This window comes from Sorghum bicolor, chromosome 2 (assembly GCF_000003195.3).
Source record: "Sorghum bicolor cultivar BTx623 chromosome 2, Sorghum_bicolor_NCBIv3, whole genome shotgun sequence".
NCBI classification, from domain to species: domain Eukaryota; kingdom Viridiplantae; phylum Streptophyta; class Magnoliopsida; order Poales; family Poaceae; genus Sorghum; species Sorghum bicolor.
In genome coordinates this window covers 67,281,361-67,414,685 of record NC_012871.2, presented here as the reverse complement: position 1 = coordinate 67,414,685, position 133,325 = coordinate 67,281,361, and the positions used below count along the sequence as shown (strand labels likewise).

The window sequence follows — 133,325 nt, the reverse complement described above, 5'->3', positions numbered from 1 at the left end:
AACCGACACACAAATAGAAATTGCTATACACTTCAGATATGAGAACCTCTATGGTTGCCTCAACTGCAAAGTTCAGGCGTGATACAGTCATGTCGATTATGCCACATTCGCCACTGATTCGCGCTATGAATACATGGCAATCCTCAGTGTCTTTGTCGTCTAAAATGGTTACACCATCTATCAATTGTACATCATCTTTTTCTTGTTTTCCTGTCTTGATCCTTACGTCATATTCAACTATACTAGTGTCAACCAATTCCATCCCTCGCTTAGGGCCACCCATTTTGATGAGAGAACCCTACAAAATCATTATTATTTAGTAGCTCTTCCAATAAAAGTAAAAAATAGCTGGAGCTAAATTCTTCCCGAATGATGTTTCACTTGTACTTAAAATAGATATGTTGCAATTGATGACCATGATCATTATTAATTTGATTTTATTTTAAGTTTTAATTAAATATAAGCCTATGTCAAATGAATAAAGAAATAAATGAATTTTGTAGTGATGGGATTATTCATGCTATTCACCTTCACATGCCTATAAACAAAAGGAAATCAATTTTGTGTGGTGTACCTAATATTCGGTTTTATTTAGCACAGGTGATACTACTAAGTTTCATAACTTGGATCTGTTTACACAGTAAAACCATTTCACAATCTAATTATATTAGTGGCTTATACAACCCAATTAATTATTTTGCTACTTTTAGACAGACTATGTACATGTGAACTATATAAGACAATAAAAATATATGGCCCAATAACCATATCCTATTTCTAGTTATTACAGAAAATCAAGAGTGCAAACTGAGTCATCTATTAAATGGTCGAAAAGCAAAGTTAATGCAACAATCTTTTTTGAAACCCTATCCTATAATTTAGTAATGTAAAAGAGATTAAGTTGCTGTTGCATGTTCTGTTATATGCATGTGGCATGTTTGGTCTTAATATCCTGAAACGAACAAAGTAATTTGAAATAATTGCAGATAATTATTGATGCGCACCTGCTCCACAATGATGGGATCATCCCTACTAAAGTTGATGACATAATTAAGCAATGGATCCAAAGCATCCCTCACTGCTATATATCCATACAACTCTACCAAGCCCTCAACATGAATTTTAGCCAATTCTATTGAGAAAATTTGCAACATTGTACGAGGTCCATGGATTATGGTACGTGAAGGATCTGATAAACTCATTGGCTCCAACCGAGCTTCATCATAAAAAAAAAAATATGAGTTATAACCAGAAAAGGTAAACATACAGTTTGACAATTCCATGGCACAATTGGATGTTTTCCTTTCCATCAAAGTAGAAACTTTATGTGTTCTTTTTACTAGGGTTTCATTCGAAAAGTTCTGTTAGCAAAACACAAGAAGAGAATAACCAGGCTGACCCAGCTGGACTCTAGTAGACTTCCAACCCAAACCCTAACCCCTAATTTGGAGAAATAAAAAAAAAAGTCAAAGAGAGGGTATTAAAAAAAAATAGGATTAGAGGAATAGAGAAATACCCAATTATCAAATAGCTCTCCCATATCTAATCATCTCAAAAAGGATAACTTCATCTTTACTCACCCCTAAACCCCTAAACTATTGTTGGATTCAGGATTCACTCTACCCCAACAACTACTGAAACTGTTAAAGTGTTAATTGAATTTGTCCTTTTGTTTCTCCTTGTCCAAATCTTTTTATAAGCTTATTTCATCTAGCACATAACAACTTACGCTATGTTACAATTTTCATACTTATTTGCATAGGTTGGGAGGCCCCGAAGTTGTTTAACACTAATAGGAGTAACAAGCTGCCATGATGCCATCCATAACCTCAGAAAATTTCAACGCAGAACATGACTTCATCAAAATTGGGAGGAAGCAAGTGATTTAAAAATGTGAACCAAGAGGTAGTTTCAGGAGTTAACTTGACAACTAAAAAAACTTTATGGGAGATATAAAACCTAATGAATCACAACCTGAAGCATGTTGTCTGTGAGCGAGGTGGGACCAGGGGGCAAGAAACATCTTAAACGGTGAGCCGAAGCCAAAGGCAACAACCATTAATCGGGGAGCCAAAGCCAAAGGCAACAAGCAATGGTGCAAGCTACAATATGGTTAGGGTGTGACAGATGTCTCCTACTTTTGCAAACATGTACCAACTACCAATGCAATCCCTAAGTAACATTTAACAAGATTTTGTTTTATCGGTGCCAAAGAATGAGCATTCAATTAGTAAAAGTAAACAAAATAAAGAAAAACTAGACAAGATTTTTAATAGAGAATATATGAGTTCACACTGTCTGGGAAATGAACTAAAAAAACAAATAAATATAGGAACAGAGATATTTATCCCTTACTCTCACGACGGTCTGATAAATGGAATCTTTCCTTCCATCTCTCTGTGCCCCTGTATATGGAACCATCTCGGTGCCTACTCCTTGGAAGACCCCTTAGAGGGTATACAGGGTGACGAGGTCTCTGTGCTGCCCTGTCGTCTTGTATTGGTTTATCCAACCTGTCGCCTTTTACTCTAGTGCTGATGGGCATGTTCTGATATCCATGTGGACATCTAATGCAAAAGCGTGTGGAAAACCAAGCCAGCATCAGACACAAATAATATGGTATCATCCGGAAATCAGTAAAATCGCAATGTAACATATCTAAGCCTGAAATCGATTTCTTGAGTTCTTTTTGCCTTTTTCTCTATTTTAGGATTTATAAAAACATGGGATCAACAAAAAGATTTCCCCCCTGATAATCTTTCCCTAATACTTAATCATGAAAATTTCACTCCACCCTCAAAAATCTGTCCGTCTCTGTCTGCTTCCGTCCGCCTCCGTACAGAACACAGGTTGAAGAGAAAAGAAAATAAAAAGTTTTCTAAGGTTCCCAATGCAAAATCTTCTGTACACATCAAATAAGAAAAATACAGGGGCCTAGGCGCAAACCCTCCACTGTGTCTGCCTCCCTCCGGAAGGGGTGAAAGAGAAATAAAATAAAAAAAATTCTAGGGTTCACAATGCAAAATTTTCTATACACATCAAATAAGAAAAGTATAGGAGCCCAGGTGCAAAGTGTTTGTCCTATTAGTTTACTTTTCTTTTATTCTTTAAATAGGTTAAAAATTAATAAATGCATAGTAAATTATAAGGCCCTGTTTAGTTCCCCACCAAAAATTTTTTCATCCATCCTATCGAATCTTTGGACACATGTATGGAACAATAAATGTAGATAAAAAAATAAACTAATTACACAGTTTAGTTGAGAATCACGAGACGAATCTTTTAAGCCTAGTTACTCCATGATTAGCCTTAAGTGCTACAGTAACCCACATATGCTAATGACAGATTAATTATGCTTAATAAAATTGTCTTGCAGTTTCCTGACGAGCTATGTAATTTGTTTTTTTATTAGTTTCTAAAAACCCCTCCCGACATCCTTCCGACACATCCGATGTGACACCCAAAAAATTTTCATCCTCAATCTAAACAGGCCCTAAAACAAATTTTGTTCAGCTCCACATATGTAGATCCATGCAGTAAACAAAAAATATCACAAATTTTAGTACATTTTTTTGCTGAAGATGCTTGTCTATGCTTTTTAGTGTAAAATTGATCGGTTGAAAATTGATAAATGTGCAGTAATTCAAAGAAAAATCTAAAAATTACAAAACAAATTTTGTTCAGCTCCACATATGTAGATCCATGCAGTAAACAAAAAATATCATAAATTTTAGTACATTTTTTTGCTGGAGATGCTTGCTTATGCTTTTTAGTGTAAAATTGAAATTGTAGTTATCTGCTCTAATTATTATGAAAATTTTATGGTAGCCTATTTAATATGATGCTTGATTTGTAAAAGTTTTAGCATCATTCTTGCATATCTCACTGATTTACTAATTTACCTAAATTTATGCTTGAGGATGCTTCCACTACCTTTGCACAATGTGTTGTTATGTCATATGAACACTTCGTAAACCCGTGTGTTCATAATCTACGTACATTTAACTGATATATCATATTTCATAGGAAGCCTAATCTAAATAAAAAAATAAAGCTAGCAACAAACTTCTCATGTTTTAATATAATACTAAGGTATATTAATAGGTAATATTAGAGTAAGATAAGATTTGACTAATTTCTATTTTTATTATTAAATAAATGTCTCTGAGCTACATATTATTGTAAATATTAACTATCTAATACCATAGATGTCATGGTTATCAATAAAATAAATTATACACTTTAAATTTTATAAAAAAAATAAATATAAATAGATATGTAATTGATGTTTTTCTATCGTTGTAACGCACGGGCAAATATATTTGCTAGTTAACATATATGAACAGTATACACAAAAAAAATACTTGGTCACAGTCTAAATCCAAGGCGCTAACTTAAACATCAGAAAGAAAACGAACCGGGGAAGACGACGGACAGGTGGATTGGGAGTCGCCATGGGTGGGGAAACTCGTCGCGCGAGCGGTGGAGGTGCAGAGGCCATGAAGCAGATGAGAGCCCGCGAGTGACGGGAGAGGTGGTGCAGAGCGGTGGAGACATCAGGGCGTCCCAAGAGGCGAGAAAACTGCATCTGGTGTTACCTCGCACCTCACTCTAGTTTGTGGTTCCTTCCGAGCTGAGCGGAGCACGCAGCGGCGGCGAGGTTTTTCCTTTTGACGACAGCGGCGGCGAGGTTGGGGCCAATCGCTGGTTTTACCCTTTTTTTTTTTAGAGGATCGCTGGTTTTACCTTTTATTTTGCCGAGCGCACTGCAGGTGCCCAGCCCACCGGTTTGCAACTAATGGTCTGGGCCCCGGTCATTAGGATGCAAGCGGAACGGGCTGCGGACAGGGAGGAGCCCGTGCGCCCACGCTCTGGCCCAACTTGTGTTTTGCATGCTTTGTGGGTGGGCGTCTGCTGCGGACTCATCTCAATTGACAGGTTTGTTTTCCTCAAAAATAAAAATAAAAAGAGAGAGAAAAGAAAAGAAAAAATTCACATTACCTTCCTCAACTTTTGCTAAAGCTTTTTTTCTCCCTGAACTCCAAAATCCGGTAGACCGTCACCTTCAACTTTTAAAATCATTCATTTAGCTCCCTGACCCGGTTATAGGTGGTTTTCAAAGACGGTTTTATCTTTTTTTTATTTTGGTTGAATTTTAAAAAAGTCATAATAAGGCTTTGTTTAGTTCACCCCAAAAACCTAAAACTTTTCAAGATTCCCGCACATCGAATGTTGCGGCGCATGTATGGAGCATTATATATATATATATATATGGGGTAAATTTTTCCTACTCCCTAGGAGTAGTTACTCCCTTCTCCTCCTATGCACACGGACGAGGGCGCCCGGCCAGTTAGCGGAGGTAACAGGTTAAAGAACTTGACCCGTTTATACCTAGCGTACGCGTGATATGTGTATATACGTACATGAATTAAAAATTAGCTTAGGGTGTCCGGATAATTAGCGTGGAAAGCGGATCTAAAGGCGATGAGTTGAGTATATACATGACTTTATTTTCGTCCTCATCTATCCAGCACGCTGTGCGGCCCCCGACATACGGCGGTGGCGCAGCCAGGCCATCAAGCTGCGCGGTCCCCGGCAGCGGCGCACCCCCACGACTCCCTCGGTGGCCATCCCAGCGCGCGGCGCTTGCTCCCTGTGGCTGCGAGCCCTCTCCTCTCCAGATGTGGCGGCGAGCCAACGACCCCTCCAGCCACGCGGGCGACGGCGCGATCTTCCTCGTTGCATCTGATCCGAACGGTGGCCATCAAGGTGCTTCAATGGCGCCTCCTTCCTCTTTGCATCAACGACTGATCCAGCGGCAGCCCCGACTCTCCCTTCTGCGTTGACGACGGCAACCCCGACCCTCCGGCTGCGTGAAGTTGCTCCGATCCACACATCTGCTGTCCGCCGTCGTTGTGGGATTGGTTCGTGTGCAATCCTGGCCGCATGAGTTGTTGCACCCACTAGCTGCTCCATGCGGATAGGGTGCAGGCATTGGCAGTGAGCTGATTGAATTTTATTATAGTGATGATGATTTGATTCTGGCTTGTGAGTAATATTGGTGTATTTTTTTGAAAAAAAGTATATACAAACTCCCTTCTAAAAAAAGTATAGAAGTATATTTTATTCTCAAAAATAGTATGAATAGATACTCGTTGTTTTGTATACCTCCATACTTGAATGTATGTACATATACTCTGATCGTATGGTCACTTATACTATGGCGTATGTCTGCATACTCCATTCCAAAATGTATGTATAAATACTTTATTCTAATAAGTATGTATAGATACTTTATTTTAAAAAGTATGTATAACTAATATTCTAAAAAGGTATGTACACCATTCTAAAAAGTATATACAGGTACTCTTACATTAGATATAACAAATACATATTCCTGACCGATTAGTATCTATAGCCCTACTCATACACCAGTGTGAATCACGGCCAGCGACAATTACTATGACTGTATAGCCGTATAAATTATTTTTATTTATTCATTAACTAAATCTGTTACATTCATGCGGCATGCCTATTGGATCCTCCGATCCGCTAACCTTTACATCCGCTGGACTAGCTGGAAGGATGCTCAACGAGTGCATACTTACAGATGGGAGTAACTACTCCCAGAGTGTATATATATATATATATATATATATATATATATATATATATATAATTGCGAGACGAATCTTTTAAGCCTAAGACAATGTTTGTTAAATAAAAACAAAAGTGCTACAGTGTCATTTGCCCCAAAAAAATTTTGAAACTAAATAAGACCTAAATCATAGACAAATCATAAAATAGAAAATCTAATTTTATTGGACTCCTTATGAATAAATCTAAACAATAAACATATAATACCATAGGTAAGCTTTAGTACAAATTTTTAATTGTAACTTTAGATGATAGCTGCAGTTCCTATGCTCCAATTATGATGATATTTTTATGATGAGCTAATCACATAACAATGTTTTTTCACGAACGTGCCTAATCCGCACGTCTTTCTCTTCCGTAGAGCACTACAAACAATTTTGTACGGTACAAATCACTCCCTACAAACAACTTTTTTTCTGAATCACCTCATCCGTGTAGAATATATGCTAGAAAATTGTATCTCTCTATTCGTATATAGCACTACCTAAACCCCGTAGTGACTGAATCACAATTCACAAGCAAAGTAAGCTCTACCTTAGGCAATAGATCGAGAAATCACACTGTGCTGCACAAAGCTCTTGTTGAAAGCTTTGGCAAATCGCTAAATTTGCGCCGTATCAACACTGCGTGATGTTTTGCAGCTCTACTTTTCACCTCTAGCCCGGGTCAAACAGATATGATGCAATATTTTGTTGCCAAGAACAATGCTCGGATCAAACAGAAACTGGACCTCTTGCATGCGCCGAAGGTTATGATGGCATCGTTCGTTGCCCATGATGAGCTTACGATTTACTACATGTCATTAGTTGCACTAATCATAAATTGAACTCAGATCAGAACCAACTCATACAAGAAACCAATTACATTACATGTCGTTAGTTGCATCAATAATTATTTGGCCTCTGCGTAAAGCACGCATCCCAGTTTCTAGCCTCTGCGCGAGGAAATGGAAAATTGAGGAGCTTAGGACCGAAAAAGTAGCATGGAAATTGGAAAGAACGGGAGAGTAAGGGCAATGTCTTCAAAAACTCAAAAGTTTATAAAATTTTTTATTACATCAAATATTGCGACACATGCATCGAGCATTAAATATAGATAAAAAAATAACTAATTGCACAGTGTAAATCGCGAGACAACTTTTTTAAACCTGATACTTCATAATTAGATAATATTTGTCAAATACAAATGAAAGTACGACAATATCAAAATTCAAAATGATTTTGCATTTAAACAAGGCCTAAACCGTGCGTATTGCGTTACAATCTCTTTTGTAGGAGTACTTACCCTGCAACTCCAATGATGCCGATGCCAACAAGTGCACGGCCACTGCAGGAATTAGCAGTAGTACCACCACACATCAAGTTCCGAAAATATTTTGGATTTAGATACTGTATTATTTTCATTTTTATTTGGTAAATATTATCTATCATAAACTAACTAGGTTAAAAGATTCATCTCATAATTTACATGTAAATTGTGCAATTAGTTTTGTTTTCGTCTATATTCATATGCCGTAAGATTCGAAAAGTTTTTGTTTTTGGTGTGAACTAAACAAAGCCCAACTGTAAATATGGCAGTGTCGCTGCGTCCTTGCCGTTCCTCTTACAATAATACCGATCATCAGTGTCTACTGTCTACGGACCCAGATCCGGCTTATTCAATTTGTTTGTTTGTTTGTTTGTTTATACAATCCGCTGGCTTCTGTAAGGTCTGGGTTTTTATTTTTCCTGCCGTACCGTACCGTACCGTAGAGTAGGAGGAGGTAACACTGCGAGTATGAAGGCAGTAGTTCGCTTTTCTTTTCAGTGGTCGTAGAGTAGGAGGAGGTACGACACTGCGAGTACGAAGGCAGTTCGTTTTTCTTTTTAGTTCTGCGAGCCAGCAGTATTTTTCTCTCAGGCCCTGTTTAGATTGGAGATGAAAATTTTTTGATGTCACATCGGATGAGAGGAATTTTTAGAAACTAATAAAAAAACAAATTACATAGCTCGTTAGAAAACTGCAAGACAAATCTATTAAGTATAATTAATCTATCATTAGCACATGCAGGTTACTGTAGCACTTAAGGTTAATCATGGAGTAACTAGGCTTAAAAGATTCGTCTCACGATTTTCAACCAAACTGTGTAATTAGTTTATTTTTTTATATACGTTTAATATTCCATGTATGTGTTCAAAGATTCGATGGGATGGATAAAAAAAATTTTGGGTGGGAAACTAAACAGGGCCTCACAATAAATCAGTCAACAATAATTTCAGTCATGATTTTTCAGACCAACGAACAGCCCCTAAACCAAACACAGGCTGCGACGGTGCCCAAGCTAGATATAGGAAATCTAACAACCAAACACACCCTAAATGTTCTTTAGTGAAACACCCCATTAATTGCCGTGACAAAATGCCCGGAAAATTTATCTGCATGCAGTACCATTGTACAACTCTCTCCGTCTGTGAAAGAATCAATTCCTAAGTTCATGTCAGTCAAACTTTTTTAAGTTTGACTAACTTTATAGAAAAGAGTAACAACGTCTATGACATAAAATACGCATCATATAAAAATATATTCTATGATGAATCTAATGATACTAATTTGATACCATAAATCTTAGCATTTTTTTCTAAAAATTTAGTCAAAGTTAAAAAGTTTGACTTAAGACAACTATAGAAATTAATTCTTTCGTGGATGGAGGGAGTACTGGTACTTCTAGCAGATACAGACATTAAGTTATATTGATGTCCCTAGATGGCTGGATCTCAAAAATCATAAAGCAACCATCAAGAGCTTGTATCATTGAATCATAACTTCGCTGCCAAAGGACCACGGCAAATCATAAGCTCATGACTTCATTGTTCAGCACAGAGAATTAAATATTTTCCCGATGTTCATACATCTCACTACATGTATCACCTGTCACTAACGCTTCCCACAATCATGAAGCTGAGTCTTGTTAACATGAGCAGCTTACTTTATTCTGATTGAAGGATCGATGCGTCGTGATAGTTTATCATAACATACAGATGGTGTTCAGCTCAACGCTCAACATGACACTAGGGCAAAACTCAAACGAAAACCCATCTACTTCTTAACGAGCAGGGGGCCCACATTATCACCTGTTGCTTTGTTGTGCTTCACATGGGCTCCGTCGCACAGTGGGAATGTCCCTGATCTCCAACACCTTATCATAAAGGAATCAAGGTCAAAACAGTTTGAAACGGTGAATAAATGAAATGCTGAAAATTAATTATGAAATTTGTACTCTAATTGGCTAAAACCATTCAGAACTCTGAACATGCATACATCTGCACTTTGCAGTATAAACTCAATCAATCTGTGTAAAAGTATCTGTGATGAACTGGGTTTTAATTACACAGATTAGTACCACATGCATGCTCCCGTACAGATAGGTCACATAAGTGGGATAAAAAATTAGCCCATGCTTGATATAGAAAATGGTAATATAATAAGCATTCTTAGTTCACTAAGACAAATAAAGTGTCTGTGGCCTGTGGGATGTGTAAATTTCCTATGTTCGACCCCTACTGCTAACGAAGGAATTTTGTTTGGATTGTTTTCCACTGGCAAATATTCAAACTGGCTGACATTTAGAATTGCATATGAGGTCACTGCAGGTTCCTCTGCTGTTAGGTTATTCGATATAGTATATAACTCAATAGATCATTCATATGTCTACAATTGTGGTCGTTTATAGAGATGTTTAACTCCAGCCAAATGCTCCATATTCTTTTTAGTACCACCTTCGTATTGATCATGATACAATTTACTGTGCTCTGTGGCACAGCATCTCTAATATTTGCACAAGAAATTCCAGAGAGTACTGAGGACCACGAAGCAGAGCATAAAAAGAGATTACTCGATCACAGGGAAACTACTACTTTAGCTTAGTTCTTCCTCGCCTCCTCGGCTCCTTGCATAGTTGCATCGACAGTTTAATATAACAAATTCAGAAGTACTACGGGTAGAAGTTTCTATGTGCTTATTCTGAAAGGTAATTTTCTTTAAGCTCCTCAAAGCAAGTTTTCTTTAACGTTTCTCTAAGCTCCTCTCAAGGCTATAGAGAAGGAAATGTAAAAGCTGCTACTAGGATCAGTAGCAAACTTTTATATTCAAAAAAGCCAAAGTGTTGTGGCTTGAAGTATTCTGTAAATCATAGAATGGCTATCGATAACACGCAGAACTGAAAGCAGCATCTGTATATAAGTATCAACAAGAAGACCTGGTCTTGAGTTTTGGGCTTTCGGCTATTGACCTCTTGTTAGAATTATCATGTGAACACATTGTCTGAGGTTTAGTTGAACGCACAAATGTTTTACTCCGTAGGTGCATTTCAAAGAACAGGAGTGTGAAATTGCAAGAGGTGCATCCCAACAAAAGCAGAAATTCCACCGTGCAATCAGAACGCGGTTAAATTATACTAATCTAAATCACAACACAGCATCCTCTGGTCGTATCCTTCCCCAAACCCAACTCGACTCTCCCTATTTCTAAAAAAAACTCGACTCCCCCAGCCCCTCTCTCGATCGGCGTCAAGCAAGCATTACTGACATGCAGGTGCAGGAGAAAGGGAATTGGGTTAACCCGGTGAGTTCACGAAAGCTGGACCGTACCGGCAGTAGGCGGTGAGCGGCTTGGCGAGCTCGCCGGTGAGGACGGTGTCGACCACCTTGTCCTCCTCCTTCCGGATGGCCGGGTTTATCCCGCCGCCGGCCGCCTCCGCGCGCACCGCCACCAGGCCGCGCCGGGGCCTGGGCGCCTGCGCGGCGGGAGGGGACGGGGCGGAGACGGCGAGGCGGCACGCGGCGGCAGCGGCGCAGAACGGGGACGCCATGGGCTCTTTCTTGGTTGGTGGCTGCTGGATTGGTTTGGTTGGACTGCCGGACGAGCGAGCGACGGAAGGCGCGTGGCGAGGATTTGCGGTGTGTGGCGAGCACATGCCCTGCACTGCAGGCGCGCTCACAGATGGATACCTTCAGCTAACATCCTTTGTCGTTTGTCACGTATAACATTTTTTTTAATTAGAAATTCCAAAACTTTCACTAGTGGAGATTTTTTTTCTTTAGCTCCACGAGTAGTTTCACCAGTGGAGCTAAAGTTGTTTTAGAAAAAAAAAAGAAAAAAAAAACAACTTGTCGAGGGAAACTAAGAAAAACAAGTAATTTCAGTTCCATGTGCCTCACACCTTTGTGAGGGTGCATTTTAAGGACCTCTACGTGAGGAGTGGTTCCATTTTCACATCTTTGAGAAAAACATCTCCTGAAGATGCTAAAGAAACTATGCAAAATTGGACCTAAGAGATAAAAGTCCTGATTGTTTTATCATTTCATCTATAACCCATACTCATATGAGCTTAATAGCATGTATTCACCCACGACACAACATCTGATTCTAAAATGTTTACCAATATTGGTTTAGATTCGACGTAGCTTCCTCTAAACTCGTTTGTCATAAAACTAGGATTTTGTGTTATCAAAACTAGTATGAGGAACTTAATGTTGTAATTTTTATCACTAAAAGGAACCTAAAACTCAAGCATATCATGTTGTTTTGTTGAAACCTTATCTCAGCCTAAAGGCCTATTAAAACAATCCAAATAACCTTTGCCACATAGCACTGGAAAAAACTGATTTGCCTCGTATGATCGAACGAGCACATACATGGATGAGAGCAACGAAGACGCGATCGAGAGGAAGCAGGGTATGTAATTCATTTTTTCAATTTGAGGGATCCAAACAGTGTCTTGGTAAAACACGATCTTTAAACAAATCTATTTATTACTACAAACTGGGTTTCTTAAAAAAATACGCTGGAAACATGCTCGGCTTTTTTTAAGGAAAAACCATGCTCAAAACTAGGGAGTAGTTTCATTGAAGCTCCATTTGGCACGACTTCTTCAGCGGCTTTTGGAGACGTTTAAAGCTGTTTTCTACTAAACGGGGTAAAATATAATAACTCTACTAATAAAGTCGTTTTCTACCAAAGGGAGTAAAATAGAATAACTCTGCCAATAAAGGCCCTAAAAACATGCTCTCACAAAGTTTTAGAGTGTGAAGGAGCAAAAATAGTAGTTTCTCTCGGCTTCACCTCGTCCTACGTGGCGTTCTGTGAGAATATATTTTAAGTAAAGAGTTGTTTTGTCAAACGATTTATTAAAATAGCTGTAGCTCCACTAATAAAACTGTTTATATATATAGTGCTGAAGTCTAAAAAATTACTTTATCAGTAAAGTGAAGCTGGCCAAACGGGACCTTACTGATCCCACTAAATGGCACCAAGGCCCAAAGGACGTGGTTTTTGCGCTCTCTTCAGCCCGCCCGTGTACCGCGTACGAGTACCTGCTTCTGGGCATAAAAAGGTAGGCCCGGCCGGTGAGGCACGAACGGGGTGCTCTTGTAGTTGCAGGTGGAGGTCGGCCGGCCGGCCCGTTCCTTCCACCTTCCTTGATGGTCATCACGTACTACACTGTAGACGCTTCTTCTCAAATAAAACGTACGCCTGTAGGCCGGCGCGCCCACCCGTCATGTCCGCCGTTCCTGAAATAATTTGTAAAATTTTAAGATTTCTTGTTATATTAAATCTGATGACGCATACATGAAACATTAAATATAAATAAAAATAACTAATGTATAGTTTGTCTATAATTTATGAGATGAATTTTTTGAGTCTAGTTAATCTATTATTAGACAATAATTATTAAATACAACTAAAAGTGTTACGGTGGTGCTTTGCAAAAAAAAAATTACCAACTAAACTAAAGTCTTGTTTAGTTCCAAATTTTTTTGAGAAAACGACACTGTAGTATTTTCGTTTTTATTTGAAAAAACATTGTCTAATCATAAAGTAACTGTGCTTAAAAGATTTGCCTTGTGATTTATAAACAAACTGTGTAATTAGTTTTTATTTTTATCTATATTTAATACTCTATGTATGTCCCGCAAGATTCGATATGACGGAGAATCTTGAAAAGTTTTGAGGGTTTTGGGGTGAACTAAAACAGCTCCCAACTCCAAAGGCGCCAACGATGGAGACCACCCGCGCAACAAAGACAGGAAGCGTGACTAGGGATACGACGGTGGTGTGGTCGTGGGCACCACCGGCGGCCAGTGGGTGTGGTCACGAGTGCCCCTCCCAGCTCGGCTCGCTCCCCTGCGGCCCTGCTAGTACGAGTGCTGCCTGCGCTCGCTCACGTTGTCACGCTGCGCCCAGCTGACACTGACTCGATGGGGTGCGCATGGCAGCGACACAGGCACACAACCTGTCTCGGCGGTAGCAAGCAGGCATCTCCTCCTCTTCGACACTTCTCATTTCTCACTCCAATCACCAACCATAAATTAATAAGAGATAATAAGATTAATTTGTGGTTAGAAACTACACCCTCTGTTCATAACTATGAAATTTATGTAAATCAAACTAGCTTAATTTTGATCAAGCCCACATGCCATGTATAGATAACCCGAAGACACTATAAGGCCATGTAATTGTTCCTATGCCAACCGTAGGACCAAAGACTCTCGATCCTATATACATAGAATTTTTCCTATGGTCCACATAGGATCAATCCTATGCTTTATCCTAGGTTAGTTAGTCACCATGCCATGCACTACCTAACATATAGTCATATATGTACCTTACCACCTCATATGACCAATCCTATAATGTATAGAGACCATGTTACACAAGGTTTCAACTTTTTTTCAAATGTGTTACTCCTCATGTGTTCCACCAACTTGTACCCAAGAGTTAGCCTTTCACAAACATTTTTCAAATGATTTTTTCACTTGATCTCACCATGTCACTAGGTCCAATGCATATGCAATGCATTTGCACACCTAGTGGCGCATACATAATTGTTCCGACTTTAGAGCTCCCATCTTAATAATATGGCTATCTATCCTAAACTCGATCATGCACTCTATTGTGTCTTGATCGGCAAAACAAAACCCTATTTATACCTTTGCCTTCTCATTTTGGATTATGTTTCTCTTTCTTCTCTTTTCAAATGTTGAGCACTTGATCACATGTGGACACATCTCATCTCCTCCATGAGTGCCATCTTGGTCAACCTTGGTGTGGACATAATCTATCTTAATCACAACACTTAGGATAAAAGGTTAGTCCACTAGTTATCTCAATTACCAAAAAATCAAACATAGGGCTTTTAGGAATTTTGGTCGAAAACATGATAGTGATAGTGAAGATGACATAAAGCGGTCCTATAGAGGGCATAGCAAAGACTCATTTGCACGTGGGGAAAGCTCATGGGCTCTGCAGAGTTACTTCGACTGGGAGCTTGTCTCTTGAGAGGGCATCCTTGCGAGGGCTCCAATGAGGACTAGGGGAAAAGTGTGAGCTTCAGGAATACCTCAAGAAAAATCATTATCGTCAATGGAAGTTTGCATTCCCTTCCTTTAAGTTTTTTGTTTATATTGTGTACCTAGGGTGTGTGATTTACATTCATAGTCTAGCTTGTTTGGTTAGTAATAGGATTGAAACCTAAGGTGCAAAACTCTTTTGGGGTAGAGATAGTAACACTTAGCAAAACTTAGTTGCACATTTAGATAAAAGCTTGCACGTGTTTTGTTAAGTAGTTTTTAGAGGCAAAGTTTAGTTTTAAGTTGCCTAATTCAACCCCCTTCATATACCACATGTATACTATATGTGTAGCTTAGCATGAAGGTCTTTTAGTTCTACAGTTGATTTTAGATTCTTCTAGCTGGCTAACTACAACTAATCTAAACTCAATTCCAACTGGATTGCAACTGATTTCAACTAGTTCAAACTGGTTGCAACTGCTTTCAACTCCTTGAAATTGATTTCTAAGTTGGTTGCAACTAACCTCAACTGATTTCTAAAGTATGATTCTTCTTCAACATTTTTTGATGAATACCACTTGTAATAACAACAACAACTTGGAATAGCTTGATTCTTAACTTAAAGTTGAAGGTGGAACAAGAGAAGTTGAAACTTTTTTTCTTGTTTAAGTTCTTTTCGTTCTTATTATGAACCTTAAGAACTATTCCAACACCAAATTTAAGCTTCTCATTTTTACTGATCTCTCTTAGTTAACTTGAGAGACACAATAAAGCTTGGCATTTTATTGTAGTCCAATACCACGCAGTGAGTTTACACAGTCTATCTTCCATGGAAAACAATTATATTTCCCATCACACTAGTACAATATTCATGAAATCTGGTAGAGATGTGAATGTAAGAATCCTCTAGCTAATCTTCAAATTTTAGATCACTTGGAATTTGGTCGGTAACAACAATTTTCTACCAGAATTGCTCAAGTCTAAAACTGTCGTGATGAAGCTAACGGAATTAAACTCAAAAGTAATGTTCTTCTCATTCAACCATCAAGCCAATAGTACAACAACAAGTAATATAGGTGTATGCATGCTCACCAAGTTTCAAGCCAATTTGTTAAATATTTGGACCTCAAAATCCATGCTTGATGACAATTGATTTAGAATTTTAATTTCTGGATAGATTTGAGATTAATCTTTCTTCTTCTTCTTCTTCTTCTTCAAAGTTGAGCCAATCTTGTGATGACTTTAGTTTGAGAATACTCACAATATATTATATCACTTTTCCCAATTAATTTTAAGCTTGATTAATACTTGTAACATGACATTTGTTCCAATACAACTCTTACAATCATACTTTAAGCTTGATTTCTCAATTCAATCTCTAATTCCCTTCATGCATGCATTAATGAATCAATGAATGCAACCCCTCAAATAAACTTTAGCAAGCTTCAACCCTTCTCACTATTGCAAGCTTTCTAAGAATCTTCAATCTATCAACCACACCTATAATATGCCCTTGTATATGATAGCTCTTGAACCTCGCATCTATTGATGGCATTGGTACTTGATTTGCAATCAACCATCCATGCTTGGCTCTAACTTGGTCAACAATATACATACCACTAAAGTCAAGCCTCCAGTGGTACTTGCTAGATCATTCATTACTTGATAATACCCAAAAGATGTTATTTCATGTGGTGAAACATCCCTTTGTGTACTGAGTTAAGAGATACAATTAAATCCTAAAAGATAAGCATGAGCATTTCAACAATACTAGAATAATAGAGCAAGCTATTGCTCTTATTATAATTATGGTTCAAAATAAAAATGTAGTAAATAAATTCAAATATGTCTTGTTGCTAATCTAATGTAAACCAAATCATCTTACAAGCATTGGTTCGCATGCTGCCACAAAATGCCAGAGATACGCTAGGTCATTTTATCAGTGTCATATTTTAGAATGGTCATGTTTATAGCCATCAATCAAAAATCAAGTATGATCATAAAAAAATAAACGAATACTAGCATATATGAGTATGGAACTGATAAAAAAAACACGGAACAAAATTGGCCAGTAAACATTACATTTTTCATGACTAGTGTCTCCCAACTTGTTTAGCTACCAGTAATAAGAATCATCGAGAGTTGTTGAATTTTTTTTTTTGCATGATTGTTTTGTTTCAGTCTGCAAAACAAAAAAAAAGTAAAGGCTGAAGAAACCCATGCAGCCTCCATCTTCACCATTGGTGCTCAAACAAACAAACAATTCTAATCTAACACAATGTGACTGATTGCACTAGTAAAAGAAACTGAAGTTTACATTCACCCACACACCACCTCCAGAAATAGAAAGCCTGTCTTTCAAAAACCATACCATTCCCATGCCAGTGCTGCCGCAACGCATCCACCAATTTAATGCGCAAAATCCAGCAGCCATACGCCCATACTCTGGCCCCAAACCCCCCCGGCGTGCCCCTAGCAATTTGGGTTCGGGCGTTTTCCCGTGCCCCGAACGCCGCACCTGATAAAACCACCAGTGCCCCTGGCCCCCAAACCTTTTTTTCCCCCTCTCCTCTCCTTCTCCCTACTCCCTCCCCCCACCCCAACCCCTAGCCTAGCCCCCTCCCCGCCCGTCAAAGCGAGAGCGCCGTATCACCGGCCTTTCCCTCCACCGCCGCCTCGATCCGCGCCCAAAGATACCTTTCCCCCCCTTCCTCGCGCCGCCGCCGCCGCCAGCCGTTTTGCTGCGACCATGGCGGCGGAGGGGGAGGGAAAGAACCCGGCGGGCGGTGGCGGAGGGGATAACCCCCAGCACCAGCAGGCAGTGCAGGCTGCCCCGGCGCCGGCGGCACAGGGGGAAGCGGCGCAGGAGGCTGGAGGACAGGGGACGGGACTGGAGCCGGAGGGGGAGAAAGCGGATCGAGAGGGGGAGGGCGGCGGCGCCGGGGAGAAGGACGACGCCGCGTGCAGAGATCTGGTCCTCGTCGAGGATCCGGAGGTGGTCGCCGTCGAGGATCCGGAGGAAGGTACGGCGCCCGTTCTCGCAGACTCTCTCTCTCTCTCTCAGGCCATGGCTCTAGTAGTACTAGTTGCCCCTGTTGGTTGGTGCTAGTGTCTCAGCTGTCAGATGCATGGATACAGTAGTGGCTACTTCTTTGACGTCTTTTGCCTTCTGAACAGAACAGGTGCCCAGAAACAGAATAAAAAATAAAGAAAATATTGTTTCGGGAGTGTTGGTTGGTAACTTTACTTGCCAGTTAATTGTACTTGTCCAGCGGTTTTATTTCTGCCTGTAAAGTAGATTTTGTTTGTTCACTGTATCCATTGTTCTTTTTAAACATTGAGGAGCACCTTTTTTGAGGGGTTTTTCTTTTGCTTGGGCTGGGTTGCTGAGAATACATGCAAAGGATCAGAAATTGAGTTCAGTTATTGCTTTTGTACTGATCTGTTAACTCTTATAGTTAAGGGTTGAAGGCTTCAGAAAAAGTATGGTTTGTTTTGTTGTATAAGTCCTTTATTACGATCCTTTGACTTGTAGTCATCGAACAAACAGAAGGCCTTCCTTCCTTTCACCTCTTTGTTGTTATGCTACTTTTCCCTGATACAGTGAACATGAAATTGAAGCTTATTTAAAGTTACATGTATACAATCTTTTGTTCTGCCTGATTTTTGTCCTCTCTGTGTCGAATTAAGTGCTCGCATGCATGTATGAATTCAGGATTTATGTTTATTTGGCCTGAAGTTCTTCGCTGAGCGCCTCTGAGAATTTTTTCCCCCTGGTTACAGCTGCAGCAACCGCAGCACTTCAGGAAGAAATGAAAGCGCTTGTGGCATCAATCCCTGATGGTGCTGGGGCAGCATTCACAGCCATGCAGCTTCAGGAGCTAGAGCAGCAGTCCCGGGTGTATCAGTACATGGCTGCCCGAGTACCTGTGCCTACTCACCTCGTCTTCCCTGTATGGAAGAGTGTAACCGGTGCATCCTCTGAAGGCGCCCAGAAGTACCCTACTTGTATGCTCCAAACCTGTCTCATCATCTGTGTGCTCTTATGAAATTCTGTTGATTTTTGGTAGACTTTGCCAAGTTGTTCACTAGATATTCATGATAGTGATTTGTAGGACGGGATAATAAATAAATTTATTAGTCTATCTACCTGAAATTGTCATTTTTTATATAGGTTAATTTAGTTATATTTTTAGCAAAGCGATGTTCAGATGAAGTGCAATTTGATGCACATGTTACTAAAAGGGTGATGACCGAACCTTGGTTGAGTTAGCCTTGGAGCATCTTATTAAATGCATAAAGTTGAGATTATTTACATATGGGAAATTGGAGGCATTCTAACTGTTATTGATAACTTGATTCTACAGTGATGGGCTTAGCAACACTCTGCTTGGACTTTGGGAAGAACCCAGAACCAGAACCAGGGAGGTGTCGGCGAACAGATGGTAAAAAATGGCGATGTTGGAGAAGCACTATCCCAAATGAGAAATACTGTGAACGTCATATGCACCGTGGTCGCAAGCGTCCTGTACAGGTTGTCGTTGAGGACGACGAGCCAGATTCTGCTTCAGGGTCAAAATCCACTCCTGGCAAGGCTACCGATGGTGCCAAGAAGGCTGACGACAAGAGCCCAAGTAGCAAGAAGCTTGCAGTGGCAGCACCAGCTGCTGTGCAGTCTACATAATTGATGCAGCATTAGTAGTCGCAGAAAGAGCATAACAGCGCTGGCAACTAGCGCCTTCTTCTTATTGCATGTAATCCCCAAAAGACTGTAGTGTGGTCTTAGCTATAACCTCATTAAGCATTCCCAGTGTCTGTGGGAGGAAGCCGCAAGAACTTCCCCTTAGCTGTCAACTGAAAATTTCACTCCTAGTCACTCCTAGGTGTATAGTTTGATTTAGCTTTGTCGTGCCTCCGGCCTTCAGGTAGGCGATGCGGCATGATCTTATAAATCCTCCCTGAACTGACAATATCGCATTGTAACCCAAGAAGCCGGTGGAAGAACTTGTGAAACTGCATTGATGTGCTTTTTGATGTCCACCTTTATTGGCCTGTGCGCAATTGCATGATTCATCAGTTGTATAACAAAGTGGAAGATCCATAATTTTATGCCTTGTGGAGATTCAGTTAATCAGCTACCTCCTGAATGTGCAGTGATTATGTCATTCTGATGACAGTAGGCCAAAGATTGTGGCTGATTGAATGTCAAGAATCAATAACAACCCAGAACAGTTCGGGTTTAAGTTTTGCTTTTATTTAGACGGATTTGCAGTGAAATTCTGTTGTGGCATAGTAACTCATTTTTCGTGTCAGCAAGACAGCAAAGGGGTTACATGTGCCTAACGTGGGAAGTCGTACAATAAATATTAATTAATGTATTGATGGAGAGTTGTTTCTGTACCTGGTACTTCGCCCTTTATTGAGATGGGGACGCCTGATTCCAAAATCAATTGTCCTTGAAAGAGTAATAATGTAACAACAAAAAATCGGTTTAGATACAGAGTTCTGCAAGCAAGAAATACGCAACAACTGCATTTCCCAGGTCTCGTAGCAACCGATAGGAGCTAATGTGCATACCCAGCCGGCCAGCCTCAACTTAAAAGGGGCTCATGCGAGATGAATGACTTTTACCTGAATTTCGTAGGAGTTCAACTCTCGGCAAAGGGTTCATGCGAGATGTATGATTTTCACATGAATTTCGTAGGAGTTTTAACTCCCAGCAAATTTTCTCAGCTCATGTTCCGGGTAGCCTCAGCTAATGTCTCCCAGCATAATGAGTACGTTTTAGAATTAACCCCCAGAGGATTCCGTCATATATATCACTACTCAGCTTAAGATGCATCACTATCGAACACGCAAAACATGCCTGCAGTGTATGTAATATATATCAACGCTGCCAGCATCCAACAACGCATATCATGTTATACTTCTCAAGACAAGGAAACAACTTTCGACTTGGGAATTTACATCGCGCAATGCAATACACTGATGAAGTTGACAGTTCTCTCTACAGAAAACAAAACAAGAAGAACGGAAAACGTAAGTGTTTTCTGGGTCTATTTTCTTTACAATTGCTGCAGCACCCTCCCCCCTCCTCAGATGGTTGTAGTAGTCAGGTAGTTGACACAGGAAACCAAATTAGTAGCAACTGTTCATATATAATACACCTGAAAGGAAACTAGCGTTATGGGTTTGATCCTTGGCTTGGACCTCATGCGCTCAAAATATCTCGTCCTCCGCTTGGAGCTTTTGAAGTGCTTTCTTTGCATAAATAGTGATCGCAGCAGTGGAAGCTGCAGCAATTGTAAAGCCGATTCCATTGTAGATAATCTGATCCAACGACAAGAAGGACCCATGGCTAGTTGCTACAGCCAAGCTTTGTAGAAGTTTCCCACTGTTCGCAAAAATTGGCATTAGTTTATCCTGACCGATGCAAGATAAAGTGAATATAATCTTACAGCAGCTCAGACATAATGTTTGCATTATAGAGTTTATTATGCTCAACTGCTCACATGAAAATATCACGTATAGGATCCACATCATCACTCAAGTTTCAAATTTAAAAAGATATTTAAGGGCAGCAACTCAACAAAACCAATGTATCCTGACTCATCAAACTGCATTAATGAATATAGGTGACTAGAAAAACCAGCTATCACAAAGAGTAAATCAGATATAACATGCTAAAGGTTTTGTCCAAAGTGTTGCATATTTATTTAATTTAATAACACAAATTCACCACAATGGGTATCAGGCATGATCGGGTGAGCAGAAAAAAAAAACACAGGATCAAAAGAACAGAAGACATGAGGTAAGTACAAACCTGTATATTGCAAGAAAAGTTTCATGTATGGTTCCAGCCATAGAACCCGCTATGTATGGGTAATATTTGACATTCGTAGCCACAGAAGCATAATTAAAAACTATATATGGAAATGGAGAAATCCTTAGTAATGCAACAGCCTTAAATTGATGATGCCAATCTCCTTCGCCAGCAAGCCTTACAAAAGCTGCTTTCTTTGGCCACTTCTCCAACCATCTCTGCAGAACAATTAACAACCATATTTTCAGAACTAAGTAATTTGCTAAATTGTTTCCTATTCTATTTGGATAAAACATAAGAAAAACGACAGTAATTGACTCACATGTATCCTACTGTGGAATGCGGAGCCTATGAAATACGGCAATGACATGCCTATGCTCATCCCCACTGTGATTATCAAAAAGCCATAAAGATATCCAAAAGTCATCCCCGCAAGCCACATGAAGGGTGAAGAAGGTAACAAAACACTTGGGAATAAAGCGATTGCGCCAAAACATATTAGAGCAATAGCTGGTCTGCTGAAAGTTGTTGATTCCCAGTAAAGAATAGGTGAAACAACCTGCAATGACATGGAAATCAAGGTCAGCAAGAAACTAAGAACGGAATCCAGGGATATCCGGGGCATCGAAAGTTATTGAAGAAAGCCAACAGGTCTATTCAAGTGGACTATAAGGTGGTCACGCTAAATTGGTGCTGATAAATAGATGATGCAACCAGCTATTCACTCAATTCAACAGAATGAAACTGCAAGCTCTCTGATCAGCTGAAATGAAGATGTCCAAGCTTTAGCGTAACACGAATGATCATCAACTTCCCTGGAGAACTATCTCATATAATTTACTTTGAAGTGATGCAACGTGCTATTGACTTTATTGTACATAAGCGTCTCGTCTGACTTAATATTGTAAACCTTTGGAAGGGATAATAAAGTTTAGCTAGTAATTGTAGGTAGAGCTGTAAACATTAATTTGAAAACAATTTCAATCCTTTTTATAACCAAAAATATCACAACTAATAGCATTACCAGTCCATTCCAGTCAATTTACATTGCAGTGCAAGCACAGATGGAGCCTCAGTTCATATCTTAGATATAAACCCCAATTACAGGCAATGATTAGAATTAACAGAGAGTTATGGCTCATTGAGGCAAGCTTTTTTGTTTTCCAAGAGTCCGTAGCACACTATCACAACAAATTCACATGACACCCTCATCCAATGTAGACACCCAAAAGAATTAACTTCCAAAGAGATCAATTAATATTCTGTGTCATAATATATTAAGATCCTTGAACACTACAATAAATAAGCTAGGAAAGTGCAATTTATCACCAACTAACATCAACATCCAACCAAAACATATGACCAAAAAGGACTTGTTAAGTATTCCTCCTGAAGTTAACCATGATAACAGGAGCATGGACAGAAAATGGAAAAGTATTTCTACCCAACTAATGGGGTATAGCTTTCACAACAGAGTTCACTTTCAAGGAAGACCACTCAAGTGGGTCCACAGTCCAAACGGTAGCACTAGCTGTACTTGTTCCAGGTATCAAGGTATCACTTCCATGTGAAGTTGCTTGTTGCGGATACGATTTTCTCAACCAAAGTGGGTGTGTTTAATTAAGAAGGGCACCAAAAAAATTGTAGCCATGATGCCCGTCACAATAAGGTTCACTGGAAATCTGTACCACATCTTATAACATCCAGGAAACCAAGAACCAGTTGGTTTGTGAGACTATTACGACCTATCCACCTTTTGGTGAAAGCACATACACTACTGGAGGTCCAGAGCACCAAGACACCATGCCTGCAGACCCCACGTATTGGGCCACTAAATACCACCAGTGAGAGGCATTGGCTGATGTCAAAACTTCGAGAATTGGCAAAGCATTTCTCCTCCTCCTGTATTCCAGTTGGGAATAATACTAAATGTGTCGGGGTCCCAGTCATCTTCAAAACTGATATCTCAACAAAATCTATTGGTATTCTATTCTAAGCTCTGCTTCAGATTGAGATCCTAAAACTCTTGACAACCTCATCCTTTTGCTGGTAATATTGGCAAAAGGAAAATTAGTCACGTCACCTATTCTCACGAGCTAGCCACGAAAAAAAAATACCATATACCAATACAACCAATACAAACAAAGAGAGAAAAATGTTTCTACCACAAACAAACAAAAATATCAACAAATATCCAAGCATTTCTGCACAAATCGAAACCGCATCGCAACCGACGATTCGACGGACACAGCAGGAGCAGAAGAAAAGATCTCGCGTTCGCGAGCAATTTCCGCACGATCCGTGATGCAAGCAATCCCCTCCTTTGAAAGGAGGGAGGAGGGACGGGGGCGAGAACACGCACCTTCTTGATAAGGAGCGGGCCGAGGAAGACGACCGCAGCAGCTCCGGCCCCTGCAAGGAAGATCCCGAGCACGGCGACCTTGGCCCACCACCGGATCGCGCGGCACCGCAGCACCCTCGGGCACTCCGCCGCCGCGGCCGCCTTGACGGCCGCCGCGGCATCCCCCTCCCCCTTGGACGCCACCTCCACCTCCTCCGGGATCCTCACGTACTCGCCGCGTCTGCCATTGGCGGACCCGGGCGAACCCATCGACCGTGGGGACCCGATCAGGCTAGCATCCGCGGGGGGACGCTGCCCCGGATCGTGCTGGTGGGGAGCCGCCGGATCGGCCGGGACCCGAGCGGAATTGGGCTCGGGTTGGGCGGGTTCCGGCGAGCTCGGCGTGGTTGAGGGCTAGGGTTTGTGCCCGGGGGGGGGCGGCCGGAGGCGTTTATGAGAAGCGGCAGGTGGAGGAGAGAGGCAACGGCATTGGAGCGGACTCGGAGAGAGAGAAAAAGAGGAGATGGGGGAGGAGAGGAGGGAGTACGTAATAATTCTCCGAGTAGGTTTTTTAGGTGGAAAATTGCGGAAATGGGTGAGGATAATGTGAATGACGTTTTCGCCCTCTGGTTGTATACACACACCGTATTTGTATGCTGTGCAGATTTTTATTTTTGTTCTCCAATGATCAGGTGTAGTCGTGCAGAAGCAGAATGCATGCCTGAGTCATATCATAATGAGTGTCATAATTGTGCATATAAGATCTTTTTTATTTGTGAAAAAAACTCCAGCAAATACTACATTCGTTCTAAATTTGAAGTCATTAATTTGGTTTTCTAGATAGATACACATTAAATACTACACAGGTGCATTACAAAAATGCTATATATATGTATATGTATCTATAAAGACAAAACAACTTATACAATTTAAAATAGAGGAGTACTATGTAATTGCAAAAGTACTCATGTTTTAAGTACTTAGGGCCTGTTTGGTTCCCCTTGCTAAATTTTAGCTAGCTAAAATTATTTTAGCTACTCTTGGATGACTAATGGAACTAAACTATTTTAGCTCCTTTTAGTCAATGTGTTTGGAACTTTAGCTACTAAAGTGACTAAAGTTTAGCTAGCTAAAATTTAGCAAGGTGAACCAAACAGGGCCTTAGGCATACTCTTGCAAAAAGAAGTATTCTAGTACGTGCTATCTTTGTGTGATTCAAATTGTAGATTTATATTTGTTGATATTCTCTGTATTCTATAGTGTGTTAGAATTAAGTGGATTGGAAAACCATTCCTAAAAACCGGCATAGAGAAGTAACTTTTGAATAATCAAGCTAATCATATAAACATAACTTGCAACATGTTGTTGCATATATCGATGACAATGAAAAGCAAGAGATAATGTGAAGCGATAACGGGTTCAAAGTAGCTAGACGATGGAAACAAAAGCCATCTTCGATGTAGATAGGCGTATTTTCGGAGGTGTCACATGCGCAAAAGAAAACCTATTATTAGTGTATTGTGTTTATGAGGTGGCGCATTCATCCACGACCATCACGCGTGCTTTCTCCGCACCAAAAAAAATTTGACCACCGTAGCAAATAGCAGCAAAAAAACACACACAAAAATGACATCACACGCCAAAACTAATGTCGTGGCTTGTGGTTAAAGCGAAAACAGCAAGGAAAGGAAAGGAAAGAACTGGCAGCAGTTAAAAAAAAAAGCGAGGGCATCGACGTAATTTCGGGTAGAGACTCAAAACAGAATCAACCATGGTGGTGGAGTCCCGCCGGTAGACGTGGTGCTCTTTTGGCGCGTCCAGACAGACGAGCGTCCAGCGAGACCGCGGAGTGGTCCCGGTCCCGGAGACGGGGGCGTCAGGCGTGTCCGCGGTGCGCCACCGGTCCAGGCCCCGGAGACCCGGGCCCCGACGCGGCCGTCCCCGTCGCGTCAGCCACAGCGCAGGCGGGCGGGCTGGCGTTGGTCGCGTGTTGCTGCTTTGCTTGGGTCTGAGGTGAGGTGAGCCCGCTCCCAGCTCCGCTCCGCAGTGGGCGGTCGGTCGGCCGAAAGCGACCACCGACGCGCCAGAGGCCCAGAGCAGAAGGCCAGAACCGGTAGGTCCCCAGTCGGAACGGTGGCAGCAGTTGTTTCTTGGCGGTTAGCTCACGCTTCCTGACATGTGGGTCGGAGAGCGTGGGCCCGTAGCGTCAGTGGGTGTCTCGGACCCGTAACTCTCCTGCTGCTCGGCGTCGGCGTGCGCGCAGAGAGGTCGAGGTGCGTGTGCTGGTGTGCGTGCATGACAATGGGCAAAAGGGGAAGGTTTTTTTTGTTTCGTGTCATTACTATTTTCTCTCTTTTAAAATATGTCATTACAATTCGTCTTATGGGAGCAGGTCATTACAATTTTCGTGTCCTTTAAAATGTGCCACTGAATACGATTAACGATGTATCGAGCCCACCTGCAGACCGATGTGGCATACAAAGACCGTATACGTACGTCTCCCGTGCCCAAGGAGAAGTACGTATACGGTCTTCGTATACCCTCGGGAGACGTAAGGAGTAAGGTTAAATTGTTCACCTAAAAAAACCTTCCCAGGACAGTTTGGTGTACATGAAAAAGGCGTGAAGCACCAGGGGTAAATTTTTTTCAAAAACGTGCATGGCACATTTTTCATTAAGAGAAGCACCAAGGGTAAAACCCAACACAAATTTTGTAGTGTACGCGGACAAAAGAATCTGGTTATCATAGTCTATTCTTTAAACATGCCTCAAAATTTTTCTTAAGCTTGATGTCATCTTATGTACTCTCTCTGTCTAAAAAGTTTTGTTTAATTGGGTTATCTTTCACTAAGAACTTGGTTAAACATAACCCAATTTAAAAGAATTATGGCTTACATGTCAGTTAAATTGGGTTATGTTTAACCAAGTTCTTAGTGAATGACACATCTATAGTTTAAAATAAATTTATTATGAAAATACATTTAATAACTAAACTAGAGGATATTTATTGATATCATAAATATTAATACTTTTAATCAATAACTGATCAATCTTACTAAGATACTAAAATATGACATTGTTCTATAATTATATTTTTTTCTTGAACAGATAGAGTAAATCTCATATACTTGGACAAGCTTCAACGCACTATTATTTGTGCAAGGAGTAACTCATCTAGCTCCTCCAAGACAAGACACTTGTTGACACTAGAGGGAGACCAATAACCCTTGCAACCTACAGAGGTGGGTTTTTTTCAACCTAAAAACAATGTAGCCACAAACTATATTTCACTCCCGTCAACTACTCTATTTAGAAAACGGTCTGAAAATATGAATACTTTAGGGAACCAAATTAAAACACAGTGGCACCTCTAAATCATTTGATACTTTGAGGTCGTCCCATCATCGACATGCGTGGCTTTCTGCTGGATCGCCCTGTACCAAACTACCAATAATGCTGTTGCTACGCCACACTCCTTCTATCGATCTTTTTTTGTGCCGAGAAGCAAGCACACTTGCGAGAAGAAGGAATAGTAGCACTAGTATACAGACAGATCGACCACACTTGCTTCATCGATCAATCACGAGGCTCGATCTGCTACGTGTATCCAGCTCGATCGGCACGTCGGATCACCCGGTTGCACTCAACGAGACGCGACCAGGGCATGCATGCGCATGTGGCGTCCCGTGCAGCCCAATGATGCGTCGACCAAAAAACGAATACCCCAATGATTTGCTTCTGGCTCATCTCATCCTTGTTGGACTTTGGACAGCGCTTTTTCTTATACTACGACCTTGTTTAGGCCTTGTTCAGTTGGCAAAAACTTATGAAAAACGGCACTGTAGCACTTTCGTTTTTATTTGACAAACATTGTTCAATTATAGAGTAACTAGGCTCAAAAAAATTCATCTCGCGGTTTACAGATGAACTGTGCAAATAGTTTTTGTTTTCATGTATATTTAATGCTCCATGCATGTGCCGCAAGATTCGATGTGACGGAGAATCTTGAAAATTTTTGCGAACTAAACAAGGCCTTAGTTAACGAAAATTTGATTTAGCCACTGTAGCAATTTCGTTTATATCTGATAATTATTGATTTATTGTCCAACTATATTAACTAGTTTCAAAAGATTCATCTTGCAAACTACAGACAAACTATACAATTATTTATTTTTTATCTATATTTAATGCTTCATACATATCTCTAAAGATTTGATGGGATGAAAAAATTTAAAAATTTTTGGAACTAAACAAGGCCCTTGCTGGCTGATTTGCTGCCAACATAATCTGCCATTGCCGTCATCGGAGTATCGAACTGAACTGTCCGTCTTATCGAAAGCCAGAGGTCGTTGTTGCACATGTTTGAGCAATTATGAAGCAAGAACCGTTAGATTTTTAAGCATCAAAGTATGAAAGTAGTATAGGAGCAATTATGAAGAAACGTTAGACTTTTTTTAAGCGTCAAAGCAGTATATATATATAGGAGTATAATATCCTTGCTGGTTGTTTGCCAAAGCACTATGCGCTGACCCACATGCACGGACCATGCAATATGCCATTGCCTGCCATCGCTGCTTTGCTGCCGTGGACGCTCAATTAATTCCCGATGACCGAGGTGGCTGGAGGCGCGGCGGCGGCGGCGCCGCGCGCGCTCCGTTCGTTCCGCGATCGGCTCCCTCGCCAGCAACCAGCAAACCCCATCATGGTATGGTATGGATTGGGAAGCAACAGGGACAGCACGTACACACATATAATAGCGCTGATTGATTAATTAACGTAAACCACCGGCCGCCGCCGGCCGTAAAATTAAAGGTGGTAACGATCGAATGCTAATTCCCTTGACGTCTCGATCTGCTGCGATAGACGACGTGTGTTTGTGGCATCTGCCTGATGCCAACACGCAAACCAGCGGGCGCCGGATCCATCGGAGCAGCACCACACGCGGCACGTTCCGTGCCGTGCTGGGTGGCTGCTTCCGCGCAGACGTCGCGGGGAAGGAAGAAGAAAGGACATCCACCAAACAAAAGCTAGACGCCTGCGGCCGGGGACGCGTGAGCGTGATCGAGGCCGATCCAGGGAGGAGGCGCCGCGCGCGGCCGGTCCACCGGGCCGAGCATGCATTGTGCGTGCCGGTGCCGCGCGCGGATTCATGCCTGTCCTGGCCCCTCCCCGTGAGATCGAGAAACAAACTACTCCGCGTACAAACCCACGCAAACCGGCGAGGCGTGCACGGGGAATGCGTGATACCTTGGGCGGATCATCAGGGAAGGAAGGGGCCGGCGCCGGACGGGGGCGGGTGCACCGCGCACGGGCTGGCACGCATGCATGTTCGCGTGCTCGGGCCGGCCACGCTGCGCAACTCACCATCGTCTCTCTCTCTCTCTCTCTCTCTCTCTCTCTCTCTCCGATACATACAGTGCAGAAGTCGGTATCCTGCCGGTTGCCAAACTCTTACGTATGGGTCTCCCGACACAATTCGTCGCACCATGTGCTACTAAAAAAAGAGAGAGAAAATCAACACCAACCTCGAAAAAAACAAACGGTTTTTTTATTAATAATTATGAATAAAATAAACACCTAATTCGAGGTGAAGGTTGAACTTTGTGGTACCTTTTTTTTCTCTCGAAAGATCACTTTGTGGTACCTTCCATTCAACTACTTGTTGACACGGGTTCATCATTTCTTACGCCATTGTGTTATCTCTGGCAAGTGACGAGAAGAAGATGGTGGTGATTTCCATTTGCCTAAACTCTAAAGCTGCCAACTAATTCAGATGAGTTCAAAAGAATATTATATAGGATCAGACGAGACAGAATTTGAAAGTGTTCATTATACCCGTGCACCATTAATAATTATCAAAAAACTCCATAACTTTTTGCATATGAAGCGAGATGAAGATGAATTTTACATCACACTGTAGAGACTAATAAGATCTACAACTTTATAGTTAACAAAATTTTATTTAAAATTACCTACAATGCCAATAGGATCTCTTTATTTTCCCTTTTTTTTTTCAGATTTTGAAATTTAAAACTTAGAGTTTTCAAATGACATCGAATGTCGGCGCGGTTTCAACAAAAGTTGCAACTATCAAATAAGATCCATACATTTGTAGTTGATATTCTTTTATCTAAAATCATCTAGAGACCTAAATGTTTATTTTATTTTCTCATGTTTTTTAAAAGTTTTAAAAACAAACTCGGTGTACATGGTGTCGAAGTTGTTTGAAAATTCCTTTTGAATTTAGAGAACTAAGAAAATGAGATGGATATTTAAGAGTCTAAATAATTCTAGATAGAAACTTATCAACTAAAAGGTTTCAAAACATATTGATAACTGTATTTTTTTAATAGTCCATGTCAACATTTGTGGTTTGTTTGAAAATTTTAAATTTTTAAATCTAAAAACTTTTTTAAAAAATCTCTCTCTGAATGATATATTAAATAAAAACCTCAACTATAAATTGTACATCTTATTAAACATTACAATTTTCATATAAAATTCGTCTTCATATCTCATATGCAAAAGTTATAAGTTTTTTTTGAATAATAGTTTAGCATAATGGTCACTTTTACCTTTTTTTCACTTATATTTAAAAAACATATTATTTTATTATAATTGTTTATTTTTATAAAATATTATCTGCCAGTAAATATGAATATTTAAAACTATCTTACATCAAATTTACCATCTACCAATAAAATAGCACATGAGGCAGCGAAAGCTGACTCCAACTCGTAAATAAAAAGTACTGTCAAAAGGCTACCCTGGCATCATCAAGGAACTGAAACTCGCCGCTGGGTCCGCCTAGTCAGCGACGCAACAAGCACAAAGCAACAGGCCGACAGCCAACAACCAGCCAGCGCGCGCCGCCACCGACACGCAGCCCCGTTCGATCGGTCCGCCGCCGCGTTGCCTTCGCTTCCTCCCCGAGGCGAGCCCCACCTCGCCGGAGGAGATGGACTGCTGCCGGCACGTGAACCCGTTCCGCGCCTGTGCGGGGCTGCGCGGGCTGGGCTACCTTATGGTGGCGATCGTCGCCGCCATCGTCGCCCTGTCCTACTACGCCGTCGTCGTCTTCGCATGGGGCCCCATGCTCCTCGCCGGGGGAGCAGCCGCGGCAGGTGCTGCCGTCGTGATCGTCGCCTTCCACATACTCGTAAGCGCCGACGCCCTCGCTCCTCTCCCCCTTCTGTTAAGATCTACTATGTTCAGTACTACAGCGTGAGACATCTGCAATAAGCTTATAGAGTCTGAAAGATTTTATCTCCGTCCAAAGTTCTGACTTATAACTATAGCAATGCCCATCATCGGTCAGATTTTACATTTATCACCGTTACACCTTTGGATGGATTCTAGGGTTAGTTAAGCTATGCTTGTCACATGTGCATCCCAGCCATGTACACTGGTCACTGGGTACTAGAATTATGATGCACGTACGCGTTGCTGGTGGCATTCTCTGTTCAGACCCGTACTATTGTGCAACTGTGAAAATGTGTTTGACTTGTGAAGCAACTCCGGTCATTTGTGGGACACAGTTCGTTTAAGTTCAGTGGGTGCCGACTAATCTTGGTTGACCCGAGGACACAATAGGTTGCTCTGATTGAGGTGTTGCTGGACACCAAACTAATTAATGACATGGTTTTTTGGATGTGGTAACTGGTATGTGTTCTTGGAGGCTAAACCACATACTCTTATCTTACTACAATCATGTCTGCTATCCTCAATCTGCAACTTTGACCTTGCCTTTTCATATGTAATATGTCAGTAAATAGTTGTGAAATCTTTTTTCTTAACAACAAAACTAGTATACCTTTTTCACATAAGCTAGTGGTCTCCAGATGCTTTGTTTTCGATTTAGCGGTGGCCTTGTTTACTTCCATCCCAAAACCCAAAATTTTTGAAGATTCCCCGTCATATCGAATCTTTAGACGTATGCATGGAGTATTAAATATAGATGAAAATAAAAACTAGTTGCACAGTTTGGTCGGAATTTACGAGACAAATCTTTTGAGCCTAGTTAGTACATGGTTGGACAATAATTAACACAAACAAAGAAAGTGCTACAGTGTCATGAATTTTTTTCCTTCATGAACTAAACACGGCCCAGAGAAGTTCAACTACACGTTTCGTTTTTCTTCAACATGGACTGCATGTTTTAACATCATACTTCTGAATGGAACATTAACTACATATGTGCCAGGTTTCTGTGGCATATGAGGTTAACTAAATGACGGTGAATGTCCTGGAGGCATTTCCTTGGAATGTTTGGAATTTATCAAATGAAATACCACCCATCCACTCATCCAGACACCCGCTTAAGGATTAAGGTACCACCAAAAAAATGTGAAAACTGTGAAGCAGAAGCTTATATTGAAGTTGAAGTTTGCAGCCCTTAAAGGAGAAAAATGACGTTAAGTTTTCCATTGGGTATTGATTAGATGAAGGCACATTTCTATAACTGGAACTGATACATTGTGGGGTGTCAATTTCTAATTTCATATAGTGTATTTTAAGTTTTAAACCCAGCATATTGCAATCCTAGTAAAGATCATGGTACCTTTATGACTATCAAGGACCCTTTCTATTGCTGACTTTACAAATTTAAATAGTTGAGTAGATCTCTTAATAAAACCATTAGATACCAAAATTAGTTTTGTAACGGTTCTTCCTTTTAAGTCCTTTTTTTTGCTAGTTGTGTCATCAAACAATCTGGTAGTCATTACTTTCGTGGCTGGAAGGCAGGCTTTCATGATGAAGTTTTACTTCAATTGTACATAATATATTAAAACTGCCTTTTTCTTCTTGGTTGTCTTCTTTGGTTTAGCTGCTTTGGCCGTACCCTTACTGTGTACCTCCTTTTCCTGTTTTGTTTGTACAGTTTTCATTATATATTGATACAAGTACCACTGTTGAGTTTCCCCTACTGTTTTCTCTAAGAAAATAGTCTAGCAGAGAAATCAAACTGTGCCAATTGTTTTTTCTGACCATATTTGTGTAGTTCACCTTCTGCTTTAGCATTGCTTTTTTCTTGTGAATTGGATGTTCCAATTCCTAGATTTCATATGGGGAAAAAGCTTTGATTCTTCCAGCTAGACTGAGAATATCTCGTTTTATGCACAGTACTTTGAATTCTATTACATTTTTTTTACTTTCTAACATGGACCTTAATTAGGAATACGAATCATGATTATATTTGATTCTGTCTTGCATAAACTTCTTCAGGGATCTTGTTTCTTCTGCAGCTTGCAATGATTCTGTGGTGCTATTTGATGGTTGTTTTCACTGATCCTGGTGCGGTACCTGAAAACTGGAGGCACGATGCCGAAGATAGTGGGAATCCTTTATTTTCCTCTTCAGAGGAGCAAGGAAGTGCTCCTAAATATTGTTCTCGCTGTCAAAATGGCAAACCTCCTCGCTGTCATCATTGTTCTGTCTGTAAGTCATCTTTCCTGTGGATGGTAACTAAGCTTTAACTTATGACCACTGTTTGAAAAATTGCAGCAGAACCACTATCCATTTGTGATTCTTTGCCAAAGTCACATTTTAACTAGTACTCCTCCATACCCGTAAAGAAAGTCGTTTAGGACAACCACACGGCCTCCAAAGCCTAACTATGACTCCTTGTTTTTTTTATAGAAGTATTTATCAAAAAGTATATGTACATTTTTATGAAAGTATTTTTCAAGACAAACCTATTAATATGGTTTTCACATTTCCAAACTCAACAACTTAAAAGTTATTCATGAATTATATTCCCGATGTTTGACCCAAACCTTGTCCAAAACGACTTTCTTTACGGGTATGGAGGGAGTATTTGTGAAAGTTATCTCATACCATATCTATGTTAGCTTTTGTTTCTTTGCACTGGTCAGTTTTTTTGTTCCTCAGATCTTCTTGTTGATGTTCCTTGTTATGATTGAAAAAAGCAAGCACTGTCAAATTTCTGCAAAATGTCTAGTGGTTATAGTGGCATTGAACATTAACCAGTCCTCGTATAGCAAATCTACAAGATACACATGCATAGCGAAGAAGCTCTTAGATTTTCTTCTGGTTTTATTAACTTGGCAAAGGATCTGCCATCCTCTTATCTTGTTTCTATTGCATCCATGAAATGTAGGATGAATAAGTTAGATGTCACCTAGTCTTTCTCCAGGTTCTTGTTTTTAGCTTTCCTTTTGATGCAGGTAACAGATGTGTGCTTAAAATGGACCATCACTGCATTTGGGTAGTGAATTGTGTTGGAGCAAGGAACTACAAGTATTTTCTCCTTTTTCTGGTACAACTGAGACATTTAATGCGGCTTCCCTGTTCTTGCTTATTCTACACATTTGTATCACTGAAACATTGCTTGTCCCCTCCCTCCCTCCCTCTCCCTCTCCCTCTCTCACTCCCTCCCTCCATCGCTCTTTCTCTCTACATTTTCCTGTTTTCCTGACCATTCTGCACAAACTGTTGCTATATTTGTACAGTTCCATAAGTCTGACTTTATTTCTTTAAAAATGTGGATAGCTCACGTGGTATGGACCTGGAGCATTATTTTCTTGCCAAACTGTATGTACAATTGTGTTTATTCATACCAACAATTGATTACCAGTCTGCTACTAGTTAAGTTTGTCAACCATTAACAAACATCCCTAATAGTTGAGGACAGGCCTGTACTTACAACAAAAGAAACATGATTGTATTTTTATTTAGCTTTTGCTTCTCTATAGCGATGTTCTCTGTCTGCCTGTTTAGATACCTTATTTCTTGTTATTTATTTCTCTTAAAATTGATTTTCCTATGTTATATAGGTGTATACATTTATTGAGACTGTTCTGGATACCTTGGTCCTACTTCCAAACTTCATTGAGTTTTTTCAAGATGAAAGTAGGCGTTCCAGCTCTCCTGGGGATATTGCTATTCTATTTCTTGCTTTTGGTAAACCTTTTCCTTTCCTTGGAAGCATCAAACTTACTTACCTCAAAGTTTTGCAAGTTACCTAACAGTTGGTCTTTGTTGCAGTTCTCAATTTAGCATTTGCGCTGAGCCTCCTCTGTTTCATTGGCATGCACACGTCTCTTGTTACACATAATACGACTTCTATAGAGGTGATTCTGTGACATTAGTTCTCTTGCCTTTTTTTTTCCACATTAATAAAGAAATGTCTTGATGACACATCAACCTTCATCTACCTGATTACCTGTTAATCTGGAAACCGGATCAAATGTGGCCATCATGCACAAGATTCAAAATGCAGTATTCATCAAATGGAATTGTATAGCGCACACAAAGCCTTTACAAACTGTCCAATCATTTTAATTCAGATTTTGACTGTTTTCTTCTCTTGCTTGGCAGTAGCACTACATCCCAGTAGATTAATAGCCTGTTACCTTGATGGCATTCCAAAAACATTACAATATGATTGCTTTGGATCAATCTTGTTCCAGGTCTATGAACGGAAGAAGTCAGTTTCATGGAAATATGACCTAGGATGGAAAAGAAACTTGGAGCAGGTAATCTTTATGGTATAATTCACTGCCTGGTCTTTATATCATACGTCCCGGTCATTTGTAATACAGGTTACTGCAGGTCTTTGGTACCAAAAAGTTGTTCTGGTTTGTTCCCATGTACTCTACAGAGGATCTGCACAACATCCCTGCGCTTCAAGGCCTTGAGTTCCCTACTCGCTCCGACGCAATTGTCTAATTGCATATGATGCCTAGCAGAGTGGCAGCAGTGTATTCTATGACATAGGGTCGTCTTACATCTACACAATTACACTAGGATTTCTATACGGAGATCTGTTAATTCTTTTTTGTACAGAAATACACATTCAATTCTTTAGTGTACCAGCTGTAAGGACCAAACAGATACCTACACAATCCTGTTAATTCTTTGGTTGATTTAGATTTTTAGACAATTTATTTTCATCACTTGCAGCAACTCCAGAAGAAAGTGTTAACCATCAACTGCTAACACGGATTATTTAGTTTGGACTTTGGAAGTTGAAATGCACTATCCTTTTCGGATATTTTTTTTGCATAGTTAAAGCATTTTATGTATCTAGATATGCACTATATCTAGATACATAGTTTAAGCAATGTATCTAGAAAAGCTAAAACATCTTATAATCTAGAATATATTAGTTAAAGCAATGTATTTTGAAAAATTAAAATATCTTATAATTTGGAACGAAAAAAGTAATTTGTTTGTCTGATGTCCACTCGATATGTTTGCAGGAGCTGCATGCCTGCATGTGATGCCTTCTTGTTGGGTGCTGTATTTTATTATTTAATTTAGTAGAACCCATGCTGCATTTAGGCCTTGTTTAGTTCGCAAAATCTTTTAAGATTTTCCGTCACATCGAATCTTTGGTCGCATGCATAAAGCATTAAATATAGACGAAAATAAAAACTAATTGTACAGTTTAATTGTAATTGTGAGATGAATTTTTTGAGCCTAGTTACTCCGTGATTGGACAATGTTTGTTAAATAAAAATGAAAGTGCTACGGTAGCCAAAAACCAATTTTTTTCGAACTGAACAAGGCTTTAACCTCCTGGCCTCCTGCGACAGAAATGCAGGCCTCCTACAGTCCTACTCGACGTGGCATTTGATTGACGTTTCAATCCTCAGGGCAGGGTCAATAGAGGTTAATAGTTTGTGGTAGATGCAATGTTCACACAAAAGCATTTGAGGCAAATAATTTACAACGCAAGCTGCTTCAAAAGAATTGTTTGAGGCAAATAATATTGTTTGTTTTTTGCACAACTTGATCATACATCGCCCCCAGAGCAAGTATTAGCGTAGCAATTCCTCTCTCACCCAACTTAGGCCTTGTTTAGTTCATCCCAAAATTCAAAAAAAAAAATTAAGATTCATCGTCACATCAAATATTGCAGTGTATGTATGAAACATTAAGACCTTGTTTAGTTCCCCAAAAATTTTGCAAAACTTTTCAGATTCTCCGTCACATCAAAGTATTAAATATAGATGAAAATAAAAACTAATTACACAGTTTGGTCGGAAATGATGAGACGAATCTTTTGAGCCTAGTTAGTCTATAATTAGACAATATTTGTCAAATACAAACGAAAGTGCTACTATTTTTTAAAGTAAACAAAGCCTAAATACAAATAAAAAATAATTAATTGTACAATTTTATTTTTAATTTTCAAGACGAATCTTAACGATTCCCGCTCTCTGCTATAGCGAAACACCGGTTCCCGCTCACGACTCACGAGCAATTCGTCAGATAAACTGCCAAAACCGAGCGAACCAGATCTCGTCAACGCTGGCGGGCGACCGAGAGAAACCGAAGCCCGAATCGAGCGAGGGCGATGCCGGCGTACGATCCCAAGGACGACGTCGACCGCCTCTTCGCCTGCTTCAAATGCGGCGTCTCCCCTCCCAGTACGCTGCTCCCTCTCCCCAAGATCTGCTCTTTTCATTTTTCCACATTGCAATGTGTCCCCATTCTCACTGTGGATCGACAATTCGCTCCGCTCGATTCTGTGGCGCCCAGAATCGGCGTTCAGGGAGAGGCCGCTCTCGCAGGCCAAGAAGTCGCGGGGCTCGCCCGTGTCGGTGATTGCCAGTAGCGGCGGCGGGAGCGGGAGCTCCTCCGATGATTCCACGGCGTCTTGTGAATCCACGACGGATGCCGCAGCGGACAAGGTGAGGCCGAGGCATTTCTCTTTTTCTATTTTTCCAGTCCAAAACAAAGCTGAGGATTTTGTTTCGGCCAATCCTCGCGTTTTCTAGCACGCGGCGGCGTCGGCGAGCAAATTTACAGGCCGCAAGCAGATGTCCCCAGTCGTGTTCTACGGTACCCCGCAAGGCGTCCAAGTGAAACAGCCGCAGAGCTTCTTGAAGCTCTTGCACGTTATCCGCATTGATCTGAAGAAGCAAACGGACTTTATCCCCAGGTGTGGCATTTAGTTCACGCCACATTGTGTGCTCTGCTTGATAGCACAAAACGCTCGTTTTAGTCTGACTTACTGTTCGTCGTTGGCTATGGTTATTGGTTAATTGCTATACAGGGATGTTGTCTGGGCTACATTTCCTAGGCAAGATGGGGCAATCAGGTTCTCTAAGGCACACACGCATACCAACGTCTTTAGCTATCAAGATCATAGGTCCGGGACAAGAAGGTTTCTTGTGTCTACATACGAGGAGTTCTGGAAAAGGTTGGGTCCTTAGCAAATTGCATGTTTTTTTTTACCCCATTTCACTTCCATGTTTGTGCGTGCATAGCAGCATTCTTGCAATTGAAAATGGGTCTGTTGCTCCTTGGCTAATGTCAAGTTTTTTTTGTTTTTTTTTTCTTTCTTTCTAAATGGCCAACCACTCCTTATTGCTGTATTATTGCAGGTACAATGATATGGATTCCAACATCCGCCACCATTATGAGGTTATCCAGGAGGTAAGCCATCGTTTGTCGATTCCATGCTGAAATGTTTTGCACGGTATCTTGCAAGCAAGTCTTTTCCAAACATTGGTTTCATGTTGTATTCCTAATTTTTTTTTAAAAAAGAGGTTGGTAAAGCACATAAAAAAAGAGGGTTCTTGGGTAATTCAAGGGTTATTTGTGTCTTTTATTTATTTTTTACCAGGGACAGGGTTGTATTTTTTCATGAAAATATGTTGTTATATTTAAGAGTATATTTTGCAAAATGACTAATGATGGGCCAAACTGTAGCAAAACTACAGATTTAAGGAATTTTAACTATATATTTACCCATCTTTTTGCCATACATATTAAGTTTTTTTAGGTAAAAAGAACATATTAATAAATTTTGTTGTGAAAGTACAGATTTAAGCGTTCAGCATTTTCAATAGATTACTGTTTAGGACATGTTCCTTGACTCACCAGCCTGTCTGTCCATGTAGCATTGTGCCCCCAGGTGATTTTCCCAATTTATATAACTGGAAAAAGTGACTACTTTTGAACTTTTCTACTCAAATGGGGCTGGTTGTCAGAAACTCAGTACATAGCTGGAAACCCAGAACCTTCAAATCAGTAATTGGCTATAAATCTTTAGTTAAATCTTTACTTCCTAATATAATCCCTTAAATCTCTAGTTTCATAAAATTTATTTATCCTTTAAAGTTACACGAATCAATTCACTCACACTCACAACATTGATTTTTCTTTTCACAAATCACAACTTGGCTTCACTGCAATGCCCAATATAACATCTTGATTACAGGGTTCACCTTGCCACATTTACTTTGATCTTGAGTTTGATACAAGATTAAACAAGAAGAGAGATACAGATGAAATGGTGGATATATTGATTGCTGTTGTATTCAGTGCCTTGCGTGATAAATATTCTATTGAAGGACATGAAGAGTGGATCACAGAGTTAGACTCATCCACTGAAGGTGGCTCAATTCTCTCTACTTGGTTCAAATAGTTGAGTTTGATTTGATTCTAACAAGTTCCTATTAAAACTACCAGCAGAATTTGACAATATGTGGCATGTGTTTTGTCAATTCTAATTGGTCGATGTGATTTATTTCTATAACTCTTTTAGTAAAGTTGTCATGCTGACATTTAATGGAACCATACCTTTTAATAGGGATGTAAATATGTAACTGTGCACCACTTTAGATGAACAATAATAGAGTGCAGAGCCTAGAGATATCCCCAGCGTCACCTAGAAGATGCTCCCCTACTCTCTAGCAAGGGGTCTGCCACCTTATTTTCCTTCTTATGAGGAAACCAGGCTTGAGGATTGAATTCTAATTTCAGCCTTTGGGATGTTTTACTAGAAATCCTTCAAATCTATCATTGACAGAACGACATATGAAAAAAATGTGGAACAATTTTACATTCTAATGCTACCTGGAACAGTGGCATGGCAATTAATCTATACAACATGTTGAAGTTCAGACATAGAGAAATAGTTTTTAGTAAAGTTACAGCAAAGTTCCATGCACTTATTTGCTAGGAGGTCAATATTTCTCAAGTCAACGTTTTTATGCACTTTCATGCATCTTTTTCGTTCATCTAACATTCACATTAAAATTGAAGAATCAAGAAGACATTTCAAAGTGGCACCGAAGTAGAAAAACCTTCCATTTTTACAAATTGTTTCTATTAGTGCCAACTCCATAGTATTTTACATTCTATTCCTCAATGCTTAATGGTAGTCCCATGACGACTGTTATCATTTTCTATTTGTAGAAAAGTTTTCACGCCATCTAATCATTCGTATACCCAAGATTGCATTTAAAGACAACTCCCATGTTGGTGCATTTGTCTGTGAGGTATATTCAATCTTCATCTTCATTTTTGCCATTATCAGTATTTTCTTAGTTTTAATGGTATTTTTTTAGTTTAAATTTCCACTACTGTTGTGCTACTGGTTGTATGCAAGCATGCTATGTTTTTTAAAAAAATCGAGAAATATTTTGAATAGAGTGTGGCAATGGAAATAAAATGTTTTAGTGGATAGTGTGTTGCATTATTAATAGTATTTGGAATTGTATGCACTTAATTCATAGGCTGTGGAGTAGGATATCCAAGATATATATAGGCAATATCACCACATTTTAGATATAAACAAAATAACATAAAAAATAATGGTATTTTCTGTAATCTCTAACTAGTCTTGACCCACCAATGAAGATGAACTTTTTTTTTTTTTGAAAACGCCTATTAAGATGAACTGAAGCTTTACTTTATCTGTTTCTCCCTCTTTTGGTTAATGCAGGGTTGAAAGCCTGTTACTTCTTTTCATTTTATCCTCCTTTTTTCTCCCCTCGAACACACAGGAGAGCTTCATATCATTGTATTAAAGAAGAGAGTCAAAACTCTAGACCTTGAGTACACATACACTCAGACCAAAGGCTGAAAGCCGAAACCCTGAGAACACGCATGTACCCACTCCCTTTATCTCTTAATGTATATGCGTGTTTGTGCTATGAAAAATACACAACCAAACAGAGGGCAACCAAGAAAGACGGTCCTCGAGTCTCAGTCAAACACGACATTCTACCCTTCTCAGCAAGTAACAAGGTGGCCGCCGGACTTGGTACAACAATACAGCAACATAAAAAACACAGTGGTCATGGTGTTTCCAGAGGGTTGAGGCACGAAGGATGATGAGAGAGTTGAGGGCTTTGCTGTATCGGACCGGCTTTGCTGTATCGGACCACTCAATGATCAGCAAGCGAAGGTGCCCACTGTCTGGACTCTGGAGGCCAAACTGCTGCAGAAGGCTGAACCAAAATTGTCTCACAAAAACACAAATGATGAGCAGGTGAGACAACCTGTGCACATTCCAGAATCTTGAAAAAAGGATTCAAAATGGAAGGCGTCTAGATTATGCTATATCGTTCATATGAAAATCAGAAATCTATTTGTACTGATGAGCTGGTACCTGCTGTTCACATTACTTTTGTCTATATGCTGTAGTGTGCTTCTAACATAATGCTATTTGGAGAAACGGTGTACAACCACTGTGTTTTTTAGGGTAATTGGCTAATTGCTTGACTCAGTAAAATTGCCATATCACAAATTTGTCCTTTTTCCCCCGTTTTTTCTGACCTCGATAGGTTTCTCTTGTCTTGAAAAAGAATCAAGAATGACTCCTAAGTTGTTTGTTGTGTTGTGGAGCTGATAATAGGATTCATGCTATATCTGTGTTTAAACTTTAAAGAGGTTTTGGTGAATTATGAGTTCTGCAATAGTGTTTCTGTTTCCTAATATCCACTGTCCATATCAATTTTGATTTCAAAAGGATGGTTTGTTTCAAAAAATAAGGACGGCAAAAGCTTTGTCACAAGTTTTATTAGAAGGATATTGTCTAGGAAGGTCGGAGCACTGCAACAAAAATGTCAAGTAATGCCAAGAGAAGTCTCAATTTGTTGAAAGAAAAGTTTGTCTCCTCTATACGAACTTGCTTTCTATGTGAACTAGTCTAGGTGACCTCTCCTTGTTTTTTCTATTGATTGTTTTGACAAGTGGATCAGCTATGTGGCTCCTAATAGCCATTAATTAGTGTGTGTTGCTCTGCTTCATCATAGACTTTCTTTTGTCTTCTTGTCTAATAATAGCACTGTCCATATCAAAATTGCAAGTAAATTATCTTAGTTTTTATCGCACATCTGGACTAGTTGTATTTTGATATATGTTATCTTGGAATACAAACAAAATATTGTTTTGATTTACAAATGACATTTTATTCTTACCCACAGGTCTGTTCACAAATCGCAGCTCAGCGTGCAGCCAATCCTGACCTTGATAAACTGTATATTACAAAAGAAAGCAGCTCAGGTCCTATTGATCAGCTCTTTATGGATACTGCAGTTTACTCTCGTAATCGTTGTTTCCGTTTAGTTTTCTCATCAAAGTCTGGGAAGAAATCATTTCTTGTGCCGACCAAACGTTTCAAATGCCAGGAAATGGTTAGCCCTTGATCAAACAGTCTATTTTTTATACTAAGTGAATATTTTTTTAGCACCAAAGATAAAATTCATCATGTTTAGAAACAATTAACTTATGAATGATTTGCTATAATACTTTGTTATAATGTTCTAAATGCTTTTGTGAGGTCTTTTATCTTAATTCTGGCTTGAAGTAGATAATTTAAGTAGAAGTCCACACTTTTGTTTCTGTTGCTTGCAGGAATGTAAAATCTGCTTAGTAGATGCAATACTATATATGATCTCCAATTTCATGTATCTGTTACAAAGTCTCTGTCGTGGCATCATCAAATAGTTGTTTGCATATGTCATTCTATTGAAAAGCTTATGAACTTTTGATATTGATATCACCTATTACATGTGACATCATATTCTTATTGTTACAGAATGATAAAGATGTCTTTATGGAGTCACTTATTTGTAGACTGGATGATAATTGTGAAAAATTGTTGATATGTAAACTAGACTTGGAATGCAAGAAAACATTGCATTTTGACTCTGAAATCAGCATGCCTCAAGTAAGTGTTTGCAATTTGGACCACAGCATTACATTTTTCCTGCTAGTGTACTTTTCTGAAAATTACCTGAAACTTAGTATATTTCCTTGCTTTCATACTCCATTTGTTTTTTACAAGGCGTATTAGCATGTGGAAAACCCTCTATTTCTTTTTTACATGGCGTATTTGGAAAAAAATTGAAGTATGCTTTGACATCGATCTCTTACAATATGTCATGAGTTGCTACAAAATCGATGTTGTATCAAAAGATTTCTGAAATACGGATGTATTGATATCTTTTTCATACACTGAGCATTAGTCAAAATTTTTGAAGTTTGACTTCTTCAAATCCTAATACGTCCTATAAAAGGAAATAGAGGGAGTATTACCAATCATTCTGCACTGGCAAGCAATTATTGATACTTAGGAAGTCTTGGCAATTTTTTTTAAGGAAAATGGCAGGAGCTCTGCTTTTCAATTAATCATTCCTCACGCACGCGGGCCCGGCCCTCCGCAGCCGCAGCACGAGCAGTGACGAGAGCGGCGATGAGGGTGGAGTCCGGACGATGCGCCACGGGCGGTGGAGGCGGTGCAGGGAAGGGGGCTGCGGCCGGGGGCAGTCCACCCGCGCCGGCTAGAGTGGAGGCCAGCCCCCTGGGAAGAGCCCCGGTGGCCGCGGCCAGTTCCCCAGCCCCGTCCACAGGCATGCCGAGGCCTGCCGCGGCGGCAGCAGCCGCAGCCCTGGCGTACGCGGCGATGGCGGCGGCTGAAGCCCTGGCATCTCCTGCGCGCGCTGGCGCATCCCCTGCTCGTGCGAGCAGGTCCCCTGCGTGTGCGGGCGCATCCACTGCTCGTGCGAGCACGTCCCCTGCGTGTGCGCCTCGTGTGAGTAGGAGCGGGTCCTCTGCTGCAGGCACGACGTCCTCGGCGCCGGGGTCCTCTGCAGCACCCGTCTGGCCCGCGTGCGCGGTCAGGGCGGCGGCGGCGCTAGCAGAGGAGGCTGGATCGGCTGCAGGTCGGGGCGGCGCTGGACGCGCGATTTGCGCCCAAGGGGAGGTGGGGAGGGGAGGAAAGGAAGTGAAGTAGGAAGGAGGGGGAGAAGGAGAAGGCCGGCCGGCCATGGTCGCGGGCGGCGGCGGCGGCTGGGTGGCTGGGTTGGGTAGGGAAAACCCTAGGCTGCTGATACCATGTTAGAGTTCCGATTTTCCATAACATGGGCTAACCCTAGAGGGTTAGGAATATAGTGTCATACACATGGGCCTCATGGGCCTAGCCACAAGGGCCTAAACTCATATACTCTAACAGTTTTTAAATACACAAGTGCAGCACTTCAAAAAACAGTCACCTGAATTCATTGTGCAAGGAATCATGGGGCCTCTGTCACTCTCTTGGTCTGTGGGGAAAGTATAAACTGATGGCAATAATCTTGAACACTATGCTGAAAACTTATGTGTATTCAAGTTTGGGAGCTTGAAAAATGTGCTTGTGCCTAAATGTTGTTATGCAGTAAGCGTTTTTATTGTCCTTGAAAGGTACTGTGAGGGTGCTTGTCTGCCTTTCTCTCCTTAAAAAAAAATCAATTTTAAATTTAGTATAGGCTGATTTTGTGAATATATTTTTGTATTTTGCCATGACCAGATTCAAGGAAGGAGCTACAGGGACTGCATTGCTACATATCGAAGTGATCTTTCTCAATCATATACTTATGGAAAATCTCCTTTTCCAGCTTTGGATGGCTTTATAGAATCCATCGCTTCTTTTGGAAATGTTTCAGGTTCGTCTTCCTCATGATTATGCCTTTCAATTTGTTCTGATAGTCATTTGTTTGACTAATATATGTTTATGTGTATTCCACAAGATGACGTTTGCCATGTTTATTGCCTTAGAGTTTTCCAAATGTTGGAATGGATGTTCATGTCATGTTATGGCAGTTAATTCTATATGATGTCTTTTTTTTTCCAAAGTTTAATGGTAGGCTTGGTAGATCCCCTAGCTCCCTGTTGGTTTCTTTCTATCTTTTTATTTTATTTTATTTGTAATGGCCGTGTGTATTGCCTTGTTACAGACTGGAATTTTATTTTATATACATGGCTGAGAAACTGTTCTGCATTCACCTCAAACAGTTTTGCAGACTACCTGAATCCAAGTTGATTCCGCTTACATGTATCCATGTCCAAGAGACATCTTGTCCAATATTTTTCTTTTCTTTTTCTAACAAAACAGACAACTGCCTGTGTGTGTCAGCAAATACAGATACTTCCCCTAGAGCTGGCCTATTATCCACTACCTCTTTTTCTTTCTTTCTTTTTTTTTTGTTGGAAATATCCACTACCTAATTGTCAAAACAGACAACTGCCTGTGTGTGTCAGCAAATACAGATACTTCCCCTAGAGCTGGCTTATTATCCACTACCTCTTTTTCTTTCTTTCTTTTTTTTTGTTGGAAATATCCACTACCTAATTGTCTATACCTAGGGGACAACATCGAAAACTCCTGACTCCTTAGAGGAGAGCACATTGTTGGCATTCTAATACAGAAGTTAATCTTAGAGTAGATTAAAAGCACATTATATCAGCATAATTTATACTACCATATTTTCTTAATTAATGTTGAAGGCAAATAAATGCTTAGTTCTATGATGTGAGTATTGGTACAGCTGGATATATATTATTAGCTGAAATATCCTTTTTTTAAAGAATCAGGCAGGGGAGGTACTGATTATATTAAATAGAAGAAACCCAAACTGGGCATTACAATAGAGTAGGACCCCAAAAGGGCCACACAACAACTAAAAACAACAAACAACAAGATATCAACTGAAGTTTGATAATCTGTTGTATTGCAGGGAAAATTCGATCTTGGTTCTGGTTTTCACAGGAGAGTTTGATAATATATAACATATTAAGGAGCAGATACTGTGAGAATATTGGAAGAGAGCATAAGAGCAATCATGGTAACAATACCATTTTAACATTTAGAACAACAACGTATAACTTTTCCTGCAGCACCAGCTGTCTCAAATACCCAGATATTTTTCCCAGTACCCTGTCACTAAATATGTCATGAAATGCACCAGTGTTTTACATTGTTGATTTCCAAAGAGCAGCATACTACCAAAAGTGTCACGACCCTGATTGTCAAGGTAAGCGAGGGCCATCGTTGCAGCAGTTAACAATTTGCAGATTATCCTTAGTCATTACATGAATGTTTGGAGTAGGTTACCGTTCTCCTTTGCGTCCTGTACCTTGGGATGTGGTTCCTGAGCTAATGGAGTCAGACCAGATAGAATATCAGGGCAATGTCATGGAAAAGAACATTGAAAATGGCAACATCAACGGTAAATCCAGCATGGAGGCTGATGCGGAGGATCCTGGATGGTGGGAAGAAGTGGTGAAATTTGCGGACAGCATCGAGAACATGGATCATGCTCTGTGTACCTTGGTTTGTAGTCCTTGTTGCTTCTGCAGGTCTTGAATTGTCGAATTGTGCTAGCATACTGATCCATTTATGCACAGGTAGTGAAATCTGACGTCAGCATGGAGAACATGGATCATGCTCCTAGCTCGTGTACCTTGGTTTGTACTCACTGTTGTTTATTTTTGCTGGTCTTGAATTGTCGAACTGTGGTAGTATACTGATCTGTTTATGCACAGGAAGTGAAATCTGACGTCAGCATGGAGAACATGGATCATGCTCCTAGCTCGTGTACCTTGGTTTGTACTCTACTGCTGTTTATTTTGGCTGGTCTTGAATTGTTGAATTGTGCTAGCATACTGATGTATTTATGCACAGGAAGTGAAATCCGACACCAGCATGGAGAACATGGATCATGCTCCCAGCTGGTGTAGCTTGGTTTGTAGTCTTTGTTCTTGCTTCAGCTAGTGTTGAATTGTCGAATTATGCTAGTATACTGATCCATTTCTGCACAGGGAGAAAACGGTTATTTTGATGCTGACCCTGAGTGGTTGATACACGCGGAAAGTGCCATGCAGCAGTATGAGGAACAAAGCAGGGGATCACAGTCACAAGCAACTTCCCAAGTGTTTGATCTGTATAGCGGGGTCACGTCAGCTGTCTAGAAGAGGTACGTGTTTATTCGACGTGGAAGGAAGAGAAAGATGCTAACTACTCTCAGTTCCAAATTTAACGATTTACAATTTGAATGATGAGAGTAGTTAATAGATGGCTGTGAGCGTGAGAGACCCCCCCCTCCCTCTATAGACAATGTTTTTTTTTTCTATTGTAGAGCTATTGTCTATTGTATATGGCCACGTGTCATTTAATAGATGCTCTTTAGATTGTTCTAAGTAATTCAAACAGCGACTTATCCATCGTATTATATATGTGACTGATATGTAATCATCTTTGGCACAAATATACGTGTACCAGTTTTTAATCTAACTTTTAATGTATGAAACAGGCAATCATGTTGTGGAAGTGTTTAGCTACTAGTCATCGTACTATAACCTAAAATAACCGTGGCGTTGAAGTGAGGATGCATGGATACATATCTTTCCATATTGTGCAGCATCTCATTTTCGTGGAACATGCCACACTAAACTTGACGTGTATATTTGCTATGTCAGAAGCTTTTGTTTCATGTAGTGCGACATATGATTTTTTTATGATGCGGAGAAGAGAGAGAGAGAGAGGAGAGAGAGGAAGGACTCATTGCTTCACAAAACAAACGTCTCATGAGCTAAAGTTTAGGACTATGAAGTGTGCCATTGTATGAGTTAGGGCTTGTTTGGCACAACTCAACTTCACTAGTAAAGCTGTTTTTTTTTTTAAAAAAAAATAGCTTCATGAGTGACTTTCTAGGTGAAGCAGAGCTATTTTGGAAAAAGTGTTTGGCAAAATAGCTTCACAAACTACTTTATGCATAGTTGAGAGAGAAATGAGAGAGAGAGAGCTGTAATAAGCTACTTTTTTCAGCTTCATCCAACTTATGTTTTTGTGAGAGGAGAGGAAAAACAGCTTCACCCATAAAGCTATTTTGAAAATAAGTGTTTGGCAAAAAAACAGCTCACAACAGATCATGAAGCTGTTATGAGCTGTACCAAACAGGGCCTTATTATTGTCATGCAACTTACAGGTTTCCTTTTTATTTTATGTATAAATAGATTAAGGAATTGTGAGTCACTATTGAGACAATTTAAAAGATAACCATTGTACATGTTATCTGTTAAGTCATAAGATGATGTAGCACTGTATAAGACCGTTTATAAGACAACCTCAATATACTTATCCTAAGGCCTTGTTTAGATACACCCAAAAACCCAAAACTTTACAACATTCCACGTCACATCGAATCTTACGGCACATGCATGAAGTATTAAATATAGATAAAAAGAATAACTAATTGCACAATTTACCTGTAAATTACGAGATGAATCTTTTAAGCCTAGTTACTCCATAATTAGACAATGTTTGTCAAATAAAAATGAAAATGCTACAGTGTCAAAATCCAAAAACTTTTTGCATCTAAACAAGGCCTAAGTTCATTTTACGGATGCACTTGTCCAACATAATGAAACAAAGTAAAGTATCAAAATCCAACTTCCACATTTAGGAGGCTTGTTTGATCCATAGATCTGATAAGGAGTAGTTTTATATCAAACGGATCTAGCTAATAGCCAACTAATTATTAGCTAGGTATTTAGCTAACAACTACTTCCTCCATCCATTTATTAGAGTCATCTTACCGAAAAAAATTCTCCAAGAATCAGAGTCATCTAAGCTAGGGACTATTATTTTCACCTTTTTTTCAAGCACATGTGGCTTCCGTCTGCATGTAGCTCCTTTCAGTGGTCGAATTAATTTCTCCTTGGTAACGCACGACCCTAAAATGACTCTAATAAATAGATGGAGGGAGTATCTTATTAGTTGGGCTAACCTAGCAAATAGCTAGCGAAACGACCAAAATACCCTTCCATCATTGAACCTTGTTCCTTCCCTTCTTAGGTCTAGGTGTAGACAACGACACGTCGCTAGCCTTGATTTGTCCTAGAGATGGCAACAAGGATCTGATTCCCAATTCCCTACGACAATTCCCATATTATGGCCTCGTGAGAACTAAAATGGAGAGAAAATAGTTTCAGTTGAGTTTCGGTTCCCGTCCCTATTTCTCGTGTATTCGTCCCGTGCTCTCATTTTTAGTGCACTCGTAATGAAAATAACTCATAGTATGATTAGGTCCACATAAAGCTCTCACATAATCTTAAAGAGTATATATGAGGCTATCTCTTGATTAAGAGCTAGCTTTTCTCTTTTTAAAAAAAATATTAAAAAAATGCTTAGAGCTTAGCTTATGAGTCAGCCATTGCGAATGCCTTGGCTATGCAATCTGATGGTGGTGTAATATTATTTTCAATGAATACAATCTTTTTACCAATCTATTATTTCAGAAATATACAGTGTACTAGATATACGAAGATCTGTCAATAATTCTATATCTTTTGACAATGATTTGATTGTTGATATATTTGTTGATTTTCGTGAGAAGTTTACGCGGGGACAAAGAATCTCCATGGGGATTAATGCCTCAACAAGAACGGGAAATGAGGAAGAGACGACTGATGACATTCGCAGGCATCGGGACAGCCGGAAGTGGATCCAATTGACATCTCAAGCAGGAACGGTTGGATCAGAAAGGAACGGCCGGGGGGAGTCAGGAGTGGCTTCGTTTATAGTGGGGCTAAATAATCTCCGGTATCCGCACGGCAGCAAGCCAAGCCTATCATCTCCTCTAGCTGCTCCAGCAGCTACTAGCTCCTCCAGACCTCCACCTCTCCATGGCGCGCCTGCTCCTCTTCCCATCCCAAGCGTGCGTCGATCCTGGCCGCCACCACCTCCTCCTCCTCCACCCGCCGGTCTCCAGGTCCCGTGCTGTCCGGTCGGGGCCTCCTCCCGCCGAGCCACGCCGCGCCAGGGTCGTCTCTCCTCCGCCCCTTTGCTCGACCCACCATCCATTTCTTCCTTGTAAGTTCAGGCTATATGTCCCCTGCTGTTTTTTTTGTTGATTTTTAACCATTAGGATTAATAAAGTAATGCGTGCTATGTAGTATATTATTTCCTTTCTTCGTTCATTAGCTACAAGTCTACAAGTACCATTATCTCACCACTTTTTACTTATTTGGATTCTCTTCGTTTGTTGCTAAGGAAGGCAGATCATCAAAGAGAGTAGGGGTCGTTTTTGCTGCAGAAAATGCGCAAGGTCAGTCATTTCGTATCAAAATGTCCGTGCTCCTATGGAATGAGTTTCTTCTTCCTATAAAGGCACACATTAGGCTTCTTTGACAAAGCATATTAGACTTTTTAAATTTGAACTTTTCCTGTTTTACTCCATTGTAAAAGTGTGCAAATAAGGTGTAGCAATGTCTTCAGCCATTCTAATCCTTGCCTTGTTCGTAATGGCTATCTGTTTAACAGCATATTCACCAAAATGTCACCTCAACCTAGCCCGTGCAGGCTACGTTTTTTTTTGGCAAAACTTTCTATCTTCCTTAATGCAAGGCAGTGCTCCTGCCATGTTGCCTCAAAGAAAAATAAAATTTGTAATTACTGCCTATCAGCAAATATCTCAGGGAAACAGAGAAAAATAAGAAATGCAAGATGTAACCGATATGGCCCTTCATTTAATGAATATACGATATTTTGGGTATCATAAAGGGTCTCCCTTTGCGGTTGGCAATCTACCTAAGCTAAAATGCCAGCTTCTGTAAATGCAATTTACCATCTACTCCCTCCATCCCAAATTATAAGGCATTCCAAGAATCTTGGAGAGTCAAAACATTTTTAGTTTGACCAAAATTATAGGAAAAATTATAAAGATTTGTGACATCAAATAGGTATACCATGAAAATATAATTAATAAAGAACCTAATGATATATAGTTAATATCATAAATTTTTATCTTATCATATAAATTTGGTCAAACTTAAAATGTTTTGACTCTCCAAGATTCTTAGAATGTACTATAATTTGGGATGGAGGGAGTATCATACATTCTTTTTTGAAACATGCCATCTTCCGTAGTTTAATTGAATAGAAACGGGTGGTTGTTATATACTATAGTAGTATTTCAAGTCAAGAATCACTTTTGTACAATTGTTTCCCTGATATATGATATATGAATTGTCTTTACGTACCAGAAATTTCTTCTCACCCTCCTGGCAAGGATGAAAGGAGAAGTGGGAATTTGCTCCTGCGATTCGGTGCACTCCCATGTTGCACTATGGCTTGGTTGAGCACTGCTCAATTAGCACAATCTAGTGTTGGAGGAAAGCTAAATGTGGTTTATGAGGTCGGGGAGCTGTTTGAGCTGGGAATTCAGCTGTCTTATCTGCTCATACTTCTTGGTCTGCTTGGAGCTGGTACATTTTTTGTTATCCGTCAGGTTCTTGTTCGTAGGGAGCTTGATCTTTCTGCCAAAGAGTTGCAAGTAAGCCACTCGAACTTTTGTTTATGGTTAGATTACAAGAGACAAATCTTATATTCAAAATGCTACTAAATTGACTGTGATTCTGAAGTGTAAAAGAATTGTTTAATGTACATACTGAATACTGTATAAACTAGTGAGAGCATCAATTGGGACATAACATCATCCTTTTATCCTCTACCATACTAGAGTTCTTTTTCTGTGGTAAACCTTAATACTCCATCCTCCCTTTTTGTTTGGTGTATTCATAGGTATGGAGTACTTAAGCAGGAGGGATGAGACATAGATGAAAGGAACTGTAGTACTTCGTATATTGACATATGAGATAAAAAATTGTATGGTTTATAAAATAGAGTAGAACTATTCCCCAAAACCATGTCGAATTAAATTTCTTCCAAAAATATCACTGCCCCCCACCCGAGCTCACAGGTTGTGTCATGTGTGAATACCTCCCTAAAGGTACCTCTTAAGACGAATTAAAGCCAGGGGTACGCCTTCTCCCTGCAGTTGAATTTTTCAGTCAGGTTTTGCAACGTCTAGTTTATTGTCTGAGCAAGCAGTTAGTTGCCTTGTATTGTCGTGTCATACTAACAAATGTTCGGTACTTGTTCTGGCAGAAATGTTTGTAGTGATGAACTGATGATCCTTACAGCACAATCAGATTTGTTTACAATTTCCAATGTTGACCTGTAATTTTCACAATTTTCATTATTTACTAAATCTCACCAATCTACTAGGAACAAGTGAGAAGTGGTGATGCAAGTGCTACTGAGTATTTTGAGCTTGGAGCAGTCATGCTACGGAGAAAATTTTATCCAGCTGCTATCAAATATCTGCAGCAAGCAATTGACAAATGGGACAGAGACGAGCAAGATCTTGCACAGGTTAGTTATCCTCAACTGTTTGGTAACATTTTGCAGTCTAGCCGACTACTTTTGTTTTCTTTTGTTGAGTTAATCACTATAAGCTGTAGAAAGCCAAAGGACGCTAGATCAGTTGGTCTAGGCACTCCAGTGGCACCTCCCAGGTCCTGAGTTCGAATCTGGGGTGGGCCTGGCCCAATTCTCGCTTGGGCGATGGAAAGGCCACCATGTATGGATGGGGGTGGGGGTTCAGGGGTTTTCTCGCGGGTGAGAAGGCACTTTCTTCTTAATTTGAAAGCTGCGGCGGCAGTCTTAACCGCCCTGGTCGAGTTTTTTTTTTGTCACCTCAGAAGAACCAATGCTTTGTTATAGCCAATTTATTTTCATGTTACTCATTTAAAAGGATAATCTAGGATGTCTTCAATAATATATACGGGCAGATACTGCTATGGAAACACATGTGTGCTGTGATCAAAGATGAATGTATTAGTACAAAATAGTGTTATAGGAAGTACACTAAATAATTATTTATACAGAATATGCAGCTCTTTTAGACTCAGATTGACACTTAATGTTGAAATCACAATGTATATCCTGACGTTGTAACCTGAGTTGAATTTACCTTGTACTCCGTCAATTCCAAATTACAAAGACGTTTTGGGTTTTCTAGGTACATCACTTTTGCTATGCATTTAGATATTACACTATGTTTAAATATAGAAAAAAACAATGTATCCAGAAAAGCCAAAAAGTCCTATGATTTGGAATGGAGGGAGTGCATAATTTGTGCTTTATGAATTCAAAACGGTAAAATCATGCCCACAGGATCTCTCATTGCACGGGCTCTTTCTCAAGACACTGTTGCTTTGTTTGTCAGGTCTACAATGCCCTGGGGGTCAGCTACAAGCGAGACAACAAACTTGACAAGGCAATCCAGCAGTTTCAGAAGGCGGTGGAGCTCCAGCCAGGCTATGTGACAGCTTGGAACAACCTGGGTGACGCATATGAGCAGAAGAAGGACCTGAAATTGGCCCTCAAGGCCTTTGAGGAGGTCCTACTCTTTGATCCCAACAACAAGGTTGCAAGGCCACGCGTGGATGACCTCAGGCCGCGTGTAAGCATGTACAAGGGCGTGCCTGTAAAATCCGAAAAGCGATAGCTATTCCTTTTTGGGGGTAAAATCATGCATCTGTCTAGTCCCCGTGCAGAATAGCAGTTGTTCATTTTTTGAACGGTAGTATTATTTGTAAACATGATGAGCTTTGTAGTAGCATTGGAAAGGTCCCTGAAAAAGGGCGGATGTAATACGATTGTCTTGATGGAGCGAAAATTGGAGTATTCGTTGTAGGAACCAATGGATCGTCTGCTGTGAGATGGATGGAGGTTAACTACTGGAGACTGGAGAGGGTCTGGACTCTGGAGAGAGAGTTTTTTTTTTCTTTTTTCTAAGGGAGGGAGGGAGCTCAACGCTGGTGACAGAGAGATTTCCGACTATGGTCTTACAGAAAGGCTAGGATGGTGGGCAGTGGTTTTCACGACCTTTTCATTTCAATTCAATTATGATTTTCATATTTCGAAAATTATTTTTTTAAAAAAATTGTTCGAAGCTAGATCTTGATGAGATAGATTATATACAAATGGCATGATCAATAGGTCTTACGTGTAAAGGATCATATATCCATGGTTCCAAATTTCCTTGTCAAGCTACCAAAATCATATTTCTAGACGTCCATAAAAAGATTATTGCTAGCTGCCCAAAGTAAGAAGCAAAAATGTTATAATAAAGACGTTCCTTAGTAATATCATCATGACTTTTGAAATTATATGGTAGTTTTTTTTAGAAAAAAATTGGTATCAAAGATTAATTTACGATGATTTTGAAACTTCCTTTCATGATAAAAATCTAATAGTGTACATAAATATTTAATACAATATAAATATTAATAAATGAGTGAATTTAATATATAAAATTTTTCATAAATACCGAGAAAACTAAAGTATTTGATTAAGTCCATTTTGGCCCTTAAATTCTTGCCTTTGTCTGACTTTAGCTCCTTATCAACTATCAAAACCATTCAATTTTGACCCCAAGACGGTTTTGATTAGTTTTGACATGGCTTAGAGGTCAAAATCAAACGGTTATAGCTGCTTTAGAGCAACTCTAAGAGCTTAGCTATTCTTGTTATAGAGACTATTTTAGAATTTGCATAGCAAAAGGTAAGCTTCAACAGATGTGCTATCTGTTTTTGTAAAATAGAAAGTTAGTTATCCCTTGATTTTCGGTGGCCATATATAGCTAACCATTGACACTAGCTATCTGATTGTAAGGTTGTTGTGGACTTCTTCTTTTTTAAGAAGTTTTTTCTATTTTACAAAATAGCTAAATAATAGAATTTGACTACTAAATTTAGGCAAGCTCTTGGAGTTGAAATTAGCCAAAGTTAAGTGCTGCAGTGCCAAAAATATTTTTATCCTAATTTTACACATTCGTCCATATTACCTCACCGAACATTCTTTTTTTTTAATGAAAGTACGATTCCACCAGTCTGCACCCTCTCACGATGCAATCTCTGTCTAAACGAGTTAGGCACTGGGATTAGAAATGGATATGGGTTTGGACGAAAACAGATCAGATGTTATTGATATCATTTTTTTTATTTTTTGTTAAATTTGGATTTAAATATGAATAATGTCAGCCACGTCAGATAAGATACGATTGAATATCGACATCGTAAATATACGATTTGAGTATTCAAAGACGGATAGAGTATCGGATATTAAATATGCAGACCTAGATATCGATAAATTTGTATTTTTAAACTAATTCGATCTCAAATACAATCGGAAATATCTGTACTATTTCTGCTGTACAATACAAAACCGTTATCCACCCAGTACCAGTTTGGTGTTGTTTTTCTCTCAAAACTCTTGTCCGTTGTCTGTTTGTTGACACTATCCGTAAGCGGATTCCCGTCTCCACAACGTGTGGTGCGCGCGCCGCCCAAAATCCACCACCCCGGCGCTCCACCACATCGCAGCCCGCCGTGGCGCTCGCGCCTCCCCCACCGTGGCGCTGTCCCCTCCCTCCCCTCACAAAGCATCGGCCTCTCCGAGTCCGAGCGGACGCGAGCCGCCCACCCACGCGAGACGCGACCTCAGGGTGCCTCTCTCTCTGCCTACTGCTCCCGCTGTACCTTTCCTTCCCCATGGCCACCGCCTGCCGCCTCGCCGCGCCGCTCGGCCTCGCCCCGTTGCCCCGCGGCCGCGCCTCTGCCGGCGTCGTGGCCGTCGCCCAGTGCGGTGGTGAGATCGAGCACCTTCGCCGCATCCCGCTCTTCTCCTCCTTCTCCTAGTGTACTTACGCCAGCTACTGACCATCATTAGCGACTTTGCTTGTTATCTCGGTCGCCAGGCTCCAAGATCCCGAGAGGCGTTGCTGTCAGGGCGACGTCCGGCGGCGAGGGCGCCACGGAGGACGTGCCGGAGATCGTCAAGGCTGCGCAGGACGCGGTCGGCATCCCCACATTTCCTTTGTTATATTACCTCATCTTTAATTAATTTTCCTTGCGAGTTGAGTTTGCTGCCACCGTGATTTGCTGCGCAATGTGCATTACCGTGAGCGTTGTTTCTAGGCAGTGGGACAAAGTTGAGGACAAGTACGCCGTGGCCACCATCGGCGTCGCCGCCATCGTCGCGCTCTGGACGGTAGTAGGTGCCATCAAGGTACATGACCAAGACAAAGCACACACCACATGTTTGTTTACCTCTTGTTCTTCGTTTGAGTTCAAATACGTAAAGTTACAAGAATCCTCTTTTCTGCGCGCTCAGGCCATTGACAAGATTCCTCTTCTGCCTGGTGTTTTTGAGATAGTTGGCATCGGCTATACAGGGGTAAGTTCTCAAGCATTTCTCCTTGCAGAGACTCTGTTCTATGTTGCTGATGAACCTCTCTTATCATTTATCAACGTGTGGAATGTGTTGATGATGCAGTGGTTCACATACCGTAACCTCGTCTTCCAGCCAGACAGGTGAGGCACACTGTTCTTGACGATCCCTTTTAAGTATCATACTATGTTACAATTTGGTCCTGTAATCCTTATCTTTCTTCTTCAACCAAAGATCATATCGTTCCTTTCTTTTTCCTGAAACGTAAAAATAATCACAAGTACCAATTTAACTGTGGCATTATTGAGTTTCTTTTCATGAACTGGTACCAAATAGCTTATATATTCTGAATCAGTACACTTTTCAGTTATGCAAGATATAGCTTTACGTTATGTCATGGCACAAAAAGATGTAATGATTTATGCTTCATTCTACTGAAAATAACCTCTTCATCGTTTCCTTGTACCGATTTCTTTGTTATAAACTTCTACTTCTACCTAACCAAATTATATCTTCTCGACGTAGACACAGACAGCTCTTCCCCTGTGTATCTAGAAAAAAAAAATGAACTGTCGATCCTATGCTTGCATAAAAGAGGAACTAGCCATAGTTTGATATATTTTCATATTCTTATCAAGTTCTCTGCAATGATGGATTACATATTTACAGGGAAGCTCTGATCGGCAAAATCAAGAGCACTTACAAAGAAATCACTGGGAGCAGCAGCTGATCAAACATCATTTACAAGATGGGTTCTTAAGCAGATTGTAGAATTGCATCCGTAAGCACTGAGCTGCTATGCAAGTGAAAGTGCTAACATCGGAGACTGGAGCCTCAACTGCTTCTGGTCCCCTGACCTAAGTCAGAGAAAAACTCTGCAGTTGAGCAAAGCCGTTTTACTTGTTTCGATGTAATATTTATGACATATTTCCAGTTCTTTTTCCAGAGTTTTTCTCTTTAGAGAGCATGCGATTGGCTCTTTGCTTTTTGAACTATCTCAGACCTATGATAATTTGGTTGAATGTTCTTGTACCAACGTGCATTGCTATTTCTTCTCTCAAGAAAGGGCATTGTTTTTTTTGCCCCTTTCCTGGGCAACAAGTATGACTAGAAATTGAACTCGAGAAGAAGCCTAGTATGATAATATGCTGACTTGTTAAAGGCAATCCCCAACAAATTCAAAAGAAAATACAAACAAACTACAGACCATGAAGGTTTCCAAATAAGCCCTGTAGAAAGGACGTGCAGTATACTTTTCTGAGAGAGAACTCATGTGGTAAAATGCCACGATCAATGAGTTTTTTCCTTCGCCGATCGATCTTTTCTTATACTATCTTCCCCTTCTTTTTGATGTATATATATTTGGTTGCTTTCACAGCCATATAGATCGTATATCCTGTATGAGTAGACGCAGGCTGAACGGATGCATTGGTATGGAAAGAATACTGCGTGGGTAGATCGGTCGGACTGAAAGTCATCGTGCGACAAGCAGCTCTGAAGATTACTGTTTCCTTGTTGGGCCGAGAATTGAGACGTACAAGGCCCATATGGCCATATCACCTGCGTTGGCCCGACAGAAACAGGTGGTGAGGAAGACCAAGAATGGAAATGCGAATTGTGTTTTTTCTTTATGAGAAATTTGTGTTTCTTTCGTGTGTGCATGTGCTGTGTGTAACATATGATCGGCCTTCGTTAGATTTGTTTTTACAATAATATACTCCCTCCATAACAAATTACAAGTCATTATAAAAATCAGGAAGAGTCAAACCACTTTAAATTTAATCAAATTTATATGATAAAATAATAATATTTATAATAGTATATTTATTCGATATCATAATTTTTTTGTATTTTTTTATAATTTTTGTTAAACTTGAAATGTTTTGAATAATACAAGTGGTTAGACTTAGTATAAAAAAGTCAAACTAATTATAATTTGCAGTGGATTTAGTAGACTAGAAAAAGGAATTTATCTTTTTTTTATATAATATATAAGCATCATCATCACAACTGCAATGAATTTTCTCTCACGAGCCGCACCATAACAAATCTAGGAGGTGAGCGCGTGAAGACAAGCCCACGTGCTGCCCCACACGTCAGGTTCCGTAACCGACCGGGACCCCACTCTCCGCATGATATTTGCAAACAACCCCTCTCCAATTTCGCACCGACCGACACAGCCCCTCCGTGCCCACACCAACCAAGCCCGCACGAGACGAGCCCCGAGACCGAGACGTCTCGCCCTCGCCTTCTTCCTCCCCTCCCCTCCCCGACCGCTGCCGCCCGCGACCTCTCGCCGAAACCCTAACCTACCTTAGACCCCGCCGCGCCGCGCCGCCCAAGGAAGGAGGGAGGGGGAGGGAGACCCACGCATCAAAGGGCGTCCGATGGGGAAGAAGAAGAAGCGCGTCGACAAGGTCTTCTGCTACTACTGCGACCGCGAGTTCGACGACGAGAAGATCCTCGTCCAGCACCAGAAGGCCAAGCACTTCAAGTGCCACGTCTGCCACAAGAAGCTCTCCACCGCCTCGGGCATGTCCATACACGTCCTCCAGGTCCACAAGGAGTCCGTGACCAAGTGAGAACTGCCTCCCCGTCCCCATCTTCTGCTCTTCCACCTCCTCGATCTGTGCCCGCCTCGATCTGGGGCGGCTGATTAGATAGGGGAGCTAGCTCTGCTAATCCCCGCTGCCCCCATAACGGTGCCGTGTAGCTTGTTTTGATCTATTGGTATCCCTTGTTGTTGGCGAGGTGTAGTGTGGTCTATGGATTGCACGTGCGCCTGGCTGACTGTTGAATTTTGAACCCCCCACCCCCCTCCCCCGTTTTAACGTTCGTGCACCCAGAAATTTTAGTCTTATGGTATTTATTGCTTGTTGGCCATCCCTTTTATTATGGACTGAGAGGCTTCTTACCGAAAAAGGTAGAGTGCGATTCTGGAATCTGGATGATATGCTTGTGTTATGATCCCATAATGCTCATGGTTTTCATGATTGAGTACTTGTGAGCATAAGGGGTGTTATACTTTGATGCTTTGCTCGTTTTATCGATTAATGTCATATTTCATTCTAGTGTGTTGGTATTTTATGAATATGCTAGCGTGTTGGTATTTATGAATATGCTAGTGTGTTGTTATTTATGAAGATGCTAGTGTGTTGGTATATATCGATTAATTGCTAAACTGACAACAGTGCAGTTCTATTTTCATGTACAACCTTTGCACTGGAAACAATTCTAACCTGTTGCTTATTTTTGGCTACAGGGTTCCTAATGCAAAGCCTGATAGGGAGTCAACGGAGATAGAGATATTTGGAATGCAGGGAATTCCTGCACATGTATTGGCTGCCCATTATGGAGAAGGTATGGCGATTTCTCTGCTGTAAAATGCTTCCTTGCGTTTTTGGATGACCGAGGAGTGCTGAAAACTGCAATGAATCTAGAAGGCACTGTTTCTGTAGTTTCTTATTTTTTTCATAGTAGCAGCTGTTTTGTTCTCCTTATAACTAGGAAAGCACTACATATTTCATAGTAGCAGCTGTTTTGTTCTCCTTATAACTAGGAAAGCACTACATATTGTAGGTTTCTGGACTACTCTAGCTGCATATAAGGCTCAGGTAGAGAAAACATAATGAAATTATATATGCATGGGAAATAAATTGAATTTAAGAGATGAATGAACTTGCTATTTGGTATCATTCCAGAAAGAGCATTATAACTTTTCCCCTTTACCTGACATCTGTTTCACGTGCAGAGGAAGATCCTTCAGCAAAGATGGCCAAAGTAGAAGTGCCACAGGTAAGGCCTGTTATTATGCCTAATTCGCTAGGCATGGCATTTCCTCCGCGACCAGCTTATGGTGTAGCACCTCCAATGTATGTTCTCTATTTCCTCCTGCCTACTTGCACCAATTTAATGTTTCTGTTCCTCATCCTGTATGTAACCATTGTGTGCACTCACTTTGGAAACGTTCTAAATCTTTCACATTTGCTGGCAGCTATAATCCTGCACTTAATCCTTTGATGGCCCGTCCTCCAATTTGGCCTGGTCCACCAGCACAAGCTTGGTATCCACAACAAGCAGCATATCCACAACAACCAGCAGTTTCAGTTCCTCCAGTAGTTGCTGGGCTCCCACCACAACAACCACTATTTCCTATTCAGAATGTGCCTACTCCTATGACATCAGCACCTGCTAATGTACTTCAAACATCGTTTCCTATGGCCCCTCCAGGAGTACCGTCACCTGTTGCTCCTCAGGTTTCCCAGCCTTTGTTTCCTGTTAACACTTCAGCTGTCAATGGAGCTGCAAGTTCCCCATTTTTAGCATCTGTGGTACCTGGAACCATCCCGGCAAGTTCTCCAGCAGCAGTTGGTGCTGCAGGAATTGGATATGGAGCTAACAACCAAGGTATGTTGATCTTAAAACCATTGCTATGTCACTTCACTGCAGTGTGGTATATTTTCATTTGTTGTTTGCAAATATGGTGACTTCTGCACAGGGATTGTTGAATTTGTGCAGAAGAAATAAAAAATGAACATAAATATGTTCTTATGTTATCTGAAAATGCCTTTGATTTTTCTGTTCTTGAAACAAAAATTAGTTCAACAGCAAATGTACTTTATGTTGTCCTTGTTACTTTATAATTTCGATATTGTCATTTGAGACTTAAGGTGAACGCTGCTTTTCTATCTTGTATGTGTTTTTGCCCACGGTGCAAAGTATGCTATCAGTGAACTTACATGTGCATCCATCTGCTCAGGCACTGGAGGTCCAGCAGTTGGATCCTCACCTGCAGTGTCCAACAATAAGGCGTCCGGTGCCCAACCAGCTACGAATGAGGTCTATCTGGTGTGGGATGATGAAGCAATGTCAATGGTATGCTTCTAACTGGTATCTCTTGGTCTTTTAGGTTCCTTGTGCTTTTGGTTCATTATAGTGATATGACTGAAATGTTAACAATCTCAAATGTTTGTTGTCTTCTGTAGGAGGAAAGAAGGTTGGCGTTACCCAAGTATCAGGTGCATGATGAAACTAGCCAGGTAAGTTGTGTTTTTTATGTTTCTATACTATTATTGTAGTTTATCAAACAAAAGGGTTCGTCGCTCAATCTGCAGTTGCTGAGCAATAGCGATATTATATTTTGACGCGTCGAACCAATTCTTACCTAAAGTGTATGCATGATTGTATCTTCTTTGGTGCTGTACTCATATGGGCAGTTCATTGTAGGGGTACTAGGGTGATATCTGATATTAGCTGTTGCAGAATTCAAAGGCATTTTTGTTATCCTGAACATGGGTTTGAGCGGTGGCCTTCATTGTTTGTTTTGGCCCACAACATGCTTGGGACCATAGATTTTGTGTTGCGGAGTGGTGGTGGCTCCCCTCAGTTTGTTGCATTTAGAAATTTAGTGATGCTATGAACCGTGCATTTTGCATTATATACTTGTGCATAAGAAGTGTGTGAACATCTTGGAAGGTTTTTGCTACTCTTGACTTGTTTGTGATATATGAACTTGCCCATTTCTTTTCATTGGTATCTGCTATGCACATAATTGATGCATTTGATAGTATACACAATTCTTTTTAGCCAATTACTTAAATGCAAATTAAAACAGTACCTCGTTTACAACCAATTATCTTGTGTTCCATACTTCCATGTATACAATTGCCCCTTTCATTTTTATTTAAAATTTTAGCACGCTCACAATGTACTGAATTGTGAACTTGTCAATGACTTGAGGGCATGTAACTTGAATGTTTTAGAGGAATATGAAATAGTCTCATCCAGTCATAGCATATGTGAGTTTGAGACGGTTCATATTCTGTGCCACTTTACATTTTCACAATGTCTCTTGTGTTGATTGGTCACCTATATCCTGCTGATTTCGCGCACATCAGGAGTTCCAAGTAGGTATTTACATCGTTCTTCCTACTAGTAAGTTTTCTATAATCTGACAAATTTCGTGGTGCTATGCTAATGGCTTGAGGGTTATCGGCCAAGCCCTGGACAGCTGGCAAATATGTATGTATTTAATTTCAATTGAAGCATTAATTTTATTCATTGCCAATTCACTGCATGCAAATATGGGTTTGTAGCAAAAATAGGTGGCTGAGGTTCTGCCAATACGGTAGCATTTATTGTAGCTTAAGTTTGGTCGAGAATGTGGCAAGAGTTTTGCTCCAGGTCAGCTTTCATTTGGCCAGTGAGCCTGAGAAGCTCTGCTTGAATCTTTGTTCCAGAGGCACCAACCATATCTAACACCAAGTTTGTTGTTTCACAATTCCTATGAACAGATGAACTCTGTTGACGCAGCAATTGATCGAAGAATATCAGAGAGTCGGCTGGCAGGACGCATGGCCCTATGAAGATGGGGGCTTTGCTTGGTAGATTACCCACCCCCCTTGCAGTTCACCCAAGGACTCGCCTGTGCTTTTATCGCTGTGCAGCAGTCGGACCTGTTCATTTAGTTAGCGCATGGAGTTGTTGCAGTTAAAAGGAATGTTTTGTTTCTGACTTGTTGGAGTGTGGAGCCTTTGTTCTTCTATGTTTCCAGCAGCGAGAAGAAAATGAATTGTAGCCCTTAGGAGTTAATTTGGTCCAATTGTCACCTCTGCACGATTGTAACCTGGTGATGTGTTATTGCCAATTGAAGCCTAATGATGTACATTGTCTGGAAAGCAAACTTAAAAATGTTACCGATTTGAATATTTTTGTTCCTACAGTATTTGAGTATGATGCAATCTTGGAATATTCTTCCACTGCTCTGGTTATTCGTTCTCTCTTATTTTCTCCAGTGGCATAGGCTGGTTATTTATTTGATGGATTAATGGCTCCAGGTATCTTTTAAGAATGTTGAGTATTAGTACATCCTAGAGACTCGCACAAGTTACAATTTACAACATGTGCACACAGCATGCTGTGCTCAGTTCCGAGTGGGGCCTATCTTGAGTGAGACCCAAGTAAATGGAAAAAGGGTAGCAATAGCGAGGCCTCCCAATCTGCAATTCTCTGGGCACGGCACGAGCACGAAGCAAGCATCTGTGCCAAGATTGCCAAAGGAGAAAAGGGCGACCGGCCGGCAGTCGAATCCAAAACCTCAGCATCGCCAACGGATCCCAATCATTTCCATGCCGCTTCACTCCTTTCGGACGACGCTTTTACCCAGGCTCTCCCTCGCGCCGAGCTTAACACGAGGAAAGCTCACACATGCCTCAAGTCTCCCTCTCCGCTCACTCTTTCACCATCTAGCTCTGCTTTTACACGCTTTTGTGTGTCGCCGCTGTGTTTAACCGGGGGGCTGCTGGGACATGGCCACTATAACAACTCCGGAGCTACGGCCCGCACGGCCGCCATGCGTCCACCCGCTGAGAGCTCCGTGTACGCCATGGAGGAGAGCACCGCGTACCTGCTGCCACCCTCGCGGCTGCTCTTCGTCTTCTTCGCCTTCCTCGCGCAATGCGGTGGTACGTAGCTAGGCTTCATCATCATCTTCTTCTCATCTTCTTCCATGCTACTGTACATACATGGCTACTGTATCTTGTTGCACTACTGCCTATACTCTGTCATGCATGACCGTCGAAAGATTCGTATGTTTGTATCACTCCTTGAGTAAGCAAGCTTCGGCTTCGGCCATTGCTAGCTTTGCTCGTTCCATACGTTTTCTTCTCTTTGATTTGATTTGGTGACAAGGAGTGTCTCGATTATCAGATGACTAATAAAGTGACTAAACAGTAAACTTTGTTTTGGCAGGTGCAAGAGTGCTGAGGCCAGAGAAGATGCTGCTGGGCCACTACTCTTACTACAGCTCGCCGGTCATGCCCCCCTACGCCGACGTGTTCGCATCACCAGCCCCTCCTCCTCCCGGCTCTCCCAACTGCGTCCTCACTCCGGACGCGCCGCCACCGCCTCCTCCGAAGGCGACCACCGTCCCGGCGCCGGCCTTCGTCTACTCGTCCCCGCCGCCGCCGGAGATGGAATACTACTACCCTCCGCCGTACATCAGCCCAAGCCCACCAGATATCAGCCCAAGCCCGCCGCCCACAGTTGCGCCGCTCCCGCCCGTCATTTACCCAAGCCCACCACAAGTCACCCCCAGCCCACCAGAGGTTGCACCATTTCCCAGTCCCAGCCCACCCGAAATCGCGCCGAGCCCGCCAGAGATATCACCGAGCCCACCAGAGATCGCGCCAAGCCCACCAGAGATATCACCGAGCCCACCAGAGATCGCGCCGAGCCCACCGCCCACAGTTACGCCTCTCCCGCCCATCATTTACCCAAGCCCACCCGAAGTCACGCCTAGCCCACCGGAGATCATCTCACCGAGCCCGCCGGAAATCGCACCGAGCCCGCCGGAGATCTCACCGAGCCCGCCGGAAATCGCACCGAGCCCACCGGAGATCTCACCAAGCCCACCGAGCTACGAACCAACGCCGCCGAGCATTGTGCCGAGCCCACCGGAGTACGCGCCAGAGCCACCAACCTATGTCCCAAGCCCACCGGAGTACGCGCCAGAGCCACCAACCTACGTTCCAAGCCCGCCGGAGTACGCGCCAGAGCCACCAACCTACGTTCCAAGCCCGCCGGAGTACGCGCCAGAGCCACCAACCAACGTGCCCAGCCCACCGGCGTACTACGCGCCGGAGCCGCCGACGTACGTGCCGAGCCCGCCAGAATATGCACCAGAGCCGCCGACGTACGTGCCAAGCCCGCCAATCTACGCGCCGTATCCGCCCGGGATCATCCCGAGCCCTCCGGAGTACGCGCCGGAACCGCCTGGGATCGTCCCGAGCCCGCCGGAGTACGCGCCGGAACCACCTGGGTCCGTCCCGAGCCCGCCGGAGTACGCGCCGGAGCCGCCGGGGGCCGTGCCTGGCCCGCCGGAGTTCGCGCCGGAGCCGCCGGGGGCCCCGGTCGTCCCCTCCCCGGGAGGCGGCTTCCTGCCGCCGGTGGTGTTCCCGCCCCCGTTCGCGACGCCGTCGCCGCCGGGGACGACGGGCTCGGAGTGGTGCGTGGCGAAGCCGTCGGTGCCGGGCCCCATCGTGCAGCAGGCCATGGACTACGCCTGCGGCTCGGGGGCGGACTGCGACTCAATCCTGCCGTCGGGCCCGTGCTACCGGCCGAACACCATGCTGGCGCATGCCTCCTTCGCCTTCAACAGCTACTGGCAGCGCACCAAGGCCAACGGCGCCACCTGCGACTTCGGCGGCACCGCCATGCTCATCACCAAGGACCCCAGTAAGTCATCATCTCCAACGTTGTTCACTAATCAGCAGTACTAGATAATTACTTGTAATGCGCATGTGCGTCTAAATTCAGTAACAGTTTCACAAATTCTTCAGCTCAATGCATGTAATGTAAACCAAGTATGCTTTCTCCTTTCAGGCTATGGTGGCTGCCACTACATTTTGATGTGATCAGGCCAGTCCCACCGATAACACAGTGACTGCACTGTTCCTGTCACAATTTCTTTAGCTATCGGCTGTGGCCTGAAAAGCTTTGGAAGTAGGATACAACAATTACTGAAGATCCGACGAACTAGAGGTACATGCTGTTCTGATGTTACTGAAGGAACTTGCAGTGGATCACTGATTTTGTATAGGGTATAAAAGACTCCATCATCAGCCATCCATTCCATCCTATTTAGACAGAGTCTTCTAACTCCCTCGCTTTTTTGGTACTTCTTATTGTTTTGTATTATTCTGATGAATAAGGCATGTAATATCATAGTGGTAAATAAGTACCTGATGAAGGTTAAGCTAATTCATAACGAGTGTCCAGGGCAAGTGTTTTATTCTCTCATCAAACAGTCTTAACAGCCTACTGATTTTTATTTATCCAGGGAGTATAACACACTCACTTATTTTGAACACATCGTCACTATTTTTAACCCTAAATCAGGCTGGGGCTTCATCAGAAGAAGCGAACGCTTGCAGAACATAAACTGGATCGCCAACCTTGATGATCTTTCCTTTGCCCTTTCCTGATAGAGATTCCTTGCAGACTAAATTCTGCCCAAAGTACACCTAGAAAATCGATTAAAACGTTCTGTTGTCAGTGATCCTGATGATCTTAGCAACTTGCAAGGCCACCGGCTAAGCAGATAATATGAGGAAGATAGGCTGCATAAGACAAATACCTGTCGTTTATTTTTGTGGCTTGGACGAAGCACTTGGTCAGACCGGAATGTCAGTAGAGTTTCAGTTGGTTCAGTGCCAGGTATTCCATTCTCTTGATTAATGGTTGGCACCTGAATTAGCCAACACAATAACTAACCAAATGATAAATTTGCATGTATTGGCTTGCTGAAGTAAACGCGCACATCATTGTATGATTTGAATCCAATTTGTCAATTTCTATGTTGAAAAAATACCATTGCAATGAATTACTTTTCATTTTGACAATGGTTACTTCAAGTACACAAATAAATCAACTAATAACAATACTAAAGTCTACAGCTAGGATATATTGACTTAGGATAAGTACTTGATAGATAATGCTTACACAGTAAAAGGTATCAGTATTAAACTATCACACAATTAAGTAGTTCAACATCAGACCATACAGCCAGCTTGTTGAACCACTCTTTATTTTCATCAGCTATCATGTCCCCTTTCAGACATAAACTGCATAACCACCTTCGAAGCTAGAAACAGCGACAATATCCGAGGGGGTATCTTACCTTGCAACGGTTGCATAACTTCACACCTAGGAATGTTAGGTTGTTTATCTTTATGGTTTTCCACAGGTCCTCTGAGTATGGGTGGCATCCATCGACTAAAATACTGTCAAAAGGAATCAGCTTAGTAAGAAGGTAAGGACACAAGTAGTAAGTAGTTAACTGTCAACCTCAATAGAATAACCCAACAGAAAAGTTTACTCAGGAAACATAAGTACAAGCGCACAAGCGTGATGCTCACTTTGGTCTGAAGCGGTTCATTGGTACAGGTTCCTTAAGAATCTCATTTAGTGCATCCAGTGAACCCTGCAGTACAATGAAATGTGCATTATGAGGTGCAAGTTCTGTGTTTGGCAACATTCACGGACATTTGTCACAAAATTGAATAGAAGTATGAGTGACCTGAGAGGCTATCAGAAATGGGAAGCAATCGTTGAATGCAATCTTGTAACCTTGGGCGAAATCTGGATCGGTTGGTCTAGTTTCCGATGCTGTAAAAAACGCAGCAAAACAAGTGTTGTCCATAAGCAACAGAGAAGATCATCTAGCCATGCAAACCTATTCCTGGGGAAATTGTAAATGTCTGAACCTTCTTTGAAGCGCACTAGTCGACTTGGCTTCCCAAAGTAAGTGGAGAACCATTCGGCTGCTTCAGCGCCTTCATCATAGGCAGAGCCAGACCACTCCCACACAGAGACGTCATCGATTGTGGCGTGTTCCGCTGCTAGAGGTATCTTCAATGTGTCCATTCCAGGTGCTCTGATAGCTGCAAGAATTTGAGAGATGTGAATAAGAATTGTCTTTCAGAGTGTCCTCTGAAACATAAACATGGAAACCAAAGTGCAAATAATGCACATCCTGTGGCTGTGCCAGCGGCCTGCCGATGCCCATGAACCGATAAGCTCTTGGCAAACATGTAACAGAGGGAGAAACCTTTTCCAGCACATGAATGCTAACAATTGCTGAATTCCCAATGAAGAGTGAGAGGCACATGAAATTGGCATGAATGCTAACAATTGCTGAATTCCCAATGAAGAGTGAGAGGCACATGAAATTGGTACAAGAACAAATGGCAAGGGAAAGTAGCTGCAGAATCTGCTCTCTCTTTTGCATCAATAATCAATTGGTTCCATTCAGGTTGTACAGTTAATTCCATTACAGCTAGCAAAATGAATCCAACGAACAATACCCATGTGGTCGTCGGGCGTGGGCTGCCAGTCCTCGTCGAAGGCCTCCGGCGGCAGCTCCACCTGGACAAGGGCGAGCTTGGGCTCCACCCGCTGGGTGTATGCTCTCCCTTTGGCGTTCACCACCACCCACTGCCGATCCCACCGGAACCCTGCAGACGAAACACCAGATTAGACACACGGGCATCGTCCCAGGGAGGAAGAGAACGCCATGGATGGAGGATGGAGCAGAGAAGGTAGCGGAGGGGAGGCACGGTAGGGCACCAGTGGAGGCGATGGGCGCCTGTGGCACGGCGAGACCCCTGCAGGACTTGATGGGGTATATGAAAATAGACTTGACTGTCGCCGCCGGCTCCCCGCCTCCACCGCCGCCGCCGCCTAGGAGGGAGGAGAGGAAGGAGGCGGCCTTCTCCATGGCCATGGCTTGGAGCTGCCTCGGTGGAGTGGAAGATGGCAAGAGTGTGGACTTGCTGGCTGGTACTGAAGCCACAGCCCGCAGCTGCAGAGACGAGGGAGCTGATGTCTGATGAAACGAAACCTACCTACCCCTGCCTGGCTGCCTGACAGCTGCAGAAATCAGGATGCATTCTATTTGTTTTTGCTCGGCTACTAAACGATAAAAATGGGTAGCATTTTTCTATGTAAAAGATAAATAAAGGAGTACCCCGGAGTCTCCGGCCGCTGGCGGAGATAGCCGGAGACTCCTGGTCGCCCTCGGTCACACAAGGAGTGTCATCTTTAAATTATTGAGGACTCGATCATTTTTAAATTTAATCAAATATATATAATATATTATTAATATTTGCATTACATAGTAAATATCAGTTAGTGATGAAATATAATTTTATAACAAAATTATTTGGAGATATAAATATTATTAATAGTTTTATAAATCTAGATGACATGGGTATCAGTTAAGTAAAGTTAGCTAATCAAATAAGATTATGAGCATATTCGCTTGTCTTATAGGCCATACTTTTTCTGTTAGTCAATAGTATTTTTCTCTTATTATAATAAATCAGTGAATAGTATTTTCAAACATAACTTTTCAGACCAGCGAACAGGCTCACGATGTCAACGTTCCTTAGAGCACCTTTAATATGATTTATGAGCTACTAGTCTTAAACTATTTTTTATTTTAACAAAAAGCTAGAGCTAGTCTTATGTACGCACTTTAAGATCATGTATGCAATGCTATCATGATATATCCAACATTATAATTTATACACTAAAATTTATAGTATCATTATTAAAGAAGTTTGCCCGACTTGTGGCTTTTGCCATGACGCGTCAACAGGCCGTCTACATCCTCGGCTACACCGTGTAGATGACGAGCACAGAAAATTAAGGCAGTTGACAAAAATTTTTGGTTTTGCGTACTATAGCACTTTCGTTTGTATTCGACAATTGTTGTTAAGATTAATTAGACTCAAAAGATTCGTCGCGCAAATTACAATATGTAATTAGTTATTTTTAATGTCTATATTTAATGTTTCATATATGCGCCTAAAGAATCGATGTGACGAGAAATCTTGAATTTTTTTAAGAACTATACTAGGCCTAAGAGAAAACAAAAATAGTGTGCTTGTGCCTTACAGGTCAAAATGTTTCTCTCTTTGGAGGCTCAACGGTGGATAAACAGTACTCCGCATCCTCGGCGAACGGGACCATGTTCATTAGTTCGTCTAAGGCCTTGTTTAGTTCACTCTGAAAACCAAAAAGTTTTCAAGATTGTCACATCGAATCTTGTGGCAAATGCATGAAACATTAAATATAGACGAAAACAAAAACTAATTACACAGTTTAGCTGTAAATCACGTGACGAAGCTTTTGATCCTAGTTAGTCTATGATTGGATAATATTTGTCACAAACAAACGAAAGTGCTACAGTACCGAAAAGTTTTCACTTTTCGGAACTAAACAAGGCCTAAGTCGCTGGGGACATGGCTCATTTGGAAGATGTTGGCACCTCCACGAAGTTTTTCTTCTGGCTCGTCATACATGGCCGCTGCTAAATGCACAAGAGGTTCAGACATGGCCTGACTCTCTTTGCATCATGTGCGACCAATCTTGGCTGTGTTTTTAGCCAGGAGGTCTGGAGCTCTTGTCTACAAAGTTTCTTCTCTAGGACGTTGTTGTGGTGCAGCTAGCAGATGGACACCATGGAGTGGTGGACGGCCAGCAGGAAATGCCTTCCCAAGGAGATTCGGCGAGGTTTTTTGACTTCATATTCCTTCTGATCGGATAGCTGTTGTGGAAAGAAAGGAACACAAGAGGAACACAAAAAGTCCTTGGGAAGGCATTTCCTAGCCGGATGCTTGACATCATTGAGCAGGAGGTGTCGTTGTGGTGCGCGGCGGGATATAAACCTCAGGCAACACTAAAGAACAGCTGTCCTGGAATTATTCCGGTTGGAATGATAGACTTATTTGTATAAACATTGATTAGTTGGAATAGTTCCGGGCTTCAATCCAGGCCAAACGAACGAGGCCTTAGTGTTCTGTCACACATTTTAGAAGTCGGTGACGTGGCTGGTCTCTAAAGATCATTTTGCAGAAGAAACTGAAACTTGTTATAAAAGAGAGATTTTTTTTTAATCTTGGTAGAAGGCCACTAAGTGTTCATAGAGATAAGTGTACGCTTGTGTATGTGGGCATTTACGTCTCTAACTGAGTCTCGCAAGTCATACAACTTTTGTCATTTGAGAAATTCAAACCACCCATCAGTGGCGCTGTTGAGTAAGCCGGTGTCGTTAGCCGAGGAGAAAATGTGCCATGACGATTCACGACTGACGACTCACACAAGCAATGGACGAGGGGGATAGAAGGAAGAGACCGAGGCGGCGACGGCCATGGATGGACCTGCAGTCCAGCACAACACACTGATTTCTCTCCTCGTACTCTTATTGAGTTACCGCCGACATCATCAATTCGTCATGCCTTTTAAACTGATGCATCTGTATCATCTCGTGCTTTGCTCAACTCCATAAGGTCTTGTTTGGATGTTGTCGGATTCACCTCAATCCACATGTGTTGGAGTGGATTGGGGTGGAATTTAGTTCAAATTCCACTCCAATCCACCCCAACACATGTGGATTGATGTGAATCCGACTACATCCAAACAAAGCCTAACAGGTTTTAATCATCTGAATTTCTTTGAGCAGTCAGCATGTCCGAACTTTTGTCAGACAGGCATCGCTTACCGAACGACAACAGGTTACGGTCCGTATTATTGGGTAAGCACAGCTGTTAATACCAACAACTTCCCAACAAACCAGTTCTTTGCCTTTTGCACGCTCAACATAGAACAAGTGGTATGTTCAAAAACACACATAGAACAAGTGGCTGTTACATAGGCCCTGATTCAGTCACTCAGGCTGGCACTTCATCAGACGAAGAGAACGACTGTGTAACATAAAGTGGATCACCGACCTTGACGATCCTTCCTTTGCTATTCAGTGACAGGGATTCACTGCAGACCGCATTTTGCCCAAAGTACACCTACAAAAATGGACAGAAGCATGAGTTTCAATGATTCAGGCCATTATGAATCTATTTTTTCGCCAGCATATATATGGAGTAACATGTTCCACAGAGAAGATGCATGCAACAGTCACCTGCCGTTTGTTTTTGTGGCTAGGAAGCAGCACTTCACCAGACCGATATGTCTGCAAAGTTTCAGTTGGTTCAGCAGGGCTAGGTATTCCAGTGTCTTGATTAATTGTAGGCACCTGAATCGGCCAGCACAAAGTGAACAGTTAAGATTTTTTCCCCCCTATCCATACTGGCTTGCTGAAGTAATAGTGCACATCATAGTACTGAATTTATTTAGTTTCAATGTTCCTGGAAATTATAGTTGCCATGAGTTATATGACAATTTACGAAGATTAATTCATGAGCAGAACTAAGCCGACTAACTATTGTAAACTATCAATTTACTTTATTATCAGTTTATCACATAAATCAATAGATGATCTAACCACACAGCAAAGAACGTATTTGAGATCAGATCGTGGGACCCTGGCCTTGTATTTTTACCTTGCAACGGCCACATAACTTCACGCCTTGAAATGTTAACTTGTTTATCTTTACTGATTTCCACATATCCTCTGCATATGGGTGGCACCCCTCCACTAAAATACTGTCAAAAGAAGTTATTCTTGTAAGAATTAAAGCAAGCAAAACAATTGCACTATTGGCATGTGAAAGCTCCCACTAAGCAACTGTAGTTGTTATTATCAACACAAGAGTCCACAACCACAACAACTAACCCAAAATAAGTCATTTAAAAAGTAGTCAAACAAAAGCGCACAGTATGCGCAGCTCACTTTGGTCTGAAGCGGTTAATTGGTATAGGCTCTTTGAGTATCTCATTTAGTGCATCCAATGAGCCCTGAAAACAGCTGTGCATTGTCAGGTAAAGGTTTTTGTTCAGCAAAATTTGCAGATAGCATTTATCTGAAAACCATGGAATATATGCAAAACAACACCTGAGAGACTATCAGATAAGGGAAGCCATCAGAAAACATGGTTTTGTAACCCCGTGCATAATTAGGGTCAGTCAGCCTAGTTTCTGAGTCTGTTAAAAGATATAGTAACATCAAAGTTCTCCATGAGTAATGCAGAAACCTCATCTAGCAATATATTCCAGGTAAATGGAAAGGCTTGTAAGAAACACAGGTTTGCACCTTCGTTAAAGCGCACCAGTCGAGTTGGGCACCCCAAAAAAGTGGAAAACCATTCGGCTGCTTCAGCTCCTTCATCATACGCAGAGCCAGCCCACTCCCACACAGAAACATCATTGATTGTGGCGCATTCCACACAAAGAGGGATCTTCAACGGTTCCATTCCAGGTGCTCTGATAACTGCACAATGTAGTGGGTTGAATATAAATTCCAACTTTAGGACAGTTCTCTGAAAAACAAAACAAAATAAAACGGCTCACACTGCTTGACCAATAACAAATTAACTGGCAGCAAGAGGAATACTTGAATCATTAGAAAGGTAACAGGACATCTCACAAGTAAAATTAGCCATAGTTTCTGTTCTCATTTTTTGCATAGACGTTTCAATTTCAGGCAGCAAGGTTGTAGTACAATTTCTTCTACAGTTCTACTAATGCCGTGAAGTGCAATTTTTATCTAAAAGATTATTTGTTGTTACTGTTGGAAGAAAATTTGCAGTTACATTCAACTATAACAACAACTCAGCAGGTACTGCTGCTGTACAGAACCGGTAATTTTGGATTTGATCATGTGGAGGAGAAGGTAGACCGTACACGGAGATAATCAGAGAAATGAGCAGCAATCCAAAAAATACCCATGTGGTCGTCCGGCGTGGGCTGCCAGTCCTCGGCAAAGGCCTCCGGCGGCATCTGGACCTCAACCAGAGCAAGCTTGGGCTCCACCCTCTGCGTGTACGCTCTCCCTTTGGAGTTGACGAGCATCCACTGGCGATCCCACCTGAACCCTGCTTGCCAAGATTTTAGATTTCAATCTTTTCGAGCGAGGGAGCGAAGAGGGCGCGACGGATGGAACAGGAGCAGCTAGCAGAGGCAAGGTACCACTACCATACCCGTGGCGGTGATTGGGGCTTGGGCCACGGAGATCCCCCTGCAGGACTTGATGGGGTACACGAGGACGGACTTCACCGTTGCCGCCGGTGCCCCGGAATCGCCGCCGGCGACGCCGAGGAGCGAGGAGAGGAACGAGGCGGCCCTCTCCATTGTGCTGGGCGGCAGGCGCAGCTGAGTGCCACAGACAAATGCAGTTGCAGAAGAGATGAGCTCTGCTGACACTTGAGGCGGCCTTCAGCCGTTCAGCCTTGTGCTGCGTGCGCTGCGCGTGTCTTATTATTCGACTCGTGCCGTGTTATAGTACCTATTTTCGTTTTTTTTAAAAAAAAATGTAAATAGGAAGTTCAGAGAGAAATCGTGCGCCACAACATGTCAAGTGTCAACATCAGCGACTCTATTTTGTGAGTTGTGACGACGCAGTCTGTCTCATCCAAAATATCCAACACATGACGCGCAAAAGCATAGTACATATTTATTTGAAATTTACACTAGCAAAGCATTTGAAGCCAAACTCAAGTTTAAGGTGAGAAGAAGGTTGGTGGCCCTTGCACTTGCAGCGACGCCTGCCTCTACCTGACTTGCTACGACGACGACGCGTGCGCTGGCACCGGGAGGAGAAAGAGCAGCGTGAGAAGCAGCGCCAGGGCGAGGCATGCTATGCCGCCGGCCAGGTACGCGCGGCCGAGGAAGCTGCTCTTGCCGCCCAGCACGCCGGCGGTGGACAGCACCAGCGCCTTCTTCCCGCCGAAGCTGTACGTGTTGTAGTTGTTCTGCACCGTCACCGCTACCTCGTCGCCGGCGTGCAGGTCCACCTCGATCCTCCCGTACAGCTTCCGGAACGCCGGCAGCGCCGCCGTTCGCATCCACACCATCAGATCCTCCTGCTCACTCAGCTGTCGTCGCAAATTTGCATCGCATCGCCCAAGATAAGCAGAAACACAAACCGAAGAAATCTCATTTATAAATCATCGATCTTTCCAGGAAATTTTGAAAAGAGCTTACGGATTTGTTCGGATCAAGCGTCCCGCCGCCGACCAGAGCGCCGGCCTGGAAGTTTCTTGGGTAGACACGGTCGCCGAACAGGTGGCCTCTGTCACTCCTCCACGAGATGCCCTGCCTGTTCACCGCCAGCGTCTCGTTGCGACGGGCGAAGCCGTAGGTGTCGTTGAACAGGCTCCACGCGACGAGACCGCAGGGGACGATGGGGCCTCCTCCCTTCGCGGTGGCTTCAGGGCTGCAGGTCTTCGTGTCCTTGGCCATCTTCGGGGACCCAAGCTGGCTGATGCTGCGGCTCCTTGCATACCTTGTCAAGTGAACAGCCGTAGTTTGGCATCAGCTTCTATATAGTGGAAGCTCGTCAGTAGAAGTGATACTGGTACGCATGTTTATTTACCTCCTATGGTTCTGGTCGAATTTGTCGAGTTTGTAGTATACGTAAATTGGCGCCTTCATATGCGCATGAACCTGCAAAGAGAAGAACGTATATAGCCAAATCTTATGGAAAATTTCACAGTTAACTGAAAACAGAAGAAGACATTCGTCAGCAACTGTTTTACTACCTTCAGCAATCTTGGGCAGGACTTGTCTGTCGAAGGATTCTGGATATAAGCAACTTTGTTGTCGCGCATCTTTTCCGGTATGCATGCGGTTTCATACTGATCCACCACTTCAACAACCTGTACATTTCATAGCAGAAATGAAGTCACTCCAAACTTCGATTTTTGGAACTGGAGCTCAGATCTCTACGTACTACAGATTTATGTAACGCACATCACAGGGCAAACATACCTTGTTTGAGGCTGCCATGCAGGCAAGACCTATCGGAATAAAAATTATGCCCACCAACGCAATTGCAGCAATCGCCTGATCACCCGCAAACACAAGTTACAGATGGTCATCATCACATACTGAATTACTAAACCATATCTGTGCTGTGATAGAACAAAAAAATAATGAAATATATACGAATAAGAAATTGAACTCACAGTCGGAGGTTTAAGTATAAAATGGCATGCTGGAAGCTGCTGCTGTGTAAATGGATGGTCTTCAACATCAACAGAAAAGATAGCAGTAAGTACTTGTTCAAAATGTATACCACAAAGTTAAGGCAACAGCAAGTATCCCATTGAATAGATTACTTTATGCTAGCTTTGTGAATCACACTCCTCTAAGTTGGGAAAAAGGAAAGATATCTTTTTTTTATTTAATCTGCAGCACATCAAGTCATATAATTAATATTATTGATAATCTATAAGTGGCCTATAACAGAACAAGGTATGCTTCTACAGTCTGTTATAAGCAGACAATGGGAGCGAACATCCCAGTCCATTAAGCTAAGATGTTCTCCCAAATTCTGCAAGCCTTTGCAAACAGAAAAACTGCAAAAGCTATAAAAGATATCTATACTACTAGAATCAAGTAAAAGCTGGAGAAAGAAATACAAAATTTTGCTTCTTTATTTGAGGAAGAAATTACACCGAGGCCTGTTGCGCTTATTTGTGGTGGCTGCTAGACCAGCCTGCTGTGAAGAGCTTGGTACGGCCGCATCAACATTCATCGGCAGCATAGGTGTCGTTGGTGAAGGAAGCTGTGTCTCGACGAACCAGTCCTGCAGACTTCAAGAACTGAGCCCACCCCAAAAAACTTAGACCTAAACAAATGGTTATGTGTTAGTTTCAGAAAAGCTTCACAGGACAGGAGAGTTCAAAAGGAGGGAAGGCATCAAGCAGGTTTAGGAGCAGTCGAGCAGAGATGAAGCAAGGAATTGTATATAAGGCATCGAGAGACAACCTGTCGTCCTGTCCTTCTCTAAGCCTTGGGAAACTTGGCCTGAAAGGTAAAAAAAGAGGGTGGCCACGTCACGAGCACTGTTTCTTCTGTAATGGACCGTTGGAGACAGGGCTACACACCTTTCTTTGCTATGCCCCTTTGCTAAGGCCGTATGGACCAAGGTATTATTCTGAGAAAATATTGATGTCCAGCTGCCCCAACAAGATCCCCAAGACCTGGCCGACTGGTGGGAGGATGTGGCGTGCATGATACCGAAGCAAGAACATAGAACATTTAACAGAGTGCTCATTTACACTGTGTGGAACCTATGAAAGGAAAGGGACATGAGGATTTTTGAAAATGAACATAAAACAACAGAACAGGTCACTTATCTAGCAAAGGAGGATATTATTCAGAGACGTAGGGCCATATGTATTGCGGGATAAAACTAGTGCGTGATCTGTGGCGTTTGTGTTTTGGCCCTATGACCAATGCTATTGGGCACTGAACGTGCCACCATTGTACATAAAACTCTGTTTTCTTCTTAATTGAGCGGTAGAGCTCCTGTCTTTATTTTCAAAAAAAAAAAGAATCAATCTACATAAAGGGGACTGCTTTGATGCTCTTTGTAAATTTTTTGTTAAAGAAACATGTTTGACAAAGGTAGAGAGCTCTTGCTATGTCACTCAAGAAGAAAAGAGTTGACACGGTTTATAAGCAAAACTAGACTTGAAGGATTTTGATGCGGTACCCTCGAATAACCGTGATCTGTTTATTTAATTAGATAGAATGGTTAGAATCATCTATTATTTTCAAGAGGTAATAGGTGAAATTTCCTACTCCCTAGGAATAGTTACTCCCCCCACATTCAAGTGTCTATACGTGACCGGCGTCAAGATGATTAGCGGGTCAATTTAAGTGGATCCGTTAACGGGTGACTGAGCCTCCCATTTGGATCGGAAAAATATCGGTGCCTCCACATGGAGATGGCGGCGACAGCCTCCACCACGGTTCTCCTCGCGATCGGCTCTTCCCCGCCCCCCTTCATATCAACGCATGGCGATCCCGTCAGCGGCGGCGGTGTGCATTCCATTAGCTTAGCAGGGTCTTTAGCGACGGTGTGTCTTGTCGCGTGTGGTGTGCTCCTCCGCGCTGGTGCGTGCATCTGTGGCCGTGACGGAGCCATGCATGGCACAGTGCCTTGTTCTAGCCCACACGGCCACTGCGGTGACATCCTTCCCCAGGCATGGTGGTGGATGTGACGGCCTCCCCAAGTTGGATCTCGTGTGATAGCGGTGGCTTCCCATGGCGGCGGCGGCGGCCACTCCGATGGCATCGACTTCGTTCTCCCGAAGAGGTGTGGGCCTCGAGCAGATCCAATCAACGACGGCGGTGGCATCTTCAAGTTTTCGGCTTTGCAGGACGGGACCGATCGATGGAATCCAGGTGGTCTCCGCATACCATGTATACTCATACTCCATTGCATTTGCATACTAATATACTTCTACACCTGATAAATATATTCTGGCCGTATAGCCTGTATGTACTTATACTCCATTGCATTTGTATACTAATATACTTATACACCTGATAAGTATGTTTGTATCCATACCCCCTATATCCGAAAAGTATGTACTCATACTCTTTTATAAAAAAAGTATGTACATATATGTACGTAAGTACTCATATCCATCTGTATGCAGGTACAAGTATATGTATATACTCCCAAAGTATATGGATACACTAAAAAATCCCCTATGTATATAGATATACTCCCAGAATATATAGATATACTAAAATAATACTCTGAGTATATGGATATACTTCCTAAATACAAGTATACAAATGTACTCGATAACAAACTCACGCCATAAAATATGGACGTGTAAGGTCTAGTGACCCTTCGCCGCATGCAAACATGCACTGCAATTAGCCTAACAGAGTAGGAGTACTTAACGGGTCTTGACAGTGGACAAATACCCAATAAATCTAATGGGAGTAACTACTCCCGAGAGTATAAAACATGCACCCCTAATATATAACATAACTTAACTATAAACTAGTTAGAATAAACTAATTATTTTTTGATGCAGTTCTAATTCAGGAACGCTACCTAACATGCGTATACATGTGCCCAACTTATATGTAACTTTTCAAAATAAAACACGTATTTGTCTTATTCGAGGACCCTCTCAATTATGTAAAATAGTTTTAGTTATACACACTTAATTATGTAACGTGTTTTAGATTGCTAAAATTCACGCTTTGTTTAGTTCACTTTTAAGACAAAAAAATATCATCACACTTTATACCTTATGAGTACGTGACAACTAATGTTTTGCTAGTAGCCTTAGGCATCAAAATTGTAACATGGACGATGTACGTGGCCTTAGGCGTCAAAATTGACGAGCTCCGCCACTGGTTAGACATGACAACTAGGTTTACATTGAGTAGTACATTGACGTGGTTTCTCGCCATTCCTTCACATATGTACGGTTTAGATGTTTTGCTTTGTGAATAGATTAAAATTCTAGGCTTATTTCAGGTTTTACTGAAATTATTTGCTTCGGTTGTCACCGGAGAAGCAAAAGAAGATTGTGTGTTAGTGTGGTTGTACAACAATCTACGTTGTGACAGCTTTAGGACTCCACCATCACCTACGAGCAGCCGTAGCGGTGCAGCTCAAAATCGAGGCTGAATCTGTTGTATCATCGCCGCTGCTTAGTTTCATTTTTTTTACGTAGTGTTTAGGCATCAGACAGAGTGGGCTTTCTAGCAAATAAAGAAATGGAAAAAATCCCATCCCTCCCATGCAACAGATTTCCACTCGGAGACCAAAGCAATGTGATGCAGTGAAATGATTTTTTTCTATTGATCGAGCATCAATACATGTAGCGCTAAAATCTGTCGCATGTATATATTTACATGACGCAGCTCGATCTATAGCTGTTCCTGTGTGCAAGAAAACACCAAACAGGCCCAGTATATATAAAAGAAACTGTTTCAATCTGTACACCGTAGACATCTAGGCTATGCATGGTCACCGTGCAGGCCGGGGCAAAGGGTACTGCAGCGCAAGATGCTCCTCTTTCCTGCAACCAAAAACCCATCCCAATCATTCCAAACGCACGCAGCCATATTTGCAAAACAATGAGGCTCTAAACAGTGAACACTGCAATTCCTGAATCGTGAGTGCAACTGCAAACTGAAGGTGCTGAGCATGGATCTGCATCAGTCGCAGGGCAACTCACAGTGGGAAGACGAGGCAGAGCATGGTGAGGAGCAGCGCCAGCAGGAGGCAGGCCAGGCCGACGATGACGTACCCGCGGCCGAGGAAGCTGTTCTTGCCTCCCAGCACGCCGGCCGTGGACAGCACCACCGCCTTCTTCCCGCCGAAGCTGTACGTGTTGTAGTTGTTCTGCATCGTCACCGTTATCAGCTCGCCGGCACGGAGGTCCACCTGGATCCTGCCGTACAGCTTCCGGAACGTCGGCAGCGCCGCGGTTCGCATCCACACGATCAAGTCTTCTTGCTTGCTCAGCTGTCAGAATTCGCAACGCTTTCAGACAATACAGAGAGAAGTTGCCCTGATTGCCAGTAACAGGCTCCAGAGACATATACTTACAGGTATCCTTGGATCAAGCGTACCGCCGCCGATGAGAGCCCCTTTCTGAAAATTCCTCGGAAACACCTGCTTCCCAAAAAGGTGCTCCCTTTCGCTCCTCCATGAAATGCCTCGCTTGTGAACCCTCAGCGCCTTGTTGCCACGGGCGAAGCTGTAGGTGTCGTTGAACAGGCTCCAAGCTATGAGTCCGCAGGGGACGACGGGGCTCCCATGCTCAGTGGCTTCAGGCTTGCAGTACTGCGTGTTGTTGGCCTCCTTAGGATTTATCAGCTGCTTGTCGTTACGGCTCGTCACATACCTGTGTTTTCCATTCCCAACACGTGTTCTTCAGTCCAGAGTCCAGAGTCGGTTGGCCTCTATGGAAATTCACCGGTGAAAGATGAGAATGGACACCAAGTTAGTTGATAAGTTTTTACCTTCTGTGGTTCTGGTAGAAGTTATCAAGTTGATAATATATGTAGATTGGATGCTTCATATCCTTAGGAACCTACAAAGAGAAGATCAGTCTCTTATCATATGAAAACCTTCTCCTTTAACTGAGAACAGAAAAATGTTTCGAATCCTTTTTTACTTTTTATTAATTGATGATAACTGTTTACCTTGAGAATTCTTGTGCAGGTCTTATCTATAGATGGATTTTGGATATATGCAACTTTGTTGTCAAGCATGTATCTTGGTATGCATGAAGTTTCATATTGATAGACCACTTCAACAACCTATTTGAAAGCACAAAATTACAGGAAACTTGGATTTTCAGAACCGGGCTCAGATTTCAGGTTTATATATAATAATGCACATAGCAGCTCAAACTTACTTACCCTATTTGAGGCTGCAATGCAACCCAGGCCAATCAGGATAAAAACTATGCCCACAAACAGAAGTACAGGAATAACCTGATTGCATGGGTTAGTTACAATAGTCATCATCATATTCTGAATTTCTAAACCACATTCATGTTGAGAAAGAACTGAAAAATGGGATATGATTGATAGACAGGAAATCAAACTTACTGTCTGAGGCGCAAGTATAGGCTTGCAAGCTGGGAGCTGTTGCTGAGTAAACGGATGATCTTCAAAATCAACAGAATAGAGTCACAGACATAACAAATGCTTGTTTCAATTTAAACCACAAAGATAATGCCATCAGATAAATTACTTTAGGCTACTTTTGCTTTATGAATCGCTTCATTAAAAAAAACTTTATGAATTCACGATCACCTAATCTTGGAAAGAGAGTTTATTTTCTGGTTTGAACTTTGAAGCACATCGAATTCTGCTTATGGGGCAAACATGCCAGCCATCAAAATCACTACAATTCAGGCTGGAGAAAGAAACATATAGAATTCTGCTTCTTTATCTGAGGAGAGATAGATTACACTGAGGCCTGTTGCGCTTCTTCGTGGTGACTGCTGAGTCATCCTGGCTGGAGCTAGGTCCGGCTGTATCGCCATTCACCGGCACCATTGCTGTCCCTGGTGAAGAAAGTGCGTCCATGAAGACTCCAGTCCTGCAAGCTGGAAGAGCTTTGCCCCCAAAGACCAAAACGTTAGAATCAAACAAACGGGGATATACTGGTTTCAGAAAAGGCTTCAGCAGGAAAGTACAAAAAGGAGGCAAGGCATTAATCAGAGGTTTGGGAGTAGAGACGAAGCAAGGAACTAAAAGGATGGAGAGACAACCTGTCCTTGTGAGCCTCTTGGAAACCAGAAAGGTAAGGATCACCTAACCCAACCGTCCACGTCACTTTCCTCCTCTGCTCAAGAAGACTTTGGTGTTTTGTTCAGGATATTGTTATTGGCTCCACCTGTGTATCTGTATTACCCACTCAAAAGAGGGGAAGTAACCAAGGCACTTCGTACATAGGTATCACAGCGACACAGCCAACACAACAGCCAAGAAATCTCAGAGCGAATAGTTTCATGGAGGTCTCCTAGGTACAATAAAGTTTCATTGGTGTTGCTTTCCATGGGGCCCACATGACAGCTCCTATTTGCTCACAGTTTTGATAGAATCGAACAGAAGAGTCTACAAAATTTACAGAACCACAGACCAGAAACCAGGGAAGGAAGGTGCGATACGCAAAATATCAAGAGGGACACGACAAATATGAAATGCCAGAATTCCAACTCCATCCAAGCTTTGGCTAGAAAAAGAACTGACAATGCATACTTCAACCCCAATAAAACTAGATCAGTCTTAAGGTGAACAGCTTCTGAGAGCAACATCCGGTATAAAATGTCGCAGTCCATTAATCTGAAGAAACGCAAAAGTGAGCAGTGATTGAGACACCATCGGGGGCGACATACGGAACATTGACATGTCATCCTCAGTATGCTAATCAGCTCCTGTTGAACTCCCAGCCATGTATTTTTTATGCCTAACTATCTCAACACCTAAATAGTCGATAATTCCTTGTACAGCAACATGGGGCTGCTTCACTTCTACCCGAACAGCTGATATCTGAGAGAACTTAAGCAATGTGGCACTCGCAATCCGGTGAGCCACTGACTCCAAAAGATTCTGAGACGGGCCTTCAACCACATCCTTGACAATCCTACAGAGCAGCACGGGCACAAAAGCAGCACTTTGCTTACATGAATGTATATGAGTGAGGAACAGAAATACAGTACAACTAACGAAATCAAAGTTTAAGTTCATTGATCAGTAGTGATCACACATACACGAGTAGCATTACCTGTAGATATCCGTGTAGCTAACCGTGTCAGACATGCTGTCGGTTTCGCCAGCAGTGCTCAGATCCATCCAGGCATCCACCTCCACAACAAACTTCTGGCCCAGTGTCTTTTCTTCTTGTTTGACACCATGGAAGCCATGGAACTGCAAGCCTCTAAGCACAAGCTTATCCTTGCCAACCAACTCCCTTCCAGCCATAACAAGAGGACCTACCACAAAGCTCAGTCAGTCAGCAGGCAGCACAAGGAAGACCCCCACTTTCCAGCCTTCAGATGGTTAGTAAATAAGCTTAGTAACCTGCGGCGCTTCTTGTGAATCGGTTGTGTTGGGAGCTGAAGGACGACGATGTGTGAACCAAACCCAATCTGGGGAGCTCGCTGCCTGACAGCAAAGGAGGAAGGTGTAGTTGCTGCGGTGCACGCGTAAGGCGTTGCCCACTTGGGCAGGCGTGCAATCTGACGAGCCCACTGGGTGGCGATCATAACAGCAGGGGGAAGCCACGAGCACCTCACTTGGCAAGAAGGATGGATGCTGATGCTGATGCTGAGACAAGAGCAACAGAATCGTCAGGCAGAAATTGCAATGCTCCCATAGTCAGCTTCCTTGACGAATTGCGGAAATTGCGGCATTTTGTTAAACTTGACGAATGAGACCAAACGGAGCCAATAACCACACGATTCGCACTGTAATAAAATTCTGAAATAGTAAAAAAGAAGACGGATTCGCACGAAGAGGACCCAAAGCAACCTGAGCAGACAACAAACCAATTCGAGAATCTCAAGGCGGAGCCGCCGCACCCTGCCTGAGGGAGGTGAAGGGAGTGTGGTAGAGTACCTGAGGATGAGAGCCCCTACGACGAACAAACGCGGCGAGGAATTTCTTCGACGGTCCTCCTGGCTGGACGGCGGCGGCGGCGGCCGAAACACGACGCGAGGAAAGGAACGAAGGCGTCCGCCCGTTCTTATTCCCCGATTGCTCTCCCGGGCAAAGATATTATCTTTCACACATAGCGAGATTCAATTCAAGCATTCTGCAAATCTGCAATTGGTTAGTTGGGACAGGCTGCACGCTTGCAGACATTCAGCGATGGGGTTTTTCCTCTCCTTAACGAGTCTCAAGATTTTTGCATTACGAGATTGTACACAGGGTGCACTATTTTCGAAAAATCAACTGATCACTTTTTAACGTTATGATCAATCTCACCCACTAATGTCAACTCAACTTCGTGCATGTATTATATCGTTGCTATCCGTTTTGCATATACACAAAGCTGCTGCTATACTACTAGCGTCATGTCCGAGTATAAGCAAGCAGTTTATCAATCAAAGCTTCAGGAACTGCAATCGTCAATCAGGATACAGTGGAACACAATTGCTACCAGTGTCATGTCCCTAGCCAGAAGGACTTCCATATGCGGCAGTTTCAGTTTTATTTTCACAAGATCGTCGTACCGTGACACCCTTCTGAACCTGGCTACTTCAAGCAGGCTGCATGTCCACACCATCAGGCAGATAGTTACTGCACAAACAACTACGGCCTCATGGACTACAAAAAGCTGCTGCCTGGAAGGGTGGTTCTGCTAATCTGCTTTGAAAAAAAAAACTACATGGATGATGATGAGACAACTACTCTGGATTGTTAAAGGTACAAATGAATGATGGGTTAAGGAATAAAACATTGGTTGCTTTTATTGAACAGCAACTAGAATCAGGCCTCCTGCCATAGTCACAATAAAAAAAATAGCACTAGAAAATTCTGGCCATCTCAACTACAAACAGAATCTACAAATCTTTGGTGAGAACACACAAGGGTGCATGTTGTACATTCATGCTTCTCGCAGTTTCATCCCTCATGTTACAGTGCTACAGAAAACCAAGAACAATGTCTACACACATAAGAACTTTCAGTGATAAAATTTAAGGATTCGAATCTACTACAGCTATGCCTACCCGGAGCCAGCCACAGGGCCTTTCCTGGTTTTTTTATTCTTTCTTGCAGATGTGTTCAACTTAACTGAGCAGGAATTCCAGTTTCCACCAACAGGAACAGCAGGATCGAATCAGAAGAGAACAATATCCTCTTCGAAATGAACTCAGATGTATGAATGCCGAAACTTAAGTGCCTTCACAAAGGAGAAACCCAGGCTGCCCTATTTCTCAGTTTGTTGCATGGAGACCAAGCACATGGCATGGGAGGCTCCTATTGCAACGGAGATGACACGAGAAGGACCCAAATCTTCATCACCATCTCTGAGGAAATTCACCTTGACTGGGAGTGGCTGAACTTCTGGCAAACCAGGGACGCCTAGCTGGCAGTCTCTTGCATTTCCCCACATGTACAAGTCACCTTTTTCTGCCCAGACAATTAAGAGCAAAAGTAAGTTCATGTGAGTTGTTTGCAGAGAGGAAATTTGATTATCTGCATTTAGTCAATAGGTGGCATGATGTAGAATCACAGTAAAGCAAAGCAACCAAGATCCACAAAGTAGATCAACCTCATGCCAGGTAAAAGTGACCTTTATAAACTGCAACTTGAGCAACCCATATTTTAGTTAAAGTAAACACAGTTCTTTATCATTGCCTAACAAATTAAAAGATACCACAAACTGCCATGAAAGAGGTTTTCTCCTTCATATTCTGAATTACAGGGTGTGTGCGTCTCTAGAATCGTATTCAAAATACAGAATCTCATTCAGTTTGTTATCATAGTTGGTATATCCTTTGATATTTCCTGCTGATCACCAGCAGAGACATTTATTAGGTTTTCGTAGACTAAGATTTTTCTTTTCTAGAATATTTTTAGTCAGCTACATAAGAAACGATAGATAAGTGAAACCAACAACCACATGTCAAGAGTAACCAGTAGAGCAATGAGTATTGGATAACTAAAAGAAAAGTTCTCTGAATTTCACCTGATATAGCAGCAGAGGTTGATCCTCCACAGGCTATATGGACAATTCGCTCATCAGATAAAGCTTTGATGGCAAGTGGGATTCTATGATTTTGAAGGGTGGGATGCCCAAGTTGTCCGTGCCCACCATGCCCCCAAGAGAGAACTTCACCTTCATCTGTAACAGTGGTGAGACATTTCATATATCATATAATGATATAATGCTATGGTGCAACAGCCAGTGTACTATAAAGTGTTCGCTACAACTGCAGTTTGAAATTAATAGTTATACGACTGAAACAAATCTCTCTCTTTACAAATACAAGTGGCTTTCTATTGGTTCATGTAGCTTATAAAAAAAAGTTCGTGAAAGATCAGACCTTGCAGGTTCTAATAACTTACCAGTCAAAGCTAAAGAATGATATCCGCCACATGCTACTTGGATTACACGGATACTTTTCAGACTAGGGACAAGCTGTGGCCTCCAATCACTGAAATTGCTTCCTCTACCCAGTTCGAAGTTTGAATTTGCTGGAAATGATACATGAAACGCAAACATTCAGCACATCAGTAAATTGGCAACAGCCATGCAGATCAGTCTAGGAATGTTCTGCCAATGCTCATATTGGCTTCAATAATTTAAAGTTTCAGTTTAGTAGGGTGGCCAACTGAAAGCATAAAAAGGCATGACAGAGATTCTGTTCACCTGGATTGAAGCAGCTTAACTGCACTTCGTGACAATACCAAAGTCATCTAATCTATGTCTGATAATGAAATGAAGGGTCTGGATATACTAACAAGCACTGGCTATTTACTGCTATGCCACTACCAGTAATGTGTATGGCATTATGAGTTGCTGGATGACGTTTAGTCAGAGCCTAACCTCCCCAACTCCATAACTGTCCATCTGAAGTAAGAGCCATTGTGAAGAAGCCACCACAAGCTACAGCGGCAACTGGAACAGGCAATGCATTCACCTTGGAAGGAACACTGAGGGAGCCAGCTTCACCTGGACCACCTCCACTCCCAAGCCCCAGCCTACCATCACCTTCATCACGACCCCAAGTGTAAAGTTCACCTGTTAGCAACGTGCAACGATCAGAGATGACTAGTTTCATTTGCAGCAAAGACCAGAATGGAATGACTAGTGAAATTACCAACATCTCTGATCGAAAAGGACGGTATCAGATGATTCAAAACTAATAGTTTACAATGAGTGAATCAGACTGACCTGAGTCGGTGATTGCTGCAGTATGTGCTCCACTAGTAGAAATGTGTGTTATCTTCCCTTCCCAAGGGCCATTCACTTGCCTTGGCAAAAGCTCCCTATGGTATACATAGTGCCCCAGAGCTCCAAATCCACCATAACCCCTGCAGACTACAGTAAACTGAGTGATGCAGCAGCCACATCCATCAAAATGCAATCCATTCATCACAAAGTTTCATTCATGGAGTAATAAGAGACTACTGAATTAGCCATCTAATCACATGAAGCATACATACTAAATTTTTCAATAGCAATCTTCAAATCAGCAATGTGGCAGTTTCCTCACCAGGTGAAGACGTCACCAGAGGTGGTCAGTGCGGCGGAGTGGATGCCGCCGAGCGCGAGGAGGCGGAGATCGCGGAGGTTGGGGTTAGGGCGGGGCACGAAGGCGGAAGACTCGTCACCGAGGCCGAGGCGGCCTCCGTCGCCCTTGCCCCACACCCAGACGCTTCCTTCGACGAGGAGCGCGGAGTGGAAGAGCCCACAGGAGATCCCAACCTCCACTCCAGACGTCTCCCCTGCAGAGGGAAGGCGTCCGGGGGTGGGCGCAAGGCGTGGGTCTGATTCGGGGAGAAGGAGGTGGGCGACGGGGGATGGGTAGAGGCGGCGCTCCTCCTTGCCGCCGCCGAGCTGTCCGGAAGCGCCACGACCCCACGAGAGGAGGGAGAATGGGATTGTTCCTTCAGAGTAGAGGGTCGGGGTGGAGTTGGATGCGGACGAGGTGGAGAAGTGGCTGCGGTGGGGGAGGAGGCGGCGGAACATTGCCGGCGGCGGCGGCGCTTTTGTTTGGCCAGCGAAAGACAAAGAGGAGGACACGAGGACACCTAGTACGAAATCGGGTGTGCGGGTTCGAGCCCGTTAGTTTCCACGTGCCCGTTTAAACTATAAGCAGGTTAACGGGCGCGTCCAACCTCCCCTTTGCCACCGCGTCGCCACCGCAACAAGGGAGGTCGGCGAGACCGCGAGAGCAGCAACCGCGGAAGCCATGGCGAACAAGGCGACGGCGGCGACCTCCTGGCGGTGGCGGCTTCTGCTGCTACTTCTCGTCAGCGTGGCCGCCCTATGCTGGATTCCTCCGGCGATCGCTGCTGCGGCGGCGGCGGCCGCAGCCGCATCGACGGCCAATGGAGCGCGGAGATCGCTGCTCGGCTTCGTGGAGGCGCAGGGGAACGCCTCATACCACTGCACGCCCTCGGGTCCCTGCGTTCCCTGCCAGTATTCTGAGAAGGTTGGCGATTCTCTCTTCTTCTGTGATTATGGGTAATTGGGTACGCATTCTATTCGGTTTCGCGTGGAGAAAAAAAAACGATCTTCGTAGTTGACATAAGAAGATCGTGTTAGGTTGCGTATTTCTAATAGGACCTGGGGATCGTGTTATTTCTTTATTTTCTGCTTTTCTGATGTAGCATATGTGATTCGTGTTAGAGGCTTAGAGCAGTGAAAGTTTATCATGAAAAGTTCAGATCTTGGTTAAAGTTTACTGCAAAATACGAAACCTGTTTGCTGCGATTGTTCAAATTTTTTGTTGCCTCGATTCAGTTACCTAGGGAATTTGCTTCGTGGCAGTGGTTAAGATAAGGTTCAAGTTTGGTTACAATTTAGTTTCAGAGAATGTCACCCTATCCACGTTCATTGTTTTGATATGATTGATACTGAGATAGCATTGACGAAGATGAACCAAAATTAAGGTAGCACGGAGCAGTAAGAATTATCTTGTGATGTTTAGCTATTCTCATTAGTCACTGAATGATTTACATAATGACAGCTAAGTTAAGTGGCTAGTGGATTTAGTTGACTTGCTAATGGACAACTTCTCTTCAGGGTGTCACTAGTTATGCTTCGTCAGTAAAATTATGACACCACTGGTGTTTGAAGCCAGTATAATCGCAAAGTGTAGTTCTTGGTTGGTGAAGTAGGAGCCTTTAGTATTTCATTGATTTGTCAATCACATTGTCTGGTACCTTCATATCCTGATTTTTCTGGTTTATGCTACAACATGTATGTCAAAATGTGTGATATAGTACTTAGTGTGTGTTCGGAAAGAAGGGGGATATTGTGGATTGAGGGATGTGGAGATCATTTGTACCAAAAAAATAGGGAATTTTTATGCTTCAAGTTACTCCAAAGGTTTCTTTGTCCCCACCTTTTTGTTGAAAACAACACTGAAGTGTGCATCTTGATGTCATATAAGTTGTGCATAGAATGCAAAGTTTCTCCAGCTGAACTGATGGTTGAATCTTAGTTTCTATGCTGCCTCTTATACAAAATCAATATGATTACATGAGTGCTCCCCCCTTATACAAAATATTTATTTTCTTTGATTGCTAAAATAATCTTCCTGTGGAAGTGGTTTGACTTACCAAAAAGATTACAACTTCAGACAAGGTCTTATAGAGACCAATACATGTCACCTTATAAGATTGGTCAGATTCCTAACCATCAACTCTCGCCCTCACCCTTATACTCCCCCTCCAACTTATCAATTCTGTCATACCAATAATGGTTCCTTGGTTCAAGTTTCAGAATTGCTTGTCATTGAAAAAATATGACCTTCAAATGGTCCCATAATATATTCAGAAAATAGGCTTATAGTTACACTGATTTTTCGTACGGTCTGTTTGGAGAAAATGGCAGCCTACTAAATACATTGGTCTATTATTTTTTGATAGACCATGATTTGCTCAGAATTGGGGTAACATGAATTTTCCATGGTCAGTAAGCAGTAGAAATGTCCGTGCTTATCCATATATGCATATATGAGCATCTAGGAAATTTAAGTTGGGTGAGAGTATGTGCAAATACATGTGCCAAACAGTCACAATCTCCTTGCTTGGCCCACTAGCAAACATAGCAGGTCTATCTACTTTTAGCGGGTGCTTTTTTTGTATCAACTTAATTGAGTTGACATTTAGTAAATATATCAAGCATGTGTTCAGATTACAGTTTACAACCATGTAACACCATTTAGGTGCTGTTTGGTAGATTTATAATCTTCTAAACATGTAAATGGCTTCCAGGTATAATTAGTGCACAAGAAAACTTGTGCCCTTGTAGAAGAGTTGTTTGGGTAAGTGATGAAATTCTTGCCCTTCTCAACCTGATGCTGCAAAGCAGGGAAAAAACAAATAAGCTATGAAGTGGTGAGGAAACAATGGAGGTCAGAGGCTTTGGGAGCTTGCACTGGCACTGGCAGATCTGTTGAGGAATGGTTGTGAACTGAAGGCCGCCAATGATTGGGATCATTACCTCGACATGAACTCGCGACTGTGCAGACTTGTTGCCCGACGCCCTTGCCAGCTGACTCAGGTTCACTGTAGTGCCACTTGGGCTGGCAATCATGAAGATCTGGAGCCTCAACCTGGGCCTCACACCCACTGGCTGAGCACGCCACCTCAAGGCAGGCCTCATGGCTGCTGGCTGAGCTTGCCGCTCTAATGGGTTCACAGCTGGCAAGCTTGCCGCCTCTGGCCATGCTCGATGTGTGAGAGAGTCTCAAAGGGAGGCCGGAGGTAAACAGATGGGTCACCGGAATTAGTGTAGTCCACTGTGGCGATTACTTTTTTATGTTTAAAATTATTAGATTTACAACTCATCTAGGGTCACGAGAAAGGAAGAGTGAGGTGAGCCTGATTTTGGTCGGAAAAATAAATGTGGTGTGGTCTACTGAGGTGATTTTTTTTTTCCAGTTGGAAAGCTCAAATAAAGGTGTGAAATTATTAGATTTATAACTCATCCAGACATGTTTTTTAGCGTGGCCTGTAAAATTTGCTGGAATTGTAAACTGGTATTAGCCCTAAAACTGGTTAAATGCTAACTAATGCAATTTTCATGCTTGTGAATTTGTTTCCCACTGTACAGGTTCTACCGGCCTGACAATAACATATCATTTTTTCAGAATGATGAAAAGTATAGCTGCAGCGAAACTGGCTATCGCCTGCCCTTGAAATGTGTAGAGGCACAAAATGCTACAAAAGAAGGAAACAAGACCAAGCAGAGGAAGATATTGGATGATGCATCCACATCAGGTGGTACGAAATCCGCATCAGGTGGTCCAAAGCATTATATTACTTACAGAAGTTGTGTGCCATTGGTTGGAGAAGAGAAGTTATCTGTTCTTGGTTTTGAGGTATTAAAAGTGCAAAACTTTTCTCTTCTATTATTACAGATATTGTTGAACTTATCATGAATTCTTTATTTACTCTATAATGTCACTTGTTTTTCCTAATGTTGATGTGTCGGGACTCGGGAGAGCTTGGTAGTTGGTACTGATGGCTGCAGGAAATGCAACTGCAGCCACAACCGCTGCCATCAGTGCCGAGCAAGCCGGACGCAGACTGAGACCAAAGGATTGATAATGAGAAATAACAGTGGAAGAAAACTGCAGAAAAATCTTAGTAAATTGAGAAGTATCTCTGGGCTAATTTCATTATAAAACTGGGCTCTGAATCATGCCCTTAAACATGCAAGCAGACCTTACCTTTTCTTTGCCGCTGTGATAGTAGATATCTAGAGCTTTTTGTTCTGATCATGATGTTTGATAAATTCCAAATACTTGTGAAATTGAAACATCCAAGTGAAAGGCGTGCCTATGTAGTTGTGTACTGTAAAAAGTGCAAAGCATGAGTTGCGCTACCTTTGTAGTTGTAGCACAATCTTGCTCGTTCTTCTGCACTAAAAATGTAACATCTTGTTGATTGCTTGTTTTCTTTTTAATCTTCATTGTCAATGAGAATCCAACACAAATTTATTGTTGTTTCCTAAAGCGTGAATCATAAAGTTATGTTCTTTTCCAGGTAGTGATGGCCGGGATGTTGCTAGTAAGTGGCCCGTTTGTGTATTATCGGAAACGACGTACAAATCTTATGCAGGGAGCTGCAAGAATCCCGACAAGTGATCCTAGGTTCTAGTATGGTATATTAACGGATTGCACACTTATGTTGATTTGGTGTATTTTTCTTGTGATTTTGCCCCTTCTCATTGTACTATTGTATTTTACACATGTAATTCTGGAAGAGGCAAAGAGCTTGTTAGGTCTCACAGGAGTAGGAACCACAGTGGTTAGTCTCATCGTACCTGGTTTACTTGGGTCAAATCTCTTGTGTTACATATTCAAATTTATGGTTTTGTTACCCCAAAAAAGTTGCTCTAACCGAGGAACTACTTTGTTGATGTTGATAATTCATGCGACCAATGCAATATATATATATATATATATATATATATATTTTCCAGAAAGCTGCACGTGCAAAACTGCATTTTTCTGGGATAACATGGTACACTGACAAGTACCTTCTGTATAATCCTTGGCTTTCGCTGGGAAACATATTTTCATTAACGTCTAATATAGATTCAAAACGTAACAATTTTGTTTCGTTTCATGTATTCACGTCAAGTGTTGACTTAAGACCTCTGTTGATCATGTTGCAAATCGTAATAATTTAAAAGTTGAAGCTTGATTTTATAAATACAAAATGCGCTGGATACAGTTGATTTCACATTTGAAACCAGGTAATTTACCAAATTTCAGAGAAAACAGAGGAGGTCCCTTTAAATTCCAGCAGTTCAAACAAATATGCAGCGGAACTACCAAAAAAAATTTAGGTTTTGGTCCGATATTTTGCATAATAGAACTAAACACTACGCAAATTTTTTTGATAAAAAGGTGGTTATTCTCTTTTTTGGATTTTGGTGCAAAAAAACCCAAAAAAGCCTCAAGAGGCCCTCATGAGGGCAATAAATTCTGCATTTTGGATGGAATTAAACATAGCCCTAAAAATTTTAGTATTTTGTATTTCATCATTCTAAAGTAGTTGGCATTTTGCATTTTATGGGGAACTAAACACCCCAAAAATATAGGGTGTGTTTAGTTTCCCGTATAATGCAAAATTCCAACTACAACAACTATGGCCTTGTTTAGTTCCAAAATATTTTGCAAAATCGACGCTGTAGCTCTTTCGTTTGTATTTGACAAATATTGTCCAATCATGGACTAACTAGGCTCAAAAGATTCGTCTTGTCAATTTCGACCAAACTGTGCAATTAGTTTTTATTTTTGTCTATATTTAATACTTCATGCATATGTCTAAAGATTCGATGTGACGGGGAATCTGAAAAATTTTGCAAAATTTTTTGGGAACTAAACAAGGATGAAATGGAAAATACCAAACTTTTCATGGTTATGTTTAGTTTCATCCAAAATACAGAGGCTCTTTTGGGTTTTTTTTCCTTCTCGAGGCTAAGGGCATGTTTAGTTCCACATGAAAGCAAAATGCAAAATGTCAACTACTTTGAAATGATAAAATGTAAAATATCAAATAATATAGGGTTGTGTTTAGTTCTATTCAAAATATAGAATATATTGCCCTTATTATGGCCTCTTAATATTCTTTTGGATTTTTTTTACCTCTTGAAGCCAAAATCCAAAATAGAGAATAGCTATCTTTTTGTCAAAAGTTTTGTATGGTGTTTTGTTTCATTATGCAAAATGACATACCAAAACCCAGAATTTTTTGGATAAAAGGGGAACTAAACACTCACTAAAATCAAAAATAGATAATAGTCACCTTTTTACCAAAAAGTTTTACATGGTGTTTAATTTTATTATACAAAATGATGGAGTCTGTTGTGCAAACCTTTTTTTTATATATAAAAAGGAACTAAACACCCCCATAATATTATAATTATTGAAATCAGCAGGGTCTCTTGTGCAAACACCCCGTGCACTGTACAGCCAATTCCCCATCGAGACATCGGCCCGTCCGCACGAATCACTGCTCTGCGCTCACCCCCGCACCGAACCTCACCCCCGATCTGATTGAATCAAAGAAGCGGCGGCGGCGATGGGCGGAGACCACGGCGGTGGGCACGCCGGCGGCGACTTCCGCCAGAAGGTATGGAGCATGACGGGCGGGCCCTACTGCCGCCCAGTCCACTGGCGCCGTAACACCGCCATCGCCATGTTCGGCGTCTTCCTCATCTGCATCCCCATCGCCATGAAGTCCGCCGAGCTCGAGGTATGCATGTGTATCCCCATTACCCAGACTCTGACCCTGCGATTTCTCCTCCTTGGCGTACATGGTCTTGAGGATTTGAGGTGACGCTTGGTCTATAGATATAGATCTGCGGCGAACGTCTCAATATCTACGCAGTTCTTGGTAGTGAGACTTCTTGTCTTCGGAACTAGGAACAGCTCATCCATTCTGTATAGCACATAATTCGAATGCAGGTGTGAAGGCCAGCTCGTTAATAGGGTACTTCTGCTCTTCATTTTACTGTAAAATTCCAAACTTTTGACTTGTGAGTGCCAATGCTTGTGATCCTGTTGGAACTGCCCCTTGAATCTTTGATCTAGTATTGCAATGGAATGCAGTTTGGGAGGCAAGTTCCACTTATTTTTGGTCATTGGGGTGGCCCAAAACTTGCTAGAATGAACTAAAACGACCGCCACCTAATTAATTTAGGGGGAAGAAATGAACTAAAATGGCATACCACGTAATTAATTAGCTGAACCCCAAAACACCATTGGGTACCCCTCCTCATCCCTAAATGCATTATGATGCTACTTCATTGGAGTGGGCTGGCTAGAATGGTTTCTTTCAATTTTCTGTCAGTACTGAAATGATCTGTGGTTAAATTCCTTGTGATGAGTGTGATTGTTTCCATTTGGATGACGTGTTGGCATGCATATATTAGCGCGGCATGCACGACAGGTGCACATAAATGATAGATGCTAATGGATCAAATAGCACCTAGAAATGATTCCACTAAAATTCTCTGGTAGCCATGATGTATGCTCTCTACAGTCTAATGAGTGTAGGGGATGATGGAGGAGATAGGGGAGTGAGATGCTGCAATTTGAGGTTACCACTTACCAGTTGCCATTTGTGTACCTTAGCTGGTGGTGGCTATTTGATGCAAATTCAGGGGAAAACATATAGGTCGACCTGGTGCCAGTGATTTACATAACGAACAATCAGAATGTAAGCCATATGTAGAATATGAGGGCTAACCATCTTGTGCTGTTTCTTGTAATTTGTCTAAGTTCATGGCTGACCCTCTCTCACTTTGTATTTTGTGAAAAAAAAGGCATTCACCAGGAAGTTAAATGGAGCCCTTGTGCTTTCTAAGGTCCAAAAGGATTTTAGACTACTTATAATAGGCATGAAGGTGGCTCTCGTTGCACATGTAGATAACCTAGTGCAAGCAAAGTGCACATAATCTACTTATTTCTGAAAAGAGTTATACAGATGCATGATAGGTTTGTCATGTCTTATGGTATCTTTCACAGAGAATGCAAATAACCAATGTAGTAATGTGCATTTTCTATTCTGAGCAAATGATATGCTGAAACATGGATTTGCCCTACTTTTTAGGGTATGGCAAAGATGCAAATAATGTGACTGAAGCTAGGTGCACAATTAAAATTATAAAGCATTTGGTTTGTCATTGTTTTATACTTTTATGTGTTGGAAACTTCACCCATTTCCTGAATGGCATGTTGACAACTTGATAAACTGAGCAGAGTCACTCTGAAAAACGTGCTGCATTTGTGCAAAAAAAAAATATCCACAACTCGAGAAAATTATTATTTTCACTTTTAGAACAATGTGAAAATTTCACATTATTAGTTTTGTGTAAAGTGGGCTAGTAACATGAATGCATGCTAAACTAAATATCTGCTTGACTTCGATTGTCTATGGGTATAATACAATAAGGAACTGTTTGTGTTATCTGGTTCAGACTTAATGTGTTCATCATTTTGTTTTGAAATTGTGGAAATCACAGTGCTAACAAATATAATAAAACTTTTATGCAGCAACGCCCACATCACCCAGTCCGGCCAATCCCATCTCAACTGTGGTGCAAAAACTTTGGCAAGAAGGAATACTGAAGGACCTTCCAACTAGCATGAAGCGCGGGCACCTTGCTTCTGCCTTCTTTTTGCGAAAACTCGTGCTTAGCGATAATGTTGGGTGAAGTGTTACGAGCATACTCTGGAATGCTTCATGTAGTGTCTTTTGATTCTCTTTCTTTTCGCTCAATCATGTTATATGAGGAATGCCTGTTGAACTCAAATAAACTGGTGATTCAAAAGCCTCTGATGAATTTACCTGAGGGGTTTGAAGCTGTGATTGTAAACATGGCATGTTGTCCTTTGCACACTTAATGTTGAAGGTTAATTCATAATAAGCATCATAGTTATATGTGTGGTTGACTGACAATGGTGTGCCTTGGTTCATTTGTCCGAAGCGAATCTACTTAAGATCTGATTTGATACATCTGTAAAGATGAAACATTTTTTTTTACCTTGCGTATGGCCTGAAAATCCTACTAGGGAGCTTTTGGAGCATATGAGGACTACATTTTTTCCCCCAAGTATTACTTGTAAATCTATGTAGCAGCTTCATACATTAGATGATTGCACATGTTCATTTGTTGTGAATTCGTGCTAGGTGACCAATGCATGCTTATCCGATAAGGACCATTTCCCGCTGATTTTTTCTTTTCTCAGGCTGAGTTTATGCTAGTCGTGTTTTTTTGTTACAAGTCAGCCAGCCAAATGAATGAGGTGGAGGCGTGGTCGGTTGGGTGGACTTGCGGGTAGGCGTGTTCTTTAGCTGATAAGCCATGACAAAAAGTACTGGCTGATTTATTATGAGGGAGAGAAAAACATTACGGAATAGCTGGCAGATTTGTCTGATAGCCTAAACGAACAAGGCCGCACTTCCTTTTCATTCCGTTGCCGGATCTATGCCGGCGAACCGGAGGACGCTGACGAAGTTCCACCCGGGAGACGACCCCGCTTGGCGGTTCCGGGATGTCGCCTTCAGCAGTGGCGTGCTCAAGTTCGTCGAGGTGGAGTGGAGCACCGCTGGACTGTGACGACGATCGGTCCGGCGCCGGAGGAGCCGACCGACCCCAGCGAGAAGGCTGTGTGCTCCTCGACTCGGACCTGATCATGTCGCCCAAATTAAATTGTTGACTGAACTTTCTGTGTATACACTTCAGGCCAAGCGCTGAGGAAGCCTCATCATGTCCACATAAGGACAAACCTCGAGATCCATTCCGACGCCTGATGCTGGAGCTAAAAGCTCAATAAGACCATGGTTCAATTAGGGGGCATGGTGCTGCTGAGAGCAATGAGGAATGCAGCAGCGACTCAAAGTGGCCCGTTGTCGCCGCCGGCGAGGCGCCACAGGAGCTCGTGGCTCCCACCGCCGCCGCCGGTCATCAGACAGTCTGATGGAGCCGGCGGCGACCGTCCAAATCCAGCAAGATCGCCCAGAAGCAGGCTTCTTCCTCCGATGCCTCCGCATCAAGACTTCGGGCAGTGGAGGGAGTGGAGCCGGCAACCGTCCAAATGCTCACGCCGCCGTCAACCATCCAAATGCACACGCTGTCAATCATCATCTACGTGATGCAGCAGCATTAAGCAGAGGCCTTCCTCCTCCACCACCGGCAGTACCCAACCAGTGCCCCGACGGCGACCAGCACAAGCCTGGACGACGCCAAGATCTTTGCTGATAAGCCATGGCAGTTATTTGTTAATTTATTATGAGAAAAAAATATTTTTTCCATGTCCTCAGCAACTTACATCTGTCCTTTTTTATGTCATGTTTGACTTGCCACAACTTTGGGATATTTCTGCCATCTCTTACTACCCTGGCATGATCTATCACCGGTTCCTACTTGCAAAAAAAAATGGCAAAATATGAACGGTAGCACTTTCGTTTCTATTTGACAAATATTGTTCAATTATAGGCTAACTAGGCTCAAAATATTCGTCTCACAAATTACATACAAACCGTGTAATTAGTTATCTTTTTTATCTATATTTAATGCTCCATGCATGTGTCGCAAGATTCGATGTGACGAAAAATCTAAAACATTTTGCAAAATATTTGGGAGAAGTTATGGCTTGTTTGGCTGATAAGTTATGACAAAAAGTACTATTTGGTGATTTATTATGAGAAAAAAACACTGCTCGTTTGTGATCCATCATTGATTTCAGAAAATATAGAACAGACAAACGTTTGTCCTTGCCATATCTCATTTTTACTGTACCACTGTTCTAAAAATCCCAAGATGGCCCGCCATGTCTGTCGATGATGTGTACCTGCAGATCAACTGGATGACAACCGGCAACGCGTGTACCGCTGTACGTACGTACTCAGCCAATGACACACTCGTCGTATACGTCGTCTGCGTCAATTCGGTCGTCGAAACATGCGTGGACTATCTAGTAAATATTTAATAATGTGGTGTAATAATAATGTTGATTACAGATTTGAAGTTGTTTTCAGAGCAAGTTCACGTGTCGTTTTGATTAAAATCCGGTTGAACTTTTGAAATTTGACTGTTAGTAGCTATTTTTTTCCCTTCGGTTTCACTGGCAGCTCCACCAGTTCAGCTAGAACTATCTTGGTAAAAATATTTAGCTAAAACTTGTCCTTGTATTACCATGCATGGATAGAAGCTGATAGAAGCTTGTTTTTTCAGCTTCATGTGTGGTGCACTCTCAGTGAGAGCCTTTTTTTTTCCTCCTTTTTTTCTCACGCTTTTTTCTTTCTTTCTCTCACGTGCTTCCCCTCCCCGTCCGTTCTCCTATTTTCTTTTCATTTTGTTCGAAGCAGAGAAAGCAATATAAAAGAAGAAAATAAAAAGGCAAAAAAAAGTCCTAATAATGTCAAGATAGGAAATTAAACTTATGACATTAGCTTCAGACACAAGCTATGATTTCACAACCAAGCTATTGTTTTTTGTTAGTTTAGTGCATAAATTTTCTTATTTGAGAGTCAGTCGGCGGTTAAATCATGGCTAATAACCAGACAAATTAAATAATTTAAGAGATAAATCAAGCGATCTTTTGTCTATACTAGCTGACATGCATATGCGACACGTATGTAAAAGTGTTACAAAAATAATTCTTTATTAGTAAATTTCTATATGATACCTTTTCTTGAATTTATATCCAGACTTATAGAATAAAAATTTTCAAAAACAAATATGGCATCACTTATTTTCTTGGGTAGTTGCATCCTTCATGACAAGAAGATTTTGCTCAATAGGGATCTAAAAACTAACATACATAGTCTCCGGCAACGAGTTGTGCTTGAGATGGCCAAGTTTTTTAATGGCGATGAGGGAAGAAGAGGATGTTATATGGGTCCCACATTATCATTCAGTTTAGGGGTCAAAATAGTAGTATCAAAATAGATGGCTACTCAAATACTAAAACATGACATAGTGCTAGAATTGTATCTTTATTGGAGGGGCCGGGTAGAAAAGTAGGGACCCGTTTTAAGTACTCCCTCCGTCCCAAATTATAAGTCAAGTTTTTCAAGTTTAACCAAATTTATATAACAAAATAATAAAATTTTTTGTACCAACCAAGTATCATTAGATCTTTGTTAGTTATATTTTCATAGTATACCTATTTTATGACATAAATCTTTATATTTCTCTCTATATTTTTTGTCGAACTTGAAAATGTTTTGACTCTCCAAGGTTTTTGAAATGACTTATAATTTGAAACGGAGGGAGTAGTATTGACGGAGATGTTTTAAACCTACCTTTATTCTATCACCTCAAAACCTAACCAACTACTCGCACGCCTCTCTCCCAGCAAGATGCAGCTGCAAGGGTGATTGAATCACTATACAGAGTTTGCAGCTGTCAGAAAGGGACGGCTTCTTACATGCAAAGGGTTTGTACATGTTGCTAGTAATTCATCAGAGCTTTCACTAGAGGAATTGAAAGCTTGTTAGCTAATATATGGGCTGTAATATTACGCATCCTATCTATCTTGAAGATCCTAGCGTTGTTGCTGGAAGCCTTGAGTGAAAGGTTTGATCTCCCATTGAGGTGGATTACTATGGTCCTTCCCACTGAAGAAGCTCACAAGTTTTTGGTTGTCAGATAGAAAGGACGGTTGCTGGACATCAATTTTGGGAAGCAATTGAGCTCCCAGTGCCAGAGCTGCAGCCTCAACCATTAATACCGAGGTTGAGTTCTTAAGCAATGCTTTGATGTAAACAGACGATACAATGCCTGTTTGATTGCTGATGATTAACACTCCTAGTCCTGCTTTTCTGGAGACCTGTGGTAGTATATCTGGAGATGTGGATGCGTCAGTGTAACACCTTGGGTTGCCTGACGTATACTTCCTGGGCCTTACAACAGCTTGCATCGGATCCTGCATGCATTCACACAAAGTTGTGGGGCATCCTTCTCTCTGTTCCTAGTTGGAAACCACATCTTTGTAATTTCTTCTTAAACCTGTAAGAACAATATATACCATTGAGATTGAAAGACTTTGCATGGCGAAAACCAAGTTCTTCATCACCTTGAATGAAGAAGTATTCTCAAAACCCAATACTTTGCTATTTTGGTATTGAGTTAACAACATCACTCATCAATCTATATTTGTACCTGTAACTTTCAAGAGAACAAGTATTACCTTCTTAATACTAAGCACTGGAAAAGTGGCCTCCCACAGCCTCATCAATCCAAGCATAAAGCTGCACAGCTTTGCGATAGCTCACTGCATGGTTTGATCTTATAAGTCCAGAAATTAACCGCCTATGCTTGATTGTAGAGGTTTCTCGAGCAATCCATCAAGTCCCAAGTACTCTTCAGCAAAGAGTTCATCGTTCTTTGCAAACATCTCTGTCAGAGTGCAGTCTATGTTTCTACTCTGCAGTACCCAAAACCGCGGTTTGATCTTCCCCTCAAGTGAATAACTGAAGTACCTTGGGTATTCTACAACTGCTTTAAGTGGCTTCTTCATGGTTCTTAGCAGAAACTCAAGCTTTGGTTTCATAACAAGCTCAATACTGTAACCTAGAAGTGGGGAAAATCTAAAGATCATTGAGCATATATCTTTCTTAGACAAACCCACCTCCAATAGGTAGTTCATCCTGTAAACATTGGAATAAGTTAAGTGCATCAAACACTTATAACAGAATTTTGTCGATATAAGTGAAAACCACACATGTTAGTCTTCAGGACAAAACATATGTCAATAAATGGCTCAATTAGAAAAAGTACCACGAGTAAGTAACAGACAATGCAAATGGAATAAACTACAATGACTACAGATCCTTACAATATTGCAAAAAGTATCTCCAAAAGGTGCAGCCATCAATGTAGGTTGTAGGGAACCAACAAAATTAACAATAAGTGCACAAAAAAAAGTTTGCAGCTTGAAGAAAAGTAAAAAGTAGATCATGGCATAGTTATGAGGCACGCTAAGTTTTGTAAAACCAAATCTCTCCTTGCACTGTATTTTATATCACACCAAGTTGCAGTCATACCTGGGGAGCAATGTACGATTTATGTCCAACAATAAAAGTTCTGGATACTTCCTAATGATGCGAGGAAGATGATGTTTAGAAACACCAAAGTTGATAAGAAAGTCGATTTTCTTCTTGAGGGTGCTATCCACATTTGAAGCAAATATTTCAGGCGCACGACACAAAATCTTTCCTGTTGTTTTCTTATCAACACCCATTTCTCTGAAAAGTAAAACATTCTGAAACACGAGGCACAAAAGTTTGTATTAAGATTTCAGTAATTGGAGGGTCAAAGATGTAAAAGAGATACAACTTAAGGGTCAAGACACAAGACATCCCCAGCTTAGGATATAACTATATAAATATGCCTACTGTGGATGCAGTTACAGACAGACAGCAAGATAAAAACATTAATGTTCAGCACCACATTCTGATTGGGAAAATATGTGTAAAACACAATGTACATTTATAAGAGCCATAATCCATGCCAGTTTAATGGAAGACATGATAGTAGCTAAACAAAATAATCCTTTTGCTGAACTTAGGTTCCAATTTGCTTCAAAACTTATATGCAACCAAAAGTAGTTTATCCATTAATGAAGTTTAAATACACCTCAATAATCATTACACACCTGCATAAACTGATCAGGTTTTCTCAGTAATAACTGTGGACTTGATGTAATGACTGGAACCACCATTTTTTTACTGATGCCCAGATCATGAAACAGCTCCAAAGCTGAATTCATTCTTTTTGAAGAGCAGCCAAGAATATGAGGCCAACTTTTCACAGCAATACCAAGGACTGTACTAGAAATCTGAAAGGAAAAAAAGTTGACTACTCCCAACAACAAAAAGAAGGAAAAACAAATTAACATGAACTTGAGGCATAGCATAGTAGAAACATTATTCTTTTTTACTTACCTTTTTTCGGTTGAAAAATAACAGCATTTGACTGTAGTTCTCTATCACACTTGTTGAAAGAATCCATGGATACTTCAACAACATCCTACCAATATAGTCTTGTTCCATGCCAGCCTAGAAAATTTAGAAATGACTAGTATTATTGTGTTATTGTCAAGTGTACCAATCTAGCAGGTTCCAATAGTTACCAAGAACAAAAATACCTTCTCCCATTCACGAATCCTAGGCTTAATATCGTTTTCAACATCAGAAAGAATGATAGGAGGAAATAGCAGCAGGACTGATGCAATCTTTGTCTTTGGAATTCCAATGTGCTCCAGAAAATCAACTAATGGCTTGAGATGGTTATCTTCTGAGCAGAGAAGAAGCATTGGAAATGATTCAATGAGGTAAGGAAATGACACATCTCCATGTCCCAACATGCTAATACCACCATACCTAGCCTCCATCTGCAAGCGAAAAAATGTTTATTTTTGCTGCATCAGTGCAATGAACTGGCATGTGAAATAGTAATTGGCACTATGAACTTACTTTTTCAAAAAAAGATAAAGTACTTTGGAGTGCATCATCTGCAGGTATTGATAAGTGTATCATCATGCGCTTAGCATTCCTTCCAATTAGTATTGCATAATCACTGCTTGAAAATAACATTTCCTTCAAAAACTTAACCTATATGTGAATAAACCAGGAGTCCATAAGAAATGAGTAACATTAACATATTATAGTGCCAAGCACAGTTGCAACTGTTGAAGAAACATACTGACCACTCTCATAATGTCTACATAGACTAGTGTTAATAAAAACGTGTGTTCTAAATTTCTTATGTTAGCTATTAGAATGATTCCTTTAATTAGTTTTTGTGCCGTGGTATGGAAACCAAAGGACTATTGAGAACGAGGTGACTCATGACACATGCTTGAGCACTTTTTAGGAATAGAAATCCACAGTTGAACAGGGGAGGAGCTTAAACCAGGCCAACGGGGGCCATGGCACCTTTCTCAACCCTGAAATTTCTTAGAAACCAGTTAATCTTGGTTAACAAATTTGCAAAATAGAGGAAGATTTCCATACCTCCCTCCTCCCCACCCCCACACAACCGCAGCTGAGTACAGTATTTGTGTGTGTGTGTGTGGTGGTGGTGGGGGGGGGGGGGGGGGGGGGGGGGATCTAACGATCTGATTGTTCTCTGTTTAATACTAGATTGCTCAGACTTAATTCAAGCTCAATCAAGGTTATGGGCTAGGTGGGAGTACAGTCGAAATTTGAATTTCATCAGAGGAACCAATGCCGCAATTAAAAAAAAATGCATAGAATGCAGGCAAATTGAGCCCAAGCTGGGGCATCTCTCACCCTGTCAATCAGCACAGTGAGGCCTGCAGCCGCGACGTAAGGCGCGATGAGCTTGGCCGAGGAGAGACGCACCCCCAAGCTCTCGAGGAGCGGCACCACGCCGTGGTCACGTCTGCTCCGTCCCATGAGGTACACCTTCCTCCTGAAACCGAGCCTCCCCACCTCCATCTCAACGGCCCCGCTGAGGCTCAGCCGGGCCCCGGCACCGGAGCTCCACGAAGCCCAGAGGCCGAGCTCGTCCAGCTCGCGGACGCCATCGGCGAGCATAGCGGCGTAGGCCGGCGCGCGCGTGGCGATGGCGGCGGCGTCGGCCGGGGAGGCGCCGCCCTCACGGAGGAGCTCCGCGACGGCGGCCTCTGCCTCCCGGACGTCGTAGGTGGGCGAGGCAGAGGCATTCGTGGACGAAGATGTGGCGTTGGGGAAGGCGGCGATGGGGCCGCCCCGGCGGCGGCGCGGGAGGGGGAGAGGACGAGGGTGCGTTTTGGAGTGGGGTTGGGTGGGAAGTGGGAGAATGTACAGCTGTGAGATTGCAGGTGTCCGCGTGGGAGGACGGAGTAACCCGAAAGTGGCGGCGGCGGTGGCCATGGCCACGGCTGACGGCGGAGAGGAACGTCGGAACGAGCTGGAGAGGGAGGACCGGAGGAAGGAGTCCCCGCAAGCTCTGTTCCGTTCCCGCGTGCATTATCCATGGCATTCGCGTGAGAAAACTCCGAGAAGAAAATGAATTTTCTCCGAAAATTTTCAGGGATCTGTTTTTATTACTGAAGTTTGTCTCGATACAATTAAGCAAATTACGCTGAATTATAAGATATTTTGAATTTTCTAGACACGTGATTTTTATTATGTACTCACGTCATCCCAAATTATAAGACGTTTGATTTTTTATTCCAAATTCGACCACACGTCTTATATAAAAAAATTACACAAACATAATTAAATTTAAGTCATTCTTGAAAAATTTTAGTAATTAATAAAGTCATGATAAAAGAAGTGATATTTTGTACAAATTTTTAAATAAGACGAGTGGTCAAATTTAGTGTTAAAAAATCAAATATCTTATAATTTGGAGTGGATTGAGTATTTAGATACTCTCTCCGTATAGGATTTAGATGTTGTTTATGACAGCTACACAGTCTCCAAAACACAACTTTGACTTCTTATTTTTAAAAATATATTTAGAAAAAATGATATATGTATACTTTTATGGAAGTATTTTTCACGACAAATCTATTCATATAATTTTTACATTTGCAAATCAACAGTTTAAAAATTATTGATGATTTATATTCTCAATGTTTGACCCAAACCTTATCCAAAACAATATCTAACTACTATACGAAGGGAGTACATATAGTATATCTAGTGACAAGATAAAATAAAAAAATATATATATAACAAAGCATATACAGAACAGAAAAAATATTAGAGTAGAGGGAGTATTCCTTTTCTCCCTGTTCAAACAAGACCCAAGGACAAAATAATCACCATATGAATAATTAGATTTCGATGACCAAAATAGATAAACTAAACAACCTTCTCAACTTTGAATTGAACATTAAACAAGTACGTGCGCTCCCGAATGACAAGTTATGCAAGTATGAATTATTCATAGGCCTGGTTTAGATCTAAAAATTTTTTGGATTTTGACATGTACTTTCGTTTGTATTTGACAATAATTGTTCAACCATAGACTAACTAGGTTCAAAAGATTCGTCTCGCAAATTATTGATAATTGTGCAATTAGTTATTTTTTATCTATATTTAATGCTCCATGCATTTGCCGCAAGATTCAACGTGGTGAAAAATCTTGAATTTTTTTTTTGGATTTTAGGTATAACTAAACAAGGCCTTAGTTGATTGCTGACTCCAAATCAAATATATATAGAGTGTTTAGTTTGAGGAACAAGTTAGTTCATTATCTATCTATTTCTCTTATTTTAATTAGTTCGAAGAATGGAATATGTTAATTTATCATCATATCATTCGTCACAAGTTAATAATTAGTACTATTATAAAAATAAAGTTATTCTACAAAATTTGAGAACCAAACACTCTAATACTAAACCACGTGATCCATTTTAACTAGCAAAATATCTCGGTAGCATTATTATTGATATTTTTGTTAAAATGTCATACTAATGCATGTGTAACCATGGATGAAGCTACAATAAAGTTAAAATGACTTAAAATTTAGAATAAAGGAAGTACAAATGGCCCCTCTCTAAAAAAGTAATTTGGAAAATCAATTACTTTGACTAGAATTGTACCATATATACACCCTCTAGTCTACACACGCTAGACAAATTTCACTCCCCTTCAATTTCCTCTATGGTTACCATTGTGTGTAACATTTCAAAAAACCTTTGGCTATGTGCACATGATATGGACACTATCTCTGCTATTTTCTTTCTTTTTGAAATAACCAATGTTATTTTGATGATGTCATAGTTTTTTAATGTATTCTGGCATCATATTTTAAAAGTACTACAATGTCATGACTTCTCTATGCGCGGAATAGAGTTATGACATCGTAGCACTTTTAAAATATACTGCCAGAATATAATCAAATGGGCAAATCCTTAATCAAATGAATAAAACCTTACGCATTGATGCTGATAACACCCATTTTGGTTCATGGCCAATCGTTAGAACACCTTTGATTAGGCACTCTATAATTTCATAGGTTGTTGTTTGGTTCTTGCACTGGCGACCCATTCTCTTCAGTATGCTTAAATGTGGCGATCAAATATTTAAGGTCAATTTAGCAGGGTTTTACTCTTATAAGGGCTTCGACTTCGCTTTTCCGTTCTGAAAGCACTTGATAAAAATAGCTCCAAATACAAATTTGTTATTATTTATACCAAGTATGTGAGGAAGAGCTCCAAATACAATTTTGTTATTATTTATATCAAGTATGTGAGGAAGAGCCGGACCGAAAGAAGCCACATTTTTATGGCTCTGGTTCCTCCGATCTTCCTTCAAGGAGCTGTTTTCAAATGTATGGTTTAGCACGACTCCACGACAAGAGCCGCAAGAAACTTTTGAATTTAATAACAAGCCCTTAGCAAAATTTAATAAAGTTTATACATACTGAGTACCTCCTTTATCTTAAAATTACTGTATATCTTTAATTATTATTTTTTGATTAAATATATCTATAATCATTTTAGGATGGAGCATCATGCAAACAATTCCAATCACACCACGGAGGGTAATCTGTTTGAATTCAGCTGTGCTTGTGATGGAATGGAACTTTTAAATTTCGCGCTGGGCTCGGATGGACCGGTATGTGACAAGATATGACACCACGGGCCCGTGCTGCCATTTTTTTTTGGTCTAGCCCGCTGGCAGCTAGTAGTACCCGCGAGACCGCAAGGCCCGCAACTCGTACTCGTACTCCTTCTGAACGAGTTCGAAAACATGTCTCTTGCCTGTGGGCCCGGTACTATCGTCACAATTTCACAACACGACTCCCGCATGCGCTCCCGTATCTGTCCGGTAGTGGCAGGATTCAAACAAGGGAGCGAATCTCCGGGCAGTGTCACTGAACCGTGGGCCCATGTCATATGGCCCACATGTCAGGTACAGAACCACGGCGAAAATGCGAATGCCCCCGGCACCCAAAAGCGCGAAAGCTGCGGCAACTCGCCACCTCGATCGACTTCATGAATGTGCTCCGCTCACGAAAAGCTCTCACGTCCCCTCTCCGTGACAAGTGGGGTCCCATCCTCTACGTGACCCACATGTCAGCGCGAGAATGCCGTGGGTGAGAAGTGAAAAAGCCGCCCCCGGTGATACCGCCTCGGAGGCAGAGAGGTCAGGAGATGCCGAGGGGGGGGAAGAGTCTACTACTACTTGTCCTCGGAGTTGGCGCTCTCCTCGGCGTGGGAGAGAGAGAGAGGAAAAAAGGTGTGTAGAGAGAGAAAGTGAAAGAGCCCAACCAATTCAAATCCCCTACTAGGCGTAGGCGAGGGCTTCCGTTCCTTCCAAGCCTGGGCGTGCGGTGGTGCTCCTCCGGGCGGGCTCTCGCACGGGAGAGATCTCCGAGCATCCCTGCTACTCCCGCTGTACGCGCTGCTCCTCCTCCTCAACCTCAACCTGCACAACCTGCGTGGCATTTGCGGCTGCTTTGTCAAGTGTGTGTGTGTGTCCTTGTTCCGCTACGCGATTTAGTTTCTGTGAGGTTCCTCTTGGAGGGACGGACGACATGCGGGAGTGGGGATGGAACCGGGGCAACCGGCGATTTCGAATTTTTTTTCCCTCCCAATGGTTGGTGGGAGTAGTGTGCTTCCGTTTTTAGGCTACTCTCGTATGCATGTGATTTTTGTTTTTCGCTTTTGATGTGCCCCGATTGCTCTCTGATCTCTAGATTTGTAGTGTTTAATTCGCGAGCAATGCGGCAAGCGTAAGGGGGAATACGGGCCTGGTGCTGCTTGTCTGAAGTTCACTGACGCTTAGTTTTGCTTGGTTAGTTTTAGTTAGTTATTTTATGTTTCGGTACATTTCTGAATCGAACTAGTGTTCATTTGCGGGCAGTTTAGCCCTCAACTGTTCGATAAGCTCCAATTGGATCTTCGTGTGGATGATGTGATTGTTTTCGGACTCAAATTTGTCATTATCTTACTGAATGCTCCAATTTCGTTGTCTCCCAGGTGTATCTGGTTCCTTATTTGAATTCATGTATGTTTTGTGTTTCAGATCAGGTAAAGGGATGGGTGGGCAAGGTATAGGAAACACTGTCTCTGTTCCCCTGTTGGGGAAGGCACTGCCCCTTTCCTTGTAAGTTTTCCTGTGAGCTCTCTGCTGTTGTTCAAGGGGAGGCTTTATCCTGTGATAGTATCAAAGCACCAAGATGAAGTCCAGTGCGGTTACTACAAAGGGCAAGGCCGTATTTGAGCTCAAGCACAAGCTGGTCCAAGCTGTTAACAAGATTGGCGACAGAGACACTTACCAGATTGGATTGGATGAGCTCGAGAAGATGGCGGATACCCTGCCCCCTGAAATGATTGGCCCCTTCTTGTCATGTGTCATTGACACTGATGCTGAGCAGAAGAGTGCGGTGCGGAAGGAGTGCATCAAGGTGATTGGCACACTGGCACGACTACATGGAAACCTATTGGCACCACACATGGCGAAAATGGTGTCCAGTGTGGTTAAGCGCCTGAAGGACACCGATTCAGTTGTTAGAGATGCATGTGTTGACACTTGCGGTACCCTTGCAATGTGCGCCAGAAGTTATGGGGATGGTGGTGCAGCGTTGGTGACATTGGTGCGCCCCTTGTTTGAATCATTGGGTGAACAGAATAGATATATTCAGGCTGGGGCAGCACTGTGCCTGGCCAAGGTTATAGATGAGAGCAATTACTTCCCTGGGCCTGTGCTCCCGCAGATGCTTGCCCGTGTTGTTAAGCTGCTCAAGAATCCCCATTTCATGGCGAAGCCTGCTGCGATTGACTTGATAAGAAGCATTATTCAGGTTTGCACTCTTGGTTTTGTTTGTGTAAGCAATGCCAATCCACTAAAACCTCTTTGTGTGTAAGCACATTTTCACAGGCTTTTCATGTTATACAGATTCCTTTGCATGTTCATCTGACCTTATAATTAGTATCATGGGAAAGAAACATTCTTCTGTGTAATATTTGCCAGTCAATGGTTAGTCAGATTGGAAATACTGCAACCTTCCTACAAAGCCGCATAGCTTTCTTGCTTCTTCAAGTCTAGATTCATGCATAGGATTGCTAGATTGATTGGTCATTAATATATGGTGTAAATTCAGCAGCACTTCTTAATATCTTTCAAGAAGTACAGTAATCGTATTCATCTTCAGTTTGGTCTCATAGCTTATAACTACCAATCTACCATAAGATCTTACATTGTGTTAGCGTACTTATTTTTCCTGTGCCCCTCTTTTTCAGGCTGAAGGCGCTTCTACAGAGCAGGCGTTATCATCAGCTCTAACAAGTATTATGGATGCCCTGAAGAGTACTGACTGGAATACAAGGAAGGCTGCCTCACTAGCTCTTTCAAGTATTGCGGTCAGTTCTGGGTATTTGGTTACCTCTTTCAGAACTTCCTGCCTTCGCTCCCTTGAGCGCAGTAAATTTGACAAGGTATTGTATCCCTTCACTCCCTTGTACTGTGGAATTTATGCTGTAACATATTCCTTTTTTTTTTTGGTTTACTGACTTCATGCCTCTTATGATAGGTAAAACCAGTACGTGATGCCATTATACATGCAATTCAGCTGTGGAAAGCTATTCCAGGGTCTCATACTCCTGAACCATCAGAAGCTGGATCATCAACAAAAGGTACACAAGATGTTCCTTCAATTTACATTTAACAGTTGATATTGAGCAAAACAGATATAACACTGTTTGTTTCCTTGATTTATTTCAAATCCAAATCCATTAATCTTTATTTTATAAAAAGTTAACATACTATCTTTCTTGTTCTTCATTAAAAGAAATATTTCATTACCAAAAGAAATAAGCTAAGCAGAACTCACATGATGTTTCTGTATATAAGCAGCTCTATTCTCATCTGTCAACTCTTCCACGATTATTCATCTTAACTCAGAGATAATTAATCAACTAAAAGAATCAAATAACTGAAAAAATATTCTAGTTTCTGAGGCAGCAATTCTACTGCTCTTAGATTTTTTTTCGCGGATCATGGTTAATGTTACACAACCCATGGATTCCAACCTTTTGTTTCTGAGTTCTATTATTCAAAAAAAGTGTGAGTTTAAATGGCTATTAAAGAATACCACAATACCATGTTAATGACTTATGGTTTGTGATTAACGTGTAATGCTGCTAGCTAATGAGATCCTTCTACTATTTTTTTTCCACATGTCCTCTTTATTGCTTCTGCATTTTGTCTGTAGTTAATCACAGTCACTAACTCAGCTTATTTTCTATTGCCTATCAATGTCTTCTCACAGAGAACTTCTTTGGAGACCATCATGATGCTAAAAGTATACATGATGGAGGATCAAGAGATACTTCTTTTAGGAGAACAGATCATGGGCCTTCTGTATCTGTTATTAGTGGTAGTTCTATCAGTTCAGCAAAGCGGAGGTCTCCTTTGTCTATCAACAAAGTTGCCCTAAACAATGCTGCAAATTTGCAGCGAATGAAGTCTGGTGATTGGCGTGTTGAGGTGTCAGTTCCAAAGCAGAATATGATACCACTGGTTCACAATGATGAGAAGGGATCCAGTAAAGTCTGCATCCTAAAAGATGCAAAGAGAAATGCATATGAAAGCATTGATGTAGACAGTAAGTTTGACTATGACATTATGGATGATAAACAAGAATGCTCCTCTGTGTCAGAAGTAGCAAGCAGGAGTTGTGAGACAAAGCATGTCACTACTGCTCAGGAATGCACTGAAGATTGTGATTCAACACAAGTTATGGAACAATGTCCCAGGGGTCGAGAAAGTAAGAGCATAGACTCGACAATTACAGATGTTACTGCTCATGGCACACATAGTTGTTGTCTGAATGCTATGAATGAACTGGCCCTTGTTAGGAAGCAACTTCAAGAGATGGAGAGGAAGCAAACAATTTTTTTTGATTTGTTGCAGGTAACTGCCGTGCTTTGAGTTGTGAAGATATTGTCAATTTGATTTGTGTCTATATTTACCTAATTGTTATGGAGTCATATATACATCGATCAATGTGGTAATAGTGCAAGTTATAATGCAAGGCTAATAATTCCAGCTATATGCGATATTGTTAAGCTTCATGGTTATTTATGATTTTGTTGAACACTTGCACCCTGAACTGTGAATCTGTTAGTCTTATTTTTACATTTTGCTTTCCTCAAACTCTCCACTTGCCAATTCAAGTCAAAATGTCAATGCATATTGATAGTAAGGATGATCGTCATCAAATTCTGTCAAGTTTTACCTTGCCACTGCATCATGTAGGAAAAAACTATGCACCGTCTGCAAATTCATATGAATACATCATGTATGTAAAGAAGTGAGTTCAAATCTTTTCTCAAATGGTTACCCCCCTCTCATTGTAGGATTTTATGGCCAGCTCAGCGGAGAACATGTCTGTGCTAAATTTGAAGGTGCACAACTTGGAGAATGCTGTAGACAAAACTGTATATACAATTACTCAGAGCGAAAGCCGGTATCATCTTCCTGGCTCCAAATATTTTAAGAACCAAAGCGTCTCTTCTTTGCCTAGGCTTTCTACTTCTACACCTAGATCATCTGTGGATGTTAACTACAAGCCACCACCAATCTCACAGTTGAAACATGAGAAGAAGTGGATGCGTGATCTACCAACTCGGGGCTCAAATATGTGTTCTAAAGAGGGAGCTGAATTTCCAAAGGATCATGTTCGCAGTAAAATTAGGAAGTTTGAGCCTGTGAGCTCAGAGAGTAACTTGGGAAGATATGTTCCAAGCTCAGCAAGAAGTAGAGCATCAGGGGTTAAAGGGACTTATCCAGTTTCATTTACCAGTTCCTGTGAACAATCTGGACTGCGAAATGCATTGTGTGCCTCTAATCAGCCTGGTGAGTTTCAAGATACTGATGGCATGGAGCCTGCATACATGGAAGCCCTGAACTGTGGTGATTATGATGGTCTGATTGACCTAATGGATAGAACTGGACCAGTTCTTGAGAAGTTATCGTGTGAGACAGCAAATGAGCTTTTGAGGGTTATAGCTGACCAGTTTCTTAACAAAAAGTTCTTTGACTTGGCACTGCCTTGGCTTGAACAGGTAACTTCACTAGAATTTGTTTTACATATTAGGTTGGAACTCGGTTTCCTTGCTGTGCAAGGCTAGTCTTATTCCTTTCATGCTTTGTAATTGTGTCCAGGTATCCGCTATCATACAGTAATGACTAATGAGTCTAACAAAAGCTTGTGGAACTAACTTGGTGCCACTTTGATTTGCATGTGTTGCCCCCAGATAGCAGATTTAAGCACGATTTATAAGCCAAGTCAACTATTTGCATCTGTGAGAGCACAAAAGGAGTTCCTTTGTGCATTGGAGGAAGCTGCAACAGGTGTATCCACGGAACCAGCCTTGAGGATTGCACTTGCACAGCTCGCATTTAAACTGACCAAAGCTTTTGAGGTTGGCCCATGCAGGTAATATATGTTGTCCGTTGCCAAAAACTAAAATCATGTCATCAATCCTCCTACTTAATCTGGATGTCTTGTGTTACTGACACACCCATTCTGTTTTTGCAGGAAAATTTCAACCAGAGTGTGCAGAGAAAATGAAACTATCCTGGCCACTGCAATGTGAAATGTTACTTACACTGATAGATAATCTGGTGCATGCTCAGGCCATGAAATCAGTGCTTTAGTGAGCTTAAGTTCTTTTCTTGTAGCTGTACAACCTTTGTAACGTTGTATGATCTGTTTAAGGCCCTCTGTTTAATTAGTGTGTGAAAGACTAGAAGATTTCTATAGAGGTTGATAGTTTGGTAGTTTAAAACATGCGTGTGTTTGGTTCTGTACTGTAGGTCTGGAAGCTTTTGCTGTGTAGCAAAATGTGGCATGTCTGAGCTTGTGAATTTATGCTTGGTGCTTGTAGACGAGGCCGTACAGATTTTTGCTTGAATTATCTATCACCCAGAAAGACTATCGTACCTGCATTTCAATTCCTGTCCACAGCATCAGATCTGTGTCCTTTCCGTAGTTTAGTCCTAACACAATTCTTACAATGGAAAATAAATGAAAAAAAAAGAATGAAAGAACGGAAGCTCCAGACAGCAGATCCTGTGCAGCGCTACATCATCCATCCTAGGCCTTGGGGCCTTGTTTAGTTCCCAAAAAATTTCAAGATTTTCCGTCACATCGAATTTTACGGCACATGCATGGAGGATTAAATTTAGACGAAAACAAAAACTAATTACATAGTTTATCTGTAAATTACGAGATGAATCTTTTGGCTCTAATTAGTCTATGATTAGATAATATTTGCCACAAACAAACGAAAATGCTACAGTGCCCAAAACCCAAAAATTTTGCCAACTAAACAAGGTACGTACTACTACTTCATCGCATCATTTTTTTTTGGATGCATGTATGGAGTATTAAATATAAATAAAAAATAACTAATTATACAATTTACCTGTAATTTGTGAGATGGATCTTTTGAATCTAGTGTCTATAGTTAGATAATAATTATCAAATACTATAGATGACAAACACAAAAACTTTCACGGAACAAGGCCCCAGTTCCGGTGTATGCTTGGAAAGAGCTTGTTGCTGCTGCTGTGCCATCGTCATCTGCTGTTGTTGCTGCTGGAGCATGAAGCCATGTTGCTGCTGCTCCATGACAGCCATCTACACGTTCCGGACATAGGCTACACTGGACCTGATGGCCGCCTCGTTGTATAGGCTGTCAGGTCCAGACGTCCAGTCCACCGACCTGTAGCAAGTTGATACTCAATTTGCTGGACCTTTCGCGCTCCTCGGCCGAGGACGGGTCGGCCGTGGGAGCCTTCTTTCTGATCTCACGGCCTTCAAATTAGCAGAATTTCTATCAAAACCATATGCAATTTCTGGTTTCTATCAAAACCAGTAGAAATTAGCAGAAATTTCTAGTGGTTGCGTCGCTAGGCTAGCAAGATTGTTCATGCATTCTTGTACAATAATCCTGGAAAAGTTACATGAAACGCGAACAAAGAATTATGGTAAAGTTACATACTGGTGACAACGTGATGGTATCGTACTGTCGTATCTGTTCCTCCATTCCCTTCTCAGCAAATTGAGCGGGAGAACTCAAAAGAAATAAGAAATCAATTGTTACAAAAAGGTTACAGCTCCTAGCAGAACAAGGAAAAACCCTGTCATCCAGAGAAATGGTTATTACAAACAGCTTCAAATAAAAAATACAACGTTGCAAGATTGGTTCGAGCCATCTGGGGGCTGCGTGTCTTCTCGATTCATTTTCTGACCATGAAATTCAAGGCCAAAAAGGGTGTATTTGTTCACCACTCCTATGCCTTCACCTTTCTCTTCTTGCCCTTGCTCTTGCTCTTGCTCTTCTTAGATTTAGCCTTGGTGGTTGCTTTGCTCTTGTAGTCAGGAGCTTTGTACTCAGGCACGTCGCGGAGCCCCAGCTTTGACAGAACAAGACAGTACGAGTCCCAGTCAGTTCTTCGCAAGTATTTCAGGTATTTCTTCCTCTTTTGGACCATCTCCTGAAGCCCTTTTCTAGAATGTTTATCCTGCATCACAAAAGTGCACACACGTTACTTCTTTGAATCAAGATAAAACAGTTCCAAAATCGTCGCTCCAAGATGTTGCAGTAAACCAGCAGAATAAATCATAAGGGAGGCCTAGGATTTTGCATACCTTCTTGTGGAGAACAGCTGACAGATGCTTGATTTTCAGAGTCAGTTGGGCAACTGCAAACAAAATATGGACATATCAGTAACACACATCATGATTCACACACAAAAGACAACAAGGCATACAAATACACAATGTTCAACATCTTTAAACATACATCAGAGCTGCTATGAGACCTCATCTAGAAAAATAAAAGGGATAAAAGTTCTCATGCTTAGGTGATGCTTTTTCCCCAGTGAACAAGAAGGTATGACGGCAAGGGATTGACAAAGCTGAAAGGTGTTCAGTATTTAGTTCATATATAGCTACAGGTTTGTTTCATATATATAAGCATCAAATAAACAACCAAACATTACAAATCAACTTCATAGCATAAATAATAAACGCACAGTTTCTGTATACGTATTATGCAACCTCAAAACGAACAAAGTGTGTGAAAAAATGAAAAAGTACTATCTAGTTAAGAACAAATACTGCGTTTGCTATTCTTATTTCCGCATAATTGCGACTACACCTTTCACAAGTAGAACACCTGTCTGTTCGCTATTCTGATTTCCGCATAATTGTGACTACATCTTTCACAAGTAGAATGCCCGCTTGAACTTGTGTTTACTTTGAAGAAGAGGGTAAAGTGTTTACTTTGAACTCAAGAACAGAATAAAGTGTTTACTTTGAACTCGTGCAGACCCACAGTCATTCTCAGACATCTTGAACTCATCCCTCACCCTTTGGAGCTCCAATTTCATCTTCTCTTCAGATGACATATGATCTGGATGGAAGTACTGAAGATAACTTGGATCAGCAGTAGTAGATCACATCTTAAGATGTAAAATACGCTAAGGAATACTTTAATGACCAGGAAAACAAAAAGACAATCTCACCTTCTCTAACAACTCCTCCTGCGGAGGCCGATTCATGTAGTCTAGTGTCAGCTGACCGCCAAGGTTCAGCAGTGAAGGTATGTTTACTGACAGAGTCGGTTTTTCTTGTTTATTGTTCAGGAGCTCAAGGCAATTCTTGATTTCTGTACGATACCCCGAAACCTGGTTCTCCTGCTTCTCCAACTCCGCCAGTTTGGCAATCCGCCCCTGCAGCTCCTTGAGCGAGAACCACTCCTTACCGTCTTTGGCCGCAACCGCTGGCCGGAGCTCAGCTAGCCTCTTTCCAAGCTCTTCGTGGCTGTAGTGCCTCAAAAGGGCAATGGTAGAGTCCTTCTCTTCCTTCCCCGCACCTACAGCCTTCAAGTTCCTCTGTAGCTCCGGGTTGAAGATGTTGCTCTGCGGAGTCAAATACGGCGTCGGCGGACGACGCGGCGTCCGCGGCGGGGAGCGCTTCAGACTCTCTCGGATGGCACCGAGGTCGGTCACCCTCTGCCCAGCGTTGGCGCCCTGGGCGACGCTGTTCTTCTTGAGCAGGTCCATGAAGGAGGGGTCGGCTCCGGGAGCGGAGGGGGACGGAGGGATCGGCGGGCTGCCGGTTGGGCGGAACTCCCCGAGCAACCGGCGGACATCTTGAACGGACGGTTTCGAAGAAGGAGCGCCGCGCGACGTGGGAGACAAGCGGAGGCGATCTTTGATGTCCCGGAAGAGCGAGGGCGACGGGTTCCGCGGCGCGCCGGGGTTGGGGGGCGGAGAGGAGGACGGGGAATGGGCGGCGTCGGGGTCGCCGTTCGCCGGAGGCGGGGGCGGAGGGAACGGGGGGCTCGAGGAGAAGAAGGCACGGGGGACGGGGAGAACGGGTCTCCTCCGCGGGGTGATGCGGCGGAGCGCCATGGCGGCGGCGGCGGGTGGAGGCAGACTAGCGGAGGGCGGAGGCTCACTTCTTCTCCGGCTATAGGGTTTTTGGTGAAGGCGACGAGAGTTCCGACGAGTGGAGGCGCGAGCGATGTGCTGCGGCCTGCGGGCGGCCTGTCTGAGTAAGTGGGCCCTGCATATACTTCTGGGCCGTCATTAGTCATCTGGCGAACTGGGCTGAAGCCTGAGCCTGCAAGCCTTGTGGCCCATATCTTAGCATTTTTTTTTAATTTTTTTGCCTCTTTTTCAAATACTCCTATATATTTTCTGGCGGCAACTATATACCGCCGTTTGGTTTGGTGGCGGTAGGATGTTTTTTTTAAAAAAAAAAAATAGGTGCCCACACGTTTTTAGCTTATATGAACAAAATTTGAACAGAATTAAGTACAATTACAATGTCACTACTCACTAGAACACCCACTCTATTTTTACCTTACCTAAATTAACCGACTTGTTTGTTGCCACACTGTTTGAGCAACCAGATTGTCTAATAAAGCCTTTCCTTTTGTACAATGGCGTCACAAGTGAGGCACACCTTGGGTTCTGTTACAGTTTCGGCAACTGGGCAGCGGCAAGATGGACGCAGAAGCAGAAGCAGAAGCATCACCAATCCGAATCGTCGCTTCGTTGTGAGACGCTGCGGAGGCCGCCCAGCCTCCTGTTGCTGGTGCTGCGCTGGACGCATTGGAGGAGCGACTGCACCACCTCTGACATGGATGGCCGGAATTCTGGGTCGGACTGCAACACCACCAGAAACCGATGTTCAGAGTAATTCAGTTCAGAGATGATGCTTGTTTCAGGGGCCAGCCTTCAGCGTTGTAGCTGAAACAATTCATCAGTGAATGAAGATCATCACTGGGTATTTCGATCAGTTCACCTGGACGCAGCGAGCAAGGACATCGGCGAAACGCGACAATGCTTTCGGTGGATATAGGCCACGCAAAGCTGGATCTGCCAGAGCTTCCAAGGCGTTGATGTCATGAAGCTGAGGAGTGACAAACTTGACCAAGGACTGCTCCGCTCTAGGCTTCGAGCTGGAGTCACAAAAGGACATCAGAATATTAGCTGCAGCCATGTTTCTGAGCATGGCTGACAAACACAATGTTCCACTTCCACAGGCAAGCTTTGCCTGTTCTGGAATCACAAAATGTGCAGTCCATAGTGGAAGGATGCTATCTTCTTTTTTCTTGAATTAATTACCTGTCATAGGGCTTCTGACCGGTCAATAGCTGAAGCATGACAACACCAAAGCAGTAGACATCGCTCTTCATAACGTAACCTGATGAGCTTGTGCACTCTGGAGGGTCGTACCCTGGTCCCAGGCTCTGACTCGTATCCTGCAGAGAGTTGGTTATCACAATTTTTTACACTCATGCTTTGTTCAACAAATTCTTTAAGAGACATTCTGCAAACCTCATAGAAGTATGCAAGGCCGCAGTCAGTGAGGCGAGGGTTGAGGTCAGCATCAAGCAAGACGTTCGATGCCTTAATGTTCTTGTGGATCATTGGAGGTGAACACACGTCATGTAGGTACCTGAATCAACAAGAAATGTCAATACCCCTTTCTTTTGAACTACGAACATCATACCCACTCTGTGCCTAAAGATGTATTACTTTTTTTATCTAGGCCTAAATAAATATTACTAGTTGTCAACTTACTCCAGAGCACAAGCTGTACCAACAGCAATCCTTACGCGGGTGTCCCAGGTCAGCGGCTTGCTGTAGTCGTCGGACAAGTGCAGGAAGTCATACAGGGATCCATTCATGTTGTAGTCATAGACCAGCATGTAGTGCCCAGGCTCTGAGCAGTAACCAACAAGCTCAGAGATGTTTGGATGGCGCAGCTTGGAAATGCTGTTCACAAGATCCATGAAGTCACTGCTTCCTGAGAAGCTCAATGGATCAAACTTCTTAACGGCCAGCACCTGAGGTTTTTTTGTGTGTGTGTGTGTGAGAGAGAGAGAGACAATAAGGACAACGGGAATGCAAGGTGTACGATCAGTATGAAGTGCCAACTCAAGATCTTGCTACAGAACATATTTGATGCATATCGATAATAGCTATAATCAAGTTCAAATCAACTATATGGTATTATGCTATTGAAAAATAATTGATGAGTAGTCTAGAACACTTTTGGACAAGATATTGCATGTGAAAGTTTATATTTTATAGATGCAGAAGGAAGAATACTGAAGTTTTATCAGCAGACAAGTTCCTTTGGCATGGGTTTAACCGTTTAAGAAGGCAATGATAAGGTCTTACCCTTCCATCAGCATATTTTGCCTTGAAAACGCCACCAATTGTCCCCTGACCTAGTAACCTGCTACTATGGAAGCTGCCAGTGGCTGCTTGAAGGTCTGATGATGAATAAGTAACAAGGTTGATTGGATCTGTGGTCCGCCTTGAATAGTTTAGTTTGTTCTCGAACTCATTGTCACTAATTGACTTGCTAGGCATTGCAGATGGTGTCCTACTGCTTATTGACGAGGAATGCTCCAGTGGCTTCATGTTGATCGCTGAAGCAAAGAAAGCAACATGAGCTCTTTACCATAAATGTTAAAAGAAAGCAAAATGAACTCTTTACCTTTACCATCATCAACTAGCGGGGTAAATGACCGGTTGTGACCTGAGTCGTCCATGATGTAATGAGATGAGGCAGAAGAGGTATGGTTCCTCTTCAACACAGACAAGAGAATCAGAGCCGCAAGAAGCACTGCTATCACAATCGCTGCGATGACGATACCGTTTATTCCACCTCCACCCCCTCCACCTGAAGAGCCTCCCACTGCAGAGCCCTTCTCCATACCAGGAGGAGCTGATCCGGATGACCACTGGTTCCCTCCAATCCTTCAGAATGTGTCAAGGACTTTTAGAATTCATCAAGAGCAACAAAACACATTTTAGCAGATGGAATTACTACTTACTGTAGATTACTAATGTCTTTTAGTTTACTTGGGATCCACCCAGTAAACTTGTTGTTCTGCAGATTCCTTGAGCACAAAGGGGAAGCCGTTATAGCTTAGTTCTCAGAAAGATAAGTGTAGTTTCCACTAAGTATGCACAGTAAATAGGCTATAGAATACCCATTATATGCCTAAAACTGGCAACACAGTTTTCAGCGCTGCCCTTTTTTCACTGAATTATTAATGTTGTACTGCTGTGCGGGGGCACCATAATGCATATGTGGAGTCATCAGTACAGTATTGCTTTTTGTTTTTAATGTACTTGCAAAAAAGAGTACTTTTTATGCAGTGAGTGTTTACTTTGAGATATACTTACAGATCTTCGAGAGGAAGTTTGCCTAGAACATCTATGTGACCACTGAATTGGTTGCTCTCCAAATTCCTGCATACATTTCGAAAGAATTACAGTCATTGTAGATCTGAAAGAGAGTGTGGATGAATTACTACCATGTTAAATTTCAGTTCCTTTAGGGCAGTCATAATGCTAGAAACCAAAAGGTAGTTTCTAATTTATGTAGACACTATATATAGGAACTATGTTCCCAATGGATAGTTTCTACATAATAACTTTTTGTCCAATCACATGTCTTGTCTCTCCATCATCTACCAATCACATCTCTTAGTGCCTTGGTTCTCATGTGGACATGGTTTCTTATAAGAAACCATTTCCTCATCTCTCTTATATAATAGAAGTGCCACATCATCTTTTGGCTTAGTTGATCCTAATTAATGAACATAGAAACCATCTAGTTTCATGGTTGGGTGTGCCCTTACAGCGTCTTAAGGTCTTTTAGGTGCTGAAAACTCTGGGGCAGGCTGCCTGAGAAGCGGTTGAAGGAGAGATCCCTGATGAAACAATTGAGGTTAGTCATGGACAGGCTTACTGCAATAACACTCTAGCAACTACCATAGAAAACAAATTCCTGTTGTAGATACCAAAAACTTGGGAATTCGTTGCTTGACTTACAATGTTGAGAGCTTTGAAAGTTGTGAAAACATATCTGTCAACTGCCCACTTAGGTGGTTCTTGCCCACATTTCTGCAGTTTAATCAAATGAGGAATTATATGGTGATTGATGCAAACAAAAATCACGGCCGCGTGAAAGGAACAGAAAGCAAACGATTAAAGTGCAACACGAATTGGAATTCCTACAGTGTTTCCAGATCTTCCATCTGAGATATTGAATAAGGAACTCCTCCGGTAAATGAGTTTCCGTAAAGATTTCTGTGTCAATAAGGAAAAAAAACATAAGAGAATGTGTTGGGTTAGCCATGAACCCACGCAAAAAAGTTGAATATGGATGAGAACCAGAAACTCACAATTGAACCACGTTTGGTGGAAGCTGGTATGGGAGATCCCCCTTGAGATTGTTATTGCTGACATCACTGTACTACGTAAAACAAGGAAAATTCAACTAAGTTGCATTACCACAATGGTCAGTGCATTGCAGGAAATCACTGGGACAACTCACAATTTGGTTACTGATTTCAAGCTTGATAGCTGATATCCTAGCGAGCCGCTTAGTCCAAGCCCTGACAAGTTACTGCTCTATGCAACATGATTATTAAGAGACAAGCTGAGGTAAAAATTTCATGGGAAGCTAAAAGAAAAAAAGGGTACTTTCATAGCGCTGCTAAATGTTGAACAAGCAGTGAAATCCTGAAGGCATTTCATTTGCGTACATTTCTGTGACAGATGAGCCGCTGCATTCTATCCCCTTCCACTCTTCATCATCACCGCAGGGATCACCGCCGCTCGATTTCCAGCCGGACAATTGCGATGGCTTGTTCATACTATCGAACATCACATTGAGTGCAGCAACTGACATTGCAGGACACACGATGTTCAGTCAGAACCATGACCAATGCATACACAGAGAGGGCACAGAGAATCCGGCCGGCAAACCCTCACCGTCAGACTTGTCGGTCTTGGCGACCGCAGGCGCCACCGCAGAGAAGAGGACGGCCAACCAGACGAGCTGCGGCGGTGGCGGCAGCAGGGGCCGCCGTCGTCGAGCCATTGCGCGCCAAGGGGAGCACGGCGCGGTTCAGCTGAGAGCGTGCAGGAGGAGACCCCCACGCGCGTACGTCGCCTGATCTCCTCCGCCTTTCTCTCATGGATTCATGGGGATACAGGTCTCGCGGTGTGGCCTTCCCAAAATTAGGAGACGGAGGAAGAGACGGGGAACAGAGATGGAACGAGGCCGTCGCCATTGGAGCAGCGAGAGTGTCGCCAAGCCACTGATTTGAATGGCACTAATGTCAGTTAAAGGCTCTGATGTCACCCACTAACAAAATCCGTTGTAGTCTAGCTGGTTAGGATACTCGGCTCTCACCCGAGAGACCCGGGTTCGAGTCCCGGCAACGGAATTTTTTATTTTATTTTTTTTTCAGCTTCATATTTTTTTTCCAGTTAAACTGGACAAGAAAATTTTTTATCTTTTTTTTCCTGTTAAACTGGACAGGAAATCATGTTACATTTAAAACTTTTGATGAAATTTGAGCTTCATATTTATCTTATTTTTTCCAGTTTCATATTTTTTTTCCCCGGTTAAACTTGACAAGAAATCATGTTACATTTAAAACTATTTTCAAATTTGAGACGTTTCGAATTCAGACTAATACCATCTTGAGACCAAAAGACATGTAGCAATTGTACATCTCTATAGAAAAGCAATATAGTATAGTAATGTAACAATCTCGTGCCTCCTTTGCACTTTCTTCCCCACTGTATCCTCTACCAACAACTGAACAAAACAACGAATGGCCCCTTAGGCCTTGATTCTGTATGGTGTATCGTATCCCTCCAAAGTCAGACAAAAAAAAAAATCTTGAATTAGCTCTCACGCGGCGGCGACGTGGTCACTCAGCTTTCGGCCGCTTGTTTCCAAGGGGAAGTATGACACGGCGATGCCTGAAGCCAGCATCACCGTGATGAATATCAGGATAGCTGCCATCTGGTGGCACGCGTGCACCAGACCGACGGCCACAAGGGGGCACAGGATCCCACCAAAGCGAGCAATTGAGCTTGCAAACCCGACACCCGTGGCCCTAACAGCAGTTGGGTATATCTGCAAGGAACATGGCATAAAGAGGCAACGATGTTCTGAGGTTTTCATACAAGGTTTATGTATGTAAAGAAACACAGGCGATTGCAGGGACCAAACCTCAGGGGCGTAGATGTGCAGAACAGTGAAGCTTGCCGAGATGCAAACCCGGGCACCAAATAAAAACACAGTTGTCAGAGATTCTGTCTGTGCGAACATAAGCGGAGATATGCACAGGCAGCTGATGTAAAGCATGGAAGACATTGAGAGCTTGCGCCCGATCTTGTCGACAATGGCAGCAGACAGGAGAAGACCAGGAACCTCTGCATCATTGTTGCCCTAAATATCAAGAATTCACAAGACATGGTTTGTGGAAATGTTTGGTTGACCAGAGGGCAAGAACACACGTACCTCCAAAGCTGGTTATGAATACATTTCTATAGAGATTTTCATCATTTACATGGGCTGTTGTTGTCACTTCTGCTCCCTCTTCTGATCCACAGATCCTATTTCCATGATTCAATTCTGATGTTAGCAGAACAAGACCATAGTACAAAAAGGCATGACCAAGAAAGACAGTCCAAAGTAGAAGAGTCGATCTGATTAAGTTCGGAGATAGAAGCTTTAAGATGGCAGTGAAGCCTCCAATCTCAGATTTGCTACCATGATCAGCAGTGTTATTTTTCTTAGATGTCACCAATTGTGCTGTTTCTGATGAATCCCCGATATCAGGAAGTTCTATCCGATGGCCAGAGACAAGTCGACCAGAGGGGAGAGAAACACAGTTCACTCGTGCCATTGTTTCCAAAACATGAACTGCTTCAGATATTCTACCCTTCATGCATAGGTATCTTGGTGACTCAAGTGTCACTGGGTAGAAGAGCAGTAGAGCAAATGATGGCAATGATGAGAGTGCCAGCAGCCACCTCCATCCAAAAGCTGGCATAACGGCCTGCAAATTGAGCAGATAAATAAAGATAATTGTATGGAGATTTGGGAAATAGCAATAGTCACGGATTAGAATGACCATGCATGCCATTTGACCACTTACACCAACATGGTGTCATTAATCCATTATATATTATATACAATATAATACTACCAACCACCATGGTCTTCAATAATCACTTCATCAAAACTATGTACAAGCAAAATGCCACAGCAAATAGACCAAATTGATTGCATAGGAAGACCTATGGCTAAACTTGCTCAAATTATAAAAACACAGAAGAAGCTTCGCTGTTCCTTAGGCTAGTCTCAATAGGAGTTTCATGAGAGTTTCATGGCATTAAATAGGCTGACATGGCATGTAATAGATGAGGAGAGAGATGATAAAAGTTTCATGGCATGAAATGAGTTTCATGGGGATGAAACGCATCTACACTGTTTCCAACACGTGGAGTCTTGGAAACTGGGAGATGAAACCTCCACTGAGACTGACCTTAGGATTCAATGGTATATCCAGATCTTAGACTTACAAGTACGTTAATAAGGACAACAGAAAAACATCTGCATGCAGAGCTGTGATGTGCAGATGACACACATGGACTAGCACACCTGCAAGCCTTAGCTGGTAGCTCGACAAGCCTGCCACTCCTTGTTTGCAGTGCATCTGTTTATTTGAATCAGTGGTCCTCTCCACTCTTCCCCTTTCCCCTCAAGACCTACACTATAATCTCGTATTTGGACCAGTTATATTCCTAAGGACATGCAGTTTTCCTGCGTGCAAGAGAAAAAGGAGAACATATGCACTGAGCAGTCAAAGGTCCACCACAACATTCACTATTGGTAACTAGAATGTAACATCCATTGTAGGATGTACTGTAGCATCATACACATACCCCAGCATTTGAGAACAATCTGATCTGATTTTAGTTTACGTTGCAACTAAAAATATCTCTCAAACAGTTAGTACTGTATGTAAGGCAAACATTGACATTACTTTTCCAGAAGAAATGGACTTACCCAAGCAAGAGAAGCTTCCATTATAGTGCCAACAGTCCAAAATGCTGAGAACATAACCATCCAAGTTCCTCGGTTAGGAGCAGGGATGAACTCTAGGAACCAAGAACCTAGAACCGGCCCACCACCCAGTCCAACACCGACCATAAATCTCAGTACAATCAAAGATAAGTAATTTGGGGCGAAAGCGCTAAGAAGACCAGCTCCTCCAGTAACAATGGCCGTGAAGTTGAACCCAACCCTGTAGAGAAGTATGAAGGGTCTAGAATGAGCAAAAAATAGTTACATGTTGGAAAATGGGAAACTATCACTACATAGCATGCAGAGATGGGAAACAAAACAGACATTCAAGAATTAGAGCTGAATCCAAAAACCTAACCATGGAACAGTAAAGTGCCTAGCTTAAGGTTCATAAGACTTGGGACAGCGTGCAACACTCCATAATGTTTCAAAAAAGATTGCATTTTGTTAAGGTTAGAACATTCATAATCAAATTCCAATAGCCAATGGAATAAGTGAGGAAGACCCTGCCTTCTTCCATAGTTATCCGAAACTATGCCCCAAGCATATGCTCCTACAAGCATCCCCACGAAGACAACACTTGTTATGAGACTTTCTTCCTGTGCAGAAAGCCCCCACTCAGCTTGAACTGATTGCCCAACAAATGACAAAAGCATCATCTCCATTGCTTCAGAGATTTTAGCCATTCCAGAGTATGCAAGCACGAATGCATGGAATTTCCCAAACCCCATGGACACAAGTGCCTCATCCACAGTATAAGTAGATATGCCATCCTCCATCTGAAATAAGCAAGCAGAAATGATGAAAACAGATTATTGATACCATTATCACTGTCATGCACTAGGGCAATATATCAAGTCAGATGTGGGGATGGGGGATATGGACTATGCTTCGCTAAAATAACTTGACAATCTTTCAATGATGAGTATCATCTGATATTCATAGCAACAGGGATCCTGATTGCATATCAACCAAGCAACCTTGATAATATACATACTGACAGTAAAAAAAAGACATATACGACATGGTACAAATAACCTTTTGCATTCTTCACATATAACTACTCGGTTTGGGAAAAATAAGTGAATTTGGCACAGAAGGGAAACAGACATGAGCATCCAAATTGTAACAGACACGTATTTAGCTTACTTCTTAACTAAGAATTTCCATTCAGGTGTGCAAAGGCGTCGGCATTCTTTGCACAGTCCAACGGAAGAGAAGATTGTCACGCAAAGTTCAGATTTGTCTCCTAAAGAGAAGACTGTTTCACGGAAACAGGCTAATGACGTGGATGAAATTAACTTTCAGATATCCTAAACATTCGGAGCATCAAAATAAAGCATAGTGACACCTTAGAACAAAGTACTAGTCAACTGAACAACATGCGCCCCTCAGAAATCACAAGGGAGGGGGGAATGAGAAAAGAAACCCTGCATCACCGAGTCGGGGAATAAATTGCACCGCTGACTCCCAGCACCAAATCTAGAACCAATCTCGCCTAAGCTGCCCATATACTTGGAAATGAATCCAACAACCGCAGCAATCCCATACCAGAGGGAGATAAACAAAAATCGAGAACTGCAGCCCGTGTAGCGGACGAGGGGCGGATGGGATCAGCGGACCCGCCAATCTAGGAAGCAGACCAGGAGCAGGCACCAGGCAGGGACCACAAGGCATGAATGGAGGCTAGCGGAGGCCGGGGAGAGGCTATAGAGATGGGGGGAGAGAGAGGCGGGATTGGTAGGTGAGGTGTACCTCGTCGGAGCCGGCGGCGTGACGAGCGCGGCGCCTCCGAGGCTCCGACTCCACGGGAACGTATCGAGGGCGGGCCGGCGACGGCAACGACTGACTGACGAGGGGCGGCCCACTCCTTTTACATTGGTCGTTTTACATCTTAGTACCTCAGGATGTCTATATTTTTGTCCCATTCTAGAAAGTGTCACTTTTAGTTGGATTTTTTTGGCGAGTTTCTTTTAAAAAAAGAGGATCTTTTGGTGAGTTCTGAGTTGGTACAACATCGACAAACCTTCGTTCTCACACAAGAAAAAAGGCTTACTCAATCTCAGGACCTTTATGCAGTTTTCACCAATCTGCAATTGTGGAATAAATATTATTCTCTCGTTTTCTTAAAATTTTGGACATATTTTTTTACACCAAAAATCAACACACGAAGTTGTTAATATGAAGTCGCTAATGCTTAAGTGCTTCACTTTCATAGAAGCATCATCACGAGTCGTTTTCGAGCAAACCAGATAAGAACAGTGAACGGTTTTTTTTGTAGAAAATTAGTAAAACATAGCTACTGACCTAGATGTGAAAAAGTAGAAGAAAGAATTTTTTTTCAATTATGTTCGGTAGTTTTAATTGGCCTTGGACCCTTTTCTTTTATATAATAAGGGTGGCTGTGCCAGTTTCCTGCGAGTATATATCATGATCTCCCACCTAATTCAGAACAGCCGTTTGCATGCATTTAACAAATCCCGTTCAGCTGGTTCAAACGGACTCCAAGATGGAAACATGCATGCGTACGTGTCCAACATGGTCTATGAATTCCTGACTAGTTCATCATAAGAACCTGAAATCTGAATTGTAGTGATCAACACCATTAAATATATATATACCCGGCCGGTCAGCAGGTCTCAGTCTCACCGCCGATCAGATTCATTTGTGTTGTGTCCAGAGCTTCACGCTGTCCCCATGCAATGTGGATCCAACCGAATCAACCAAGGCCAACTTGGGTCACTCCAAATCATAGAATTGGAAAGCAACGAGCAATCTCAAGCTTAATTCCAACGGCCGAATAAATATAATTAACAGCCGAATTATTTGGCCATTCAGCTTCTGACAAAGATAATTAACTCTTGCATACAAGATCAGGTGTCAACTTTGATTATCAACAGTATTCAAAATGAATGCTTTACAATTAATTTACCCTACAATACATTATATATTAGTGCAAGACCAAAATATATATTAGATACAGGTAATTAATCTATAGAGAACGTTTTATGCAATAACATGCATAAGCTTTGACTAACTATTTGTGAAAACTTAGAATTTCTCAAATCTTACAACACTCCATAAGTCCTATAATATTTGACTTTCTAGCTTTTACTTGTCCAAAAATTAATTGACATTCTCACTTACCAATGTACATTTTTTTTCTCAATACATCTCTTTCACTATCTCTCTTCTTGCCGTTTCCTATACATTTTCACTTTATTATCTTCATGCCCAGAGCTAACATCATTTAATGGACGAAGTGAGTATATCTAGATTCTTATCGCTTTTTTGAATGGGAACGAAAATTAAGTTGCTCATACAATCCTTAATTTTACTACTCCCTTCATTCGAAATGGTAATACGTTTTGGTGCTTTTCCATACACATAGGAAAAAATTATCTAACAAAGCTAAAAACGCTCCCCTCAAAACAACTTATTAATTTATTTAAAGCAAAGCTAAAAATGTTTTATAACTTATTTAAAATGAAAGGAGTATTTAGGCTTTGTTTGGATTCTTCATTGGTCTAATAACTTGTTGGCTAAATTTTAGCTCATGAGAATCTAAACAGCTGGAGGACAAATGGGTGGGCTAAAGTTTAGCCAAAACTGTAATTAGTTGTTAGTTCACTAGTCCATAGAATGGCAGAACCCAACTATCTAGTCCGTCTAGGATTCAAACATGTATGGACTTAACAACTAATTATTTATTTTAGCTAGCTATTTTGTAGCCATGGCTAACAACTATTCGTCCTAGTCCATCAAAACAGGTCTTAGCAAGACAAAAAAGAATGCAAGAATCTCTCTACTTTGCCTGCTCTGACCAAAGAAAAAGAAAGAAAGAAAGAAAGAAAGAAAACTATGAAGCAGCTCATACACAGGCCCTCCTGCATGTTGGTTTTGTGGTTTTTCTTTCGCACGGAGCCCAGCAATCAAAGAAGCGAAAGATCGTCAGCGGTACTCTATACCGATCATTATTGACTTGTCTCGATCGCAAAACCGGGACTGCAGGTCCTTTTTCCACTAGTGGTATTATACATAGTATTGGAAAAAATAATAATTTGGCAGCTAACCATATATATATATATATACGGTTCGTACGCATCCCTGATTGGCTGGCTGGCTGGCCAAGTCAGCTGGGAGTGGACACGTACGGTGACTTCTGGGCCTTGGGCACTATGATAACCATAGAGAGCTGAGGGCGTCACGCATCCGTCCGACCGTCCGTCCGGCGCGCGAGCGGGTTTGTTTGCTTTGCAGCCAAGGGCAAAGGCGGCGGCTGCAAGGCAAACCAAATCGCTGGAGCACCGCCCGCATTTGGCTGGGGCCAGGTAACGGCACCCCGCCGCACGCCGGTCGATCGGCCTCCTATTTCCGCAGCGCGGTTTGATTAGATGTGCCACGCCATTTCCGTGACGCCAAGGCCGCCAACCGAAACCCGCCCGGCCAGTCTCTCTCTCTCTCTCTCTCTCTACATCGCGCGCGCGTACCAGTGACAATATTTTACATGCGTGTGTGTATATAGATAGATAGATAGATAGCATATATATAAATATATGTTATATATATATAAGTACAGCCAGCCAGCTGCCAGCATTGATCACTTTTGCTCGTGTGGGGAGGGATCGGAGCTCCTGCTGCGCGCCGGCCGGAGGTGCATGCCGCACGCGCAGTCTATATGACGATCGAGCAGGCCGTGTAGTTGTGCATAGCTAAGCTAACCATCATCGTCGTCGTCCATGCGGTCCTCGTCGTCGTCGTCGTCGTCGTCGTCGTCGCGGCTGCTGCTCGCGGCGGCAGCAACGTCGGGCGCCGCGTGCCTGGCGCTGGTTCTGGCGGTCGGCGTGTGCACGGCCAGCTGTGGCGGCGGACTCGTGGCGCATGGACGACAACAGCCGCGGCCGCCGTCCACGGCGCCGCCGGTGCTTGGCGTGGACTCTCTGGTGAGCGCGCCCGCCCGCCTGCAGGAGAAGGCGGGCTTCGCCGCCGCCGACGCGGCGGCCGCGCGGGACTTGCTCGGCGCTGCGGCGGGACAAGACTACGGGTTCGTGGATCCGCCGCCGGACACGCGCCGCCGCGGAGGAACCGCGCCGATACCGCACAGCTAGCTGATCGCGATCGATCACTCCATCGTGTCGTCGTCCCTTCTCTACGACTATTGTATGCTGCACTTGCATGTACAACCGTAGTGTCAGTACGTGTATACCGGTGTCCCTCTCTCGTTCATATGCTCTATTAATTGCTGTTATACTGTGTACTTTGAACTTTGTGCGCGCTACCCATTAATCCAAGAACTTCATATACACCTTGTTCGTTTAGCTGATAATAAGACATGACAGAAAGTATTGTTGGTTAATTTGTTGTAAGAGAAAAATACTGCTGAATGCATGGCTAGCAGATTTGGCTGATAAGTTCAAAAAAAAACAACGCTATACAAGCTACCATATATATTTGCGTACCTAACTTTTTCTTCAACTTTGAGAGAGCCAAATTACTTTATTACGTGCTGGCTATGTGCCATACGTTTTTTTATCTTATATTAAATAAAAATATATAGGAGTATTTTTTTAATCTACATCTACATCTATCTATCTATATCTATATTTTTTTAATAATAAAAAATAATATCTGCAGTTGTTGATGTGGGCACACACCACCACGAGCAAAATGAAAAAATGATGATTATTATGATTATATTTTCATCATATATGTATCCTCAAAGTAAAACTCTATGCACCCATAAGGCCATAAGGTAAGTATAATTCTCTTAAATTTGTTCTACCTTTTTCCAATGGGCATAAATACAAATACAAAAAATCATGATGTATGGTATTATCTCCTCCTGAGAGTCCGAAAGTTGGTTCTTGTCTTATATATGTTACCATCGATCTCTAGATCTAGCACCTATAACCCCATATTCATTATCGCTCGTAACAAACACCTACATACAATAGTATAATTTTCTAACTGAATTGAATATCATTAGCGCGTCTGAAAAACTTGTCGATTGTGTGGTTATCATAAAACTTGTCAAACTTGATGTAATTATCTTGTTGATATGTCGCAACATATTAAGCTCTTGGGTTTCAATTATTTGGAATCCTGGCAAGCCCTATAAAATAAAATAATTGTATCCAATTTTTATTTCTACATTTGGAGACTACGCATAAGATAATGAGAGTAACTCTAACCAAGTCCCTACTTGTCATCATCCATTTTGGGGAGCTTAAACACGTGAAAAAGCTCTCCGACCGAACCCCTATCTAGCCCCTGGATGGAAGAGGATCTCTCATTCCTCTCTCCTAAACCCCCAAGAGCCCCTCATCCTTTCTCTCTTTCCATAAAACCGATAAGTGGGACCGATAAACAGGTCCATAATAATATAGTGTAAAGTAGGAAAAATTTAGAAGATTGGTTGAAGTGCGTTGAGGACTAAGGGGTGAAATATGAATAAGACTCTCATTTGAGGAATAGGGGGCAAAATTTGAGGGCTTTGTTAGATTTGCTCTGAGGTCACAAGTGTGTTAAAGTATAAGTGAATTACTAGTCTTTCAACTCAATCAGAGTTTAATTTGTTGAGTTAAACTGATCCATAAATGGAACCCATATAACTCTAAGTTGCGCCCCCCTCCCCCCTACACACACATTTTATCCTCCTTCGTTTATATGTTCATTGCTAACAGAATGCCTGAGATCTCAGAAAATATGCATGGAATATCGCCAGGGATAAGCAAGGAACACTAACTCATAAGGCCCTATTTTGTTCACGTCCGTAAATTTTACCGCCTATCATATATCGAATATTTGGACACATGTATAAAATATTAAATATTTTGTGGAACTAAAAACATAAGTAGAGAATAATTTGCGAGAAGAATCTTTTAAGTCTAATTAGTCAATGATTGGACACTAACTGTCAAATAAAACGAAAATGCTATGGTACCTGTTAAACTTTAACACCCCAACCAAACACCCTCTTATTGAAGTGCAGGGAAATCAGGAGTGATGCAGCTTCAACAATCAACACAGCGGAGACGGCAGAATAGCAGGAACATGAGAATGAGATGATGCCAGCAATTAACAATAATCAAGGAGACCAGCTTTATTCTTTGGTTACACAGCCTAGCTAGAGGCCATGCATGCCTTCGAGGCGGGCGTACTTGAGTCCGAGACAAGAATCATACTAGTACTACATTTATCATTTTTGCCTTTAGACTATTTGCTTTTTTTTACTGTGTGCCTAAACATGAGAAGTGCAAATCTTTGCCCAGCAATTTTAAGGTTTTTAGTTGAACTAGTCGATAAATGCAACACAATAACTCTAAACTAGGCCCCCAACTGTTCACCCCATGTTGTGTACATTTGTATACTCCTCCATTATTGTTCTTATTGCTAACAGAATGCATGATCACAAACAACACACAAGCAAGGAATAGCGCTAGGGATAAGCAACGAACACGTTAGCTTTTCCCTCTGATCCTAGCCATATGATGCGATCTAGCTACATTTAGTTTGTCAGCACTCTTGAGTCTGAGAGCCCTGCTGCATATTGTCTGCTCAAATCGAGAGGCTGCTACAGGTAATAGCGCATTATTTCCCTCCCTCCATCGATCGAGTGAAAGAGACAGGAGAGATGGCCGTGGATCTCTCGAGTGCTGTGCAATGGTGGGAAGAGTGGCAGCTGCGCATCCTTGTCTCCTGGGCAGCCTCTTCTTGCAGTTCGTCCTCTTCATCGGCTCAATGATGCGCCACGCTCGCATCCCCATGCTGAGGCTGTGCATGTGGCTCGCCTACCTTGGCGCTGATGCCCTGGCGATATACGCACTCGCCGCCCTCTTCAACCGCCACAAGCAGACGCCGGCCGCCGGTGGGCGGTGGCGCCCTGCTGGAGGGGTTCTCTGGGCGCCGGTCCTCCTCATCCACCTTGGCGGCGGCCAGCACGCGTTCACGGCGTACAACATCGAGGACAACGAGCTGTGGAGACGGCACCTCGATCGTGACCCTGGTGTCGCAGGTCACGGTGGCCCTGTACGTCTTCTGCAAGTCCTGGCCTGCCGGCAGCGACAAGACGCTGATGCAGGCGGCGATCTGCTTGCTCTTCGTCCTCGGCATCGTCAAGTTCGCATATAGGCCATGGGATTGGGGTCTCAAGATTGCAAGCATCAACAGCGTGATGACATCTTCAGCTATCTATCCAAAAAGAAGACGAGGAATGTTAGAGAAGATGTGTGAGCGGCTCTGCTTTTCCACCATAACTCTAGGCGATTCTTTTAACGATGCGAAAGCAATGAAAGAAGAGGAGGAAACATGACTGCTCGCTTGAAGAATACGTGGAGACAGCAAGGTACCTCGTACAGGTGACGGAGGTAGTTGAAGGGGGTACTGAACACAGGGAGTTTACCGACTTCGAGAGGCTATTTGTGGACATGCCAGCTCCATATTCTCGTCGGCTGAGAAACCTACAAGCCTACATCAGATTTAATATTTCTAACAGACACAATAGTTTGATGTTCAACCTCTGGCTTGCATTTGATATGATCTACACCAACACTAAAAGGGCAAGCAGTGCACCTGGTCTTCTTTTGCACTTGTTGCTTCCGTTCCTGGCCTTAGCTTCCCTTGTGCTCTTTGCTAGTAGTACTAGCCATCATCATCATCATCATCATCATCATCAAGAGGACAGTGGTTATGATGAGAATGACGCCAGAGTAA

General features: G+C 42.1%; 23 protein-coding genes and 1 non-coding gene across 34 annotated transcripts in view; 11 read left to right on the top strand and 13 right to left on the bottom strand.

The window, feature by feature from the left end:
* The window catches only part of LOC8074213, a 5,222-nt gene extending 483 nt beyond the window's left edge, over positions 1-4,739 (bottom strand). The window contains exons 1-4 of the mRNA XM_002460624.2: positions 4,419-4,739; positions 2,356-2,567; positions 1,005-1,216; positions 1-298 (exon numbers count right to left, since the gene is read on the bottom strand). The exon at positions 1-298 is cut by the window's left edge and continues 483 nt beyond it. Coding sequence (XP_002460669.1) covers positions 1-298; positions 1,005-1,216; positions 2,356-2,567; positions 4,419-4,588 — 892 coding nt within the window. The 5' untranslated portion in view covers positions 4,589-4,739. The remainder of the gene's footprint in view (positions 299-1,004; positions 1,217-2,355; positions 2,568-4,418) is intronic.
* On the bottom strand, positions 9,421-11,620 carry LOC8077270 (CDGSH iron-sulfur domain-containing protein NEET). Its single transcript, XM_002460623.2, has 2 exons — positions 11,283-11,620; positions 9,421-9,832 (listed from the first exon to the last, which is right to left on the bottom strand). Exons 1-2 carry the CDS (start codon positions 11,606-11,608, stop codon positions 9,733-9,735), a joined length of 426 nt encoding a protein of 141 aa, XP_002460668.1. The 5' UTR covers positions 11,609-11,620; the 3' UTR covers positions 9,421-9,732.
* On the top strand, positions 17,513-20,115 carry LOC8074212 (growth-regulating factor 11). Its single transcript, XM_002462795.2, has 3 exons — positions 17,513-18,007; positions 18,768-18,992; positions 19,352-20,115. The coding sequence occupies exons 1-3, from the start codon at positions 17,734-17,736 to the stop codon at positions 19,666-19,668; spliced, it is 816 nt and encodes a 271-aa protein (XP_002462840.1). The 5' UTR covers positions 17,513-17,733; the 3' UTR covers positions 19,669-20,115.
* Positions 20,848-24,702, bottom strand: LOC8077269. Its single transcript, XM_002460622.2, has 4 exons — positions 24,170-24,702; positions 22,130-22,366; positions 21,808-22,025; positions 20,848-21,378 (listed from the first exon to the last, which is right to left on the bottom strand). The coding sequence occupies exons 1-4, from the start codon at positions 24,416-24,418 to the stop codon at positions 21,204-21,206; spliced, it is 879 nt and encodes a 292-aa protein (XP_002460667.1). The 5' UTR covers positions 24,419-24,702; the 3' UTR covers positions 20,848-21,203.
* LOC8074211 (probable protein S-acyltransferase 12) lies at positions 30,826-36,129 on the top strand. Of its 2 annotated transcripts, none has more exons than XM_002462794.2 (7): positions 30,826-31,306; positions 33,393-33,585; positions 34,335-34,426; positions 34,944-35,070; positions 35,155-35,240; positions 35,580-35,645; positions 35,722-36,129. In XM_002462794.2, the coding sequence occupies exons 1-7, from the start codon at positions 31,106-31,108 to the stop codon at positions 35,836-35,838; spliced, it is 882 nt and encodes a 293-aa protein (XP_002462839.1). In that variant the 5' UTR covers positions 30,826-31,105; the 3' UTR covers positions 35,839-36,129. The 2 variants fall into 2 exon arrangements, with proteins under 2 accessions (XP_002462839.1, XP_021309534.1); XM_021453859.1 differs by having other exon boundaries at positions 30,830-31,306; positions 33,373-33,585.
* On the top strand, positions 37,365-47,500 carry LOC110432861 (DNA-directed primase/polymerase protein). Of its 3 annotated transcripts, XM_021453856.1 has the most exons (17): positions 37,365-37,544; positions 37,657-37,808; positions 37,896-38,059; positions 38,174-38,320; positions 38,505-38,556; positions 39,344-39,518; positions 40,324-40,406; positions 42,339-42,548; positions 42,953-43,084; positions 44,702-44,837; positions 45,909-46,016; positions 46,140-46,205; positions 46,281-46,504; positions 46,579-46,638; positions 46,717-46,776; positions 46,856-46,915; positions 46,993-47,500. In XM_021453856.1, the coding sequence occupies exons 1-17, from the start codon at positions 37,472-37,474 to the stop codon at positions 47,140-47,142; spliced, it is 2,052 nt and encodes a 683-aa protein (XP_021309531.1). In that variant the 5' UTR covers positions 37,365-37,471; the 3' UTR covers positions 47,143-47,500. The 3 variants fall into 3 exon arrangements, with proteins under 3 accessions (XP_021309531.1, XP_021309532.1, XP_021309533.1); XM_021453857.1 differs by lacking the exon at positions 46,717-46,776; XM_021453858.1 differs by lacking the exons at positions 39,344-39,518; positions 40,324-40,406.
* LOC8077267 lies at positions 49,773-53,721 on the top strand. Its single transcript, XM_002462793.2, has 5 exons — positions 49,773-50,044; positions 50,229-50,279; positions 51,217-51,506; positions 52,241-52,387; positions 53,244-53,721. The coding sequence occupies exons 1-5, from the start codon at positions 49,858-49,860 to the stop codon at positions 53,523-53,525; spliced, it is 957 nt and encodes a 318-aa protein (XP_002462838.2). The 5' UTR covers positions 49,773-49,857; the 3' UTR covers positions 53,526-53,721.
* LOC8077266 (protein CURVATURE THYLAKOID 1B, chloroplastic) lies at positions 55,404-57,287 on the top strand. Its single transcript, XM_021452337.1, has 6 exons — positions 55,404-55,669; positions 55,779-55,876; positions 56,003-56,089; positions 56,195-56,257; positions 56,357-56,394; positions 56,921-57,287. Exons 1-6 carry the CDS (start codon positions 55,573-55,575, stop codon positions 56,979-56,981), a joined length of 444 nt encoding a protein of 147 aa, XP_021308012.1. The 5' UTR covers positions 55,404-55,572; the 3' UTR covers positions 56,982-57,287.
* On the top strand, positions 58,425-62,983 carry LOC8077265 (protein SUPPRESSOR OF FRI 4). 4 transcript variants are annotated; one of them, XR_002449863.1, is made up of 8 exons: positions 58,425-58,829; positions 59,514-59,611; positions 60,003-60,123; positions 60,246-60,658; positions 61,011-61,126; positions 61,237-62,272; positions 62,347-62,434; positions 62,545-62,983. XR_002449863.1 is itself a non-coding variant. In XM_002462791.2 (7 exons), the coding sequence occupies exons 1-7, from the start codon at positions 58,639-58,641 to the stop codon at positions 62,614-62,616; spliced, it is 1,065 nt and encodes a 354-aa protein (XP_002462836.1). In that variant the 5' UTR covers positions 58,425-58,638; the 3' UTR covers positions 62,617-62,972. The 4 variants fall into 4 exon arrangements, 1 of the variants encoding a protein (XP_002462836.1); XR_002449862.1 differs by having other exon boundaries at positions 62,347-62,983; XR_002449861.1 differs by having other exon boundaries at positions 61,237-62,434.
* Positions 63,078-65,822, top strand: LOC8074210 (extensin). Its single transcript, XM_002462790.2, has 4 exons — positions 63,078-63,087; positions 63,205-63,714; positions 64,001-65,485; positions 65,633-65,822. Exons 1-4 carry the CDS (start codon positions 63,078-63,080, stop codon positions 65,662-65,664), a joined length of 2,037 nt encoding a protein of 678 aa, XP_002462835.2. The 3' UTR covers positions 65,665-65,822.
* LOC8074209 (mitochondrial amidoxime reducing component 2) lies at positions 65,975-68,689 on the bottom strand. The gene is made up of 8 exons (XM_002460620.2): positions 68,378-68,689; positions 68,116-68,265; positions 67,516-67,692; positions 67,329-67,417; positions 67,168-67,232; positions 66,930-67,032; positions 66,387-66,497; positions 65,975-66,273 (listed from the first exon to the last, which is right to left on the bottom strand). The coding sequence occupies exons 1-8, from the start codon at positions 68,532-68,534 to the stop codon at positions 66,145-66,147; spliced, it is 981 nt and encodes a 326-aa protein (XP_002460665.1). The 5' UTR covers positions 68,535-68,689; the 3' UTR covers positions 65,975-66,144.
* On the bottom strand, positions 71,312-73,952 carry LOC110432187 (mitochondrial amidoxime reducing component 2-like). Its single transcript, XM_021452151.1, has 8 exons — positions 73,687-73,952; positions 73,432-73,581; positions 72,801-72,977; positions 72,603-72,691; positions 72,441-72,505; positions 72,151-72,253; positions 71,730-71,843; positions 71,312-71,613 (listed from the first exon to the last, which is right to left on the bottom strand). The coding sequence occupies exons 1-8, from the start codon at positions 73,835-73,837 to the stop codon at positions 71,485-71,487; spliced, it is 978 nt and encodes a 325-aa protein (XP_021307826.1). The 5' UTR covers positions 73,838-73,952; the 3' UTR covers positions 71,312-71,484.
* Positions 71,362-76,411, bottom strand: LOC8074208 (ALA-interacting subunit 5). The gene is made up of 13 exons (XM_021452150.1): positions 76,163-76,411; positions 75,673-75,731; positions 75,476-75,550; positions 75,247-75,363; positions 75,081-75,151; positions 74,690-74,990; positions 73,687-74,580; positions 73,432-73,581; positions 72,801-72,977; positions 72,441-72,505; positions 72,151-72,253; positions 71,730-71,843; positions 71,362-71,613 (listed from the first exon to the last, which is right to left on the bottom strand). The coding sequence occupies exons 1-7, from the start codon at positions 76,251-76,253 to the stop codon at positions 74,269-74,271; spliced, it is 1,026 nt and encodes a 341-aa protein (XP_021307825.1). The 5' UTR covers positions 76,254-76,411; the 3' UTR covers positions 71,362-71,613; positions 71,730-71,843; positions 72,151-72,253; positions 72,441-72,505; positions 72,801-72,977; positions 73,432-73,581; positions 73,687-74,268.
* Positions 79,302-81,899, bottom strand: LOC8074207 (ALA-interacting subunit 5). 2 transcript variants are annotated; one of them, XM_021453135.1, is made up of 9 exons: positions 81,760-81,899; positions 81,457-81,594; positions 81,092-81,150; positions 80,900-80,974; positions 80,681-80,797; positions 80,498-80,568; positions 80,082-80,379; positions 79,708-79,997; positions 79,302-79,548 (listed from the first exon to the last, which is right to left on the bottom strand). In XM_021453135.1, exons 2-9 carry the CDS (start codon positions 81,572-81,574, stop codon positions 79,497-79,499), a joined length of 1,080 nt encoding a protein of 359 aa, XP_021308810.1. In that variant the 5' UTR covers positions 81,575-81,594; positions 81,760-81,899; the 3' UTR covers positions 79,302-79,496. The 2 variants fall into 2 exon arrangements, with proteins under 2 accessions (XP_021308810.1, XP_021308811.1); XM_021453136.1 differs by lacking the exon at positions 81,760-81,899 and adding an exon at positions 81,685-81,754 and having other exon boundaries at positions 81,457-81,603.
* Positions 79,305-82,981, bottom strand: LOC110432524 (dihydroneopterin aldolase 2-like). The gene is made up of 10 exons (XM_021453137.1): positions 82,776-82,981; positions 81,760-82,634; positions 81,457-81,603; positions 81,092-81,150; positions 80,900-80,974; positions 80,681-80,797; positions 80,498-80,568; positions 80,082-80,379; positions 79,708-79,997; positions 79,305-79,548 (listed from the first exon to the last, which is right to left on the bottom strand). The coding sequence occupies exons 1-2, from the start codon at positions 82,970-82,972 to the stop codon at positions 82,415-82,417; spliced, it is 417 nt and encodes a 138-aa protein (XP_021308812.1). The 5' UTR covers positions 82,973-82,981; the 3' UTR covers positions 79,305-79,548; positions 79,708-79,997; positions 80,082-80,379; positions 80,498-80,568; positions 80,681-80,797; positions 80,900-80,974; positions 81,092-81,150; positions 81,457-81,603; positions 81,760-82,414.
* LOC8077264 (ultraviolet-B receptor UVR8) lies at positions 84,430-87,760 on the bottom strand. Its single transcript, XM_002460617.2, has 6 exons — positions 87,217-87,760; positions 86,895-87,034; positions 86,547-86,741; positions 86,066-86,194; positions 85,686-85,841; positions 84,430-85,126 (listed from the first exon to the last, which is right to left on the bottom strand). The coding sequence occupies exons 1-6, from the start codon at positions 87,690-87,692 to the stop codon at positions 84,924-84,926; spliced, it is 1,299 nt and encodes a 432-aa protein (XP_002460662.1). The 5' UTR covers positions 87,693-87,760; the 3' UTR covers positions 84,430-84,923.
* On the top strand, positions 87,843-92,132 carry LOC8077263. Its single transcript, XM_002462789.2, has 3 exons — positions 87,843-88,158; positions 90,826-91,056; positions 91,724-92,132. The coding sequence occupies exons 1-3, from the start codon at positions 87,916-87,918 to the stop codon at positions 91,835-91,837; spliced, it is 588 nt and encodes a 195-aa protein (XP_002462834.1). The 5' UTR covers positions 87,843-87,915; the 3' UTR covers positions 91,838-92,132.
* LOC8074206 lies at positions 93,641-96,148 on the top strand. The gene is made up of 2 exons (XM_002462788.2): positions 93,641-93,943; positions 95,746-96,148. Exons 1-2 carry the CDS (start codon positions 93,770-93,772, stop codon positions 95,818-95,820), a joined length of 249 nt encoding a protein of 82 aa, XP_002462833.1. The 5' UTR covers positions 93,641-93,769; the 3' UTR covers positions 95,821-96,148.
* LOC8077262 (transcription termination factor MTERF2, chloroplastic) lies at positions 99,489-104,197 on the bottom strand. 3 transcript variants are annotated; one of them, XM_002460616.2, is made up of 8 exons: positions 103,496-104,197; positions 102,677-102,814; positions 102,349-102,594; positions 102,146-102,259; positions 101,857-102,039; positions 101,246-101,463; positions 100,390-100,849; positions 99,489-100,208 (listed from the first exon to the last, which is right to left on the bottom strand). In XM_002460616.2, exons 1-7 carry the CDS (start codon positions 104,078-104,080, stop codon positions 100,504-100,506), a joined length of 1,830 nt encoding a protein of 609 aa, XP_002460661.1. In that variant the 5' UTR covers positions 104,081-104,197; the 3' UTR covers positions 99,489-100,208; positions 100,390-100,503. The 3 variants fall into 3 exon arrangements, with proteins under 3 accessions (XP_002460661.1, XP_021307793.1, XP_021307794.1); XM_021452118.1 differs by lacking the exon at positions 102,677-102,814; XM_021452119.1 differs by lacking the exon at positions 99,489-100,208 and having other exon boundaries at positions 100,609-100,772.
* LOC8074205 (TORTIFOLIA1-like protein 2) lies at positions 107,359-113,128 on the top strand. The gene is made up of 8 exons (XM_021452229.1): positions 107,359-107,562; positions 108,194-108,971; positions 109,411-109,605; positions 109,701-109,803; positions 110,439-111,082; positions 111,529-112,236; positions 112,429-112,610; positions 112,713-113,128. The coding sequence occupies exons 2-8, from the start codon at positions 108,348-108,350 to the stop codon at positions 112,768-112,770; spliced, it is 2,514 nt and encodes an 837-aa protein (XP_021307904.1). The 5' UTR covers positions 107,359-107,562; positions 108,194-108,347; the 3' UTR covers positions 112,771-113,128.
* On the bottom strand, positions 114,103-116,679 carry LOC8074204 (formin-like protein 7). The gene is made up of 4 exons (XM_002460615.2): positions 115,709-116,679; positions 115,498-115,609; positions 114,831-114,883; positions 114,103-114,703 (listed from the first exon to the last, which is right to left on the bottom strand). The coding sequence occupies exons 1-4, from the start codon at positions 116,597-116,599 to the stop codon at positions 114,473-114,475; spliced, it is 1,287 nt and encodes a 428-aa protein (XP_002460660.1). The 5' UTR covers positions 116,600-116,679; the 3' UTR covers positions 114,103-114,472.
* Positions 116,954-121,791, bottom strand: LOC8074203 (protein STRUBBELIG-RECEPTOR FAMILY 5). Of its 2 annotated transcripts, none has more exons than XM_021453270.1 (16): positions 121,496-121,791; positions 121,267-121,405; positions 121,056-121,127; positions 120,904-120,969; positions 120,737-120,808; positions 120,551-120,622; positions 120,358-120,429; positions 119,900-119,965; positions 119,545-119,610; positions 119,211-119,467; positions 118,883-119,136; positions 118,280-118,545; positions 118,034-118,154; positions 117,821-117,957; positions 117,498-117,654; positions 116,954-117,358 (listed from the first exon to the last, which is right to left on the bottom strand). In XM_021453270.1, exons 1-16 carry the CDS (start codon positions 121,602-121,604, stop codon positions 117,224-117,226), a joined length of 2,061 nt encoding a protein of 686 aa, XP_021308945.1. In that variant the 5' UTR covers positions 121,605-121,791; the 3' UTR covers positions 116,954-117,223. The 2 variants fall into 2 exon arrangements, with proteins under 2 accessions (XP_021308945.1, XP_021308944.1); XM_021453269.1 differs by having other exon boundaries at positions 119,205-119,467; positions 121,496-121,789.
* TRNAE-CUC lies at positions 121,881-121,953 on the top strand. The gene has a single exon. It is a non-coding gene; the product is annotated as a tRNA-Glu (tRNA).
* Positions 122,208-126,467, bottom strand: LOC8077261 (organic cation/carnitine transporter 7). The gene is made up of 6 exons (XM_002460613.2): positions 126,369-126,467; positions 125,124-125,392; positions 124,596-124,833; positions 123,042-123,582; positions 122,751-122,953; positions 122,208-122,654 (listed from the first exon to the last, which is right to left on the bottom strand). Exons 2-6 carry the CDS (start codon positions 125,390-125,392, stop codon positions 122,427-122,429), a joined length of 1,479 nt encoding a protein of 492 aa, XP_002460658.1. The 5' UTR covers positions 126,369-126,467; the 3' UTR covers positions 122,208-122,426.

Bases quoted from the DNA above. Each gene is read 5' to 3' on its own strand.
- LOC8077269 (XM_002460622.2), bottom strand. From the start codon at position 24,418: ATGGGTTCGCCCGGGTCCGCCAATGGCAGACGCGGCGAGTACGTGAGG. The intron at 22,367-24,169 runs GTGCGTGTTCTC...ATGTCATTGCAG, and splicing joins GCCCGCTCCTTATCAAGAAG to GTTGTTTCACCTATTCTTTA. The intron at 22,026-22,129 runs GTGAGTCAATTA...ATTGTTCTGCAG, and splicing joins CATTCCACAGTAGGATACAT to AGATGGTTGGAGAAGTGGCC.
- LOC8077270 (XM_002460623.2), bottom strand. From the start codon at position 11,608: ATGTGCTCGCCACACACCGCAAATCCTCGCCACGCGCCTTCCGTCGCT. The intron at 9,833-11,282 runs GTACGGTCCAGC...CTTTATGATAAG, and splicing joins CCGCTCACCGCCTACTGCCG to GTGTTGGAGATCAGGGACAT.
- LOC110432187 (XM_021452151.1), bottom strand. From the start codon at position 73,837: ATGGAGAGGGCCGCCTCGTTCCTCTCCTCGCTCCTCGGCGTCGCCGGC. The intron at 73,582-73,686 runs GTATGGTAGTGG...CTTGGCAAGCAG, and splicing joins AGCCCCAATCACCGCCACGG to GGTTCAGGTGGGATCGCCAG. The intron at 72,692-72,800 runs GTGCAAACCTGT...ATCTTTTAACAG, and splicing joins ACTGGTGCGCTTTAACGAAG to ACTCAGAAACTAGGCTGACT.
- LOC8074204 (XM_002460615.2), bottom strand. From the start codon at position 116,599: ATGGCGCTCCGCCGCATCACCCCGCGGAGGAGACCCGTTCTCCCCGTC. The intron at 115,610-115,708 runs GTGAGATTGTCT...AGTTATCTTCAG, and splicing joins AGGAGGAGTTGTTAGAGAAG to TACTTCCATCCAGATCATAT. The intron at 114,704-114,830 runs GTATGCAAAATC...TTTGTGATGCAG, and splicing joins CAGCTGTTCTCCACAAGAAG to GATAAACATTCTAGAAAAGG.
- LOC8074205 (XM_021452229.1), top strand. From the start codon at position 108,348: ATGAAGTCCAGTGCGGTTACTACAAAGGGCAAGGCCGTATTTGAGCTC. The intron at 108,972-109,410 runs GTTTGCACTCTT...CCTCTTTTTCAG, and splicing joins TGATAAGAAGCATTATTCAG to GCTGAAGGCGCTTCTACAGA. The intron at 112,237-112,428 runs GTAACTTCACTA...TGTTGCCCCCAG, and splicing joins CACTGCCTTGGCTTGAACAG to ATAGCAGATTTAAGCACGAT.
- LOC8074209 (XM_002460620.2), bottom strand. From the start codon at position 68,534: ATGGCCATGGAGAAGGCCGCCTCCTTCCTCTCCTCCCTCCTAGGCGGC. The intron at 67,418-67,515 runs GTTCAGACATTT...CGTTTTTTACAG, and splicing joins ACTAGTGCGCTTCAAAGAAG to CATCGGAAACTAGACCAACC. The intron at 66,274-66,386 runs GTATTTGTCTTA...TCGATTTTCTAG, and splicing joins GCCACAAAAATAAACGACAG to GTGTACTTTGGGCAGAATTT.
- LOC8074206 (XM_002462788.2), top strand. From the start codon at position 93,770: ATGGGCGGAGACCACGGCGGTGGGCACGCCGGCGGCGACTTCCGCCAG. The intron at 93,944-95,745 runs GTATGCATGTGT...ACTTTTATGCAG, and splicing joins TGAAGTCCGCCGAGCTCGAG to CAACGCCCACATCACCCAGT.
- LOC8074210 (XM_002462790.2), top strand. The intron at 63,715-64,000 runs GTACGTAGCTAG...TTGTTTTGGCAG, and splicing joins CTTCCTCGCGCAATGCGGTG to GTGCAAGAGTGCTGAGGCCA. The intron at 65,486-65,632 runs GTAAGTCATCAT...TTCTCCTTTCAG, and splicing joins GCTCATCACCAAGGACCCCA to GCTATGGTGGCTGCCACTAC.
- LOC8077264 (XM_002460617.2), bottom strand. From the start codon at position 87,692: ATGTTCCGCCGCCTCCTCCCCCACCGCAGCCACTTCTCCACCTCGTCC. The intron at 85,842-86,065 runs GTAAGTTATTAG...CCACTGTTACAG, and splicing joins TCATTCTTTAGCTTTGACTG to ATGAAGGTGAAGTTCTCTCT. The intron at 85,127-85,685 runs GTGAAATTCAGA...TTGTCTGGGCAG, and splicing joins AACCTCTGCTGCTATATCAG to AAAAAGGTGACTTGTACATG.
- LOC8074203 (XM_021453269.1), bottom strand. From the start codon at position 121,604: ATGGCTCGACGACGGCGGCCCCTGCTGCCGCCACCGCCGCAGCTCGTC. The intron at 119,611-119,899 runs GTAAGTATATCT...TTTGTGCTCAAG, and splicing joins AAACTTCCTCTCGAAGATCT to GAATCTGCAGAACAACAAGT. The intron at 119,468-119,544 runs GTAAGTAGTAAT...CACATTCTGAAG, and splicing joins AAAGACATTAGTAATCTACA to GATTGGAGGGAACCAGTGGT.
- LOC8077266 (XM_021452337.1), top strand. From the start codon at position 55,573: ATGGCCACCGCCTGCCGCCTCGCCGCGCCGCTCGGCCTCGCCCCGTTG. The intron at 56,090-56,194 runs GTACATGACCAA...CTGCGCGCTCAG, and splicing joins CGGTAGTAGGTGCCATCAAG to GCCATTGACAAGATTCCTCT. The intron at 56,395-56,920 runs GTGAGGCACACT...ACATATTTACAG, and splicing joins CTCGTCTTCCAGCCAGACAG to GGAAGCTCTGATCGGCAAAA.
- LOC8077267 (XM_002462793.2), top strand. From the start codon at position 49,858: ATGGCGCGCCTGCTCCTCTTCCCATCCCAAGCGTGCGTCGATCCTGGC. The intron at 50,045-50,228 runs GTAAGTTCAGGC...TTGCTAAGGAAG, and splicing joins CCACCATCCATTTCTTCCTT to GCAGATCATCAAAGAGAGTA. The intron at 52,388-53,243 runs GTTAGTTATCCT...TTTGTTTGTCAG, and splicing joins ACGAGCAAGATCTTGCACAG to GTCTACAATGCCCTGGGGGT.
- LOC8077261 (XM_002460613.2), bottom strand. From the start codon at position 125,392: ATGGAGGATGGCATATCTACTTATACTGTGGATGAGGCACTTGTGTCC. The intron at 124,834-125,123 runs GCAGGGTCTTCC...ACTTCTCTACAG, and splicing joins TCGGATAACTATGGAAGAAG to GGTTGGGTTCAACTTCACGG. The intron at 122,954-123,041 runs GTACGTGTGTTC...ACAATGATGCAG, and splicing joins ATTCATAACCAGCTTTGGAG to AGGTTCCTGGTCTTCTCCTG.
- LOC8074212 (XM_002462795.2), top strand. From the start codon at position 17,734: ATGGCGGCGGAGGGGGAGGGAAAGAACCCGGCGGGCGGTGGCGGAGGG. The intron at 18,008-18,767 runs GTACGGCGCCCG...CCCTGGTTACAG, and splicing joins CGTCGAGGATCCGGAGGAAG to CTGCAGCAACCGCAGCACTT. The intron at 18,993-19,351 runs GTATGCTCCAAA...TTGATTCTACAG, and splicing joins CGCCCAGAAGTACCCTACTT to TGATGGGCTTAGCAACACTC.
- LOC8077265 (XM_002462791.2), top strand. From the start codon at position 58,639: ATGGGGAAGAAGAAGAAGCGCGTCGACAAGGTCTTCTGCTACTACTGC. The intron at 59,612-60,002 runs GTATGGCGATTT...TTTCACGTGCAG, and splicing joins GGCTGCCCATTATGGAGAAG to AGGAAGATCCTTCAGCAAAG. The intron at 61,291-62,544 runs GTAAGTTGTGTT...TCCTATGAACAG, and splicing joins TGCATGATGAAACTAGCCAG to ATGAACTCTGTTGACGCAGC.
- LOC110432861 (XM_021453856.1), top strand. From the start codon at position 37,472: ATGCCGGCGTACGATCCCAAGGACGACGTCGACCGCCTCTTCGCCTGC. The intron at 42,549-42,952 runs GTTAGCCCTTGA...TTATTGTTACAG, and splicing joins GTTTCAAATGCCAGGAAATG to AATGATAAAGATGTCTTTAT. The intron at 46,505-46,578 runs GTTTGTAGTCCT...ATTTATGCACAG, and splicing joins ATCATGCTCTGTGTACCTTG to GTAGTGAAATCTGACGTCAG.
- LOC8074207 (XM_021453135.1), bottom strand. From the start codon at position 81,574: ATGGACGCACTTTCTTCACCAGGGACAGCAATGGTGCCGGTGAATGGC. The intron at 81,151-81,456 runs GTAATCTATCTC...TTGATTTTGAAG, and splicing joins GAAGCGCAACAGGCCTCAGT to ATCATCCGTTTACTCAGCAA. The intron at 79,998-80,081 runs GTAAGTATATGT...GAATTCTGACAG, and splicing joins CGCTTGATCCAAGGATACCT to CTGAGCAAGCAAGAAGACTT.
- LOC8077262 (XM_002460616.2), bottom strand. From the start codon at position 104,080: ATGGCCACCGCCGCCGCCACTTTCGGGTTACTCCGTCCTCCCACGCGG. The intron at 102,595-102,676 runs GTAAGTTCATAG...TTTCGCTTGCAG, and splicing joins CTTTATCTTTTTTTGAAAAA to ATGGAGGCTAGGTATGGTGG. The intron at 101,464-101,856 runs GTGTGTAATGAT...CTCGTGTTTCAG, and splicing joins AACCTGATCAGTTTATGCAG to AATGTTTTACTTTTCAGAGA.
- LOC8077263 (XM_002462789.2), top strand. From the start codon at position 87,916: ATGGCGAACAAGGCGACGGCGGCGACCTCCTGGCGGTGGCGGCTTCTG. The intron at 88,159-90,825 runs GTTGGCGATTCT...TCATTTTTTCAG, and splicing joins CCTGCCAGTATTCTGAGAAG to AATGATGAAAAGTATAGCTG. The intron at 91,057-91,723 runs GTATTAAAAGTG...GTTCTTTTCCAG, and splicing joins TATCTGTTCTTGGTTTTGAG to GTAGTGATGGCCGGGATGTT.
- LOC8074208 (XM_021452150.1), bottom strand. From the start codon at position 76,253: ATGCTGCCGATGAATGTTGATGCGGCCGTACCAAGCTCTTCACAGCAG. The intron at 75,732-76,162 runs GTAATTTCTTCC...TTGATGTTGAAG, and splicing joins TAAGCGCAACAGGCCTCGGT to ACCATCCATTTACACAGCAG. The intron at 74,581-74,689 runs GTAAGCTCTTTT...TTGCGACGACAG, and splicing joins CGCTTGATCCGAACAAATCC to CTGAGTGAGCAGGAGGATCT.
- LOC8074211 (XM_002462794.2), top strand. From the start codon at position 31,106: ATGGACTGCTGCCGGCACGTGAACCCGTTCCGCGCCTGTGCGGGGCTG. The intron at 35,241-35,579 runs GTGATTCTGTGA...ATCTTGTTCCAG, and splicing joins ATAATACGACTTCTATAGAG to GTCTATGAACGGAAGAAGTC. The intron at 35,646-35,721 runs GTAATCTTTATG...AGGTTACTGCAG, and splicing joins GGAAAAGAAACTTGGAGCAG to GTCTTTGGTACCAAAAAGTT.
- LOC110432524 (XM_021453137.1), bottom strand. From the start codon at position 82,972: ATGGCTGGAAGGGAGTTGGTTGGCAAGGATAAGCTTGTGCTTAGAGGC. The intron at 82,635-82,775 runs GTAATGCTACTC...GCTGCTCTGTAG, and splicing joins AGCTACACGGATATCTACAG to GATTGTCAAGGATGTGGTTG.